The sequence below is a fragment of the Pristiophorus japonicus genome, chromosome 8 (genome assembly GCF_044704955.1).
Source record: "Pristiophorus japonicus isolate sPriJap1 chromosome 8, sPriJap1.hap1, whole genome shotgun sequence".
Taxonomy (NCBI): domain Eukaryota; kingdom Metazoa; phylum Chordata; class Chondrichthyes; family Pristiophoridae; genus Pristiophorus; species Pristiophorus japonicus.
This window is the reverse complement of record NC_091984.1, coordinates 106,676,719-106,820,897: the sequence shown is the minus strand read 5'-3', so window position 1 is coordinate 106,820,897 and position 144,179 is coordinate 106,676,719. Positions and strand designations below refer to the sequence as shown.

Sequence of the window (144,179 nt, the reverse complement as noted above, 5' to 3'; positions counted from 1 at the left end):
AGGTCCTCCTCCCTTCCCATGGGCAAAAGAGACAGCCTGGTTGCACATTGCAGAGGAAAACACATGTAGGGATGTGGTCAGGAGGACCAGGCTGCAATGATCTCAGTAGATCAAAATGTTAGTACAAAGTCACATTCAATCTCATCCTGCAGTGCCTCTCATCACATCCCCATCAATCTGCATTCCCGACCCTACTCCTACACATCCTTACTCACACTCACACCAACTTACCTTGCATTCCCACCCATCCCTCTCTATCCCCATCTCACTAGTCATCCCTCACACTCACCCTCATCCTAATGCAATCACACCAACTAACAACATACAAGGGTAGGCACTTGAGTGATTTATACAATGTTCATGTACAGTTTCTGTTAATGTGGTGTCAAACATTGAAAACTTTATTTTCAACACTCGGTGTTCTTGAACAGATTTATGTGCACTTTTGGAAGTGGCTTAGTGAGTTGCAGTGAATGGTGAGACATAACGGTATCCCCGCAATGATGATAAGTGTGAAAGGAATGGCTTGGGCATCGCAGGGATGCTTTATGGTGTTGGTGTGGGGTGATACATCATGTGGCAGCCAGGGTGTGCAGTGTCAAGTGAAGTAAATCTGGCCATGATGAGGCCATCCTTGGCCTCCCGGGCAGCAATGTGGTCGGGTGCTGATGTCCTGTGTCCTGTGCAGCATCAGGTGATTGTGGAGAAGGTTGGTGGTGTTGTTGGTGTGCTTGGTGTGCCTGGTGTGCCTGGTGTTGGGATTGATCGTGTTGGGATTCTGAGGACCAAGGTGAGAGAGTTTCAATGGCACCCATGCTGATGGAATAGATGGCAGGTGAAGTATAGATCAGAAGCAATGTGTCAATGATGGGAGAGGTAATGAGGTCAGACTGGATAGAGACTTGTGTAAAGACTTGCAGCATCCTGAATCTGTAGTGGAAATGCAGTTTAGAAAAGCTAGTGGTTAAGGGAACATTTTTCAATCATCTGGGAGCTTTGACTTGACATTTGTAGCTGTCAACTCATCAGCAGATTCAATGGCCAATAACCTCTCGACTCAGCTTCAACAGCCGAGGTCTAGGCACAGCGGGGAACTGGTGGGCGACCTGTCAAATTCAAAAATCTGGGGGAAAAACCCATTGATAAATGGCTGTAAACAGGCCACTAATTATTTTAATTGGCTCCCCCCACAGCTGAATGCCAGGTCTGCTCAGCGCTGACAGACCCGACATTTGGTAAACGCGCGTGGCGGTGGGTTCACAGCGGGGTCCCAACCCGCTGGGGGGAAAAAACTACTTTTCCACCCAAACCACCACCGATCGCACCTGCTGATTCCCTGCAAAATCCTTTTTAGTGTGTTTCTGTAAATAGAACGAGTGTGAGTAAAGTAAATAAGAATAAGTATAGAGAGGGAGAGAGAGAAAAGCAGAATTTATCAAGAACATGAGAGAGATGCAAAGTAAGGCACTGCTCCCGGGGCCACGTAGGTTCAGATGTACTATTTTAGTTATGTGTAGCATTAATGTCAATCCATTTATCCAGTTTATCAGTGAATAAAACAAATAGCTGCTTCTACTTATTTGCAATCCAAATCTACAAAACTTATGTCACTGACATGTTATTTCAAAACTGTCTTTTGACAAGTTACGTTTGGTGCTAAAATATAATAAAATATCTGCTGTTTCCCTTTGTGAATAATAGACGATAACCTTTCTTGTTCACATTTCAGCACCATGTAATCTTCAGAACATCACAGCTTATGTTGACTGTGAGACAAAAATTGCAATGGTATTGTGGGACCTCAGTGATGGTGCACTGACGTATGTCGCAACAGCAGAAGCAACTGATGGTCACGTGGATTCTTGTAGTACAACAGGCACCAACTGTGAATTAGTGGCTGTGCAGTGTGGCCACAAATATACAGTCACTGTCCTAGCACTCAACAACATGTGCAACATCTCTAAGAGTTACAGCCAGCAGATGGAAACAGGTAATAGTCTGGCTCTATTAATGTCAATGGCCTAATACTGTCAAATAATACACAATAATAAAGAAAAGCATTCTTTTAAACAAAAAAATAAATAAATGAATTGCACTATTTCCAGGTTAAATTTTAAACTTTCAATCCAACATGAAAATCTGAAATAAAATTAAATAATTTGCAGATAAGTGCGCAGACTTAAATTAGTAATTAAATGAGTGTTAACCTTCATGAGAAAGTGTTTGGCATCTCCCAGATTGACGCAGAGAATAAATACACCACTTGCTGTGGTACTTGGCCATACAGACCAGGACGGTCTGATGTTCTGCCTTGGTCTCTTCTGAGTTAGTTGATCTCAGCCTGTGTGGTGCTAGAAACACAACAGTGGGCTTCAGCATCGGCCAGGAAGGGGAAAACTCAGCAAAGTTTTCAATTCTTGATCACTAGCCAGTGATAGAGGCAGAGTGAGGACAGAATCAGGCTCAGCAGCAATGCCCCTGCTGTCTGGACCTAAACATGGAGATGACCATTTGGGCATGTTTCAGTGAAACAGAAACAGAAAAATGCTGGAAATAGGCAGTCAGCATCTGTTGAGGGAAAAGTTAGGAGTCGAAATTTGGTCCTGCCGTTTTTGAGGTGGTGTCACCGGCTGAAGTATTGATTTTAATGCCAGGCGGTAAGTGATGCCTCAAACTGCAAAATTCAGTTTTGCCGCCTAAAGTTGAGAGAGCAGCGCTAAAAAAGTGGCATTGCACACTCATCCTCGGGCACCAACGGAGCAGCAGCTCTAAAGACCTACTGAATTTCCCGACGGCTAGGATGCTGGCATGTGAGTTTTTTTAAAAAATGGGAAAAAAAATTTTCCCACACTTTCCCTCACCCACACTTCCCCACTGATCCCATTAATGCCTAAATGCTAAAATAAGTAACCAGAAACACTTACCTTGACCCCTGGACACTACCGCCCCGGGATCCCCTATATCCCACTACCTTTCCCAGGCTGTACGGATGCCTGCCGGTAAGGCCACCACACTCACCTAATTTCCCAGCAGCGGCGGCAAGAGGGTGTTGCACGCACGATGACGTCACCACATGGGTGGCGGCTGAATGCGCAGCAGTACGTCTTGGTACCACTTCCACCGCCCGACTAAATTTCCAGTCAGCCCAGGAACCCGGTCACCACCGACGGTAAGGACTTAGCCGCCCCTCTCCGGTGGTAACGGACAGTGTAAGAAAACGAATTTCGACCCCTTAATGTTTCAGTGGTAGCCCTTCTGACGATCTTCTGTATATTTACAGCATTTTGCAGAGTTTTATCCCCCATTTTATAGGTAACATTTTCATCAAGAAATTGCCCCGTAGATATATACAGTTTCTGTGCTTTTATATGTATTTGTATAATATATTTATACATATTATATATAATATTAAACATCATAAAAAGCAAACTGTAAGAAAACAGCATTGTATGTAAACTGGGATTTTCATGATTAATTTGGAAGATATAGTTGAGCAAAACAGAAAAGAAAGGAATTCAATTGGAAATGTAAATATAATGAAACCAGAGAATACCCATTAATGTCCAATACAATAGAAATAAATTTGCCTTTCCCTTTGCCACGGTATGCCTTCAATGATACATTTTACACCTATTATTTATTCCAACAGACATTATCAGTTAACCAGTAGCTGTAATTGTAAATGGAGCCTTGCATGAAAAATGAAGTTACAGAGTTGACGTAATCTGGGCCACGATATTAATGATTATTGTGATGTTTTTGTGTCCGAAGCGCCTTGTGCCCCTATGTCTGTGGAAGCTGCTCTGCAGTGTGAAGCTAATACAGCGTCAGTGATGTGGGAACAGAGCGACGGGGCAGAACTGTATGTTGCAACAGCACAAACAAATAATGGGCACAAGACATGGTGTAACGCAACAGAAATGACCTGTGACCTGTCCGAGCTGTGGTGTGGGCAGATGTACGAAGTAACTGTAAAGGCACTGTCTGAGAACTGTGGGAGTAACAGTAGCTACAGCGCTCAACTTCAAACAGGTGGGGACAACTTTCGGAAAGGATTGGATGCACTCCAGTCACTATTTAAGTCCAACAGAAGGGGAAGTGTTCTGTTTGCAGCAATGTGTTGTAGTCTCAAACTGCACTGAAGTGAAGGAGGCGTTCAACCTCTACACAAATCACTTCTTTTGATAAATTCAGTATTAAAAATATTGAATCACGTAAAGAAGCCAAACAAATATTGCATGATTATTTAAAGATGCAGTATGTGTTATATATGCAGACTATAGATATACTCTCTGTGTAGTCACTGTATAGTTGCATAAGATAGAGACTTGTTGCCTGATGTATTATCAATAAGGTTTACACTGTGTATATACTATGCTGGCACCACTAGAGGGTGCAACTCGTGGAGACCGTGGTTTCCTGCCCCTGTGGCAGAAGCTGTCCACCAGAGGGCACTGCGGTGGGAGACTTGAGGATCACCTGCATAGGTGTGCAGGGCCCAGTATAAAAGGCTGCCCACCATGCTTGCCTCTCACTCTGGAGTTATGAATAAAGGACCAAGGTCACTACAGTTTGAGTATAACACATTGCCTCGTGGAGTCATTCATAAGTACATTACAGACATAATAATATGTGCTAACGAACAGAGCAGAGGAGAACACTTTCCTATGATTAATAGATTTCATATAGCTTTGCCCGTGGAACATCAGGACAAGCAACTTTCCCTCAGCGTGGCGTTAGTGTTGTTGAAAGGATGAGTATGGGGAGCTGCAGATTATGGAACTCCAGCTCGTGGTAAGGGTGTGAAGCTGCAGGTGTGGTAATGTTAATATATTATAGATTTTTATATTATTATTATAGGGCTATGCATGACATCAGATTAATGTGCTACATGCACTTTGTTCAATTGGGACCAAGCAAAATCAATTTTTCCTTCCAGAGAGATTATTACTGGCCCGTCCCACTAAGGCCCCATGCAAGCCTTTGGACAATATTTACTATTTTAATTAACGTGATATGTATTGAACAAATTACAATGTATACATTAATTAAAAAATAATATAAGAAAACGTAAACTATGCTTATGAATGGTGAGGTAGCATATTTCATGTCAGGTATTTCAATTTGGTGCCTATTTATTAAAAAAAATTTTTTTACATTATTGCATTAGAATTTGCCTCACTGCAGAATGTCACTGAAAACATGTTGAGCTAAATCTTGAAACTCCAAAATCACTGGACTTCACGGCTTACAATTGATGGATACGTGTTTTAAACTTTCACAATCAACCTGCACAAATAGATAGATAGAACACTTGTAGATAAATAGAATAATTTTGTTTCCTTGTTACTAAGAAGGAAGAATCTTTCATCCCCTGACTCCGAGGTGCTGGACACTGTTGAGGAGTTGGCATCAATGTTCGTTCTGGGCTGTGGGCGTGCATGGCCTCGCAGCAATCAGGAGGTACCGCACAGCCCGCTCACTGTTCTCTCTGAGGTACCACCATTGAGCGGGAGCATTGGTTTGCATCAGTGTTCCTCTCGGTGCCGCTCAAGGTCTCAAATACCGTGCAGGAAATTTAACGGTACATTGAAAAAACTGGCCGCGCACAACATCGAAATTTTAGAAGGAACATTGATTGGCATCACTCACTAATATCAATCAACCTCACTGTCTGTAATTTTCAATTGTCTGCAATCTTTTCCTTTTCCTCATGTCAATAGCACCATGTGTTCCACAGCACATTGACGCCTCTGTGGCCTGTGACAAAAATAGTGCATCCGTTCACTGGGGACACACTGATGGGGCGCAGTCATACATTGTAATTGCAGAAGGAGGCAATGGACATTACGCTATATGCAATTCAAGTGACGTATTCTGTGAAATCGAAGGGCTCCACTGTGGCCAAGAATACAGCTTCAGTGTCAAAGCTGCTAATGAGATGTGTGAGAGTGCACTGAATTCCAGTACCAGTATTCATACAGGTAAGACTTTCACTGTCAGTAACACTGTAAAATGCAGCTGTACCTGCTCACCTATTCAACGTCCCTAAATGTGGAGAACAGATGTGTATATTCGGTCCAACTCTTTTTCAACTTAAAAAGAAAAATTATTTAGAATAAGAATTTTACACTTTATTCTTTGTTGTTAGCTTCATAATATATTTTTAATAAACTAGTCAATCTCCCATGACATTATACATGGGCGGGGGGTTGAAATTCAACTTAGTCAGGGGCGCAAATCACACGGTAGCAGATTAACCACCTGGTATACACCCTGCCTGATTTCCATTCATTCTTGGGATATGGGCATTGCTGGCAAGGCTGGCATTTATTGCCATCCTCACTTTCCCTGCGAAGATGGTGGTGGGCCTTAACCATGGCAGTGTAGCGGTTTGATACAACTGATACCAGTGGTTTTCTAGGCCACTTCTGAAAGAAGTTACGTGTCAGCCATGTTGGTGTTGGACTGGAGTCACATATAGGCCGGACCAGGTCAGGGAGGCAGGTTTCATTCCCTAAAGGATGTTAGCGAACCAATTGAGCTTTACAACAATCCGATAGCCTCATGGCCACTTTCACATGGCCATTTTCTTATTTCCAGATTTTTTAAAACTGAATTTAAACTCTCAAACTGCCATGGTGGTATTTGAATTCCCATCCTCTGGATTATTAGTGCAGGTCTCTGAATTACCAGACTAATACCATAACCACTACACTACCGTACCCCATTAAGCAAGCAGCCAATTCACTTCCACCCATTTTTGACTCGTTGAAGTTGAATTTCACCCCAGGAAGTAAAGACCATGGGACGAAATTGCCCTGCGCCCCAATTGGGGGCAGTAGCCCCACAGGGCATTAAGGGGTCAGCGCGGGGCGGTGAGAGGTCGCTGCGCACGGTGAAAACATCATCACCGGTTGCGCACTGGCCTGGAGTGCCTTGGCAGGAGTCGGTAGCGCCTCCACCCCCGGGCAAAAACTGTCTTGCCCCCCGGAGGCGCTAATACTTTGATTAAAAAGGGGCAATTTTGCCCCCAAATGTAGAATTTAGGTGAAATGAGGTTACAGGGCCATTTAAAATTGGAATGCAGGCACACTTCAGCCCCCATTTTAAAGTCATACATTCTGCCCTTATTTTTCTGTAATACTTTTGATCTGCTATTATTTTTAATAATTAAATAACAAAACGTAGGGCAATCTGGGAAGCACGTAGTAGAGTTGATTGAAGTTCAGAAGTTTTCTGCAGTGGCCGCTAAGGAGCTGGGAGATGCAAAATGGAAATATTAACACCACTACTGGCAGGAAGGGGTAATTACAGTGACAAGTTTACATAGGCACGTTTCACTATAAATGTGGACATAGGAATTTATAATGGGAAAAGTTGAGATATCGGAAGTCATACATTCTGCCCTTATTTTTATGTAATACTTTTGATCTAATATTTTTATTAATTAAATAGCAAAACTTAGGGCAATTTGGGAAGCAGCGTAGTGTGTGCAGATATAAAATGTTTCATATATGATAGATGTTACCTGTTGATATTTTATTAATGAAATTAGAAACAGTACCTTACAGTGCTTAGTATCCTATTTTAAATCTTATTTTTGTATTTGTGTTTTCCAACTTGTAGCACCATGTCTCCCCACCAATGTCACAGCAGTTATGAATTGCAATGTCAATTCTGCCACTATATCCTGGGGGAAGAGTGAGGGCGCAGTGTCGTACATTGCAGCAGCGACAAATCAAGATGGAGATGTTTACTGGTGCAATACGTCAAGTACATATTGTGAAATTACACAGCTGCATTGTAGTCACAAATACAACGTAACTGTAAAGGCACTGGATGGAAAATGTAACAGTGCACAAAGTGATCCTTTTGAAATCGAATCAGGTAACAAAAATGTTTATCTTTATCATTTATTAAAATATATACCACTTGTACATGGATTTGCCATCGGTTATCATAATTGGAAGATAATCCAGTTCATTGGGAAATCAATATAAAGTACTCAAACACACAACAAATTCAGTCCCATGACTGTAGTAATTTGGATAAGTGACCTTTGAGTACAAATATTTAAAAGATATCCATTTCACATGTACCTACTTGTGATGACATTTGATACAAACCTATTAGTCTGATGGATTGTAAAACCATATTGGGTTGATGAAACAGAGAATCATAGTATTTATATTCCGTGGTACTAGTTCAGGAGTATCTAATGTGGCAGCTGACAAGGGTCCATAGGTGTGTTCATACACACCTATAACATTATATGTTTTATAATTAGATTTCTCAACAGTTTAAAAAAAATCAATGGAGCACACTTTTGAAATAGTTTGAAGGCTTTTTAAAAATAGTTGATTTTGGGCTCACAAGGTGAAAGATGTCACTGCTGCAGAATGGAACTCTTTATCTACTCAGAGCAGACGGTGTCAATATCATGAAGCATGAGCCAGATGAGCAGAAAATGGGGGCAATTTTCAACTTTGCTGCCTCGGCAGTAAGCTAATAGAGCAGATCGCCTGCCCATTGGGTGGGTTCTATAAAGGATGGAAGATCCATTCCACCAGTTCATGGACCATTTAAAGGACAATCGCAACAATAACTTGCATTTATAAAGTGCCTTTAATGTAAAAAAAATAAGGTCCAATGTGTACAGAGGTGTAATCAAACACATGGATGATGTATCAAAGAAGAAGGTATTTGGAAAGTGACAAAAGCTTGGTCAAAGAGGTGGATTTCAAGGAGGGTCCAAAAGGGGGAGGGAGAGAAGGCGAGGCATGAAGGTTTAGGGAGAGAATTTCAGAGCATGGGGTCTGGGCGGCTGAAGGCAAGGTCACCAAGGCAGGACAAAATAAATGAGGGCTGGACAAGAGGCCACAGTCAGAGGAATGGAGAGCCTGGGAGGGTTTGGGGGGGTTATATGGCTGGAGCAGGTTAAAGAGATAAGAAGTCACAAAGGGATTTAAACACGAGGATGAGAATTTTAAATGAGAGGTATTGGGGGACTGGACACCAATGTAGACGAGGCAAGGGTAATGGTGATGTGAGTCGGTGCAGGAGAGGATGCAGGCAGCAGAGATTTGGATGAGTTCAAGTTAGGATGTGATAAAGACACGGAAGATGGTTTCAGCAGCAGAGGGCTAAGGTGGAAGTGGATAATGTTACAGACTTTGTGATGGAAAGGATATATGGTCGGAGGCTCAGCTCGAGGTCAGATAGGACAGTAAGGTTGTGAACAGTCTGATTCAGCTTGAGACAGTGGCCGGGGAGAGGGACGGAATCAGTTGGAAGGGTACAAAGTTTATGGTAGGGGCCAAAGGCGATGGCTTTAGTCTTCCCAATGTTTAGTGTAAGGACATTGTGGCTCATGCAAGACTGGATATCGGACAAACAGTTTGACAACACTGCGACAGTGGAGAGTCGAAAGAGGTGATGGAGAGGTAGTGCTGGGTGTTATCGGCATACGTGTGGAAACTGACATCATGTCTAGGATGATGTCATTAAAGGGTAGCATGTAGATGAGGAAGAGAAGGGGGTGGAGGATAGATCCTTGGGGGATTCCAGATGTAATGGTGCAGGGACAGAAAGAGAAACCATTGCTAGAGATGTTGAGGCTATAATCAGGTGAGTAAGAGGGGAACAAACCAAAGGCAATTCCACTGAATATAAAAAGATGTGTTGGGGGAGGATGGTGTGGTCAACCATGTCGAATGCTGAGGAGGGATAAAGCAGTACTCCAAGGGAAGTAATTTTGATACAACAATTCCCTGATGCACTTCCAATATAAACTGTTTAAATACTTGCTTAAACAATCCCTACCTAAGAGAAGGAATTCCTAATTTCTTGGTGAGAGAGCAATGTACTACAAACCTGTCATGTTTGCTCTCCCACCCAAAAAAATAACCCACTCAGATGTCAGAGGTACAATTCTGGCATTGTGATGAGAAGTATCAGAACAACAGATGTTCACCTGTTACTCTAACTTTGAGGGGAAATGTAAGACTGGAACTGTCCTAAATATGCTAAATCCTTGACTTCACACTAGAAAAATGGGAAATTTTAGTGTATTCCCTTATGGAAAGGACCCGTGAACAAGGCCTTTCTAATTCTATTTCTAAATGTATATAGAAAATGTAAATCAAAAACACAGCTTTAATACAGAAATGAGTTCCAGAAGTGCAGCTACAATGATATATATTTTCCCTCTCTCCCAACAACCTCTCCTGAACATGTTGACTGCTGCTCAGGTAGGTTCCACTGGTGCCCGGTGCCCTTCGCTACCTGACCCAGGTGACCATTCTTCATATGTGAGCCCTGACATTGAACATTGGTGGACTGTTCGACCGCAAAAGCACTCCCATTGCAACTAGTTGAGGTCAGCTAACTCAGCATAGGCACCAACGGTGGGACCTTCTGATCTCTATGGCTCAGACACACACTCCCTCTAGAAAACAAAATTGATGCAATCACAACAGTAACATTAAGATACATCAGCATATGTTCGATCGCCTTAATGACATAAAAGCTTGGCTCGTTTTCCAAATTCAATTCAAGTTTTATGCCCCACTGATTGGTAAACTATATTTTGTTTTATAGCAACTATTAAGTTCAGAGGTATTTTTTATTCTTGGCACATAAAGTGTAATCTGATTATCTTCATTGATATTTTTCAGCACCATGCACACCGCGGGATGTTGAAGCCTATCTGAACTGCGCAACTGGTATTGCACTGGTTTCATGGAAACAGAGCAGTGGAGCAGTGCTCTACACTGCAACTGCAGAGGGGAGCAATGGCCACAAAGAATCATGCTACGCCACAAATGGGAGCTGCGAAATGACTGACTTACCGTGTGGACAGACGTACACTATCGCTGTAATTGCACAAGGCAGCTTGTGTGACAGCACACCAAGTCCCAGCTTCAACATCAACACAGGTGCTTTTCAGTTTGTGTGTCTCACCAAATGAACGTTCTGGTGAATAAATCCTTTGACAAGATCTGGATGAATATCTTGATAAAATTGGGATTAAATGCTCTCAGAGTACAAGTAGATGATCAACTACTCTACAGAATAAGTCGTTCCTGTGCTGCTGAGAAATATTATCAGTGAAATGCAAGTAATAATCAGAGTTGATTAATGTATATATTGTAATGTTAGATTGAAGTCCGAGAATTGAGCTAGATTGCTATCAAAGATAAACTTTGCAGAGATTTATTTTCCCTGGGTGTTTCACTTGTGGTTAATTACCTCCATTAGGTGATTAAATTAGTCTATGATAAAACAGATTGTACATGATCCATGAAAGGAATTGTTGACTACGCCCTTGAAATACACAGACTATGGGCCCAAGTTTTCACCCTCTGGAAAAACGGCGCATCTCGATAAGGTGCGCCAACTTACTGGAAGAAAAAGGGCGCCGAAAACTTACCCTGTGATTCTGCGAGTTCTTCAGGATGTCTTCGTGCTCGATGTGGCGCAGCACAAGGGGTCGGGAGCAGAGTCCGGTCCTGGCGCTGAAAACAGTGCCGGGACCTCTGCACATGCAGAAGCTCCAGGCCCCCGAGGCTGTATGGGAGGGGGAGGCTGTGTGGGAGGGGCCCGAAGCAAGCCACCCCTAGCCCTGGCCAAATGGACTCACTGGGCCGGCAAAGCTCGGAGTCGGGCCTCCCTCCTCTTCAGCTTCAAGTCCCGCTCCGGCTCCCCCCCGCCATCTCATCCCCCCCCTCTTCTCCCCCCCCTCTTCTCCCCCCTCTCCTCCTCTCCCCTCTCCTCCTCTCCCCTCTCCTCCTCTCCCCTCTCCTCCTCTCCCCCTCTCCCCTCTCCCCTCCCTCCTCTTCCCTCTTCCCCCTCCTCTTCCCCCCTCCTCTTCCCCCCTCCTCTTCCCCCCTCCTCTTCCCCCCTCCTCTTCCCCCCTCCTCTTCCCCCCTCCTCTTCCCCCCTCCTCTTCCCCCCTCCTCTTCCCCCCTCCTCTTCCCCCCTCCTCTTCCCCCCTCCTCTTCCCCCCTCCTCTTCCCCCCTCCTCTTCCCCCCTCCTCTTCCCCCCTCCTCTTCCCCCCTCCTCTTCCCCCCTCCTCCTCTTCCTCCCCTTCCCGCTCCTCTCCCTTCATCTTCCCCCCTCCCTCTCCCTCCCTCCTCCCACCCCTCGCTGTCAGAAACACAGAGAGACACTGACACTGACAGAGAGAGAGAGACACTGACAGAGAGAGACACTGACAGAGACAGAGAGAGACAAACACTGGGGGGGCCCGTCCCAGCATGCTGTTGGAGGGCTCCCGGTGCTGCAGTCGGTGAGTAGAAACTTAATTTTTTATTTTATTTTTAATTTTTAAATTTTTTTTGATTGATTTATTGATTTATTTATAATTTATTATTGATGGCTCTTTATTTGTAAAAGTGAAGTGGTTAATGTTTGTAAACTTCCCTCCCCCTCCCCCCATCTCTCGTTCCCTACGCCTGATTTCTAAGTGTAGGCAAGGTTTTTCTGACGTACAAAAATCTACACTTACTCCATTCTAAGTTAGTTTGGAGTAAGTTTTTACTGCCTAAACTTGCAAAACAGGCGTAAGTGGCTGGACACGCCCCCTTTTGAAAAAAAATTCTGTTCTAAAATGAAACTGTTCTAACTCACTAGAACTGGAGCAAACTAAATGCCGAGAATTGCAATTTCTAAGATATTCCATTCTAAACTAGTTGCTCCAAAAAAATAGGATCAACTCAGGCTGAAACTTGACCCCTATATCAGAAGAATGGAAATAGAAAGTGAAGGATAGAACTCCTCTGTTGCTTCACCAATCGTGTCCGTTGAGCAGCTGAGGAAAGTCCCAGTTTCAACCCTTGGTCTGGTTGAGTTAGGTAATCTCAGCTGGGGTGGCAGTTGTGCTACTAAATTGGTCTCAGTGACCTGAAAATCAGCTGAAGGTCATACTCCTGACCTCTATCCAGTGATTACTTCGACAACATCTCCCTCTCCTGCGACCTCTACCACCAAGAAGGACAAGAGTGGTAATGTCTTGGGAACACTGTCACTTCCAGGTTCCCCTCCAAGTCACACACCATGCTGACTTGAATATACATTGCCTTTCCTTCATCATTGCTATGTCAATATCCTGAAATTCCCTACCTAAAGCCATTGTGGGAGTACCATCACAACAAGGTCTGCAGAGGTTCAAAGAGAAAATCCACCATCACCTTCTCTGAGCAACTAGGGATGGGCAGGAAATGCAGCTCACCATCAAGGCTCACATATGACCACTGGCCAATTGAGCATGGTACCAGAAGGTGCCCAGCAGCCATGGAACCATACCTGTGGAATCCAGAGAATGAGAGTTCAAATCCCACCATGGTAGTTTGAGAATTTGAATTCAGTTCAAAAAGACATTTGGAAATAAAGATCTAGTATCAGAAAAAGTCACCATGAAAGTGTTGAATTGTCATAAACACCCAACTGGTTCACTAATGTCCTTTAGGGAAGGGAACCTGCTGTCCTTATCTGGTTTAGTCTCTGTGCCACCAGTCCCATACCAATGTGGTTGACACAGCCCAGCAAGCTGCTCAGTTGGATCATCACTATCTCAAGGCAACTAGGTGTGGGCAATAAATGCCAGTGATGCTGACAATCCCTGTGATAGATACGGTAATTACTGTGGAATTTAGTCATTATAATTTGAACTTGATGTACCCTGAGGAAAACAGCATGTTTGTGATTGGGCCTCAGCGTAGTGTGATTGGAGCAGCTCTGAGCTTTTGAAGGGAGAACCCAAACACAAGAAACCTACATCAGATCAGACACAAGTCCTATCATTCCAATTCACGAGCTGCACACCCATTCTCTGAATGACCTTCAAGACATAACATCATCCTGAATAAACTGTATTCAATGAAGAATATTTCAGATTTATATTAATGAGATTTATGGATATGTTTTCAGAACCGTGTACCCCACAGAATGTTGACACGGCACTGGACTGCACTACTAACATTGCATTGGTGTCCTGGGATTCCAGTAACGGTACAAGACTATACACTGCAACTGCAACAACCAGAGATGGGCATCAGCACTCGTGCAGCTCATCAGATACATGGTGTGAAATCATTGATCTGCACTGTGACGAGTGGTACAATGTGACTGTGACTGCGCATAATGAAAATTGCAATAGCTTACAAAGCTTGGAAAAAGAAATCAAAGCAGGTAAGTTTGCAGACTTAATAATTTTATATTTGCTTAGATGTTGAGTCAGTTTGCTTTCCGTATGTAACTACTTCTTGAGATGTCTTGTATAATTGAAAATACTGTTCTATTTAGAGGCAAAGCCCTAGAAACTGGTCCATGCGACAGGTAGGACCGAGGCACACCAGACAATGGGCCAAGATCCTCATTTAATTCATCATGGCTAACAGTTTCAGTGGCTGCTCATTGACTCTCAGTGAGCTTATTAGCATAGCAATTCCCTCTTTGCCCCAGCAGTTCCCGCATGTAGCTATGAAGTGGATTTTAAACTTTTGTCAACTACTTTCCATAGAAAAATGGTCAAAAATCCCCAAATATGACATGAGGACATTAGAATTCATAATGGAAAAAGTTGACACGAAAGTGTGACCAAAATATGACAACAGAAATTAAGGTTTTGTAGTCAGGAAATGCACGCATATGCAAGATATTTTAATATATTATGTCCCTGAATTCACAGCCCCTATGGGCGCATACGAGGTGCACACATGCCCGTAGGAATGCCGTAAGTTCTGGGTTTAGGTATGTGAAGCGCGTGCGCCTAAACCCGGAACTTGCGATCTGTCAAGAATCCTCTTGACAGATCGCCACCTCAGGAAGTAAAGTGCCTCTACGGGCTATTTGCCCAACTCCTGCCCAGCGAATGCCAGAGAAATTCTTACGATTGATAAAAGCAGGCGTAGGTCAGTGTTTTTCAAAAAAATTACATTTTTGTTTTAAATAATTAATTACATTCCTCTTTGATTAATTTTAAATATGTGATTTTTTTTAAACATTTATTTTAAGTGCTTATGTGTATTTAGGGGATCCCCATTCATACTTACACTCAACATAAGTATGAATGGGAATACCCCTACTTGGATTGGTGGGCTGGCCCACGTGATCTCAGGGACACGAACAAAGCGCTTAAGTCCCTGGAATACGTGGGCCGCTACGCAGGCCTTTGCATAGAGGCCCAGGACCAGAAGTCTCCGTATCTCCGGGACCACCAGGTAAACTCACAGAAACTTTTCAGGTTGGAGGCATCTGCCCGCGGGAAGCCTCTGATCGCACTTTCTGGGCCAATGTATTTTTATTGGGGTTCAATTATTTCTAAGTTAAAAGCAGGATTGTGGTTGCTGCTTCTCTTAGCTATTAAAAAACATGTAAACAACATATACAACAGATCCATCTCGACTGCCAACATAAATGGATGTCTGGTCAGTATCCTTCTATCATCCAGATACCAATTTCAGTGCTCAAACATAATTCACTGAGCCAGTACTGGCCAGGATTTGAAGCTACTTTTGGACTGGAACAAATCAAATTTGTCTGTACAGTGCCAGTATGTCCCCTTATCTGACACACCATGCAATGTTAGCTCTGATTGCGTAGATGCAAAAAACAATGTACTGTGACTGATTCTTATTGCAGTTTTGCTGACTTCCTTTTATGATGCATTGCATTATCTAGTACCATGTGATCCAATCAACCCAACTGCTTACTTGGACTGTGAGGTTAATGCTATTGAGGTTTTCTGGGATAACGGTGATGGAGCAGTGTCATATGTTGTGGTAGCAGAAAATAGTGATGGATTGACACGGTTATGTAAGACAACAGACACAGTTTGTGAGCTCACAAACTTACAATGTGGCCAGATATACAACATATCCATAATAGGGCTCAACCAACAGTGCAACACCTTACGACCTTCCAAGAGTTTTGCAGCAATTGAAACAGGTAAAAAGTATTTTATTTTTGACCTTAGTTTATGAAATTAATTCATTCCAGTTTCATATTAAGATCATACGTAGATAAAAACTTTTTTTTTTAAGTAACAACCATGCTTGAGAGTCAGGTTAATGTTGCTAAATCTGGCACTCACTGTTCAATTGTCGTTCTCATCCATTCATAAGCTGCACATCCATTCCTATAGTAACATTGATTTCTCTGGATATTCTGAAAGGAAATTTCCTATGTATGGCACCCTACAGATTTAGCACACTATCCTTTACATTTCAATTTAATAAGTCCACAGCCAAGCATTTAAGAAAGACTTAACATGTTGTTTCTTGCATACAGTTCTTTGCCTGCCAGTACTTTATGGCTGGGGTGTAATCCAGAGTATTGTGTCCATCTACACTTAGGTCCATCTACACTTGGATCCACCAACATCTGCAAAAACATTTATTCACCAATTTACACATAACATAAAGAGGAGGAAGTAAAAGTTTTGTGCATGGGCAAACGTATGTTGCACTTAAAAGTTTCACATATCGAACATGTCTGTCACAATTGTATCTTAATTCACATAAATATCATAGTGATAACAAACTAACAAACCAGACTGGATCACCATTCACTGCAGGTAGCCCAGCTGCCAACAAACGTGCAGAAAGGAGGTAGGAAAGCTCCTATCAGCAACAACATCATCTGCAAAATGAACCAAAGCCCAGTTAACTTCATAACCAGCTATCAACAACTACCAGTCAATGATGAGCAAGCACCAAAATTACTCAGTTATTATTCAAATTGGTTCGATCTTGATTTCTGACTCTGCTGATTTTATACCTACATAAATAATATTTATAACAAAAGAAACAATACAAAAGAAACATAAATGAGATTTATAAGTTAAGAAATGCAATAAATCTGAAAAAGATATTGGCCCGTAATCTGCGGTCAGCGGCAAAGCAAAGGCTTTCACCGCTGGCCCCGAAGTAAACTTCGCACAAAGATCTCGCGATCTCTGTGGCGAGAGGTTCGTGTTTTCCGACGTGTAATTGAAATCAACGGATATTAATGGGGATTCCCAGGGAAGAGCTGCTGTGATGTCAACAAGCTGTCTAAGCAACCAATGAAAATGCAGAATTCTCACAGGCAGCAAACCAGGAAATGGGTAACTTCCTTAAATCCTATTTTTTTATAAATGTTAGAGTGAGCAAAATAAAATTGGGTTCTCACATGGGGAAAAGGCAAACCTGAAATAAAGATAACAAACTTTTCTTTTTGATAATTTTATAAATTTAACGCTGCAACAAAATTAAAATGAGTTTTCCAGGGCCATAACCTTTGTTTAGCAGACAATACGTTGGTAAAACCCCAGTTACACTGGATCCAAAATGGTTTAACTTTGAATGGGGTATTTAACAGCGATATTACAGTGGAAGAGCCGAAGTTTCCATGATTTGACGGATTACACTGATTGCTGGCACAGCGGAGGGGGGTGGCGTGGGCACAGCATGGCCTGTGGCGCAGCAGTGACTGACAGACCACAACTTCAGCGTTAGGTTGCGCATGTGCTAAATCCTGACACTGAGGTCAGTTTTAAAGACAAAATGACAGCGAAAGCTGGCAGCTCACTGTCATCAGGACCACAAACTTACCCAGAAAGTCAGCCATTGTACCTTTACACTTACTTTCTGGATCCAGCATCTCTGCCTAACCCAACTCCTGTGATCTAACACCCCCCGCCGCCGCCCCCCCGCACGAGGCCTACAATTCCCCCTCATCAGGCCTCTCTTCACCACGCTCCTCCGACCCCATGATCATGCTGCTCCAGACCCCCGATGATCACCTGGCCCCCCGATTTGCAACTCCTGGCCCTCCGATGCTCACTCGCGCACACCCCCTCCCCCCTCCGATGCTCACCTAGCACCCCCTCGTTCCTTCGACCCTCCGATGCTTACCTGGAACCCCCCACCCGCACCCTGCCTCTGGCCCTCCAATGTTCACCTGGCCCTCCCCACAGTGCATCCGCCCTCCACCCCCCCACCCCCCCGCTCCTCCGATGCTGACCTGATCTCGCACCCCCCGCTCCTCCGATCGGTTGCAACCACCCCCCACCCTCACTCTCTGTGCTACTCCACCCCCCTCGACCAACCTCATCCCCCACGCGATCCCTCCCTTCTCTCTGCAGCCCAGAGGTGCAGGCCTACCAGTCCGCAGCCAGCTAGCCTCTCAATCTGGCTGGCTGTGGGTGGGGAACAGAGGTTTCCAATGCAAATCAGGCCCTGCCATTAAATTCAGCAGGGCCTGCGGGAACATGTTCTCCCGGGTTTCCCAACCGCCTTCCAATTAAAATTCAGGCCATTGCGTGTGATCCATTTATAGAATAACAAAATTAGACAGTGATAATTGTCAGAAATCCTCAGTGTACAGAATGGAAATTAATCTATTTTTTTTTCTGCCTTTGCTTAATCATATGCAGTTCCCTGTGTTCCGGTGCTTGTTGATGCTCATGTGGATTGTGCTTTGGATCTGGTGTCATTGACGTGGGTGGAAAGTGCTGGAGCTGACTCGTACATTGCATTTTTGGAGATGAACAGTGGCGACAGACTGTCATGCAATACAACAGACACAAGCTGTGCAATCTCTGATCTCCCGTGTGGAGAGACTTATTCAGTGTCTGTAATGGCACAGGCCGGTCACTGCAGCACCTTACACTCTTCGAGATTGGAAATTCAGTCAGGTATTTAACTTCAAAACCAATTTGATAAAATAATGAAAATCTGAACAAGAAGCAGGGTAAGTTACAGAATTAATTTGTGTTCTATGCAACAAGTAAATGCTGTTGCGTCAAGCAATCCATGATGCGAAGGGCATAATTATTTGCTTCAAAATTATTTATTTTGGTTAATAGTATGAATTACTAATCACTAAACTACTTCCATTTATTAGTTACGTTTTTGTAATTTCTTGCGTTGGACTCATACAGATTTAGATCTGGTGAACCAATTCAGAGTAGCACAAGGATTGACAACAGGCTCCAATCTTATTACTGGAGCTTGTATTATTGAGATGGGTCAGGGGAAGCAGTGTGCAATGAGTGGTGGAGTGAGAAAGCAAAGAGGAAAATTGTCCCACAAATTCTTTAGCTGTCCTAAAATTGGTCTCACTGTCTTGCAATCCGCTTGGGAGATTAATTTCCTGAACTTCACAAATATTTTAGCATAGTGCAAAATTGTTTATAGAACAGTACACATTCATCTTGGTGTGAGCTGTGAGGAGGATGCTAAGAGGCTGCAGGGCGACTTGGACAGGTTAGGTGAGTGGGCAAATGCATGGCAGATGCAGTATAATGTGGATAAATGTGAGGTTATCCACTTTGGGGCAAAAACACGAAGGCAGAATATTATCTGAATGGCGGCAGATTAGGAAAAGGGGAGGTGCAACGAGACCTGGGTGTCATGGTACATCAGTCATTGAAAGTTGGCATGCAGGTACAGGAGGCGGTGAAGAAGGCAAATGGCATGTTGGCCTTCATAGCTAGGGGATTTGAGTATAGGAGCAGGGAGGTGTTACTGCAGTTGTACAGGGCCTTAGTGAGGCCTCACCTGGAATATTGTGTTCAGTTTTGGTCTCCTAATCTGAGGAAGGACGCTCTTGCTATTAAGGAAGTGCAACAAAGGTTCACCAGACTGATTCCAGGGATGGCAGGACTGATATATGAGGAGAGACTGGATCGGCTGGGCCTGTATTCACTGGTGTTTAGAAGGATGAGAGGGGATCTCGTAGAAACATATAAAATTCTGACAGGACTGGACAGGTTAGATGCAGGAAGAATGTTCCCGATGTTGGGGAAGTCCAGAACCAGGGGACACAGTCTAAGGATAAGGGCTAAGCCATTTAGGACTGAGATGAAAAGAAACTTCTTCACTCAGAGAGTTGTTAACCTGTGGAATTCCCTACCGCAGAGAGTTGTTGATGCCAGTTCATTGGATATATTCAAGAGGGAGTTAGATATGGCCCTTATGGCTAAAGGGATCAAGGGGTATGGAGAGAAAGCAGGAAAGGGTTACTGAGGTGAATGATCAGCCATGATCTTATTGAATGGTAGTGCAGGCTCGAAGGGCCGAATGGCCTACTCCTGCACCTATTTTCTATGTTTCTATGTTTCATCTTCCACATGCTTATGTTTTGCCATCGCGGTTACTCTAATTTATCCTCATTCAAGTGCCACCTGACACATGCCTTGGTTTCCGCAGTGCATCAGTGCACCAGCGCAGCCTTCGGCCGCCTGAGGAAAAGAATGGTTGAAGACCAGGCCCTCAAATCTACCACCAAGCTCATGGTCTACCGGGCTGTAGTAATATCTGCCCTCCTATATGGCTCAGAGACATGGACCATGTATAGTAGACACCTCAAGTCGCTGGAGAAATACCACCAACAATGCCTCCGCAAGATCCTACAAATCCCCTGGGAGGACAGATGCACCAACATCAGTGTCCTCGTCCAGGCCAACATCCCCAGCATTGAAGCACTGACCACACTTGATCAGCTCCGCTGGGCAGGCCACATAGTTTGCATGCCAGATATGAGACTCCCAAAGCAAGCGCTCGACTCGGAACTCCTTCATGGCAAATGAGCCAAAGGTGGACAGAGGAAACGTTACAAGGACAGCCTCAAAGCCTCCCTGATAAAATGCAGCATCCCCACCGACACCTGGGAGTCCCTGGCCAAAGACCACCCTAAGTGGAGGAAGTGCATCCGGTAGGGCGCTGAGCACCTCGAGTCTCATCAGCAAGAGCATGCAGAAGACAAGGGCAGGCTGCAGAAAGAATGTGCGGCATATCTGTCCCACCCTCCCTTACCCTCAACGACTGTCTGTCCCACCTGTGGCATGGACTGTGACTCTCGTATTGGACTGTTCAGCCACCTAAGGACTCATTCTAAGAGTGGAAGCAGGTCTTCCTCGATTCCGAGGGACTGCCTATGATGATGATGGGTTTCCGCTCCTTTCACCAACAGTCTGGGGCAGTTTTTCATCTTTATCCCCGAGCATTAATTTCAACGAAAGGAAAATCAAGCAGGTTCTGTTACTGGCATGTGATCTGCCCCACCAGATTTTCCTTTCTGCGTCTGCCTTAGTGATGCTTAACGCCCAGGTAAAGATGAAGATCTATCCCAATATGTCAGTGATGTGCTGCGAGGAACAATAAGTAGAATAAGTTGTCAGGGGAAAATAATCCATATCGATTCGCCAAAAAACTTCCTCTGAATTTCAGAGTTCTGATTTTGTTGAAATTCCAAATAATTTTGAGCAACAGTTTTGCTCAAATAGAGATGAGATTTTAAGAACCATATTAAAACTAGGTCTTCATTCCAAAATTGTGGCTTTTTTGGTCACTGAGAAATATGTCCTGTGATGAAAATTGTCAAAGGTGGCCACCATTACAGCAAAGATATTGGTTGATCAATAATGGTCAAAGATGCTAAGAGAAAAACAGACAATTGAAACGACATTGAGAGAGTGTAGGTCAGAAAAAGTCAATACTGATAAGAGAAAGTTAGAGATTTGGAACCAAAGGGAGAGATAAAGGAAGAAAAAGTATGACCAGATACAATGTGAGGCCCAAATAGCAATATCAGAAGGAATGTAGAAAATGTAAGAAAATAATAACATGTAAAGATAACAATAAATAACATTTTAGGAACAGGAAAAGGCCATTTGGCCCAACAAGCACATCACATTTTCTGATTAATCTCTACCTACCTTGTGATAATTATTGATCCTCTTTTCCACCAGAAACATGGCTAGAAGTCTCGAGCCTATTTATGTTATTGTTTAATGACTTTCTGAGGCAATTTGCCTTTTGAAGCTTTGTGTAAAATAGTTCTGCCTCAATTATCTATTAACATGGAATGGGTGGCACAGTGGGCTAGAATAATGTTCTTTCACCTCTGGAACCTTGTACTGAATCTACTTGAGACACATAATTATCAGCTCTCTGCTGAGTGTTAAGAGCCTAAATGAAACAAGTTTAGCCACTCAATCCTGTTCTAACAAGCATGAATCCACAGTAAAAAATTGCATACAAGGTGACTGCTGTGGGAAATAAAATATCACACTAGTGCAGTGTTCCTCTGAAATTTCAGGCTAAGGCACCATAAAGGGACCTTTAACTAATTCTGCACTGTTGCATATGACCTCGGAATGCTTACTGCTTAGCTGTATCCGGCATCATAGGTTGCTTGGGGTACATTCCCTTTTTTTGAAATGGCCGTGCCTTTATGGTGAACTTGTTCAATAGACAGATTGGAATGGTCTGGGCTTAGGGTTTCCATACTGTAACTATCAGTAGCACTCTACATTAACAACCAGAAGCTTACTTTATAGGAAGGAAGAAGCTATATAGGCAACATTGTCTTTCCTCCCTCCCTACCCCCAACCTCCTTCATGAAATGTGGTGCTATCAGTAAAACCAGCTGGTTCAGAACTAGTGATATCTGCAAAGCGATATAGACAGGCTCAGTGAGTGGGAAAACATTGACAGATGGAGTATAATGTGGGAAAATGTGAGGTTATCCACTTTGGTAGGAAAAATAAAAAAAGCAAATTATTATTTAAATGTGGGAGACATTACAAAATGCTGAGGTACAGAGGGATCTGGGGGTCCTTGTACATGAAACACAAAAAGTTAGCATGCAGATACAGCAAGTAACTAGGAAAGCAAATGGAATGTTAGCCTTTATTGCAAGGGGGATGGAGTATAAAAGTAGGGAAGTCCTGCTATAATTGTACATGGTGTTGGTGAGACCACACCTGGAGTACTGCATATAGTTTTGATCTCCTTATTTAAGGAGGAATATACTTGCATTGGAGGCAGTTTAGAGAAGGTGCACGAGGTTGACTCCTGAGATGAAGGAGTTGTCTTATGAAACATAGAAACATAGAAAATAGGTGCAGGAGTCGGCCATTCGGCCCTTCGAGCCTACACCGCCATTCAATAAGATCATGGCTCATTATTCCCTCAGTACCCCTTTCCTGCTTTCTCTCCATACCCCTTGATCTCTTTAGCCGTAAGGGCCATATCTAACTCCCTCTTGAATATATCCAATGAACTGGCATCAACAACTCTCTGCGGCAGGGAATTCCACAGGTTAACAACTCTCTGAGTGAAGAAGTTTCTCCTCATCTCAGTCCTAAATGGCCTACCCCTTATCCTAAGACTGTGTCCCCTGGTTCTGGACTTCCCCAACATCAGGAACATTCTTCCCGCCTCTAACCTGTCCAGTCCCGTCAGAATCTTATATGTTTCTATGAGATCCCCTCTCATTCTTTTAAACTCCAGTGAATAAAGGTCCAGTTGATCCAGTCTCTCCTCATATGTCAGTCCAGCCATCCCTGGAATCAGTCTGGTGAACCTTTGCTGCACTCCCTCAATAGCAAGAATGTCCTTCCTCAGATTAGGAGACCAAAACTGAACATAATATTCTAGGTGAGGCCTCACCAAGGCCCTGTAAACTGCAGTAAGACTTTCCTGCTCCTATACTCAAATTCCCTAGCTATGAAGGCCAACATACCATTTGCCTTCTTCACCGCCTGCTGTACCTGCATGCCAGCTTTCAATGACTGATGAACTATGACACCCAGGTCTCGTTGCACCTCCCCTTTTCCCTATCTGCCGCTATTTAGATAATATTCTGCCTTCGTGAAGAATGGTTGGGCCTACACTCATTGGAGTTTAGAAGAATGAGAGGTGATCTTATTGAAATGTATAAGATTCTGAGGGGAGCCTAACAGGGTAGATGCAGAGAGGATGTTTCCCCTTGTGGAGAAATCTAGAACTAGGGGGCTTAGTTTCTGAAAAAGGGGTCGCCCATTTTAACACAGAAATGAGGTGGAATTTCTTCTCAGAGGGTCATTGTTGTGGAGTATTTAAATATGACACGCGACACAAGTCTGTATAAGGAGAAAAGAGTTGTTTATTTTCACTTGATCGATCAAGGGAGAAACGGCTCGCACCAGTCCTGCACTGGATACAACCCCCACTGCTCTCTCCGAACAATTGTCGGGTTACTGTCTTTATACATACAAAATACATACAAAATCATGAAGTTCTGCATGGAAGCTTTCCATTTGTTGTTTCCCTGACGCGTCACAAATTTTCGCCTACCTACTACGATTACATTGGTTAATACAATTATACTGACAGAAAGTTTTGTTGCCTCCCCCTTTGTGCCCTTTATCTGATTAGTTATGTGCTGCATCATTTTCATGCCTGTGATTTCTTCTCCCTCCTGGCCGATCTGCCCTCAACCAGCTGGGTTGTTCTCAATCATCCTTTATTTCCTGTTATCTCTTACCACCCCATGTGACCTAGCCTTGGGGAGTTTATTTTTCGTTGAATAATGTCCCCAACCTAGCCCAACTGTGATTTTTTTCTGTGATAAGGTGATTTATCTTCCTGAGAGTTCTAGTTCAACATTTTCCCTGTGTTCCATAGAACATGTCTTTCTTTTTTTTTCTCAGCCTTGCTTATGGTTTTAATTTTACTTAATTAGGTTCCCTCTGATTAATTAGGTTCACTCTGATTAATTTTTTTCCTCTACAGTCGTGAATCTTTGGAATTCTCTACCCCAGAAAGCTGTGGAGGCTGGGTCATTGAATATATTTAAGGTGAAGATAGACATATTTTTGAATCATAAGAGAGTCAAGGGTTATGGGGCGTGGGCAGGGAAGTGGAGTTGAGGCCAAGATTAGATCAGCCATGATCTTATTGAATGGTGGAGCAGGCTTGAGGGGCCAAATGGCCTACCCCTGCTCCTATTCCTTGTGTTCTTATGTAGTGAAGGTCCCAGTGAATCAAAAGGCTGACGTCACAGTTATGGGGTTGGGATTCAAATACAGTCCCTCTAAATGGGATCCCAATACTCCTAATAGAGCCAGTAGGGTGCTCACCATTAGGTGTTTATTCTCTGACTTACTTTACTGTTTTCCGTTTTATTCCCAACCAAGTGCCATGTTCCCCTCAGAATGTGGAAGCTTATAGTGAGAATAACACTGCCTTGATATCATGGGAGCCGAATAATCACACAATGTCGTACACTGCAACAGCAAAAGCGAGTGATGGACACACAGCCACCTGTACCACGTCTGAAATAAACTGTCAGATCCCAGCTCTTCACTGTAGTCAAACATATACCATCACTGTACAAGGCTTTGATGATCATTGCAACAGCAATCAAAGCTCCAGTTATGAGATTTGGACAGGTAATGAATTACAAATTACTTTTAATGCTTGTAACATCTTACGTATACATTGCATCTTTTGTACGATGCTATATTTGAATCTTCTAAAAAACCTAAGCAAAAAGAGGAATGACGTATGAGGAACTGCTTAGGATGAATACCATGTTACTGAGAAGGTCTGAGGTGATAATAGCTTTTATGTGAAAGATTGTGGATTATTAGATATTTTCTTAGAGTTGTACTGTGTGAGTGCATTATGTAAAATGTTGCAGAATAATTAACCTTTCTATTCGCTACATTTTATGGAGTGAGTGTGTGGACTTAATCGTTAATATAAACCTTAAAGCAATTTTATCTTGAGAATTCCAATGAGAACTAGATCAAACTTGCCAAAGTTGGTTTCTGTTCGACATTTAGTAACTGTTAGAGGGATGACTTTCTTTACTCCATCAAGCCTTCTTCATAGGTAATAATCATAACTATAACCATAGGAGTATGAGTGCTTCTTGTGTGCTGGATCTGAAAGACATATTTTGAATTTCAAGAGCTGTATCATTATGTTCAGGAAATGTTTGAGCAGACTCCTCCTGGAAAAGCTCAGAGTAGCCTGAACTGAGACTCTACGTGGATGAACTGTTAATGCTATTGCTTTTGACTGAACTTTTCCAAAGTGATATTTTCAGTACGTCCTAAGATTGAACTAATATTTTAATAGTACTGCTGATCATCAAGCAAGCTGATGTCATGACAATGCTACCACTACATATATCTTTGTCTCCAAACTGAGCTGATCACTAAGATTACTTCATAAGGTCTTTAGTATTTAGTTGAGGTAGAAGATCAACACTGAGCTGGTACACCAGCTATGGTGTGGTGGGACATGGATACATGTCCACAATTTTCTCTTGCGTTTGTAATCTTGCCCACATCACTGTGAAGAGACGCTAAGACGATGCTGGCCTTTTTCTTCAATGTGGTGAGAGGAGGGAATATTAAGCAGATGGTTATTACTGGGGTATTTTCTACAGTGAATGCCATTTTATGTGGCATTAATAGAGACCCTACTGGCCACAGTTTCTTAACAAAGTGGAAGACGTAATAGAGATATACTTCTTGAGTATATTCAAGATAGATCGATAGATTTTTGGATAATAATGGAATCAAGGGAAATGTGGATAGGGCAGGAAAGTGGAGTTGAGGTAGATCAACCATGATCTTTTTGAATGGCGGAGCAAGCTCGAAGAGTAAAATAGCCTACTCCTGCTCCTATTTCTTATGTTCTTATGAGATGAATAGATTCAAAGAGGATTTCATACACGACTGAAATTAATGGTCAGTCTGTTCGAATTGATTTTCATTTTATTTTAATTATTTGATCAACATGATGTAATCCATTTTGGTCTATATATATTTTATCATAGTACCTCTTCACCTATTAATAAAACAATACTTTCCCTTTTCTACAGCACCGTGTGCCCCAGATGAAATCACTGTGAACGTGGACTGTAACTTTAATAGAGTAGTGGTGTCATGGGGATGGACTAATGGAGCAATGTCATTTGATGTAACTGCAGAAGGCAGTGATGGACATATACATTCACATAACACAACAGAGACACGCCATGAAATGCTGGATTTACACTGTGGACAGCCCTATAACATAACTGTAACAGCATTGAGTTATAGCCGGAATGGAATTTCAAGTACTTCTGTCCCAATCCAAACTGGTAAGGCTATTAATCCTTAAATAATATGCACTATGGAAATAGTGTTAGATTTATTAATTATGATGTTTACAGGACAATGAGAGGATTGATATTCATTTGTATTTTCTAACTAGCACCGTGCATTCCGGAGAATTTAACAGCTGAGCTGAACTGTGATTCGAATGCCATATCCTTCTGGTGGGATGACACTGATGGAGCAAAGTTATACACTGTGACCGCTCGAGATAGTCAAAGAGTCACAGCTCTATTCAACACAAGTGATACAATGGCTCAAATCCCACACCTGCAGTGTGGTGAATATTATACAATCTCTGTTCTAGCAACAGACAACATCTGCAAAAGTCCCCAGAGTGCAGTGGTAAATGTGCATGCAGGTATCACTCATTTCCATAAAGGGTTTTGTGATCGTATTAATAAATGAAGTCTTGCATTCCACAGGCAGTATTTAATTGCTATGTGTTATTTTGATCATGTTTTTTCTTTATGCTCTTGGATAAATGGGTCTCTGTGTACGGTGCAGGATAAATTGTGTAACTCATGTTAGAGAGTCCACAGCTGAAATAATGTTACTGACATCTTTGGTCTGGCAAGGCGATAGGAATACAATGTTTATCAGTTCAAAGATTCCTGAAGCCCGTGCCACATAATAGTAATTGAACTCTCTCAGTTCGCCAAATGCTTTAGCTGTACTTACAAAGCATATAACAAGCTTCTCAAGGTAAATGGGTCAAATAAACCACAGCACATTTTTACTACACAGAAACGCAGCAAACTGTGCACAAAAGACCTGCTTGCACAATTCAAGTACTGGCCCTCTACTTATCTGAACATTTGCTTCATGTGCATATCAAGTATGCGGGATCAGAATTTCAACCGTTATTTTGATATTGCAGCATTCCTCATTGCCTGTGATTTCAGAAATTGCTATTTTTAAAAAACTCTGTTCGTTTCACAAAAACCTAATTTTTTAAACATTACGTACTATTGTTTATTACCATAGCACAAAGTTGTAAGCAAATCCCTGGGTTAAATGTCAAAAAGGAATTAAGTAAATCGGCGTTGAAAGTAGGAATAACTTGTTATGTTTTTAATATTTTTGTTAATTTTTTCTCCTGTCCTTTGCCCCGGGTAAAGATTTTTTTTTTCTTACAATATGTTCAGTGTCGAGAATTTTCTGTACCTGGGTGGGTCGGGTGCGGGCAGTCGCAGTGGTGGGTCGCAACCCTGTTCTTCATACCATCCCGCTCCTGGGATCGACTTTCCATTAATGGAGCCTAGTAAAGAAGCCCTGCTCGTTACCCGGCCCAATTAAATAGTGCGGATCAGATGACATCATCGCTGACACGTTTTTCAGGAGCCATGGCCACATTGCATTTGAAGGTTCATCGAGGAGTGTGCAGGCAGCACACTGCACAATTGGATTGCTGGGAAGAGTGCTAAACATGACTGCATTGAGACAGAGGGCTACATTAAGGCTCTCCGATCCCTTCATATGCTTGTGGAGAGAGTCAGAGCACGCAGGGAGGTCCTCTCCCCTTCTAATAGACACAGGAGACCTCCCCAGGAGACACAGTGAGTCTGGCTTCAAATAGCAGAGGAGGTCAACAGTAGGGATGTGATCAGGAGGGCCTGGGTGCAGTGCCGGAAACGTTTCAATCATCTCATTAGATCAGGAAAGGTGAGTACAAAGCCACATTCAACTTCATCCTGCTGTGCCTCTCATCACATCCCCATCACTCTGCCTTCCCAACCCTGCTCTTCCACATCCTTACTCACACTTACATACCTTGTAGGTCCACCCATCCCTCTCTCTATCTACATTATCACAGCCCCACCTGACTAGCCACTCCTCACACTCACCCTCATCCTAATGCAATCATACCAACTAACAACACATGGAGGCCTCTTGGCTTTGGCACCCCACTCCCATTGTCACCCTCTAAAGATGTAACCCATCCATTCCTTACACTCATTCCATCACTCTCACTCAACCTTCTCTTCTTTCCCTTCTTGCAGGAAAAGAGAGCCCAAAATAAAATGGAGAGGGAGAGAACCAGCAGTGAACCTCCATCATTTGCCACCTTAACATCAGCAGCGGAGGCTGTGTTGGAAGTCTCTGGAGTCGCCGAGCAACTGGAGGGGGGAGACGGAGCGAGGGAGACATCTCAGCAACCTGGTGACATAATTACATATCATACAGCCACATGGCATACATCAGTCACTCATATGGGGGCTGATGTCAGCAGCCAGTGACTGTTCATCATGGGCATAATGGTATCTGTACCCATTCTTCATTTGAATATCTAAATCATCTCTTTACTCTCCCAGAAGTACATCAAGAGCCCTTCCCCACAACTGTCCAGGAGGAAGACAACTCCTCAGATAAGCCTCCAACCTCTGAGGGTGCACCGTCACCAGACCTATGCGCACCCAGCACCAACGCTGATATGCACACCTCGGTGGGTCCCAGGCGAGATTGAGTCGTGTTGTCACCTGGTCTCTCACAAATCACAGGTGAGCAACAGAAGTTGGTGAAGACAGGGAAAGCAGTGGAGAGTCCTCGCCGCACGGTGCAGAACACTTTCAGCTCGGCTCAGCTGCATGCAGACACGGAGCCTTGGGGGCCATCCAGAAAGAGGGCGATCCTGGAGGTGCAGCAAGAAGTGCTGAAGGCTTTGACAGCTTGTGCAACCATGATCTCTGCAAATGTGCAGAGAATGGAGGAGTCCATCTTCAACATGAACAACACCATGTCGCAGGCAATGGTGACTGTAGGCTCTTCTGTGGAAAGGATGGCCACTTGTATGGACTAGCTAATGCACCACTCACAGAAGCACATGGTCTCTATGGAGAATAGATGGCAGAGGCTCATTTGACCTCCTCTCTAGGAGGAATATCAACCTAGAAGTGGGTCCTCATGACCCCACTGCTGTGTAGCAAGGTACTCTCCAGCTCCTTGCTAGCAGGGAAATGAATGGGGCCCTTGAGAGGGATGATGGTGAGAGGGGACATGGAAGTGGGTTCTCCTCTCAAAGCACTCACCTGCTGCCCGCCCCCTCAGTCAGAGCCCCGATTGCCTATTTGGATCACAATGACAGAGTCTGCCCCTGCACAGTTGGAGAAGGAACAGACTTTGGCGGGACCATCACAGGCTCCAAAACCCAAAGGAAGTCCACCAAAAGTGTCTATGCCATCGCAGCAGGGAAATGAGCAGGCTGCCCCTACCTCTGCTGTAGCCACAGGGGTAGCACCTCATAGAAGCACACGTAAGAGAAAGATACAACATCTGTAGTTTCGCAAGGGTAGTGTTAGTGTTAGTGCTTATCAGAAGAATCACTCAACACTCAGAGTCGGTTCCAACGCCAGTGCGGCCTTTATTGACGCCAGCAGGGAGGAAGCCTCAGGACTGGATCCAGGCTTCTCTCCGCTGAACAAAGGGTTTCATGGATCTTTATATGTTTTACAACAGTTTACTACAGTTACATACAACAGTTTACTACAGTTACATTAGACCAATAGATAGAGTTAGTCTCTAAATGTAAAGTGGCTCATGTGTTGCCAAGAGATTTGTTGCCAAGAGATGTGTTGCTAAGAGGTGTGTTGCTAGGAACGACTCATGTAACATGAATCCGGGCCCCCCTTTATCTTACTGTCCTTGGTGCTGTCTTTGGTAGCCTCCTTATCTTAATCCTGTTACAGAGTCGTATTGTCCTTACTTCCACCAGACCATTTAGTCCTGAGGCTTGGCTGATAGAGACATCTGCAGAATTTGCTTGTTATTCCTGTGTGTGGGAAACAACAATTATCAGTTTCCAGGAATGCGGTCTAATTCAGCTAACAGAAATCCCTTGAGGCTTCCCTGGTAGCCATTTTATGATACAGGTTACATATAGTTCTAACCTTATGCTACAGGTGCCGTTGCCTTAGGTTTTGATATATTCAGCAGGTGCCTAATGCCTACAACAGTAGCCAGTTGGGTGTTTTATTAAATGTTTCTGTAAAGTTTCCGTTGCTGTGATGTCACAGATAAAAATCTTTGTTTCACTATGGACAATTTTGTGTCACCTTTGTGTGGTTTAGTGAGTTGCAGTGAATGGTGAGACATAACGTTACCTCCAGCAATGGTGGTCAGTGTGAAAGGAATGGCCTGGTCATTGCAGTGATGCTTTATGGTGTTGCTGTGAGGTTGGCAGCCATATGGGTGTAATGCGCAAAGTTAAGTAAATCTAGACATGATGAGCCCATTCCTGGCTTCCCGGGCAGCAATATGCTCAGCTGCTGGTGGGATCTGGATCGCAGGTTCCACCTGCTCCTTCTCCTCCTCCTCCTCATCTTCCAGCTGATGCTCCACCTGCTCCTCCTTCTCCTCCTCTGAAAAGGCTGAGCGCTCTGCGCCTTGCACCTCCGGCAGCGCTAATCCTCGCCGCTGCACTATGTCTTGCAGGGCGTAGCAGACGTCAATGATTCTAAAGTCCCTGGCTGGTGCGTACTGAAGGACTCCGCCAGATCTGTCAAGGCATCTGAAGTGCATCTTCAGCATGCTTATTGTCTGCTCTATGATACATCTGTTGGAAATGTGGCATTCATCATACCTCTCCTCGGCCTCGTTGCTTGGCCTCCTCAAGGTCACGTCTTGATGGATAGTCCGTGACTCCAAGCAGCCAGCCAGCAAGTTTATTTGGAGGAGCGAAGAGCTGAGGGAGGGTGGACTGGCACAGGACGAGTCATGTCAGCTGTCAGGGAATTTTGCACACATGCATGATGATCTTCCTATGGTTGCAGATCAGCTGCATATTGAGGGAGTGGAAGCCCTTGCAGTTGACAAAGACTCCTGGGTGATGATGGGATGCCATGATGGCCACATGTGTTCAGATGATGATGTCCTGCAACCATGAGAAGCCAACCAGAGTGGCAAAGTTGCGTGCCCGCCTCATCGGTGGCAAAGTTGATATAACTGGCTGATTTGTCAAGGAGGGCATCGATGACCTGTGTGATATCTGTGGGTGGTCGACTGCGAGATGCTGCAAACGTCTGCTGCAGATCCCTGGAAGGAGCCGAAGACGAAGAGGTTAAGGCATTGGTGACTTTGACAGCCACTAGTAAGGCGTGGCCACCCGTTCCTCTGGGCTGCAGGTCTTGTTCCAGCAATGTGCAAATGTCTGCAACAATCTGGCGCGACAGCCTGAATCCTTTGACACTGCTGCTTGATCATGTTGAGGAAGCTCATCCTCTGCCTGTATACCCTCTGTTGGGATATCGCCTCCGGCATGGTGCAGCCCTGTGCTGATGCCCTCTGCCCTGTGCAGCATCAGGTGGTTGAGGAGAAGGTTGGTGGTGTTGTTGTTGGGGCTCGTTGTGGTCAGATTCTGAGGACCAAAGTGAGACAGTATAACTGGCACCCATGCTGATGGAATAGGCAGCAGGTCAAGTAGAGATGACAGAAGCATTCTGTCAATGGTGTGATAGGTTGTGTCAATGAGGTGACCACTGGATGGCGACTTTGCTGGAAACACTTGAACACTTGTAGCCTGCAGAAAGTTAATCTGTGCTGGGAATGGAGTCAGCAACTATCTGCCTTCAGAAAGTGATCAGCTGTGAGGTGGGAGTTTTTATTGTGCTTTCCATGCTGTGCGTTAATGAGCTGGATCAATGGCCACTGAACCTCTGCCTTAGGTTTGCAGACGTGCTTCCTGAGCTATGTGATTCCTGAGCTCATCCAGGGAAATTTGAAAGGTAGGATGAAAAATGCGCTTAAGGGTCTGACAAGTACCTCATAATGATTTCAATTAGCAGGCCCTCCTCTGCCGTTCAGGTCGCTAATGCGCCCGAGGGAAAGGTGGTGGGGAGGGTTGATGGCGGGTTCCCGACCCGCTGCAAGATATTTCACATTTCCCTCCTGACCCGCCTCCAATCGCATCGCACAGACCTCAGAAAACTCCAGCCAGAGTAACTTCATACTTTTTGTCACTTAATATAACTAGTCATGGTTATCCAATGAAACATATATACACCCGTGACCGCACACACGCACAAAAAGCCCGATGACCTCCGACATTAGTGCCCTCTGGTGTCCGGTGACCCTAGGCATCAATACATAACAACATCCCCCTTTCAAGATCTTAATATCAGTCTTTTTACAAATTAAGACGGTCTGGGACTTTCCGCTCACGAGTTGATCGTCTCAGTTCAACTTTAGTTCTCGGCGAGCGTTGAGTCAATTGTGACTGAAGGCTGAGTAATAGATCTGATGGGAGTGGTAACCACAACAAAAAACATCTTTCCCAGGAAAGGACCCGCAAAATCAATGTGGATCCTCGACCATGGTTTAGATGGCCACGACCAAAGACTCAGCGGCACTTTACTTAGCTGCATGCAAGTATTGCACTGATGCACACATGATTCCCGATCAGAGTCAATTCCAGGCCACCATACATGAGACCTAGCAATGGCTTTCATCACGACAATACCGGGATGAGTGCAATGTAGTTCACGTACAAATGTTTCTCTACCTTTCTTAGGCATGATGACATGATTACCCCACAGTAAACAATCTGATTGAATTGACAGCTCATCTTTGCGATGGTTGTAAGATTTGGTCTCATCACACATCTCCATAGGTATTGCAGACCCATCACCACTGAGGACACAACGTTTCACAACCGATACGATAGGGTCATGGCTGGTCCAGATCCTAACTTGTTGAGCAGTGACAGGAGTTCCTTCACTCTCAAAAGCCTCCATTACTAACAGTAGATCTGCAGGTTGAGGTGTCTCCACCTCAGGTCTGGGCAACGGCAGACGACTCAGTGCATCTGCACAGTTCTCAGTACCAGGTCTGTGATGAATAATATAATCATAGGCAGACAGCATCAACGCCCACCTCTGAATGCCGGACGATGCATTGGTATTAATACCTTTGTTTTCAGAAAACAATGAAATGAGTGGCTTGTGATCCATTTCAAGTTCAAAACGAACACTAAACAGGAACTGATGCATCTTTTTTACCCCATGCACACAGGCCAAAGCTTCTTTTTCTACCATGCTGTAAACTCTTTCTGCTTTTGATAAACTTCTCGAAGCATACGCAACATGTAGCTTATCCGACTCATTTGCTTGTTGGAGTACACAGCCATCCACATATAATGAAGTATCACAGGCCAATACAAGATGCTTACACGGATCATAATGAACAAGCAACTTGTTTGAACAGAGCAGATTCTTAGCTTTCTCAAAGGCTCTATCTTGAGACACATCCCAGACCCAGTTGTCGCCTTTTCTGAATAGCATGTGCAGTGGCTCTAATAAAGTGCTCAATCAGGGTAAGAAATTACCGAAGTAGTTGAGTAGCCCAAGGAACGAACGCAGCTCCGTCACATTCTGAGGCCTGGGTGCATTTTTGATGGCCTCAGTTTTTGAATCAGTAGGCCTGATGCCATCAGCAGAAATTTTCCTCCAGGAATTCAACTTTAGGTGCCATGAAGACACACTTCTAACGTTTCAGCCGGAGTCCCACTTTATTCAGACGAAGTAGGACTTCTTCAAGATTGTTCAGATGTTCAGCAGTGTCATGACCTGTGACCAAAATATCATATTGAAACATGACAGTTCTAGGAACGGACTTCAGTAAACTCTCCATATTCCACTGAAATATGGCTGCAGTCGAACAAATTCCAAAAGGACACCTGTTGTAGACAAACAGTCCTTTATGGGTGTTGATGCAGGTGAGTTTCTTCGAAGTGCCGACAAGCTCCTGTGTCATATAGGCCGATGTTAGATCTAGCTTAGTGAACAACTTTCCACCAGCTGGCATGACGAAGAGGTCACCAGCCTTCGGTAACGGATACTAATCCTGTTTCAAAAATCGGTTAATCGTAACCTTGTAGTCTCCACAAATCCTGACAGTGCCATCACTCTTCAACACAGGAACAATAGGACTGGCCCACTCGTTAAACTCGATCGGTGATATGACCCCTTCACGTTGGAGTCTGTCAAGCTCAATTTCAACCTTCTCCCTCATCGTGTAAGGAACAGACCGAGCTTTTTGATAGACAGGCCTTGCATCAGAATCCAGATGAATCTGCACCTTGGCTCCAGTAAATTTACCAATGTCCGCTTCAAACAAAGAAAGAAACTTCTTCAACACTTGAGCACACGAAGTGTCGTCCACCGAGGACAACGCTGTGCCATCATTCCAGTTCAGCTTGATTTTCTCGAGCCAATTTCTGCCGAACAGCATTGGACTATTACCTGGGACGATCCATAACGGTAGATCTTGAATCACACCATCATATGACCTTGACTACTGCACTGCCAATCACTGGTATGAGTTCCTTAGTGAAAGTATGCAACTTGGCATTGACTGGACACAGCTTAGGCTTCACAGCCTCAGTGTCCCACAGCTTGTCAAACGTCCTTTAGCTCATTATCAACTGACTCGCACCTGTGTCCAGCTCCATTGATACAGGCACGCCATTCAGCTTCACATTAAAAATTATTGGCTAGCTCTTTGTCAAGAACGAATACAGATGATACACTTCCTCCTTGGGTTGTGTATCTGGGCCAGCACTGGACTGGACATCATCAACAATGTGATGAGCAGCAGCACGCTTGCTCAGTTGTGGGCACATTTTCTGAAGATGCCCCACTTTAAAACACCCATTACAGGAATATGGTTTAAACTGACACTGATGAGGCCGATGATTGCCCCACAACGCCAACAGGGTGAAATCAGATTCATACCAGTTGGCGGATTCTGAGCAGCTACAAGTTTCACATAAACAGTCGAGTATGCCCTGCCATAAGCAGCTCTGCAAGAAGATGACACAATCTTGTTTACTGTACCTGCCGTGGAGCTCTGACTCTTCGATGATATCTGCCTCAAATTGTCATGCATGCCTGAGCAGTCGCGATGGCCTTTTTCAAATCGAGTTTCTCTTCGGCCAATAGCTTCCAAAGAATCACATCGTGGTTGATGCCTATTGTGAAGAAATCTCTCAGCATGTCTTCCAACATGTTCCCGAACTTACACGGTTCAGCAAGACGTCGTAGGTCGGTGACGAATCCCAACACATCCTGGCCCTCAGCATGTACATGCATATAGAGGCGATAGCGTGAGATGATGATCCACTCTCTTGGCTTAAGATGGTCACACACCAAAGCACACGAATCCTCGTACTCTTTGTCCATTGGAGGTAAAGGCGAGAGAAGGTTCTCATGAGGCCGTAAACTTTCTGACCACAAACGGCGAGGAAAACCGCCCTGCGCTGAACTGCATCAGCCTCTCCCTCCATTTTGTTGGCCACAAATATTGATCCAGGCGGTCAACGAAATCCGACCAATCCTCACCATCCATGAATTCGTGAAGAATTCCAATAGTGCCCATTGTACATGTGAAGGTTCTTAATTTACCTCGTTGCCGAATGTAATAACTCAAAAGTCTTGTTACTGTAAACTGCGTCAGGTATAAACCTGATCCATCTTTATTCACGCCCAAAATACTCGCATGACAGTACCTTTGCTTATATATACCCGTGACCGCGCACACGTGCATACAGCCCGATGACCTCCGACAGTAGCGCCCTCTGGTGTCTGGTGACCCCAGGCATCAGTACATAACAGTTTATTAATTACTACACTGAATATACTTTAATTTTCTGTTTGCTTTCCACATTTGTTAGAATGACAAGTTGCTATAGAAATGTTATTTAATAAATGAGTGTCCTTTTATTGATTTCAAAATACACTACACTGATGGTTCATTCTATCGCCTTACATCCATTTTAAATTTCTATCTTATTTTCAGTCCCTTGCGACCCACAGAATGTAGATGTAAGACTGGATTGTAACCTAAATACAGCTTTGGTGTCGTGGGACCATAGTAATGGTGCACTGTTGTACACTGCCATTGCTGAAGGACCCGATGGGAACATCACGTCGTGCAGCACATCAGAAGCATCATGTAGAACGTCCATGTTACTCTGTGGCCAGTTATATTCTGTATATGTCATAGCATCTGACAGCACGTGCAACCATTCTCAGAGTTCCATAGTTGAAATTCAAACAGGTAACTCCTTATTTTATTGGCAAATACTGTACTATGTAGACAAAACAAATAAGCTTCCAGCATGTTTTATTTATCAATATAGCACAGCACTATATTAACGTAGCAAGTTGTACAGAACATTAAAAAATATATTTAGCATTGGTGCAATATTGGTGCAGTGTGTACAATGCATGTGCAAACTGCTGGAATTTGGTATGAAGTTTTGATGATGTACAGTGCAGTGCTGAGGGAACGCTGCACTGTCGGAGGTGCCATCTTTCAGATGAGATGTTAAACCGAGGCCCCATCTATCCTCTCAGGTGGATGTAAAAGATCCCATGGCACTATTTCGAAGAAGAGCAGGGAAGCTATCCCTGGTATCCTGGTCAATATTTATCTCTCAATCAGTATAACAAAAACAATTTATCTGGTCATTATCACATTACTGTTTGTGGGAGCTGACTGTGTGAAAATTGGCTACCGCGTTTCCTACATTATAACAGTGACTACACTCCAAAAGTACTTAATTGGTTGTAAAGCGCTTTGAAACGTCCGGTGGTTATGAAAGGTGCTATATAAATGGAATGAGTGAATGAATTCTTTCTTTCTTTCTGTCAAATAAGATGTTGCTCCAATATGATCAGATCAACCTCTTTTGTTCAAATCACATATTGCTTTTCTTCAAGTAACGTGAGTCAGTCTTGGAGACTGATCTGGATAGCACTCCAATCAGCATGAAACCAAAACCATAAGTGATTTAAAGAATATTTAATCTGTATGATATTGTTACAGATGCGGACTTTGCTGTTGTAACCTGCTTAGGTTCAGTGATGTCATTCACTCCTGTAAACAGGTCCAACATCCCTCACATTTTGGAGTTGATTCACAGTGCCAGATACACTTAGAACCACAGAACTATACAGTGCAGAATGAGGCCATTTGCCTATCACATGTGTGCCAGCTCTTTGATAGCACAATACAAAACGAATTCCATGGTTCTCGTCTTTCCCCATAGCCCTGTATCTTTCGTTGCTTCTAATCATAGAATCATAGAAATTTACAACACAAAAGGAGGCCATTTCGGACCATCGTTCCGCGCCGGCCGACCAAGAGCTAACCAGTCTAATCCCACTTTCCAGCTCTTGGTCCGTAGCCCTTTAGGTTACGGCACTTTATTTGCACATCCAAGTATTTTTAAAAGTGGTGAGGCTTTCTGGCAGTGAGTTCCAGACCTCCACCACCCTCTGGGTGAAGACATTTCCCCTCATATCTCCTCTAAACCTCCCCCCAATTAATTTAAATCTATGCCCCCTGGTTGTTGACCACTCCGCCAAGGGAAACAGGTCCTTCCAATCCACTCTATCCAGGACCTTCATAATTTTATACACCTCAATTAGGTCTCCCCTCAGCCTCCTCTGTTCCAAAGAAAACAGATCCAGCATCTCCAATCTTTCCTCATAGCCAAAATTCTCCAGTCCAGGCAACATTCTTGTAAATCTCTTCTGCACCCTTTCCGGTGCAATCACATCTTTCCTGTAATGTGGTGACCAGAACTGCACACAGTACTCCAGTTGCGGCCTAACCAGTGTTTTATACAGTTCAAGCATAATCTCCTTGCTCTTGTATTCCATGCCTCGACTAATAAAGGCAAGTATTCCATATGCCTTCTTAACCACCTTATCTACTAACCCTGCCATCGTTAGGGATCTATGGACCTGCACACCAAGGTGCCTTTGTTCCTCTACACTTCCTCTACATTATTAAAGGATGCAATGGCCTCAGCTTTAATCATTCCTTGTGGCAAAAATAATTCCAATGCATCATCAACCCTCTATAAAAGAAATGTCTCCTAACTATCCTCACTCTCCAAGTGAAAAATGTAAATTCATGACTCCTCACCACTGTTTCCCAACTAGAGGAAATAGTATTTCTCTATTCATCTATCAAAATTCTTAATTTTTTAAAAACTCTATTGAATTTCCCTTAGCTTTCTCTGCTTCAGTGGAAATAGTCTCAATGTAGGCCCGGCCTCCCCGAGTCCGTACTGACTCTGGTTTGTCAGCGCACAATGCGCATGCGCTGAAAACCGGCTTTTCCAATCTGTCAAGCTGGAGCTTGACAGATCCTCCGTATCTCAGGAGCCAGAACATTTGCAAGGACAAGATTGCGGTATTTGCGCATAGCCTACTTTTACAGACGTAAGAGTTTTAAAACATACAAAAAAAAAAATTTAATTAAGAAAACACATTTTATTGTTAAAAACCCTGTCCACTATGGTAAGTTTATTTTAAACCATAATTTTAAAAACTTTTTTTTAAATAATATTTTTTTTTCTAAGACATGTATTAACTTTAATTTCAATTAATTTTAATTATGTAAGGTGTGTTTTTTATTGTGTTTAGTGTGTTTTTTTCTTATTAATAGCAATGAGAACTTGTAGATATGGAGTTCTCATCACTATTAATGAGAATGCTGTGGAATTCTGTACCTGATTGGTTGTGCAGTCACAAGTGACCGCACCTTCTGCACTTGAACCTCGAGGGGGGAATCGCGCTTTGCAGTGCAGGAAGAGAAAGCCTCCCCACCAGAATCCCACGCTCCTCCGAGACCACCAGGTACATTTGTAAAAATTCTCCAGTCGGAGTCATTCATCCGAAAGAAGCCTCCGACCGGAATTTCAGGACCATAGTTTACCAAGCCTGCCATAATCCTGGCGAATCTATGCTCTATGGCTTTAATGTCTTTTTTGAGGATGTAACTAGTAGAATGGACAAGGGAGAACCAGTGGATGTGGTATATTTGGACTTTCAAAAGACTTTTGACAAGGCCCCACACAAGAGATTAGTGTGCAAAATTAAAGCACATGGGATTGGGGGTAATGTATTGATGTGGATAGAGAACTGGTTGGCTGACAGGAAGCAAAGAGTGGGAATAAACGGGCCTTTTTCAGAATGGCAGGCAGTGACTAGTGGGGTACCACAAGATTCAGTGCTGGGACCCCAGCTATTTACAATATACATTAATGATTTAGACAAAGGAATTGAATGTAATATTTCCAAGTTTGCAGATGACACTTAGCTGGGTGGCAGTGTGAGCTGTGAGGAGAATGCTAAGAGACTGCAGGGGGACTTGGACAGGTTAGGTGAGTGGGCAAATGCATGGCAGATGCAGTATAATATGGATAACTGTGAGGTTATCCACTTTGGTGGCAAAAACAGGAAGGCAGATTATTATCTGAATGGTGACAGATTAGTAAAAGGGGACCTGGGCGTCATGGTACATCAGTCATTGAAAGTAGGCATGCAGGTACAGCAGGCAGTTAAGAAAGCAAATGGCATGTTGGCCTTCATAGCAAGAGGATTTGAGTATAGGAGCAGAGAGGTCTTGCTGCAGTTGTACAGGGCCTTGGTGAGACCACACATTGAGTATTGTGTGCCGTTTTGTTCTCCTAATCTGAGGAAGGACATTCTTGCTATTGAGGGAGTGCAGCGAAGGTTCGCCAGACTGATTCCCGGGATGGCAGGACTGACATATGAAGAAAGACTGGATCAACTAGGCTTATATTCACTGGAATTTAGAAGAATGAGAGAGGATCTCATAGAAGCATATAAAATTCTAACGGGACTGGACAAGTTAGATGCAGGAAGAATGTTCCCGATGTTGGGGAAGTCCAGAACCAGGGATCACAGTCTAAGGATAAGGGGTAAGCCATATAGGACCGAGATGAGGAGAAACTTTTTCACCCAGAGAATTGTGAACCTATGGAATTCTCTACCACAGAAAGTTGTTAGATGTGGCCCTTACAGATCAGGGGGTATGGAGAGAAGACAGGAGTCGGGTACCGAAGTTGTATGATCAGCCATGATCATATTGAATGGTGGTGCAGGCTCGAAGGGCCGAATAGCTTGCTCCCTGCACCTATTTTCTATGTTTCTATGTTTTTATAATGGGTCACCCAAACTGCAGCTAGTACTCTAACCATGGCCTAACCTATATTCTATATAAATTCATCGGTACTTCTTTACTCTTGCACTTTATGCCCTATTTATGCAATTCAAATTTCTATTGGACTTGTTTATGGCTTTATCTACTGGCACTCACACTTTCAGGGAATTATTAATTTGAACCTCTAGAGGATTCCGTTTTCCACACCCTTCAATATCTTTTCATTAAGTGTCTGCTCCCATTCTTTAATTTTCCTCCCAAAATATATTACTTCACACTTATCTACCAGCTGTCTGCCCATTCTGCTAGCAATGTCTTTCTGAAGTCTTTTATGGCCTTCCGCCCTATTTGCCAAACCTCCAACTTTTCTTTCATCAACACTGTTTGAGATTGTGCTCCCCATACCCAAATGCAAATCAGCCATCGTTACTGAGAACAAAAGTCCACCAAGCACTGACTCCTGAAATGCACCACATATCACCTTTCTCCACTACGAGCAATGCCCAGTTAACCCAATCCTTTGTTTCCTGTACATCAGCTGACATTCTATCCATGCTGCTACAATGTCATATTCCTGAATTTTTCAAACAAGCTTCTTTTGAGGCACCTTATCGAACCCTTTCTGAAAATCCATATATACATCAACTGCATTCTCTTTCTGCAGCCAATCAATCGCTTCATCAAAATGCTCTATTAAATTTGTTGAGCACGGCATACCTTTCACAGGTTTGTGCTGGCTGTTCTTGATTAACCCATGTACGTACTTGATAAGACCTCGATTGCCATATTAAAAGGGTCCTACCAGCTGAAACAGGCAGGCACTGCAGTCACCCAGTGTAGGCCCCTGTGAACGTGGCAGTGAGTTGATTGCAGCCAGTAACCAGGTGGTGAATTTACTGACCCCATTTTGAAGCCATTACTGCCCATTAACACCGATTTCGGCAAGTTAAAATCAACCCCAACATCTTTTAGTTTTTTATGTTTCACTATTTTATGTTTCACTTTCTAAATTAACAGAAAGAATGAATTATAGACTTTGCAGTAAACTTCTCCAAATGCTATTTGTATATGCACATTCTTGAATTCAAGTAAAAAGCTGACTGCCTTTATCCATCTTGTTTCTCTAATATCTTCAGCCCCTTGCGGTCCCCAGAGTGTAAGTGCTGATTTGAACTGTGCAACACACACGGTGTCAGTATTGTGGGAGCACAGTGACGGCGCAATGTCCTATATCGCAATTGCAGAAGGAATGGAAGGAGACAGGTATTCATGCAATGCATCAGAAGCGACCTGTGAGATCATTGACATCCCGTGTGGCCAGATATACAGTATAACTATATTAGCAATGGATGAGAATTGTACCAGTTTACCAAGTCCAGCTTTTGAAATTCAAACAGGTAAAACATTTTTATGAAAAACAGAATAAAGTCCCTAAAAGGCAGGAAAATTTAGAATTGACAGTGTTACTAAACTTTATATTAATAAACACCATCTCACATTTTGTACATTGATAATTGCTACAGTTAATCTTTGTTACAAATCCAACTATCCAGCTGTTAATCCTATCAGATACTGATTAAAGTTGAGTGTCACTGTTGCATAGCTCATAATAATGCAGTAATGTTTGATATCATGCAGGTTTTGTACATATATATGCAACATTAAATCTACAATTGTTTAAGGATTCCATTCTGTGCTTTCTCCTTTCTGCAGTGCCTTGTATCCCACAAAATGTGATAGCTCACCTGAACTGTGAAAGTAATATTGTGTCAGTGTTTTGGGATCCCAGTAATGGCACAGAGTCATACCTCGTAACAGCACAAGGAAGCAATGGCCATTGGGCCTACTGCAATGCAACAGACACTGAATGTGAGGTCTCAGATGTGTATTGTGGACTGAACTACTATATAACTGTACAGGCAATCCGCATGCAATGTAACAGCTCACAAAGCTCTGCTTTTACAATTAAAACAGGTAATCCTAGACTGAAATTTAGAAGAAGAAATTCTAAAATATACACACTTTAGTTGGAATGTGATCATTTTTGTCTCTACAGTTATGTGGCTCAGTATTTTTCCAGTAGGTGACGTTTATGATTTTCTTCTTACAGTACCATGTGTCCCACAGGATGTTGATGCTCACATGGACTGTGATGCTGGATATATGTCAGTGTCGTGGGAGTTAAGTGAAGGGGCAATATCATATATTGCGACTGCAGAAGGAAGTAATGTGCAACAATGCAGCGCGAATGACACGTTGTGTGATATCACTGACCTGTACTGTGGAGAGACCTACAATGTCACAGTTCATGCACACGATGACTCATGTGACACTGCTGAAAGTCCTTCCATCACAATGAGAACAGGTAACTGAAGAGATATTTCTAATGGACGTAGTGTGAGTAAAGTCCTGGGGTGAACTTACAGCAATGTATACATTTTCCTCCCCAATGTTTTCATTATTTGAGAATCAGTCATATCTCGTCATCACTGAACCAGCCTATCAGGTATCTTCCAGAAAAATCAGACAAAGAACTAAGGTCAGGAGTGGCAATATGAACTAAATACTACAGTTTTAAAGGGAGTACAGGAACATAGAGACTTGGGGCTATATGTACACAAATCTTTGAAGCTGGCAGGACAAGTTGAGAGGGCTGTTAAAAAAGCATATGGGATCCTTGGCGTTTAAATAGAGGATGAGTACAACTGCAAGGAATTTATATTAAACCTTTATAAATTGCTAGTAAGGCCTCAGCTGGAATATTGTCTTCACTTCTGGGCATCACACTGTAGGAAGGATGTCAAGGCCTTGGAGAGAGTGCAGAAGAGATTTACTAGGATGGTACATGGAATACGGGACTTCAGTTATGTGGAGAGACTGGAGAAACTAAGGTTATTCTCTTCAGAGCAAAGAAGGTTAAGAGGAGATTTGGTCGAGGTGTTCAAAATCAGCTTAGAACCACAGCTCCTGCAATGGTCTGATCCCTGTATTGCTCCAGTAATGCTGCTTTAATATTGCAATTTTTTTATTGGAGCAGTGACTTGTTGGATGCAAACCTGACACAAAATGTGTTGCTAATCACATCAGCTCAATTCTGTGATTTCTATATTTTTCAGTACATAGAATCATAGGAGCCGAAATTGCCCACCGCCGAAAACGAGGCGCACCTACCGATTTTGCAGTATTCTGGCCGCCCCATGCACTGGGGCGGCCTAGCCGTTGGAATTCAGCTCTTTGGGGAATTTTTTTGCGCGGGGTGGAAGTGGCCTCACCATGGGGGTGGAAGTGGGGGCAGGGCGGCATGGCCGTCAATAGCAGGAGCGGAAGTGGGGACGCGGAGTCGGTCATCGCGCTGGCGTGTCACAACATCTCTTCCCTTCAGTTAAAGGGAAGAACCGCTGTGAACTCTGCAGCCATTTTAGTGGCAAACACTGGGCCACCAGAGAGGGTTTCAGCCGGGCCAGCAGCCTGGCCCCCAAGAGCGGGTGCCAAGCTGCCTGTTGGCGATCCGGCTGAACCCGTCGGGCATAATTGTCGACCCAATCTGGCAGTCGGCCGACAAAACAACTTAACATGACGGCCACAGCAGTGCGCCCTCCCCTTTAAGAGCGGCTGTGCTGCCATGGCACAGAGAGTGTACCGACAGCAAAAGCTGCCGGGGGCCCCGACCTGTGGCGGGGCCGCTCCCGTGGGACAATTTTGAAAAGTGGCAATTTCCCGAGGGGCAATTTCGTGTGGGGATCCCCACCACAGGGGGAAAATGGGCGGAGCAGCCCCGGACACCGCTCCAAACCGGAGGTAGGGCAATTTCCAAAATGGCGGCCCTTCCGCGGAGAGTCAGCGGCCATTCTGCGCTGCCCCATGGCCGTCGCTTTCAGGTGGCCAGAGGCCTTATCGGAAGGGGTAATTTCAGCCCCATACAATCTTACAGCACAGAAGTAGGCCATTCAGGCCATCATACTCTTTGGTAAAGCTATTCACTTACACCCACTCACTCTGCCCTTTCCCCATAACCCTGTAATTTTCTTCCCTTCAAGTATTTACCCAACTCCCTTCTGAAAGTTACTGTTGAATCTGCTTCCACCATCCTTACAGCAGTGCATTCCAGATCATAATAATTCATAATAGGTCGTAATCCATTATTATGCTACACAATAACCAGTGATGACGTGGCTCCCCATTAACTTAGCTGTGGAAATAGAGCTGATTCTGTATCCTTCACTGCATTTTTTTCACTTGTGCAATGGATGACGTGATAGATGTGCCTCCATAGGAACTGATAAGCTCATAATAAAGGATGAAACTGAGTACTGTGAGCAATGAGTAAGTGTGACCTTAGCTCCTTTAATAAGACTCCAGACTGAGGTACCGCGTGGGTGACCTGCTTATATACAGTGCTCCCAAGGGATGCTGGGATCCCTTGAGACTCCAACAGTAGGCCCTCTGGTGGTAGTATAATACAGGTTGCCAAGGGTTAAATACATAACATCACTCCGTCATAAAGTCAATAGTACACTTATTTACAGGGTGAAACGATCTGGGGCTTTTCGCTCCCTTGTCGATTGTCTCGGTACAAATGCGGGTGTGGGTGAGTAGATCAGTTCTTCACTGGGCTGCTAGGCAGCCGGCCTTTGCCGGGCTGCTGGGAATGGTGAGTTCGGCTTCGTGGTCAGCCATGATGTTGGTTGCCACTTGTGTGTGTGTTGGAGGGTCAAAGTTGGTGGTGTCTTCTTCGGGTTGCTCGGAGCTGTTAGTGAACGGCAATTTGATTTGGTCCAAATGCTTTCTGCACGTTAGTCCATTGGCCAATTTGACCTGAAACACCCTATTCCCTTCTTTGACTATCATCGTGCCAGTGAGCCATTTGGGACCATGTCCATAATTGAGTACAAAGACAGGATCATTGACCTCAATATCGCGTGACAAATGTGCGCGATCATGGTACACACTTTGTTGATGTCGCCTGCCCTCTACGTGATCAAGGAGAACAGGGTGGACAAGAGAGAGCCTTGTTTTGAGCGCCCATTTCATGGGCAGCTCGGCTGGGGGAACCCCGGTGAGCGAGTGGGGTCTGGTGCGGTAGCTGAGCAGAACTTGGGACAGTCGGGTCTGCATGGAGCCTTCCGACATGCATTTCAAGCTTTGCTTGATGGTCTGAACTGCCCATTCTGCTTGGCCGTTGGATGCGGGCTTGAACGGGGCAGATGTGACGTGCTTGATCCCATTGCGGGTCATGAATTCCTTGAATTCAGCACTGGTGAAACACGGCCCATTGTCGCTGACTAGGACATCAGGCAGGCCTTGTGTGGCAAACATGGCTTGTATGCTTTCGACGGTGACAGTGAACGTGCTTACAGACATTATTACACATTCAATCCATTTTGAATAAGCATCCACGACAACCAAGAACATTTTTCCTAGAAACGGGCCCGCATAGACAACGTGGATCCTCGACCACGGTTTGGAGGGCCACGACCACAAACTTAGCGGTGCCTCTCTGGGTGCACTGCTCAGTTGAGAGCAGTGTTGCACTGGTGCACACATGACTCTAAATCCGAGCCATCACACATGAGATCTGGCTATGGCTTTCATCATTACAGTGCCTGGGTGGATGCTGTGTAGGTCATGAATGAACTTTTCTCTGCCTTTCTTGGGCAAGACCACGTGATTACCCGACAAAAGACAGTCCGCCTGCAGGGACATTTCTACTTTGCGCCTGTGGAACGGCTTAATCACCTCCTGCATCTCCGCTGGGACGCTGGACCAGCTCCCATGGAGGACAGTTTTTTTTACAAGGGACAGTAAAGGATCCTGGCTGGTCCAGGTCCTGATCTGGCAGGCCGTAACGTGTGACATTTCATTTTCGAATGCATCCATCACCATGAGCAAGTCTGCGGGCTGTGCCATTTCCACCCTGGTGGTGGGCAATGGTAGCCGGCTGAAAGCATCAGCGCAGTTCTCTATGCCCGGTCTGTGGCGGATTAAGTAGTTGTATGCCGACAGCGTGAGCGCCCATCTTTGGATGCGGGCAGAGGCAGTGGTGTTAATCTCTTTGCTCTCTGAGAATAGCAATATGAGCGGCTTATGGTCAGTTTCAAGCTCAAACTTGAGGCCAAACAAATACTGGTGCATTTTTTTCACCCCATAAACGCACGCCAGAGCTTCTTTTTCAATCAAGCTGTAGGCCCTTTCGGCCTTGGACAGACTCCTGGACGCATAAGCGACCGGTTGCAAAATCTCCGATTCGTTAGCCTGTTGTAACACACACCCGACCCCTATGACGACGCATGGCAAGCTAGCACTAATCGTTTACATGGGTTATACAGAACAAACAGTTTGTTTGAACATAACAGATTTCTGGTTTTCTCAAAGGCAGCCTCTTGTGAATTCCCCCATACCCAGTCGTCTATCTTGCGCAGTAGCACACATAGGGGTTCTAGCAAAGTGCTTAACCCGGGTAGGAAATTACCGAAATTGAGGAGTCCCAGGAACGACCGCAATTCCGTCACATTCTGTGGTCTCGCACGTTCTTGATGGCCTCCATCTTGGCGTCGGTGGGTCTGATGCTATCTGCTGCATTCTTCTTCCCAAGAACTCGACCTCTGGCGCCAGGAAAACACACTTCGAGCGTTTCAACCTGAGTCCCACGCGATCCAACCGACTTAGAACCTCTTCCAATTTCTTCAAGTGTTCGATGGTGTCCCGACCTGTAACCACTATGTCGTCCTGGAAAACCACGGTGCGAGGAACTGACTTTAGCAGGCTCTCCATGTTCCGTTGGAAAATTGCCACGGCCGACCGAATCCCGAACGGACATCTGTTATAGATGAACAGACTGTAGTGTCTCTGCACCTTGTTACAAATTCACACGAGGCATGGATATATCAGACACCTGTCACTCTGACCTTCACTTTATTTCCAGGACTGAAGAGTGCTGATCCTGGGTGGGACCTCCCCTTTTACACCTGGAAGCCCAGGTGAGGAGCTCACTCCCTGTGGTCAGGGTGTGCATTACAAGGGTACAGGTACAGTATGCATGAGTTACAGTTACATACTTATAGTCATTGCAAGATGGTGAAATACATGACATCACCTCTCCCCTTAGGTCTTTTTGTTTCAGAGGTTAAGTCTATCGGGTGGTCGACACTCTCTCGTGGAGCGCCGCAGTTGTGGCTCTGGTGGCTGAGCCTCAGCACGCGTCTCTGTCACTTGAGGTGATTCCAGCCTGTCCGGGCTGGCCGCAGGGACTGTGCCTGCTGAGGGCTGTCTTTGTTGCTTGTGCGCTGGCAGTGGTGTGGGTGCTATCTCATCATGCTCTTCTTCCGGTTCCTCCGTGTCTATGCTGAACCTTGTCTTTACTTGGTCCAAGTATTTGCGGCATATCTGCCCGTTGTTTAGTCTGACCACCATGATCCTGTTTCCTTCTTTGCCAATTATGGTGCCCTCAAGCCATTTCGGTCCGAAAGCATGGTTAAGAACAAATACCGGGTCATTTATTTCTATACACCTCCCCCTTGAGCCTCGATCATGGAGCTCGGTTTGGGACTGGCGCTTGCCCTCAACAATGTCTACCAGGGCTGGGTGAATGAGGGACAGCCGCGTCTTGAGCGTGCGTTTCATGAGGAGTTCCACTGGCGGGACTCCCGTGAGCGAGTGTGGCCGGGACCTGTAGGCCAGCAGGAGGCGCGATAGGCGGTACTGAAGGGAGCATGCCCTGCTTTATGACTTGGACCGCCCGTTCCGCCTGGCCATTGGAGGCCGGCTTGAACGGTGCTGTCCAGACGTGCTTGATCCCATTGCCCGACATAAACTCCTGGAATTCATGGCTGGTAAAACACGGGCCATTATGGCTGACCAGGATGTCCGGCAAGCCGTGGGTCATGAAAACCGTACGCAGACTCTCCACAGTGATGGATGTCGTGTACGAGTTCAATATGATGCACTCGATCCACTTCGAGTATGCATCGACAACTATCAGGAACATTTTTCCCATGAACGGGCCCGCATAGTCCACGTGAATGTGTGACCATGGCCTGGTGGGCCAGGGCCACGGGCTGAGTGGGGCCTCCCTGGGGGCATTGCCCAGCTGGGCACACGTCGTGCACCTGTGAACCCAGTGTTCCAGGTCTGAGTCAATCCCCGGCCACCACACGTGTGACCGGGCAATGGCCTTCATTAATACGATGCCAGGGTGCGCGCTGTGGAGTTCCCTGATGAACGCTTCCCTTCCTTTCTGGGGCGTGACTACCCAGCTGCCCCATAACAGGCAGTCGGCTTGGATGGAGAGTTCATCCATCCGTCTCTGAAACGGCCTGACTTCTTCGGGGCATGCCCTGTGTGCGGGCGCCCAGTCCCCAGTCAGGACACATTTCTTTATCATGGATAGGAGGGGATCCCTGTTGGTCCAGGGTTTGATCTGGCGGGCTGTGATGGGGGAGGCCTCAGTGTCAAAAGCCTCAACGGCCATGACCATCTCGGCGCTCTGCTCCGATGCCCCCTCGGTGGTGGCCAGTGGGAGCCTGCTGAGCGCGTCAGCGCAATTTTCGGTGCCTGGCCGGTGCCGTATGGTGTAGTCATACGCAGCCAGCGTGAGGGCCCATCACTGTATGCGAGCTGACACATTAGCATTGACAGCCTTGCTGTCAGACAACAGGGATGTTAACGGCTTGTGGTCCATTTCTAGCTCGAACCGTCTACCGAAAAGGTACTGGTGCATCTTTTTCACACCGTACACACACGCGAGTGCCTCCTTCTCGACCATGGCTGGGAGAGCGACCTGGGGGCGTAAGCCACCGGTTGGAATCGGCCGTCATCGTTACCCTGCTGTAAAACACACCCAACCCCGTAGGATGACGCATCGCATGTTAAAACCAGTTTTTTACAGGGGTCATACAAAGTCAACAGTTTGTTGGAACACAGCAGTTCCTCACCTTATTGAGAGCCCGTTCTTGACAATCCCCCCAAGACCATTCACAACCTTTACGGAGGAGCTTGTGTAACGGCTCCAACAATGGCTTAAGTTCGGCAGGAAGTTCCCAAAATAGTTCAAGAGTCCTAGGAATGATCGCAACTCCGACGTGTTGCCGGGCCTGGGCGCCCAGCGAATCGCCTCAGTTTTTGATTCAGTGGGCCGGATCCCTTCTGCGGCAACCCTCCTGCCCAGGAACTCGACCTCTGGGGCCAAAAACACGCACTTGGCCTTTTTCAGCCGCAGGCCTACCTGTTCCAATCAGCGTAGCACCTCCTCCAGGTTGCGGAGGTGTTCCTCGGTGTCTCGATCCGTTATAAGGATGTCGTCTTGGAACACGATCGTTCCAGGGATGGACTTGAGCAAGATTTCCATGTTTCGCTGAAAGATAGCCGCTGCCAAACAAATAATCCTTTGTGTGTCGTGATGGTGGTCAGAAACTTGGATTCTTCAGCCAATTCCTGAGTCATGTAGGCCGAAGTGAGGTCCAGCTTCGTGAACAGCTTACCACCTGCCAGCTCTTGGGAGCAGGTATTGGTCTTGCAGCGACACTCGGTTGATGGTGACTTTGTAGTCGCCACAAATCCTAACCGAGACATCTGCTTTGAGGACAGGAACAATCGGACTTGTCCAGTCGCTGAATTCAACGGGCGAAATTATGCCCTCTCTGAGCAGCCTGTCCAGTTCACTTTCAATTTTTTCACATGTCACGTACGGCACCGCTCTGGCTTTGTGGTGTACTGGTCTGGCGTCCGGAGTGATGTGTATCACTACTTTGGTGCCCTTGAACATTCTGACACCGGGTTGAAAGAGTGACTCGAATTTTTGCAATAGCTGCGAGCATGAACTTCGCTCCACAGATGAAATGGCGTGCACATCCCCCCATTTCCAATTCATCTCAGCTAGCCAACTCCTCCCCAAGAGCACAGGGTCATTTCCCGGAACAATCCAGAGTGGCAGCCGGTTCTGTGATCCATTATGCGTTACCACCAAGTTTGCACTGCCCAGCACTGGGATGATCTCTTTGGTGTATGTACGTAGCTGCATCTCAATTCATTCCAATTTGGGCCTGCTAGCTCTATGTAGTCATAGTCTCTCAAATTGTTGGGCGTTCATGAGGGACTGGTTAGCTCCGGTATCCAGCTCCATGTGCATCGGAATGCCATTCAGTAAGACTTTCATCATCATGGGTGGCGTTTTGGTGTATGAGCTGTGGACGTCGGCCACATGAACCCGCTGAACTTCAGCATACATGATAGTTCCCCAGGCCTCATCCTGCATTGCAGACCCCTCGTCTGGTTCCTGTCTCGCAGACTAGCCTTGCTACTGCCTTTTTGCACATCCTGGCCAGGTGTCCTTTGACATTACAAATCCTATAGGTATAAAGTTGGAACCTGCAGATTTTTGCAGTGTGTCTGCCCCCACATCTCCAACATGAGCTGAGATTGCTGTTAACAAAAGGGCTATTCCCAGGCATTCCTCTCTGATGGCTTGCTTGGCTGTTTCTAAGCACTCTGATGGAGGGTGTTAATTGTCCCATCACAGGATGCATTGTTTCTCGTGATGGCGTGAATTGCCGATCCCCTTTCCATTGTCCCTGTTGCAGGCCCACCCTGGAGCTAGTTGCTGCCTGGACGGTGTCGAATTGCCCTTGCCTGCCTGCCTGGACGGTGTCGAATTGCCCTTGCCTGCCTGTGGGGTTCTGTGTTCTTTTTACAACATTAACTCCCTGGTTCATCGCAACATTGAAACCAGGGTTGTGTGCTTAAATTAGCTTGGTCTCCTCTTCCCCTGCCATGAAGGTCTGAGCTATCAACGCTGCCCCTTCTAAAGTCAAATCCTTAGTCTTTATGATCTTCCTGAAAATGCCGGCATGATTAATGCCCTCAGTGAAAAAGTCCCTTAACATCTCCCCCCAGCAGGCATTGGAGAACTTACAGAGACTGGCCAAACGCCGCAGTTCCGCCACGAAGTCTGAGATGTTTTGACCCTCCCGACGCCGGTGAGAGTAGAACCGGTGCCGGGCCATGTGTACGCTACTTGCAAGCTTGAGATGCTCACTGATCAGCTGGATGAGCTCTTCGAAGGACTTGTCCGCTGGCTTTTGGGGTGCGAGCAGGTCTTTCATCAGCGCATACGTCTGTGGACCACAGCTGGTCAGTAGATGCGCCCCCCACTTGTCAGCTGCTGCCTCTTCCAGCCAGTCCTTTGTGACAAAGCTCTGCTGGAGTCTTTCCACGAAGTCATCCCTGTCCTCACCACACAGTAGCGTTCCTCTGTGCCACCAGTGGCCATCCTCCCAATTCTCGTCGCCAGATGTAGTGTCTCTGCACCTTGTTACAAACTCACACGAGGCATGGATCTATCAGACACGGTCACTCTGTAACCTTCACTTTATTCCCAGGACTAAAGAGTGCTGATCCTGGGTGGGACCTCCCCTTTTATACCTGGAAGCCCAGTTGAGGAGCTCACTCCCTGTGGTCAGGGTGTGCATTACAAGGGTACAGGTACAGTATGCATGAGTTACAGTTACATACTTATAGTCATTGCAAGATGGTGAAATACATGACACAGACCTTTGTGCGTGTTGATGCAGGTGAGGCCTTTCGAAGATTGCTCCAGCTCTTGCATCATATAGGCTGAGGTCAGGTCCAGCTTGGTGAACGTCTTCCCTCCAGCCAGGGTCGCAAATAGTTCGTCTGCCTTGGGTAGCGGGTACTGGTCCTGTAGCGACAAACGGTTAATCGTTACTTTATAGTCCCCACAAATTCTGACCATGCCGTCACCTTTAAGTACCAGGACAATTGGACTGGCCCACTCGTTGAATTCCACCGGCGCGATGATGCCGTCTTGCAGCAGCCTGTCCAGCTCAATTTCCACTTTCTATCGCATCATATACAGTACCGCCCGTGCCTTGTAGTGGATGGGTCGCATACCGGGAACCAAATGGATCTGCACTTTCGCCCCCGAGAAACTTCCAATGCCTGGCTCAAACAACGATGGAAATCTGCTCAGAACCTGGGCACATGAGGCGTTGTCGACGGATGAAAACGCTCGGATGTCGTCCCAGTTCCAGCGGACTTTTCCCAGCCAGTTTCTGCCGAACAGTGTGGGGCTATCCCCTGGCACGATCCATAGTGGGAGTTTGTGCATTGCTCCATCATAGGAGACTTTGACTTCTGCACTGCCAATTACAGGGATTTTGCTGTAAGTTCTTAGTTTGGTGTGAATGGGGCTGAGCTTGGACCCGTGTGCCTTGTGCACCACAGCCTGTCGAAGGCCTTTTTGCTCATTTTGGACTGACTCACACCCGTGTCCAGTTCCATGGATACTGGAATTCTGTTCAGTTTAACTTTTAGCATTATTGGTGGACATTTCATGGTAAAGGTGTGTACCCCGTACACTTCTGCCTCCTCGGTTCGAGTCTCTAGTTCAGCCTGATCCACCATGGATCGGTCTTCCTCTGCAACGTGGTGGTTTGCAGGGTTTGCAGCTCGCCTGCACATTCGCTGGAGGTGTCCCATTGTTCTGCAGCCGTTGCACACATAGTGCTTGAAGTGGCATTGATGGGCCCGATGATCACCTCCACAACGCCAACAAGGTGTTAACTGCCTCGCATTAATGATTGATGGACACTCGGTCATCTGAAGTCGTGCAGCAGCCGGCGTTTACGTTCTGCCATGTATATTCCTGCTCGAAAATGACATTACTTTGTGCACAGTACTGGCCGAAACCTCTTTATGCTGCGAAATTTGTTTGGTGTTGTCGCTGGTGGACATAAATGCCTGGGCTATCGTTATGGCTTTGCTCAGACTCGGTGTTTCAACAGTCAATAGTTTGTGAAGGATTACCTCATGGCCAATGCCAAGCACAAAAAAGTATTTCAGCATTTTTTCTAGGAATCAATCAAATTCGCAATGTCCTGCGAGGCACCTTAGTTCAGCGATGTAGCTCGCCACTTCCTGGCCCTCCGACCGTTGACACATGTAGCTATCAAAACACTTTCCTTAGGATTTAGGTGCTTCCGGACCAGCGTACACAGTTCTTCATAGGATTTGGTTGTTGGTTTTACCGGAGCTAGAAGATTCTTCATGAGGCCATAGTTTGTTGCCCCACAGACGGTATGGAAGATCACCCTTTGTTTGGCAGCGTTCTCGTTCCCTTCCGGCTCATTGGCCACGAAGTATTGGTCGAGTCCCTCCATGAAGGCTTCCCAATCGTCTCCTTCTGAGAACTTCTCCAGGATACCAACTGTTCTTTGCATTTTCGCGCAGATGTTTGTTATCTCGCCAATTGATAAGCTCATAATAAAGGATGAAACTGAGCACTGTGAGCAATGTGTAAGTGTGACCTTGGCTCATTTAATAAGACTCCAGAGTGCAGGTATCGCGTGGGTAGCCTGCTTATATACAGTGCTCCCAAGTGATGCTGGGATCCTCTGGTGGTGGTGTGATACAAGTTGCCAAGGGTTAAATACATAACAGGAACCGCTTACTTCTCTCCCTGGAGAGCAAAAGATAAATGGGGCGAAATTGCCCTGCATCCCAATTGGGGGCGGTAACCTGCTGGAAATGGAATTTCCTGCGTCTGGCTAACGTGTTTCAATGCCCGTCCCCTTTGCTTAAAAGGGAGGGCCACTGTGCAGTCTGCAAGGCCTCTGATGGACTCCACTATACCACCAGGACAGTGTGGTACCGGGGTTGCAGCTCGGCACCCAAAACAGATTGCCGGGCTGCACAATGGTGGTGTGGACCACGCTGGGGGGGGAACTGGTAGAGCCTACCCGAGAGTCGGCAAAACGAGGAAGATGGCAGCGCGGGGCACTCCCCTTTAACATCCGCCCTGTGAGCAAATGTCAGCCAGCTTCGTGACCCACGAAGCTGGTGTTGGCACCCGCTTACGGGCTGCGGGCTAATTTCCCCCGAGGGGCAGTAAGGGGTCGGCACGCAGCGCTGAGGGGTTGCCACAAATGGTGGTAACATCATCGCCGGTTGTGCAAAAGCCCGGGATTTCCCAGGAGTCTGTAGCGCCTCCCCCAGGCGAAAAGTGTTTTGCGCCTCTCGGAGCCTCTGTAAAAGGGGCAACTTCGACCCCCGCCCTCCCATGTGTCTCTGAAACTACAGAGATTATAAATAGTGCAGTTCATCAAAAGCAACAAGCATCGTTTTCAGCCGCAGAATTGGGTCAAGGATGAAAACAAAATAGAAACCAGCATAAATTTGCAGATTTAATTAAAATTGTGTATTTATTTTTAAAGGCGTGAATAACATTCAATAATCAACGTGTTAATGAAATGTAATTTCCTGCATCACTAATTCTGTATCTGTAAATTGCCAACATAAATCCATGCAAATGTAAAAACTTGCTTTTTTGCCAATTTTACCATCACGTGATAGATCTGTTAACAAATTTCTACACCAAATAAGAAATTAAAAGTGATCCCCATTCTGTAGGTGTTTAATTAGCTTTAATTAAAGTTCTGAATGATATTCAATAGTCCATATGTTAAGCAGTGTGATTTCCCATATCACTCATCTCTGTTTCAATCTCTCTAACCCTGATACCTGCACTGTCCAAAATATTGTTCTCCAGAAAACTTTCAAATATATTTGCATGAACATTTCTATTAGAAAATAATTCCATAAAGTTTAGCAGCTGCTGGACAAGTGCTCTTCATCTGGTCTTTTTGCTCTTTTCAGTGTCATGCATCCCACAGAATCTCAATGTTGAGGTGGACTGTAACACAAACGATGCTTCTGTGTCGTGGGCCCACACTAAAGGTGCAGTGTCATACTCTGCAACAGCAGAAGGAAGTGATGGCCACGCGGTATCATGTGATACAGCCAACAGTGAGTGTCAAATAAACGATCTACACTGTGGACAGATGTACAATTTAACTCTAACAGCCCTGGACGGAGTGTGTGACAATTCGCAAAGCTCTATATTTGACTTCAGTACTGGTAAGTCTCTTGTATGGAATAGAATGATTCAAAACTGGCACCGCCAATTCCCCACACTTAATGTACTTATTCGAGGCCTACTTTCTGCATGGAAAATATTTGGCTTCATTTTTCATTTAAGGGAAAAGCTATGCAGTATTTTCAGCCTGGTGAAATCATGTGCAGATGATATGATAATGCATCAGCAAAGTTAATTAAACATCACTTCAGGAAAGTGCTCCATTAAATACAATGAGCTGATTTCCTCCCTTTCTGCTTCAGTCCCTTACCACGATTAAACATATAAACATAGAAAATAGGTGCAGGAGTAGGCCATTCGGCCCTTCTAGCCTGCACCGCCATTCAATGAGTTCATGGCTGAATATGCAACTTCAGTACCCCATTCCTGCTTTCTCACTATACCCCTTGATCCCCCTAGTAGTAAGGACTTCATCTAACTCCTTTTTGAATATATTTAGTGAATTGGCCTCAACAACTTTCTGTGGTAGAGAATTCCACAGGTTCACAACTCTCTGGGTGAAGAAGTTTCTCCTCATCTTGGTCCTAAATGGCTTACCCCTTATCCTTAGACTGTGACCCCTGGTTCTGGACTTCCCCAACATTGGGAACATTCTTCCTGCATCTAACCTGTCTGAACCCATCAGAATTTTAAACGTTTCTATGAGGTCCCCTCTCATTCTTCTGAACTCCAGTGAATACAAGCCCAGTTGATCCAGTCTTTCTTGATATGTCAGTCCCGCCATCCCGGGAATCAGTCTGGTGAACCTTCGCTGCACTCCCTCAATAGCAAGAATGTCCTTCCTCAAGTTAGGAGACCAAAACTGTACACAATACTCCAGGTGTGGCCTCACCAAGGCCCTGTACAACTGTAGCAACACCTCCCTGCCCCTGTACTCAAATCCCCTCACTATGAAGGCCAACATGCCATTTGCTTTCTTAACCGCCTGCTGTACCTGCATGCCAACCTTCAATGACTGATGTACCATGACCCCCAGGTCTCGTTGCAGCTCCCCTTTTCCTAATCTGTCACCATTCAGATAATAGTCTGTCCCTCTGTTTTTATCACCAAATTGGATAACCTCACATTTATCCACATTATACTTCATCTGCCATGCATTTGCCCACTCACCTAACCTATCCAAGTCACTCTGCAGCCTCATAGCATCCTCCTCGCAGCTCACACTGCCACCCAACTTCGTGTCATCCGCAAATTTGGAGATACTACATTTAATCCCCTCGTCTAAATCATTAATGTACAGTGTAAACAGCTGGGGCCCCAGCACAGAACCTTGCAGTACCCCACTAGTCACTGCCTGCCATTCTGAAAAGTACCCATTTACTCCTACTCTTTGCTTCCTGTCTGACAACCAGTTCTCAATCCATGTCAGCACACTACCCCCAATCCCATGTGCTTTAACTTTGCACATTAATCTCTTATGTGGGACCTTGTCGAAAGCCTTCTGAAAGTCCAAATATACCACATCAACTGGTTCTCCCTTGTCCACTCTACTGGAAACATCCTCAAAAAATTCCAGAAGATTTGTCAAGCATGATTTCCCTTTCACAAATCCATGCTGACTTGGACCTATCATGTCACCTCTTTCCAAATGCGCTGCTATGACATCCTTAATAATTGATTCCATCATTTTACCCACTACCGATGTCAGGCTGACTGGTCTATAATTCCCTGTTATATCTCTCCCTCCTTTTTTTAAAAAGTGGGGTTACATTGGCTACCCTCCACTCCATAGGAACTGATCCAGAGTCAATGGAATGTTGGAAAATGACTGTCAATGCCTCCGCTATTTCCAAGGCCACCTCCTTAAGTACTCTGGGATGCAGTCCATCAGACCCTGGGGATTTATTGGCCTTCAATCCCATCAATTTCCCCAACACAATTTCCCGACTAATAAGGATTTCCCTCAGTTCCTCCTCCTTACTAGACCCTCTGACCCCTTTTATATCCGGAAGGTTGTTTGTGTCCTCCATAGTGAATACCCAAATAAAGTACTTGTTCAATTGGACTGCCATTTCTTTGTTCCCAGTTATGACTTCCCCTGATTCTGACTGCAGGGGACCTATGTTTGTCTTTACTAACCTTTTTCTCTTTACATATCTGTAGAAACTTTTGCAATCCGTCTTAATGTTCCCTGCAAGTTTCTTCTCGTACTCCATTTTCCCTGCCCTAATCAAACCCTTTGTCCTTCTCTGCTGAGTTCTAAATTTCTCCCAGTCCCTGGGTTCGCTGCTATTTCTGGCCAATTTGTATGCCACTTCCTTGGCTTTAATACTATCCCTAATTTCCCTAGATAGCCACGGTTGAGCCACCTTCCCTTTTTTATTTTTACGCCAGACAGGAATGTACAATTGTTGTAGTTCATCCATGCGGTCTCTAAATGTCTGCCATTGCCCATCCACAGTCAACCCCTTAAGTATCATTCGCCAATCTATCCTAGCCAATTCATGCCTCATACCTTCAAAGTTACCCTTCTTTAAGTTCTGGACCATGATCTCTGAATTAACTGTTTCATTCTCCATCCTAATGCAGAATTCCACCATATTATGGTCACTCTTCCCCAAGGGGCCTCGCACAATGAGATTGCTAATTAATCCTCTCTCATTACACAACACCCAGTCTAAGATGGCCTCCCCCCTAGATTGCTTTCTTTCACCTCCAAACATTCTCTGCCTCGGCCCTACATCAATCCCAGTGCTGCTGAAATCTTCAGAATTCAAGGCTTGACTGCTACAAAGTTCTCCTTGCTGATTTTCCCACTCCACTCTTCCCAGCTACAACCCATTCAGAATTCTGCAGCCTGTGTGCTGGCTCACACAAGGTCCTCCTGCACTCCCACCATGTCCTTGTTATGTTTGATTGACTGCCCATGCCCTTGCAAATACTTGACTTCACCTCCAGATCCCTCCACTGCCATGCCACGTCCTATGTCAGCCATTTTGTCCAGTGATATGTTCAGACAACCAATTTCAGCTTTTCCAACACTGATTTATTTCTTCTTCGCCCTCCTTTAGTCCAGCATCTATAGCTGCTGTTCAACCACTCTGCCATGCCACCTGCCTTCAGAAGCCTCTAAAAACCCTTCACTTCAACCATGTTTTTGCCCAGTGCCCGCTGTGGCTTAGTTGGGTGCACTCTCGCCTCTGAGTCAGAGGGCTGTTGGTTCAGGTTCCAGTCCAGAGACTCGAGCTCAAAAATCTAGGCTGACACTCCAGTCAGCACTGAGGGAGTGCTGCACTGTCGGAGATGCCGTCTTTCGGATGAGATGTTAAACTGAAGCTCCGTCTGCTCTCTCAGGTGGACGTAAAAGATCCCACGCCACAATTTCGAAGAAGAGCAGGGGAGTTCTCCTCGGTGTCCTGGCCAATATTTAGCCCTCAATCAACATCACTAAAACAGATTATCTGGTCATTATCACATTGCTGTTTGTGGGAGCTTGCTGTGTGTAAATTAGCTGCTGCGTTTCCTACATTACAACAGTGATTGCACTCAAAGTACTTCATTGGTTATAAAGTGCTTTGGGATGTCTGGTGGTCGTGAAAAGTGTGATATAAATCCAAGTCTTTCAGTTTCCTCAATCATCTTTTTCTTCCCATTTCTTGCTCCTGTTTTGTGTCCCATTTTCTTTCCTGTAAAGCACTCTGACAACTTTCTGTACTCGACAAGCATTATTGAAATGCAAGATGTTGTGGTGTTACAGAATTCGGACACTAAGGTTGTCCTGTTTTGTACGGTACAACACAAAGATCAGTACTAAATGCAGCTAAAATGTAGATTAGGCTGTGGCGCAGCAGTTCCACAACAGAATATATTTTTGTCTGCACTCAGGAGAAATGGAAGACATAAGGGCCCAAATGAGAAGTTTAAAAGTACATTATTTTGAAGAGAAGAATATTGATTTGAGTTGGATAGAACACTGTCCTGTAGCAGAGTTCAAAGTTCAAAATCTTTCCTTCCACATAAATACGCAGACAGCCTAGAATGTTTCATTTCCTCTTCATGTTTCAGGTTGGATGGCCCTGAAAGGGAAACACTGGCCTGGCCACAGTCTGTCTGGCATGCTCCCTTTCAAGTGTGCTTGTGCCAATCACGGGCAAATACATTGAATACACATACAAACCCTTTATTTGTTCCTCTGTGTCAGGGGTCTGTACATTAACTGGCATGGAGAGCAGAGAAAGGATACAGATATTACAGTCTACAAAGGCCTAAACTGCACACCGCAAAAGTCAAAATAGTAAAATCAAAACTTCATGTGAACGGTGAAGGTCCACTTCACCCTTTATGCACAATGTTGGTTGCAGAGATTTTGGGGCTAAATTTGTCCACGCTGGTTTGCAGCGCATAATTCAAATCACTCGTTCGTCCCGTGCCGGCGCGGATTTGCCCTTTTTTTTTTAAAGAAAAAAATGGTGGGGATGGTAACTGTGCGTACTCACATCAGCGAGGCACGGATGATGTCAGTGCATCAGTGGCATGCTGCGTCACAAGGTCCCTCCCTTTCTCTGAAAGGGGAGGGCCGCTGCGATCTGAGCAGTACCTTCAGTGCCACACACTAGGCCACCAGGGAGGGTGTCGGCCGGACCAGCGGCCCGGTCAAACCAGTTACTGCCATTGTCAGGCCGACTGAAAAGTCGGTTGACACAAGAAAGATGGCTCAGCCACGTCGGCACCTTCCCTTTAAGGGTGGCCACGGCACCGCAGCCACTGCGGATTCTCACATCGAGAAGCTGCCGGTGTCATCGCTCTGTGCCGACCCCTTTGCGCCCCGCGGGGGAAATTGCCCCCCGGGGGAAATGTCTGCGATAAGGGATCAGTATGCACGGGGGGCAGTGCAATCCGCTTTCCACCCGGCGACCCCCGGGGGCACTTCTGGGAGGAGTGCTCTGTGCGCAGTGCCTGGGCGAAAACCCTTTAGCACCCCATTAGCGCCGGCGCTAACTGGCACTGCCCAAAGTGGCAATTGGAGCCCCTTTAAGTGTAATCTTCAATGAAATCAGCGTTACATTTCACATTTGAAAGCTACTTATTTTCAAAAGAGGAACTTCCCACATTTAAAAGAGCCAGGATTTTCCTTAGTAACTATTACATCAGTTGGAGTTAAATATATGTTATTAAAATTAAATATAAAATAAAGTTTAATAAAATTAAAAAGCACAAATATAATTACAATAACTTCTGATTTTGAAAGTTTTGGATTGTAGATATTTCTTGCCCTATCACAGTCAGTTTGTCTTTCTGTATTTTGCAGCTCCATGTGCACCCCAGTATATTTCCACCAATCTAAACTGTGACACCAAAAGTACGTCAGTGACATGGGAGAAGAGTGATGGTGCGCTGTGGTACGTTACAACAGCAGAAGGACAAGATGGACACGTAACACTGTGTAACACGACAGAGACAAGCTGCGATTTCATGGACCTGCACTGCAGTCAAATATATTTGATCACTGTAACAGCGATGGATGGTTATTGTCAGAGTATAAACACTTCCATTTTTGAAACAGAAACAGGTAAAATTTCTAAAGAAGTTTGTGCTGTGTGGGAAATATTACACTAGTGCAGTAGCAAGTACTGTTCTGAGGTCCAGGACGGTCACATTCGTAGTCTGGGAAGTCACAGAGTCACTCTTGTGCAAATACAGCCCCAATAAAGAAATGTCCCATTGTTCTCAGATCCAACATGAGTGGAAGTTTTACAATGTACCACACCCGGTGCGGGGTCTGGCTAGTCAGAAACATGCATGGGCCCGAAATTGGTGGACTTACTGTCCGCTGCCGCCGAGTTTTCTCGACGGTCTCCCTGGTTTCTGGGCGGTCTCCCCTCCAAGCGAGTTTGGTGAAGTCCTCCTGCCGGCGGGGAGAGAAGACCGCTAGGTACCGTCCGCTGGCGTGCAACTCGCAGAAGAGTCCTCCCACCCTCTGCATCCCCAGTTTGGTCCGGGCGACCCTCTGCTCCAGCAGGGGAAAAGACCGCTGCGTGGAGGCAGGTCTAATCTCAACGGTAAGTATGAAGACCTGCAAAAAAAGGTTAGTACACTTTTCTTTATTTGTTTTGCAGGGATTTAAGTGGATAGGGTCCCCTGAAGGATTTCTAGTGGATCTTGTATTATGGTTTGAAAATTTTTTATTTGATCAGTTCCTCCCTCCTTGGGCCCGACTCAATCCTCGGCGGTACTTTGCCGAGGATTGCATTTGACGCCGAGAATGGGAACTACTGCCCACTGCCGCCCAGAATCGGCACTTAATTCCCATTTTTGCCACTGGGCGGTCTTTCCCAGATTTGTCCATGAAACTTCCGCCCAAAGTACCGTCAGGATCTCAGCGGTCCTTTGGACGGTACTTGGGCGGAACTTAACTTTCACCAATTTCGCGCCCTTGGACTTTGAAATTAGCTGTGTGCCTGGCTGGTTCGGCTGCAAATTTAGCAATGACATTTCTTTAAAATAGTTTCTGAGGCTGTGCTGCCATGTTATTCCTGGGCCACCAACACTTGCTTCTTCTCATCTCTTCACTGTGCCTCAACCAATGCAACTCCTCATGCTCACTAACTGTATCCTCCGAGATGTTTCTAGCTGTGTGCATGCCTGCAACTTTAGACAGAGGGATGTAGGATGCTGTATGGTGCTGCCTTATTCTGGGCCCTTGGCGATGCTGATGGGCTGCTCTTTCTAGCCAGCAGCTGCTGGCCACTGCCAGCCTCTGGGGATAGGACCTTGGAGGTGCAACAAGGCAGCACTCCCCATTACTTTGAAAGCCCCAAGCAGGGGATTAGGGGAAATGCCACTCTGCCACTTGCCCACAGATTCCATTTCGTGCCTCCTTGCTGGCCTTTTTGTTTTATTCGTACATGGGATGTGAGCATTATTGGCAAGGCCAGCATTTATTACCCATCCCTAATTGCACTTGAGAAGGTGGTGGTGACCCGCCTTCTTAAACCACTGCAGTCCATGTGGTGAAGGTACTCTCAGAATGCTGTTAGGGAGGGAGTTCCAGGATTTTGACCCAGTGACAATGAAGGAATGGTGATATATTTCCAAGTCAGAATGGTGTGTAACTTGGAGGGGAACTTGCAGGTGATGGTACTCCCATGCATCGGCTGCCCTTGTCCTTCTAGGTGGTAGAGGTCGCGGGTTTGGGAGGTGCTGCCGAAGAAGCCGTGGTGAGTTGCTGCAGTGCATCTTGTAGATGGTACACACTGCAGCCACGGTGCGCCGGTGATGGAGGGAGTGAATGCTTAAGGTGGTGGATGGGTGCCAGTCAAGCGGGCTGCTTTGTCCTGGATGGTGTAGAGCTTCTTTCGTGTGTTGTAGCTGCACTCATCCAGGCTGTTCTAACCTTCTGTTATCTTTTCCCCCTTTTTTCAAAAAGCTGAATATTTGTTAAAAGCATTTTGAGCATGTAAAAGGGCTCAATCATTTTTTTTACCCTCATATGCAGCCACTTGCATTTTAAGCTTTGCATCCCTTTCATTTTGAGCAGCAGGTGCTGGCTTGACTCCCCTCCTGCACTGAGGGGAAAGGACCAGTGGTGCAGGGAGCTTACGTAAATAATATTCATGAACTTGTCTCACTTCATCCAATGAGTCCAGCTCCACATTGTGATGCCATGTATAGCAGCCGGCACAATCCAGATCCAGCAGCTCGTTCACCATGTGGGCGAAACCAACCCTTGGGCTAGAAATTCGCTGCATTTGCACCTCCTGTTGGAGCTAACGGTGCGTAAACGCCTTACCAACGGGGCGCAACACTGGCAACGACTCCCACCATATTCGGCGGGAGTTTCGCGGCGGCACTGCAGCATTGCGCTCCGGTCTCCTGTGGCCAGAGATCGTGACGTTATCGCCGTGCGCAGCGTCCTGGCCCCAAAATTGGCTTTGGCCCCCTGTAGCTGCGCAGGCGATATCACCGACAGCTTTAGGTGTTGTGTACCATATGGCCAGTCGCTATCAGGGCCAAAATTAAAGGCAAGGTAGCCGAGGGCAGAAAAAAAAAATGACCTTTTTCTTGCCACTCCTGATGTGGTTTCTTCACGGGGCCGTGGCCGCGATCGCTCAGCTCAGCATTCTGCTCGAGTGCCAGGCTGATAGCGCAGCACCCCCGTTCCTTGGTGGTCCAGGTAGGTGCCTTTTCTCCTTGCAGGGTATGCAGCGTGGGCCCCTCCCTTTCAGCACTGCTGAGGCATCCGCCCTATTAGCACCCCAGTAAGGAAGCGAATCGCTTGATTTAGCGCTCCACTTCCTTCCGGGGGCTGTAACCCGAATTTCTCGCTAAGTCTCGCGCCTCCCAGATGTTACCAGATGGACGATAATGAATTTCACCCCATTGTCCATTGTGAAAGCCTGAAAGAACATGGGTCCTGCAATATTGAAAAGTGAAGGAGAGAGGCCTTCAAGATATATTTAAAATGTGAAATCGCGTATGAAAGCTAAATGGGTGCATTATTTTCAGTTAAATTACAACAGCAGGACAAAGGGATATAATTAGGAATGAATGAAAGGCAAATTCAAGATTGCTGTCAGGAAGCACTCCTTCACACAGAGTGATCAATGTCTGCATTGATCCTCTAGGAAGGATCGTGAAGACATTCAGGAGACCCTGGAATAATTCAGGAGTCAATTAAACTCTGATGGGAGGAACCGTAGGTTTCTATGGAAGGATGAAGTTGTTGAAACCAACACCCTCTCATGTAATTAACTTTGTGATATGTCATAAATATTTCATCACTTTAAAATAACATAAGAACATAGGAACATACGAAATAGGAGCAGGATTAGGCCATACGGCCCCTTGAGCCTGCTCCGCCATTTAATACGATCATGGCTGATCCGATTATGGACTCAGGTCCACTTCCCTGCCCGCTCTCCATAACCCCTTATTCCCTTATTGTTTAAGAAACTGTCTATTTCTGTCTTAAATTTATTCAATATCCCAGCTTCCACAGCTCTCTGCAGCAGCAAATTCCACAGATCCACATCCCTCTGACAGAAGAAATTTTTCCTCATCTTTTTAAATGGGCAGCCCCTTATTCTAAGATTATGCCCTATAGTTCTAGTCTCCCCTATCAGTGGAAACATCCTCTCCGCATCCACCTTGTCAAGCCCCCTCATAATCTTATACATTTCAATAAGATCATCTCTCAGTCTTCTGAATTCCAATGTGTAGAGGCCCAACCTACTCAACCTTTCCTCATAAGTCAACCCCCTCATCTCTGAAATCAACCTTGTGAAACTCTCTGAACAGCCTCCAAAGCAAGTATATCCTTTTGTAAATATGGAAACCAAAATTGAACGCAGTATTCCAGGTGTGGCCTCACCAATACCTTATATAGCTGTAGCAAGACTTCCCTGCTTTTACATTCCATCCTCTTTACAATAAAGGCCAAGATTCCATTGGCCTTCCTGATCACTTGCTGTACCTGCATACTAACCTTTTGCGCTTCATGCACAAGTACCCCCAGGTCCCGCTGTACTGCAGCACTTTGCAATCTTTCTCCATTTAAATAATAACATACTCTTTGATTTTTTTCTGCCAAAGTGCATGATTACAAAATGAACACCTAACCATGTCGCACACTTCAATCAAAATAAATGACAGACATCTTCTGATCACTAAATATTCACTAAGGTTGGACAAGTCAATTGATTTCTAATACTCGACTGACAAACACAATAGGGACTTAAAACCTCAAACTACTCACTGCTGGACTGATCTATCATGGGGTGACTCATGTACGGAGTATTTCGGGGCTGGAACACGAGCAGAGGACTAAATACCTAATGAATCTTAATGCAGATCTGAACATACTATAATAATCTCATTTTCACTTAGGGTACCTGCTTATTCAATAATGTGTTTTACCCAGTGTTTCATTTTTTTTTAAGTGAAGCAGTACAAAGTTGTAGGCATCAATGATAGGATGAGAATTTTTATACTGACAAATTGTAAATGTTTGTGTTGGCCTAAAATTGGACCAGAATATACTTTCAGGTGCACTTCCTCCTTGAACTGGTGATTATATAAAAAACTGGAGTAAAAGCCCAATCAGAAATTACAGACCATAGTAAATTCAGTGTCTCTGAATGGGAATCTAGTTACTGTATGGGTATTGGGCATCTCTTCAGTAAGAGTTTATTTTCTGAGTTTAGTATCAATGGAAACTATTGGAACTCTGCACTGAGATCACTAATTCATGACATCTCATTTCTCTTTACTCCTCCCCTAAAGTACCATGTCCCCCTCAGAGTGTACAAGCTGATTGTGACGCTGTCACTGCCTTTGTAACATGGGAGCAGAGTAATCGCACAATGTCGTACACTGCAACAGCAGAAGGGAACGACGGACACACAGCCACCTGTACCACGTCTGAAACAAACTGTCTAATCCCAGATCTTCACTGCAGCCAAATATACAGCATCTCTGTACTCGCATTTGGGGAAACCTGTAGCAGCATCCAAGGCGCCAGTTATGAAATTCAGACAGGTAATATAGAAAGAAAGAACTTGCCTTTATTTAATGCGTTTCATCTCTTCAGGACACCTCAAGGCATTTCACAATCAAGAGAGGAACTTGTGCAGTGTAGTCACTGTTGTGTAGGCAAACTGAGTTGCCAAATTACTCACAACAAGATCTGAAAACAAACACTGTTGAATGACAAGCTAATCTGTTTTGACCCTCTTGGTTGAGGGATGAATGCTGGTGAGGACAACTCCCTGCTCTTCTTCAAAAAGATGTTGTGGGAGCTTTTGACCAGAGTACTTATGACCCTGGGTGAAAGTCCTATTGGAAAGACAGTGGATGGACAACCAGCACTCCCTCAGTAGAATTGCCCTATCAGCGGTGTTTGCATGGAAGCAGGGCACTAACGACCTGAAATTGGTGGGAAATGATTGACCGCCCCATTGCTGCGGTTGCCGTGGCAATGTTACCGCAGGCCTATCTCTGGTGGTTCGCAGCAGCCTCGAATCATGTGGTTGGCCCATTTAAAATGTTAATCGAGTTTCTACGATGTACTTAGGGCCCCAACTTGCATTTCTGGACTGAACAGGGAGGAGCATGCGCCGTGTTCACTCCGACCAGCATCAGGTAATCGTCCGTCGAAAGTGGGTCCCAAAGGGGAGTTCCTGTTTGGTTTTTCTGGAGACAGTAGGAGCAGGAGTGCTCCTTTCAGCAACACAAACCCAGAATGGGCCTCTGCCCCTTGGGCTCTCCACCCAACCCACTCTGGAAATCGGTACTTCCCCCCAGGAACCTACCTTCTTCCGGCCCAGACATTGCAACGGCCAGAAGCCAGCAGGTTGCCCAGGGGCGCTCGCTTTCTGGCTGGAACCCCCAAACCCAATGCAATAAGGTGCCTTGCTCATAATGGATCGGTGGTACGGCCAAGTAGCTGGTTGGCGAATTCCACCTGCCACAAGCCTGGATTCCTCACTGGGAACAACTCTGTATAATGCTATATTTAGGACCTCCAAAAAAGGGGTACGGTAGCATCGTGGTTATGTTACTGGGCTAGTAATCCAGAGGTCTGGACTAATAATCCAGAAACGCGGGTACAAATCCCACCACTGCAGCTTTGGAATTTAAATTCAGTTAATTCAATAAATCTGGAATAAAAAGCGAGTATCAGTAATGGTGGCCATGAAACTACCAGATTGTTGTAAAAATCCATCTACTTCACTGATGTCTTTCAGGGAACTACCATCCTTGCCCAGTCGGGCCTATATGTGATTCCAGACCCACCTTCTCAAGGGCAATTAGGGATGGGCAAAATAGATGCCACATAAAAGGTTACTGCTCAAGTTAAAAGTTCACGGGGTTGGGGGTAATATATTAGCATGGATAGAGGATTGGCGAACTAACAGAAAACAGAGGGTCGGGATAAACAATTCATTCTCGGGTTGGCAAACAGTGACTAGTGGGGTGCCGCAGGGATCGATGCTGGGGCCTGAACTATTTACAATCTATATTAATAATTTGGAAGAAAGGACCGAGTGTAACATAGCCAATTTTGCTGACGATACAAAGGTTTGGAGGAAAAGCAATGTGCGAGGAGGACACAAAAAAATCTGCAAAAGGACATAGACAGGCTAAGTAAGTGAGCAAACATTTGGCAGATGGAGTATAGTGTTGGAAAGTGTGAGGTTATACACTTTGGCAGAAAAAATCAAAGAGCAAGTTATTATTTAAATGGTGAAAAATTGCAAACTGCTGTAGTACAGCAGGACTTGGGGGTACTTGTGCATGAAACACAAAAGGATAGTATGCAGGTACAGCAAGTGATCAGGAAGGCCAATGGAATCTTGGCCTTTATTGCAAAGAGGATGGAGTATAAAAGCAAGGAAATCTTGCTACAGATATACAGGGTATTGGTGAGGCCACACCTGGAATACTGCGTACAGTTTTGGTTTCCATATTTACGAAAGGATACACTTGCTTTGGAGGCAGTTCAGAGAAGGTTCACTAGGTTGACTCTGGAGATGAGGGGGTTGACTTATGAGGATAGGTTGAGTAGGTTGGGCCTCTACACATTGGAATTCAGAAAAATGAGAGATAATCTTATCGAAACGTATAAGATTAGGAGGGGGCTTGACAGGCTGGATACAGAGAGAATGTTTCCACTGATAGGGGAGACTAGAACTAGGTGTCATAATCTTAGAATAAGGGCCCATTTAAAACAGAGATGAGGAGGAATTTCTTCTCTCAGAGGGTTGTGAATCTGTGGAATTCGCTGCCTCAGAGAGCTGTGGAAGCTGGGTCATGGAATAAATTTAAGACAGAGATAGGCCGTCTCTTACCGATAAAGGAATAAGAGGTTATGGGGTAGCGGGCAGGGAAGTGGACCTGAGTCCATGATCAGATCAGCCATTATTGTATTAAATGGCAGAGCAGGCTCAAGGGGGCATATGGCCTACTCCTGCTCCTATTTCTTATGTTCTTATGTAATGCTGGCCTTGCCAGCGACGCCCACATCCCTTGAACGAATAATTTTAAAAAGCATGGAATAAAAGGTGCATTTAAGGGCTGTTTTATATGGTTTCTGTTATGTCTTTAATACTCTTATGAATGACTCGACGAGGTTTAGTATTGTACTTGAGCTGTTGTGACCTTAGTCCCATTTATTGTAACTCCAGAGTGAGCACAAGCATGGTGGGCAGCCTTTTATACTGGGCCCTGCACACCTATGCAGGTGACCCTGAGGTCTCCCACCGCAGTGCCCTCTAGTGGCACACCTTATGTGACTATACAGTTAGTATACATGGTCTACATACATGACAGTTTCTATATCAGTGAAATAGCCAGAGGTATTGAACATTAGAAGGACTTATAAAATAATGTTGTATGAGTATAAAGAGCAGGACATACCTGTTACAGCCCCCCACTGGACGGGCCCAATTGGCCATCATTCACAAGAGCCTACTTTACCAAGGATCTGAGCCAAAACTAAACCAGAACACAGAACCTCTGTCCTGCCAACCTAATGAGCAGCCAGATGTGCCGGCCTGCTGTCGTGAAGCTGTCAACCTTCAGTGGGGTGCCAGGTTACTCTTGTAGGCAGTGGCAGCAGTGCAGCCCCACTGATTTCATCCACGTTCAGCCTGCACCACGGCAACCTTCGCTGGTCACTGTGGATAACAGCAATAAACCAAGGATTTTGGGATCAGCATCTTTCTGTGCCCATCTGGCATTGACACAGATTCAACATTCAGAGAAAACATTTGGAGACTTAGCAGTCAAGCTGGGTACAGAGCATAGTGACCCAGAGTCCTGAGCTGCAATTTATTGGCCCTAATACATAACATCTGGATTGAGTAGTCACAATGTGAAATATAAAGGTGACTACTTTTTGAGGTTATTTAAGTTCTGAGCTGCTGGCAAAGACCATTTGACCAAAAGGTTTTCTCACATGAACCCAGTGGATATTAATGTTTATATTTCCTTTTCTACAGCACCATGTGCCCCAGATGAAATCATTGTGAACGTGGACTGTAACTTTAATAGAGTAGTGGTGTCATGGGGACGGACTAATGGAGCAATGTCATTTGATGTAACTGCAGAGGGCAGTGATGGACACACACATTCACATAACACAACAGAGACACGTCATGAAATGCTGGATTTACACTGTGGACAGCCCTATAACATAACTGTAACAACATTGAGTTATAGCCGGAATGGAATTTCAAGTACTTCTGTCCAAATCCAAACCGGTAAGACTATTAATTCTTAAATAATATGCACTATGGAAATAGTCTTAGATTTATTAATTATGATGTTTACAGGACAGTGCGAGGATTGATATTCATTTGTATTTTCTAACTAGCACCGTGCATTCCTGGGAATCTAACAGCTGAGCTGAACTGTGATTCGAATGCTGTATCCTTCTGGTGGGATGACACTGAAGGAGCAAAGTTATACACTGTGACCGCTCGAGATAGTCAAAGAGTCACAGCTTTATTCAACACAAGCAATACAATGGCTCAAATCTCACACCTACAGTGTGGTGAATATTATACAATCTCTGTTCTAGCAACAGACAACATCTGCAAAAGTCCCCAGAGTGCGGTGGTAAATGTGCATGCAGGTATTACTCATTTCCATAAAGCATTTTGTGACATCTTAACAAATGAAGTCTTGTGTTCTACAGGCAGTATTTAAATGTTATGGGTTTTTTCATGTTTTTTCTTTATGCTCTTGGATATATTTAAATGTGTGTGTTTTTTACGTTAATTATGCTCTTGTTAAATGGGTCTCTGTGGATGGTGCAGAATAAATTGTATAAATTATGTTAGAGAGTCCACAGCTGAATTTTACTCTTCACGTTGCTGACATCTTTGGTCTGACAGTGCTATAGGAACACATTACTTAGCGGTTCAAAGGCAATATTTAAACGTGGTGCGGGGGGGGGAAATCATCTCAAATATGCTTGCTAGTGGTCAAGGTGTAAAAGTCAGGATATTTCAGCAGAAATCAGTTCCACCGGAGCTCTCCTCGATCTTATGATTGGGTGTGGGGCGGGCATCTAAAGCTGAAGTCTGAAGCAGGTGGGAGCTTTATACCATCTACAGAAGGATTGGGGAAAGGCTCAGCACTATTTCCAGGCCTACGAACCTGCTGTACCATAAGTCTCCAGCTCATCCAGTGAAAGCTGGCAGGCACAAGGCCAGATTCACCTGCAGGTGAGAGGGCATTTAAAAGGCCTATACACATTAAAGGTAAGCGTTTTCAGTCTTTTGAAGGACTTTATTGCAGTTTTTTAACATTTTGTTTCCAGCTTGTGAGCCTTTGTGCCAGGTTATTATTTATTTATTTTGCCCGGGATTCCCGTCATTGACAACAGAGGATTTGCCATCAGGAATCCATCTAGCTGACATGTTTGGAGGAAGAAGGGGGCAAATGAAAGCTTGCCAGTCAGATCAGATCAGACTGCCCAAGTGCAGCTCTGTGCTCTTCCACCCACAGCAGTGCCCCAACATCTGCAGAGAGAGGTGGCCAAGTTCACCCTGGCCGAGGCTTACTGCAGAATAATTGTGCAAATGATGTGTTTGAGGCACTTTGGAGCACATTTTAGTTTGCTCTTGTGGATATGATTCCAGTTACCTAGTCACTTGATAAGACTGTTATGACACAGAGTTAATGGAGCTCTGTATTTACGGTGTTTATTTGTGTGAATTAATGGACACATTCTATGCTTTAATTTTCTATGCACTTTCCTGTGTTTTTAGAATGACAAGTTCCAATGCAATTATTGACTATTTAGCAAATTCATCCATCTGCCTGTTTATTTGAACTTACACTGGAGGTTGATTCTATCGCCTTACACCCATTTTAAATTTCTATCTTATTTTCAGTCCCTTGCGACCCACAGAATGTAGATGTAAGACTGGATTGTAACCTAAATACAGCTTTGGTGTCGTGGGACCATAGTAATGGTGCACTGTTGTACACTGCCATTGCTGAAGGACCCGATGGGAACATCACGTCGTGCAGCACATCAGAAACATCATGTAGAACGTCCATGTTACTCTGTGGCCAGTTATATTCTGTATATGTCATAGCATCTGACAGCACGTGCAACCATTCTCAGAGTTCCATAGTTGAAATTCAAACAGGTAACTCCTTATTTTACTGACCTATATGTAGTCCAAAAAAAGTAATATTCCAGACTAATTTTTTAACCAGTATAGTACTGCAGTGTATAGTTTTATAATACTATGCAAAAAGGATCAGTAATCCCTAAGTCTCCCTGTTCATCTTCACCATTCAATATCTTCCATTAAGAGTACTCTCAATCCTGCACATAACTCCTTTGCATGTTAACAAAGCAGCAGATGATTTACATAATAATCAGAAAGATCTTTTAGTTTTTGATATTTCACTATTCCTGCACATAGCTCCTTTCCATGGTAACAAAAAGAATTACATTCAGACTTTATTTTAAACTTTCTAAATGCTATTTTTTATATACGCACATCCTTGAACTTAAATAAAAAGCTGAATGTGCCTTTATCCATCTTGTTTCTCTAATATCTTCAGCCCCTTGCGGTCCCCAGAGTGTAAGTGCTGATTTGAACTGTGCAACACACACGGTGTCAGTATTGTGGGAGCACAGTGACGGCGCAATGTCCTACATCGCAATTGCAGAAGGAATGGAAGGAGACAGGTATTCATGCAATGCATCAGAAGCGACCTGTGAGATCATTGACATCCCGTGTGGCCAGATATACAGTATAACTATATTAGCAATGGATGAGAATTGTACCAGTTTACCAAGTCCAGCTTTTGAAATTCAAACAGGTAAAATATTGGTTCTCTTTTTATGAAAATAAACAGAATAAAGTCCCTAAAAGAGAGGAACATTTAGAATTGACATAGCATTATAAAACTGTACATTAATAAACACCATCTCACATTTTGTACTTTGATAATTGCTTCAGTTAATCTTTGTTACAGACCCAACTATCCAGCAGCTGATCCTATCAGATGGTGATCAAAGTGCCTCTCACATATGTTGCATCGCTCATATTAATGCAGTAAATGTTTGATATAATGCAACTTTTAGACACGTCTAATACAGCATTAAATCTTCAAGAGCTTAAGGATTCCATTCTGTACTTTCTCCTTTCTGCAGTGCCTTGTATCCCACAGAATGTGGTAGCTCACCTGAACTGTGAAAGTAATATTGTGTCAGTGTTTTGGGATCCCAGTAATGGCACAGAGTCATACCTCGTAACAGCACAAGGAAGCAATGGCCATTGGGCCTACTGCAATGCAACAGACACTGAATGTGAGGTCTCAGATGTGTATTGTGGACTGAACTACTATATAACTGTACAGGCAATCCGCATGCAATGTAACAGCTCACAAAGCTCTGCATTTACAATTAAAACAGGTAATCCTAGACTGGAATTTAGAAGAAGAAATTCTAAAATATACACACTTTAGTTGGAATGTGATCATTTTTGTATCTTGCAGACAGTTATGTGGCTCAGTATTTTTCCAGTAGGTGACATTTATGAATTTTCTTCTTGCAGTACCATGTGTCCCACAGGATGTTGATGCTCACATGGACTGTGATGCTGGATATATGTCAGTGTCGTGGGAGTTAAGTGAAGGAGCAATATCATATATTGCGACTGCAGAAGGAAGTAATGTGCAACAATGCAGCGCGAATGACACGTTGTGTGATATCACTGACCTGTACTGTGGAGAGACCTACACTGTCACAGTTCATGCACACGATGACTCATGTGACACTGCTGAAAGTCCTTCCATCACAATGAGAACAGGTAACTGAAGAGAAGTGCAATTTCCCCTATCACTAATCTATGTATCATAGAAACATAGAAAATAGGTGTAGGAGTAGGCCATTCGGCACTTCAAGCCTGCACCACCATTCAATAAGATCATGGCTGATCATTCACCTTTCCTGCGTTCTCTCCCTTGATCCCTTTAGCCGTAAGGGCCTTATCCAACTCCCTCTTGAATATATCCAATGAACTGGCATCAACAACTCTCTGTGGAAGAGAATTCCACAGGTTAACAACTCACTGAGTGAACAAGTTTCTCCTCATCTCGGTCCTAAATGGCTTACCCCTTATCCATAGGCTGTAACCCCTAGTTCTGGACTCCCCCAACATCAGGAACATTCCTCCTGCATCTAACCTGTCCAGTCCAGTCAGAATTTTATGTTTCCATGAGATCCCCTCTCATTCTTCTAAACTCTAGTGAATACAGGCACAGTCGATCCAGTCTCTCCTTATATGTCCGTCCTGCCATCCCGGGAATCAGTCTGGTGAACCTTCGCTGCACTCCCTCAATAGCAAGAATGTCCTTCCTCAGATTAGGAGACCAAAACTAACAAAATATTTCAGGTGAGGCCTCACTAAGGCCCTGTACAGCTGCAGCAAGACCTCCCTGCTCCTATACTCAAATCACCTAGCTATGAAGGCAAACATGCCATTTGCCTTCTTCACCGCCTGCTGCACCTGCATGCCAACCTTCAATGACTAATGTACCATGACACCCAGGTTTCAATGCATCTCCCCTTTTCCTAATCTGTCGCCATTCAGATAATATTCTGCCTTCGTGTTTTTGCCACCAAAGTGGATAACCTCACATTTATCCATATTATACTGCATCTGCCAGGCATTTGCCCACTCACCTAACCTGTCCAAGTCACGCTGTAGCCTCTTAGCATCCTCCTCACAGCTCACACTGTCACCCAGCTTAATATCACCTGCAAACTTGGAGATATTACTTCAATTCCTTCATCTAAATCATTGATGTATATTGTAAATAGCTGGGGTCCCAGCACTGAGCCCTGCGGCACCCCACTAGTCACTGCCTGCCATTTTGAAAAGGACCCGTTTATCCGACTCTCAGCTTCCTGTCTGCCAACCAGTTCTCTATCCACGTCAATACGTTACCCTCAATACCATGTGCTTTAATTTTGCACACCAGTCTCTTGTGTGGGACCTTGTCAAAAGCCTTTTGAAAGTCCAAATACACTACATCCACTGGTTCTCCCTTGTCCACTCTACGAGTTACATCCTCAAAAAATTCCAGAAGATTTGTCCAGCATAATTTCCCTTTCATAAATCCATGCTGACTTGGACCGATCCTGTCACTGCTTTCCAAATGCGCTGCTATTTCATCTTTAATAATTGATTTCAACATTTTCCCCACTACTGATGTCAGGCTAACTGGTCTATAATTACCCGTTTTTCTCTTCCCCTTTTTTAAAAAGTGGTGTTACATTAGCTACCCTCCAGTCCATAGGAACTGATCCAGAGTCAATAAACTTTTGGAAAATGATCACCAATGCATCCACTATTTCTAGGGCCACTTCCTTAAGTACCCTGGGATGCAAACTATCAGGCCCTGGGGATTTATTGGCCTTCAATCCCATCAATTTCCCTAACACAATTTCCTGATTAATAAGGATTACCTTCAGTTCCTCTTTCTCGCTAGACCCTCGGTCCCCTAGTATTTCCGGAACGTTATTTGTGTCAATCTCACTAACCCTGATTTCTGCACTGTCCAAAATATTGTTCTCCAGAAAAACTCTCAAATGCATTTGCATGAAGATTTCTGTTAGAAAACAATTCCATAAAGTTTAGCAGCTGCTGGACAAGTGCTCTTCATCTGGTCTTTTTGATCTTTTCAGTGTCGTGCAGCCCACAGAATCTCAATATCGAGGTGGACTGTAACACAAACAATGCTTCTGTGTCGTGGGCCCACACTAAAGGTGCAGTGTCATACTCTGCAACAGCAGAAGGAAGTGATGGCCACGCGGTATCATGTGATACAGCCAACAGAGAGTGTCAAATAAACGATCTACACTGTGGACAGATGTACAATTTAACTCTAACAGCCCTGGAAGGAGTGTGTGACAATTCGCAAAGCTCTATATTTGACTTCAGTACCGGTAAGTCTTTTGTAAAGAATTGAATGATTCCAAAACTGTCACAACCGATTCCCCATAACACTTTCACTTACATAGGACCTGCCACATAGTAAAATATTCCAAAATGCTGCATTAGGACAGGGTATATGGACACTGATCAGGAATTGAGACAAGATTTCGAAGTGGCGAATTTGCTATTTTTTATTGCACTGCACAAAAATCTACATTAATCTTAAAGATATTTAGATTGGCTGACAGTGTAGGTAAATCCACAACAACAGATATTTATGAATGCAGTGAGCAGGAGAGGACAATTGGCAAGTGGCCCTAGGGGAATAGTTGGCCCTTTCTATGGGCTACATTCCATGTGTCATCCAATATGTGAACAGAGAGGACTGTAAGTACAACAAGACAAAAGTGTAACCTCAGAAATACAAGTCAAATTAATAAGGTGCAAATACAGAATTTAACATTTTTAAAATCCTTATCCTTGTTTTTAAATTTCTCCATGGCCTCACCCTTCCCTATCTCTGTAACCTCCTCCAGTTCTACAAGCCTCCGAGATCTCTGCGTTCCTCCAATTCTAGCCTCTTGCATTTTCCCAATTTTCACCATTGGTGGCCATGCTTTCAGCTGTCTTGGCCTTAAGCTCTGGAATTCCCTACCTAAGTGGGGATGTTCACTGATGATTGCACAGTGTTCAGTTCCATTCGCAACTGCTCAGATAATGAAGCAGTCCATGCCTGCATGCAGCAAGATCTGGACGTCATTCCGACTTAGGCTGATGAGTGGCAAGTAACATTTGTGCTACACAAGTAACATTCGTGCTGCACAAGTGCCAGGCAATGACCATCTCCAACAAGAGAGAATCCAACCACCACCCACTTGACATTCAATGGCATTTCCATTGTCGAATCCCCCACCATCAACATCCTGGGGGTCACCATTGATCAGAAACTTAAATGGAGCAACCACAAAAAATACTGTGGCTACAAGAGGAGATCAGAGGCTGGGTATTCTGCAGAAAGTGTCTCACCTCCTGACTCCCCAAAGCCTTTCCACCATCTACAAGGCACAAATCAGGAGTGTGATGAAATACTCTCCACTTGCTTGGAGGAGTGCAGCTCCAACAACACTCAAGAAGTTCGGCACCATCCAGGATAAAGCAGCCCGCTTGATTGGCACCCCATCCACCACCTTCAAGATTCACTCCCTCCATCACCGGCGTACCGTGGCTGCAATGTTGTACCATCTACAAGATGCACTGCAGCAATTTGCCACGGCTTCTTCAGCAGTCCCTCCCAAACCCACGACCTTTACCACCTAGAAGACCAAGGGCAGCAGGCGCATGGGAACACCATCACCTGCAAGTTCCCCTCCAAGTTGCACACCATCCTGACTTGAAAATATATCAATGTTCCTTCATAGTTGTTGGGTCAAACTCCTGGAACTCCCTCCCTAACAGCATTGTAGGAGTACCTTCACCACACGAACTGCAGCAGTTCAAGAAGGTGGCTCACTACCACCTTCTCGAGGGCAATTAGGGATGGGCAATAAATGCTGGCCTTGCCAGCGATGCCCACATCCCATGAACGAATGTTTTAAAATAGCAAGAAGGAACCCCCAACAGCGATATTTAAGGGGATCATCAACTACTTACAGGTTAGTTGCTGGTTGATATTTTTCTGGCTGTTGCTCTGATTCTACACGTGTTCAGTGCTTTCCAGATGCAGAAGTCTACAGGGAATGGAGTGGCAGGTGTTGAAGGACTTTTTGCTGATTTCAAGTCTTCTGGACAAATCAGTTTCTCCCAGACATGAGTGCACTATAAACATTCCCCTTGGAATACAGCATGACTGGGAGAATGAGCAGAGGCCACGCAGAGCAGGACAAGCTGCTAGAAGAGGGAGGAGGAGGAGGGGGAGAAGGGCTCAGCAGGAGGTGTTCAGGGACTAATTCTCTTATATGAACCTCAGCAAGGAACAATATGTCAGACGTCTGCGATCTAACCTATCCCTGCTGCAGCCACAACTACAACCTCAGTGCAGAGCAAGGATCACATTGCTAGTGGCTATGAACGTGACCATAGCCATGAACCTTTATGCATCAGGCTCCTTCCAGGCTGGAGCAGGAGATATTTGTAACATCTCACAGTTTGCCGTCCACTGTTGCATAAGGGAGGGTACTGAGGCTCTCCATTCAAAGAGAGCTGACTACATTTCATTCTCTGTTGCCAGAGACCAGCAGATGGAGCGAGCAGGCAGCATTGCTCGGATTGCAAGGTTCCCCATGGTGCAGCGTGCCACTGATTGCACTAACAGTGCTTTGTGGATGCCACATGTCCACTCTGCCATATCCTGGAACTGAAAGGGATTCCACTCCCTCAACGCCCAGGTGGTGTGTGACCATAGGCAGCAAATCATGCAGGTCAATGCCCGGTATCCTGGCAACAGTCAAGATGCCTTTATTCTGCAGCAGGCCGCTGTGCCAGTTGCATTTGAGCCACCATGACAAACCAAAGGGTGGCTACTGGGCGACAAGGGCTGACGACATGCTCACCAATCCAGTGGGCAACCCATGCACACGTGGGCAGCAGCATACAATACAAGCCATACTGCCACGCAAAATGTGATAGAGCAGACCATTGGCGTACTGAAACAATGCTTCTGCTGCCTGAACCACTCTGGAGGAGCCCTGCAGTACTCGGGAAAGCATGTGTCAAAATTCGTGGTGGTCTATTGCATGCTGCACAATCTCGCCTTCAGGAGGGCACAGCCTTTGTCACTAGCTGAGGAGTAGGAGCACAAGGTGGAGGAGGAAGAAGAGGAAGGGAGGAGGTATCCTCGACAAGCCCTTTCTGCCCAGGCTGACAATGAAGAACTAATTTGAGTACGATACCAGTAACTGCAATGCCAATTCCCCATTCACTACACCTTACCTTCCCTGTCACTGACCATCACAGCGTCCGCTTGGCCACAATGCAAAATTAAAAGCCATCCAAAAGAAACATTTCAAACCAATTTATAAATGAAAACATGCCATATTGTATTCAAACGTAAACTAATCACCCTTGTGCATTCCCTTAGTGCCTGTCTTCTGTATGCCTTTGCCTGTCCGATTGATCCTACACAGTGCTACCCCAGTGTTGCAGCATGGTTGGTGGAAGGCTGCTGACTTTCAGTGGAGGACACTACAGATGGCCTTGGAGGATGACCTTGAGCAGCTCTGGGCCTAGAAGGCCCGGCTACAGACTGCATCACCTCGGCATGGGCAGCAGCAGTCTGGGCTGACTGGCTGACAGGCAATAGCAAGGGCACTGGCGGAGTGGTAGTGATGGGAGGACGAATCCTATCATCCTGAGAGAGGACAGCAGGTTCAGCTCTATGGAACCACTGCCACACCTTGGCGTGGTGCCTCAGCAATCCTAGTAATCTATTGGAGGACAGATTGCTGGACTGCTGTGACACCATAGAAGCCCCTTTGAACACTGGGACCCACAGCCATGGTGGTAGCAGTCTGAATTTGCATAACAGCAACCAGATATTGGGTGGCAGCTGCTTGTGCTGCAGTGGAGGTTGCAACATTGGCCATCAGAGGCTGCATCGTGGCTGGGTCCACAAGTGTGCAAATGGAGTTGGCCACCACTTCCAAGCTCTGCATAAAGACCTGTGATAAGTTGGTGCTGCACTCTGTTAGCAGTCAACCTACTTTCTCCTCTGGTTCACAACAACACGTTTCGAGTAAGCATGGGACTTCGTAGTGGTGTATACGAAACAAACTTTATTGATGCACGGTAAAGGTGATCAGTCTTTAACTGCACAGAATGACTTTTTCCAGTTTCTGTAATTTTCGAGTACTCTGAAAAACTGTTGAAAATCATGCTCCTTTTATATACCATATTTTGACTACATCAAAGGAAATTGCCATCGATAAGACTGTATGCCATATCTATTTCCAAACCCTTTGAAAACAGACTATTCATGTAAACAGTTTGCTGTTATTTACTTCAGAACTATGTCCCCTACACGAGACTTTCTGACGTAACATTTACTAGCTTATTTGAAGCAAAAGCTTTACCAACTGTTATCTGTAGCTAATGGATCCCTGCTACCCATGTTTATTACCCTAAATTTAAACATTAACCACGCATGGGCGATGTCATCACTAACACTTATTCCCTTACACAAACATTTTACATCTCAGAAAAAAAGCAATGCATTCTTTTTATGACATTTCAGTGTCATTCTGTTTATATTGGAAAGCCTGTTAATGCAGGATACAAAGAAGTTTAACTATTAAACTTAACTTTCACAATATCCAACATAGTCCTCCAGGCTCCTTGACATTGTCCTGACAGAAAGCCTGCGTTCAGTCAATGCACCAAGCCATTTGTTGTACATACCCATCAGCGTTCTTCTGTAGGCTGCCCCATCAAGGTCCTCATCTCAGTCCTCTGGAGCAGAACCCATATGTGACCTCATCCTGCGGCGAGTTGGCACCTGTGCTATTCTTGCCCCCTGCCCTGGCTGCAGTACACTTGTGCCTGGTTGTCCACCACATGCAGATCCCACCTCTAATCCATCCTCTAAAATATGTGCAGTGTCAGTATTTTTGCTGGTGGCTTTGAGTGTGAAATCAAGTGACGGTGCTATGTTTTCATCATCAATCCCTTGTTGGTGCTCCTCCATTCTCTGGGCATGTTGCAGTTCTTGGGTATCTGAAAGGAAAAAGGCACAAGGGTAAGGTTGTGGTGAGGGGAGGCAGGAAGTAAGAGGCACTTGCTTAAACAATCAGCAGCTTGTAAATCAGAAGAGATTGTGCGATGAGTGGGAAGTGAGATTTGAGAAGGAGAATTTGGTATGAGGATACCGTCATCTTTGAAGTTTTCAGCCCCACTGCTGGCCACGGCCTCCACAATGGCCATTCTAATAACGGCCAGCACCGTCTCCTCCATGGGGGTAAGGACATATAGGCCCTCCTATCCCCCTCTGGTTAACTCCTGCTGCCTCCAGTTGTGCGCCATCTTGTCCTGCAAGAGAGAGGGAAGTGTGCTGTGCAATCTGTTTGGGTGATGTGGCTGTCGTGACTGAATAGCTGGCATTGTGTGCAAGCTGTGAGATGTGGATGTGTGAGGCTTGCAGCAGTGCTAAGTGGGGGTGAGGTGAAGCATATGAATGTTAGGTATGAGTCCTGATTGATAGAGATTGTTGGTAGGTGAGTGATGGGGGCCTGGTGAATTGAGCAGTGGCTGAGGCTAGTGGTGCAATTGGTAGAATATAGCATTGAATATGCATTCACTGACCTTGACCACTCCTGTGAGGTTACTGAACTTGTGGCATCGTATTCAGGTCCTTGGGGCTAAACTCATGGCTTTGACCCACACAGCTATCTGCTCCCACTGCGATACAGGACATCTCTCCTCCTTACCACCTCCTCCAGTACAGCATCTGAAAATCTTGGAGCCCCCTCTCTCCCACGTTATGCCAATACTCAATACTCATTATTTGCCAGGATAGATTCACTTCCTGCACGACTCCCAGCACCTGCTCCAGCCACAATACAATTCCACTTTAAGAGATGCAGGCTAGCTTTAAATGGTGCTAGGAAGCTGTGATTTTGGGCCCCCTGATGATACGTGCAGCCAATGAACAACACAGTTAGTGCTGGCTGCTTCCTTAAATCATTGCAATGAGCAGGCAGCATGTAGTTGGTGTGCTGCATGCATTTCAATCAATGGGCACGGGTTAATCGCACAACGCGAGCCCTGCGCCCATTTACGGGGGCTATCCAACTTTGCCCTCTGCCTGTTTTAAACAGAGCTGCATGCAACAATTCCAACAGGGGCAGTCAAATATATTGAAGGATTTTATGTACTGAAAGAAAATATAAAAGTAAATTAAATTTTGTTCAGAAGCACAAATATAATTACAGTGACTTCTTGTTTTGAAAGTTTTGGATTGTAGATATTTCTTGCCCTATCACAGTCAGTTTGTCTTTCTGTATTTTGCAGCCCCATGTGCACCCCAGTATATTTCCACCAATCTAAACTGTGACACCAAAAGTACGTCAGTGACATGGGAGAAGAGTGATGGTGCGCTGTGGTACGTTACAACAGCAGAAGGACAAGACGGACACATAACACTGTGTAACACGACAGAGACAAGCTGCGATTTCATGGACCTGCACTGCAGTCAAACATATTTGATCACTGTAACAGCAATGGATGGTTATTGTCAGAGTATAAACACTTCCAATTTTGAAACAGAAACAGGTAACATTTATAAAGACCTTTGTGCTGTGTGGAAAATGTTACACTGGTGCAGTAGCAAGTACTGTTCAGAGGTTTGAGGTCCAGGAAGGTCACAGTGGTAATTTGGGAGATTATGTTGACACTTGATTTCCCCACTCTGGTGACCGCATTCAGCAGAGTTTGAATGCTCTGGTCATTGGGTTTCTATCCAGCTACTAACATTAACACTTTACATTAGCGACCACGAGGCTCTCTTTGTAGAATGGAAGAAGAAGTTTTCCCCTTCATTCCACTGGAGCCTTGCAAACAAAAGGCCCAATCAGAAATTACAGTCCATGTTGAATTCAGTGTCTCTGAATGGGAATCTAGTTACTGTATGGGTATTGGGCATCTCTTCAGTAAGAGTTTATTTTCTGAGTTTGGCATCAAAGGAAACCATTGGAACGCTGCACTAAGATCACTAATTCATGATATCTCATTTCTCTTTTCTCCCCTAAAGTACCATGTCCCCCTCAGAGTGTACAAGCTGATTGTGACGCTGTCACTGCCTTTGTAACATGGGAGCAGAGTAATCGCACAATGTCGTACACTGCAACAGCAGAAGGGAATGATGGACACACAGCCACCTGTACCACGTCTGAAACAAACTGTCTAATCCCAGATCTTCACTGCAGCCAAATATACAGCATCTCTGTACTCGCATTTGGGGAAACCTGCAGCAGCATCCAAGGCTCCAGTTATGAAATTCAGACAGGTAATATAGAAAGAATTTGCCTTTATTTAACACTTTTCATCTCCTAAGTGCACCTCAAGGCATTTCACAATTAAAGGATTAGATTTGAAGTGTGGTAATTGTGTAGGCAAACTGAGCAACAAGGTTACATCCATTAATCTGTTTTGACAATGTTAGGATGGGACATCGCCCTGGTTAGGGAACTCTTTGCTCTTCTTCAAAAAAGTGCGGAGTCCAACAGCACTCAGACATGTTAGATTCTAACTGCTCAGTCGTCGAGTTTCCCACGGGTGTGTAGTGTTAAAATCGATCACAATGATGTCTTGCATTCATATAAAGCGAGAGACCTGTCGATTACAGCTACCCACTGGGCTGGTTCAGTTGGCCATCATTTAGAAGTGCCGACTTTACCAAGGATCTGAGCCAAAATTAAACCGGGACACCCGCCTACTGCTGCAATCCCCGTTCAGCCTGCCCAATGGCAACCTTCGCTGGTCACTGTAGCTACCCGCAATAAAATAAAGATTTCGGGCTCAGCAACCTTCCGTGCCCATCTGAGATCATTGATAAAAAGATTCAACATTCAAAGAAAACAGTTGGAGATTTATCAGTCAAGCTGGGTACAGAGGTTAATGGCCTAGAGTCCTGAGCTGCAATTTGTTGGCCCTAATACATAACATCTGGATTGAGTAGTCACAATGTGCAATATAAAGGTGACTGCTTTATTGAGGTTATTTAAGTTCTATGAGATGTTAGCAAAGACTATTTGTCCAAAAGGTTTTCTCACATGAACCCAGTGGATATTAATGTTTATATTTCCTTTTCTACAGCACCGTGTGCCCCAGATGAAATCATTGTGAATGTGGACTGTAAATCTAATAGAGTAGTGGTGTCATGGGGACGGACTAATGGAGCAATGTCATTTGATGTAACTGCAGAGGGCAGTGATGGACATATACATTCACATAACACAACAGAGACACGCCATGAAATGCTGGATTTACACTGTGGACAGCCCTATAACATAACTGTAACAACATTGAGTTATAGCCGGAATGGAATTTCAAGTACTTCTGTTCAAATCCAAACTGGTAAGGCTATTAATCCTGAAATAATATACACAATGGAAATAGTATTAGATTTATTAATTATGATGTTTACAGGACAATGAGAGGATTGATATTCATTTGTATTTTCTAACTAGCACCGTGCATTCCTGGGAATCTAACAGCTGAGCTGAACTGTGATTCGAATGCTGTATCCTTCTGGTGGGATGACACTGATGGAGCAAAGTTATACACTGTGACCGTTCGAGATAGTCAAAGAGTCACGGCTTTATTCAACACAAGCAATATAACGGCTCAAATCCCACACCTGCAGTGTGGTGAATATTATACAATCTCTGTTCTAGCAACAGACAACATCTGCAAAAGTCCCCAGAGTGCAGTGGTAAATGTGCATGCAGGTATCACTCATTTCCATAAAGCATTTTGTGACATCTTAACAAATTAAGTTTTGCATTCTACAGGCGGTATTTAAATATGTGTTTTTTTATGTTGTTAGTTATGCTTGTGTTAAATAGGTCTATAGTTAAATTGTACAACTCATATTAGAGAAATCCACAGCTGGAGTAATTCTTTATGTCTGATATCTTTGGTCTGACATCTTAGCAACAGGAATATATTTTGATTTTGTATCCTCTTTAATCTAAAATGTTTCCATTGATTCAGTGGGAGGGGGATTTGGTGTTCTAACATCTTCTGGATAATGGAACTAATATTTTCCAAAGTTGCTTGGTTAGGACCAGCAATATTTTCATAACATTCTGTATCTACGCCCTCCACCTCCTCCCCCAAAAGAAATGATAAATGTTATTATTAGGGGTACCCACCTGGACAAACATTACATTGTAGTGACAGCCAAAAATTGTGGGATCCTGAGTCACATAATATGGACTGCACAGCCGGGTATTTAAGGAAGTGGATATTGAAAACTCTCACATCCTAGCGGATATCTTTGGGGAATCATCAGAAACATGGATTGTATGTGAAGATTGGATGGAGCCAAGTGTAATGAACATATAAAAAGAGGTTTAAAGATAAACCTTCTGAAGGACTACTTGCTGAAATGGCCTTCCCAATGGGCATCATAGAATCATCCAGTACACAAGGAGGCTATTTGGTTGTTTGAAAGAGCTATCCAATTAGTCCCACTCCACTACTCTTTCCCCATAGCTCTGCAAATTTTTCATTTTCAAGTATACAATTCTCTTTTGAAATTTACTATTGAATCTGCTTCCATCATCCTTTCAGGCAGTACATTCCTGACTATAACAACACACTTAGTAAAACCATTTCCCCTCATCCCACCTCTGGTTCTTTTGCCAGTTATCTTTTACTCCTCTACAAGTATTTATCCAATTCTCTTTTGAAAGTTACTATTGAATCTGCTTCCACCACCCTTCCAGGCAGTGTATTCCAGACCACAACAACTCGTTATGTAAAAAAAACATTCTCAGCTCACCTCTGGCTCTTTAGCCAAATACCTTAAATCTCTGTCCTTCAGTTGCCAACCGACCTGCCAATGGAAACAGTTTCTCCGTATTTACTCTATCAAAACTATTCATAATTTTAAACACCTCTATTAAATCTCCACTGAACCTTCTCTGCTCTAAGTAGAACAACTCCAACTTCTCTAGTGTCTCCACGTAACTGAAGTCCCTCATCCCTGCTATCATTCTAGTTAATCTCCCTTGCATCCTTTCCAAGGCCTTAACATCCTTCCTAAAGTGTGCTGTCCAGAATTGGACACAATATTCCAGCTGAGATCTAATCAGTGATTTATAAAGATTCAGCATATCTTCCTTGCTTTTGTACTCTATGCCTCTATTTATAAAGCCCAGGATACCGTTTGCTTTTTTCACAGCCATCTCAACTTGTCCTGCCACCTTCAAAAATTATTGTATGTTGTATGTGAACCCCCAGGTCTCTCTGTTGCTGCACCCCCTTTAAAATTCTACCATTTAGTTTATAATGGCTCTCCTCATCCTTACTTCCAAAATGCATCACTTCACACCTGCCATGTGTCTTCCCATTTTACCCTAACCCTAAGTTCTCCTGAAATCTTGTCCTCCTCACTGTTTACCACATTTCCAAGTTCCGTGTCTCTTTCTCTCTCTCTCTAGATGTGGCCCTTATGGCTAAAGGGATCAAGGGGCATGGAGAGAAAGCAGGAATGGGGTACTGAAGTTGCATGATCAGCCATGATCATATTTGTTGTGTCTCTGTAAAGCATGCACTCCCATATCCCACCACCAGGGAGCACATCCCCTGAAGTCCCAAGGGATTCCAGCATCCCTTGGGAGCACTATATATAAGCCGGCCCCTAAGGCCTGTTCCTCACTCTGGAGTGTCTTAATAAAGACTGAGGTCACTGTTACTTTAACCTCCCTGTGTGCAGTCTCATCTGTGTTGGGAACACAATAATATTGAATGGTGGTGCAGGCTCGAAGGGCCGAATGGCCTACTCCTGCACCTATTTTCTATGTTTCTATGTGTCATCGGCAAACTTTGAAATGATGCTCTATATATCTAAGTCCAAGTCATTATGTGTGAGGAGGACACACAAAATCTGCTAAAGGACATAGACAGGCTAAGTGAGTGGGCAAAAATTTGGCAGATGGAGTATAATGTTGGAAAGTGTGAGGTCATGCACTTTGGCAGAAAAAATCAAAGAGCAAGTTATTATTTAAATGGAGAAAGATTGCAAAGTGCCGCAGTACAACGGGACCTGGGGATACTTGTGCATGAAACACAAAAGGATAGTATGCAGGTACAGCAAGTGATCAGGAAGGCCAATGGAATCTTGGCCTTTATTGCAAAGGGGATGGATTATAAAAGCAGGGAAGTCTTGCTACAGTTATACAAGGTATTGGTGAGGCCACAGCTGGAATACTGCGTGCAGTTTTGGTTTCCATATTTACGAAAGGATATACTTGCTTTGGAGGCAGTTCAGAGAAGGTTCACTAGGTTGATTCCGGGGATGAGAGGGTTGACTTATGAGGAAAGGTTGAGTAGGTTGGGCCTCTACTCATTGGAATTCAGAAGACTGAGAGGTGATCTTATTGAAACATATAAGATTATGAGGGGGCTTGACAAGGTGGATTCAGAGAGGATGTTTCCACTGATAAGGGAGACTAGAACTAGAGGGCATGATCTTAGAATAAGGGGCCGTCCATTTAAAACAGAGATGAGGAGAAATTTCTTCTCTCAGAGGGTTGTAAATCTGTGGAATTTGCTGCCTCAGAGAACTGTGCAAGGTGGGTCATTGAATAAATTTAAAACAGAAATAGACAGTTTCTTAAACGATAAGGGGATAAAGGTTATGGGGAGCGGGCGGGGAAGTGGAGCTGAGTCCATGATCAGATCAGCCATGATCTTATTGAATGGCGGAGCAGGCTCGAGGAGCCGTATGGCCTACTCCTGTTCCTATTTCTTATGTTCATATGTTCTTATTAATATAAATAGAGCAGTGATCCTAATACTGACTCCTGGGGGACACCACTGCATACTTTCCTCCAGACTGAAAAACAACCATTCACCACTACTCGCTGATTACTGTCTCTTAGCCAATTTCATATCCATGCTGCCACTGTGCTATTAATCCCATGGGCTTCAATTTTGCAAACAAGTTTATTATGTGGCACTTGATCAAACACCTTTTGAAAGTCCATATACACATCAACTGCACTACCTCATCAACCCTCTCCATTACCTCCATCAAAGAACACAATTAAGTTTGTCAGACATGATTTGCCTTTAACAAATCCTTGCTGGCTGTCATTTATTACCCAATGTTTTTCTAAGTGACAATTAATTTCTCAAGGATTATGGTCTCTGGAGGTTCCCCCATCACCAACGTTAGGCTGACTGGCTTATAGTAATTGGGTTTATCCCTCTCCCTTATTTTGAACAAGGGTGTAATATTTCAATCCCTCCATTCCACTGGTTCCACTCCCATTTCGAAGGAGGATTGAAAGATTGTGACCAGAGCCTCCATAATCTCCACACATAACTCCCGCAACAACCTAGGATGAATCCCATCGAGACCAAGTGTCTTTTCTATATTGAGCATAATCCCATTCTGCAAAATAATGTTGAGCACCTCAGCATAGGAGCTGACTTAAATTTCAACATAATATCAGCATTAATGTGATTGAGGATAAATGAATGAGAACATAGAAACATAGAAATTAGGTGCAGGAGTAGGCCATTCGGCCCGTCGAGCCTGCACCACCATTCAATAAGATCATGACTGATCATTTACCTCAGTACCCCTTTCCTGCTTTCTCTCCATACCCCTTGATCCCGTTAGCCATAAGGGCCATATCTAACTCCCTCTTGAATATATCTAATGAACTGGCATCGACAACTCTCTGCGGTAGAGAATTCCACAGGTTAACAACTCTCTGAGTGAAGAAGTTTCTCCTCATCTCGGTCCTAAATGGCTTACCGCTTATCCTTAGACTGTGACCCCTGGTTCTGGACTTCCCCAACATCGGGAACATTCTTCCTGCATCTAACCTGTCCAGTCCCGTCAGAATTTTATATGTTTCTATGAAATCCCCTCTCTTCTAAACTCCAGTGAATACAGGCCCAGTCGATCTAGTCTCTCCTCATATGTCAGTCCTGCCATCCCAGGAATCAGTCTGGTGAACCTTCGCTGCACTCCCTCAATAGCAAGAACGTCCTTCCTCAGATTAGGAGACCAAAACTGAACACAATATTCCAGGTGAGGCCTCACCAAGGCCCTGTAAAACTGCAGTAACATAGAAACATAGAAAATAGGTGCAGGAGTAGGCCATTTCTCCCTTTGAGCCTGCACTACCTTTCAATAAGATCATGGCTGATCATTCCCTCAGTACCCCATTCCTGCTTTTTCTCCATACCCCTTGATCCCATTAGCCGTAAGGGCCATATCTAACTCCCTCTTGAATATATACAATATATATACACAGTAAGACCTCCCTGCTCCTATAAACAAATCCCCTAGCTATGAAGGCCAACATGCCATTTGCCTTCTTCACCACCTGCTGTACCTGCATGCCAACTTTTAAATGACTGCTGTACCATGACACCCAGGACTCGTTACACCCCTCCTTCTCCTAATCTGTTGCCATTCAGATAATATTCTACCTTCCTGTTTTTACCACCAAAGTGGATAATCTCACATTTATCCACATTATACTGCATCTGCCATGCATTTGCCCACTCATCTAACTTGTCCAAGTCACCCTGCAGCCTCTTAGCGTCCTCCTCACAGCTCACACCGCCACCCAGCTTAGTGTCATCTGCAAATTTGGATATATTACACTCAATTCCTTCATCTAAATCATTGATATATATTGTAAATAGCTGGGATCCCAGCACTGAGCCCTGCAGCACCCCACTAGTCACTGCCTGCCATTCTGAAAAGGACCGGTTTATCCCGACTCTCTGCTTCCTGTCTTCCAACCAGTTCTCTATCCACGTCAATACATTACCCCCAATACCATGTGCTTTAATTTTGCACACCAATCTCTTGTGTGGGACCTTGTCAAATGCCTTTTGAAAGTTCCAAATACACCACATCCACTGGTTCTCCCTTGTCCATTCTACTCATTACATCCTCAAAAAATTCTAGAAGATTTCTCAAGCATGTCATAAATCCATGCTGACTTGGACCGATCCTGTCACTGCTTTCCAGATGCGCTGCTATTTCATCTTTAATAATTGATTCCAACATTTTTCCCACTACCGATGTCAGGCTAACTGGTTTTTAACTCCCCGTTTTCTCTCTCGCTCCTTTTTTAAAAAGTAGTGTTACATTAGCTACTTTCCAGTCCATAGGAACTAATCCAGAGTCGATAGACTGTTGGAAAATGATCACCAATGCATCCACTATTTCTAGGGCCACTTCCTTAAGTACTCTGGGATGCAGATTATCAGGCCCCGGGGATTTATCGGCCTTCAATCCCATCAATTTCCCTAACACAATTTCCTGACTTAAGGATTTCTTTCAGTTCCTCCTTCTCGCTAGACCCTCGGTCCTCTGTTATTTCCGGAAGGTTATTTGTGTCTTCCTTCGTGGAGACAGAACCAAATTATTTGTTCGATTGGTCCGTCATTTCTTTGTTCCCCATTATAAAGTCACCTGATTCTGACTGCAAGGGATCTACGTTTGTCTTCACTAATCTTTTTCTCTTCACATATCTATAGAAGCTTTTGCAGTCAGTTTTTATGTTCCCAGCAAGCTTTCTCTCATTCTCTATTTCCCCCCTCCTAATTAAACCCTTTGTACTCCTCTGCTGAATTCTAAATTTCTCCCAGTCCTCAGGTTTTGCTGCTTTTTCTGGCCAATTTATATGCCTCTTCCTTGGATTTAACACTATCCCTAATTCCCCATGTTAGCCATGGTTGAGCCACCTTCCCTATTTCATTTTTACTCCAGACAGGGATGTACAATTGTTGAAGTTCACCCATGTGATCTTTAAATGTCTGCCATTGCCTATCCACCGTCAACCCTTTAAGTATCATTCGCCAGTCTATTCTCGCCAATTGACGTCTCATACCATTGAAGTTACCTTTCCTTAAGTTCAGGACCCTAGTCTCTGAATTAACTCTGTCACTCTCCATCTTAATAAAGAATTCAACCAAATTATGGTCACTCTTCCCCAAGGAGTCTCGCACATAAAAATTGCTAATTAGTCCTTTCTCATTACACATCACCCAGTCTAGGATGGCCAGCCCTCTAGTTGATTCCTCGACATATTGGTCTCGAAAACCATCCCGAATACATTCCAGGAAATCCTCCTCCACCGTATTGCTACCAGTTTGGTTAGCCCAATCTATATGTAGATTAAAGTCGCCCATGATAACTGCTGTACCTTTATTGCACACATCCCTAATTTCTTGTTTGATGCTGTCCCCAACCTCACTACTACTGTTTGGTGGTCTGTACACAACTCCCACTTGCGTTTTCTGCCCTTTGGTATTCCGCATCTCTACCCATACAGATTCCATATCATCCAAGCTAATGTCCTTCCTTACTATTGCATTAATTTCTTCTTTAACCAACAACGCTACCCCACCTCCTTTTCCTTTCTGTCTATCCTTCCTGAATGTTGAATACCCCTGGATGTTGAGTTCCCAGCCTTGGTCACCCTGGAGCCATGTCTCTATAATCCCAATTATATCATATTCGTTAATAGCTGCCTGCGCAGTTAATTCGTCCACCTTATTCCAAATACTCCTCGCATTGAAGCACAGAGCCTTCAGGCTTGTCTTTTTAACACACTTTGTCCCTTTAGAATTTTGCTGTAATGTGGCCCTTTTCGATTTTTGTCTTGGGTTTCTCTGCCCTCCACTTTTACTTTTATTCTTTCTAACTTTTGCTTCTGCCCCCATTTTACTTCCCTCTGTCTCCCTGCATAGGTTCCCATCCCCCTGCTATATTAGTTTAACCCCTCCCCAACAGCACTAGCAAACACTCCGCCTAGGACATTGGTTCTGGCCCTGCCCAGGTGCAGACCATCCGGTTTGTACTGGTCCCACCTCCCCCAGAACCGGTTCCAATACCCCAGGAATTTGAATCCCTCCTCCTTGCACCATTCATCAAGCCACGTCTTCATCTGAACTATCCTGCAATTCCTACTCTGACTAGCACGTGGCACTGGTGGCAATCCTGAGATTACTTTGAGGTCCTACTTTTTAATTTAACTCCTAGCTCCCTAAATTCAGCTTGTAGAACCTCATTCCATTTTTTACCTATATCGTTGGTACCTATATGCACCACGACAGCTGGCTGTTCCCCCTCCCCCTCCAGAATGCGCTGCAGCCGCTCTGAGACATCCTTGATCTTTGCACCAGGGAGGCAACATACCATCCTGGAGTCTCGTTTGCGGCTGCAGAAATGCCTATCTGTTCCCCTTAAAACTGCTCTGTCAATGCTGGCAGATAATGACAAAACATCCTATTAATTTAGTGAGTACCACTAACTGATCAGTAATGCACAGACTAGAATCAGTGCTATCACTTACTGTTTGAAGTAATCCTGTAAACTGCATACTTAAGCCTCACAATTGCCTTTTTGAAGAATGATTTTGTTTCTGCATGTGGATGTGACTCCAGTTAGATAGTCACCTGTTTAGGCAGTTACGGTACAGAATTAATGCAAGTGTACATTTACGCTGTTTATTTGTGTGAATTAATGGACACACTCCGCTTTAATTTTCTATGCACTTTCCTGTGTTTTTAGAATGACAAGTTCCAATGCAATTATTGACTATTTAGTAAATTCATCCATCTGCCTGTTTATTTGAACTTACACTGGAGGTTGATTCTATCGCCTTACACCCATTTTAAATTTCTATCTTATTTTCAGTCCCTTGCGACCCACAGAATGTAGATGTAAGACTGGATTGTAACCTAAATACAGCTTTGGTGTCGTGGGACCATAGTAATGGTGCACTGTTGTACACTGCCATTGCTGAAGGACCCGATGGGAACATCACATCGTGCAGCACATCAGAAACATCATGTAGAACGTCCATGTTACTCTGTGGCCAGTTATATTCTGTATATGTCATAGCATCTGACATCACGTGCAACCATTCTCAGAGTTCCATAGTTGAAATTCAAACAGGTAACTCCTTATTTTACTGACCTATAAGTAGTCCAAAAAATTGTAATATTCCAGACTAATTTTTTAACCAGTATAGTACTGCAGTGTATTGACTTATAATACTATGCAAAAAATACAAGTAACTCCTAGAATCCAAACCATTCAATATTTTCCATTAAGTGTGTACTTTCAATCCTTATTTATCCACTAAAATGTATCATCTCACATTCATCCATATTATATTGCATGTGGCATGTGTCTGCCCATTCCCCTAACCTGTTTATGTCTTCCTGGAGTTCCTTACTGTCTTCCTCACTGTTTGCTAAATCTCTTACTTTTGTGTCATCAACAAATTTGCTAAATCCAAAGCACCCAAATATTCTGAGAACAAAAGTGGTCCCCATACCTACCCCTAGGTGCACCATTCCAACTCATGGAAACCCAGGGGATTGGGTGGAGCGCTCGTTTCACAGCCCACCTGATATTGCTCCATTGACTTAAATGGAGAGTAAAATCGGACAGGGTGTAAAACCCAGCGTTGCACCCGATCCTGTCACTTTCTTAACTTTCCATCCTCTTACACCATGTCTAAATTTTACTAACAAGTCTCCCATAGGACACATTATTAAACATCATCTAAACATCCACATCTTCCACTAAATGTCCTTTATCTATCTAATCTCTATTAAAATCATCAAACATGACTTGCCTTTAACAAGTATATGCTGATTGTCCATGATTAATCCATTTTTTCTAAATGCTCACTAATTTTATCTCAAATTATAGATTCACAACTGACATTAGACAACTGATCTATAGTTAACCAGGTTTATTTTTATGAACAATATATGATAGTGTAGCCCAGGTAAGGTAACGTGGTGATCTCTGACATAGGAACTGGATGCTGTATCTTTCACAGAATAACCAGATAAGATCTTTTAGTTTTTGATATTTCACTGTTCCTGCACATAGCTCCTTTCCATGGTAACAGAAATAATTACTTTGGACTTTATTTTAAACTTTTTCAAATGCTATGTTTTATATGCATATTCTTGAATTCAAGTAAAAAGCTGATTGTGCCTTTATCCATCTTATTTCTCCAATATCTTCAGCCCCTTGCAGTCCCCAGAGTGTAAGTGCTAATTTGAACTGTGCAACACACACAGTGTCAGTATTGTGGGAGCACAGTGATGGCGCAATGTCCTACATCGCAATTGCAGAAGGGATGGAAGGAGACAGGTATTCATGCAATGCATCAGAAGCGACCTGTGAGATCATTGACATCCCGTGTGGCCAGATATACAGTATAACTATATTAGCAATGGATGAGAATTGCACCAGTTTACCAAGTCCAGCTTTCGAAATTCAAACAGGTACAACATTGGTTCTCTTTTTATGAAAATAAACAGAATAAAGTCCCTAAAAGACAGGAAAACGTAGAATTGACATAGCGTTATAAAACTGTATATTAATAAACATCATCTCATATTGTGTACATTGGTAATTGCTACAGTTAATCTTTGTTACAAACCCAACTATCCAGCAGTTAATCTCATCAGGTACTGATCAAAGTGCCTCTCACACATGTTGTATAGCTCATATTAATGTATGAAACCATCAGGAAACCAGCAGCACATAACAGGGTTTAATGCCTTTATCCAGTAAACATCTGGGACTCAGGACACACTTGGAAGCAGTGCCTGAATCCACTCTTTCAATTTGTGGGCCTTCCTTTCTGGATTGCTTTTGTGTTTGTTGAGATTGTTGAAGCTGTTCACCTGCGAGCTGAGAGTTTTCATAGAAACATAGAAAATAGGTGCAGGAGTAGGCCATTCGGCCCTTCGAGCCTGCACCACCATTCAATAAAATCATGGCTGATCATTCATCTCAGTACCCCTTTCCTGCTTTCTCTCCATACCCCTTGATCCCTTTAGCCATAAGGGCCATATCTAACTCTCTCTTGAATATATCCAATGAACTGGCATCAACAACTCTCTGCGGTAGAGAATTCTACAGGTCAACAACTCTCTGAGTGAAGAAGTTTCTCCTCATCTCGGTCCTAAATGGCTTACCCCTTATCCTTAGACTGTGTCCCCTGGTTCTGTACTTCCCCAACATCGAGAACATTCTTCCTGCATTAAACCTGTCCAATCCTGTCAGAATTTTATATGTTTCTATGAGATCCCCTCTCAGCCTTCTAAACTCCAGTGAATCCTCATATTGGATGTTGTTGTTTTTGTATATTGTTTCCCTTGGACAATCGTATGAAGCAGCGGAAGGATTCGCAGACTGAGTAACAGTCCAGCAGGCCGCGAGGTGAGTGCTCCTTCCATTGCCAAGCATTGTTATACCAACGGATAGGGTAGTTAATCCATTATAAGGAGTGTTTAATGGACTCCTGCAGCCAACATTTCTCCCTGAAACGACATCACTAAAAACAAATTATCTGGACATTATTTCATTACTATGGGATCGTACACTACACAGATTAACCGCCACGTTTCACTACATTGGTTGTAAGATTTCATATCGTGTAGTTTTTAAGACATGTACATGCAGCATTAAATTTACAATTGTTTAAGGATTCCATTCTGTGCTTTCTCCTTTCTGCAGTGCCTTGTATCCCACAGAATGTGGTAGCTCACCTGAACTGTGAAAGTAATATTGTGTCAGTGTTTTGGGATCCCTGTAATGGCACAGAGTCATACCTCGTAACAGCACAAGGAAGCAATGGCCATTGGGCCTACTGCAATGCAACAGACACTGAATGTGAGGTCTCAGATATATATTGTGGGCTGAACTACTATATAACTGTACAGGCAATCCGAATGCAGTGTAACAGCTCACAAAGCTCTGCTTTTACAATTAAAACAGGTAATTCTAGACTGGAATTTAGAATAAGAAATTCTAAAATAAACACACTTTGGAATCTGGTCACTTTTGTATCTTAAATAGTTATATGGCTCAGTATGTTTCCAGTAGGTGACATTTATGAATTTTCTTCTTGCAGTACCATGTGTCCCACAGAATATTGATGCTCACATGGACTGTGATGCTGGATACATGTCAGTCTTGTGGGAGTTAAGTGAAGGGGCAATATCGTATATTGCGACTGCAGAAGGAAGTAATGTGCAACAATGCAGCGCGAATGACACGTTGTGTGATATCACTGACCTGTACTGTGGAGAGACCTACACGGTCACAGTTCATGCACACGATGACTCATGTGACAGTGCTGAAAGTCCTTCCATCACAATGAGAACAGGTAACTGAAGAGAAGTGCAATTTCCCCTATCACTAATCTCTGTATCAATCTCACTAACCCTGATTTCTGCACTGTCCAAAATATTGTTCTCCAGAAAAACGCTCAAATATATTTGCATGAAGATTTCTGTTAGAAAACAATTCCATAAAGTTTAGCAGCTGCTGCACAAGTGCTCTTCATCTGGTCTTTTTGCTCTTTTCAGTGTCATGCATCCCACAGAATCTCGATGTCGTGGTCGACTGTAACACAAACGATGCTTCTGTGTCATGGGCCCACACTAAAGGTGCAGTGTCATACTCTGCAACAGCAGAAGGAAGTGATGGCCACGAGGTATCATGTGATACAGCCAACAGAGAGTGTCAAATAAACGATCTACACTGTGGACAGATGTACAATTTAACTCTAACAGCCCTGGACGGAGTGTGTGACAATTCGCAAAGCTCTATATTTGACTTCAGTACCGGTAAGTCTCTTGTATGAATTAGATGATTTTAAACTGTCACAATCAATTCCCCATGACACTTTTACTTACATGGAACCTTCTATGTAGTAAAATATCTCTAAACACTGCATTGGGACAGGGAATTTAGCCCCTGAACAGAAACAGTATTACACGGCATAAAAATCTGCACTAAACTCCACAGATATTTACATTGATTTGCAGTGTAAAGTGAGCCACAATAAGATATATAAATTTATGAGAGCAGTTGACAGGAATGGATAGTCAACAAAATAAGTGGTCTTTGAGGAATATTTGGCCCATTCTATCTGCTATTTTCCATATGTCATCCAGTTTGAGTGCAGACAACTGCTGAAAATGTAACCACCTAAGTCACATTACTAAAGTGCAAATAATGAATGATAACAATCTACCTCGATCTTTCAACACAAGGATGGTTACAGAGATTTTTAGTGTAATTCTCAATGAAGCCAGCACTATATTTGTGTGAAACATTTATTTTCAAAAGAGAGACTTCCTGCTTTAAAAAGAGCTGGGATTCTCCCCAGTAACTATTCCAACAGATGCAGTCAAAAATTTTAGAGGATTTTATTTATTAAAAATTATAGAGGTAAATTATTGTTCAGAAGCACAAATATAATTACAGTGACTTCTTGTTTTGCAAGTTTTGGTTTGTAGATATTTCTTGTCCTGTCACAATCAGTTTGTCTTTCTGCATTTTGCAGCCCCATGTGCACCCCAGTATATTTTCACTAATCTAAACTGTGACACCAAGAGTACATCAGTGACATGGGAGAAGAGTGATGGTGCGCTGTGGTACGTTACAACAGCAGAAGGACAAGATGGACACGTAACACTGTGTAACACAACAGAGACAAGCTGCGATTTCATGGACCTGCACTGCAGTCAAATATATTTGATCACTGTAACAGCGATGGATGGTTATTGTCAGAGTATAATCACTTCCATTTTTGAAACAGAAACAGGTAAAATTTCTAAAGACGTTTGTGCTGTGTGGGAAATGTTACACTGGTGCAGTAGCAACTACTGTTCAGAGGTTTGAGGTCCAGGAAGGTCACAGTGGTAATTTGGGAGGTTATGATGACACTTGATTTCCCCACTCTGGTGACCGCATTCAGCAGAGAGTTCGAATGCTCTGGTCATTGGGTTTCTATCCAGCTACTAACATTAACACTTTACATTAGCGACCACGAGGCTCTCTTTGTAGAATAGAAGAAGAAACTTTCCTCTTCTTCCTTCCACTACGAGGCAGCCTCTTTATAGCCTTGCAAAAAGGCCCAATCAGAAATTACAGTCCATGTTGAATTCAGTGTCTCTGAATGGGAATCTAGTTACTGTATGGGTATTGGGCATCTCTTCAGTAAGAATTTATTTTCTGAATTTGACATCAAAGGAAACCATTGGAACGCTGCACTGAGATCACTAATTCATGACATCTCATTTCTCTTTCCTCCTCTCCTAAAGTACCATGCCCCCCTCAGAGTGTACAAGCTGATTGTGACACTGTCGCTGCCTTTGTAACATGGGAGCAGAGTAATCGCACAGTGTCGTACACTGCAACAGCAGAAGGGAATGACGGACACACAGCCACCTGTACCACGTCTGAAACAAACTGTCTAATCCTAGATCTTCACTGCAGCCAAACATACAGCATCTCTGTACTCGCATTTGGGGAAACCTGCAGCAGCATCCAAGGTTCCAGTTATGAAATTCAGACAGGTAATATAGAAAGAAAGAACTTGCTTTTATGTAACACTGTTCATCTCCTCAGGACACCTCAATACATTTCACAATTAAAGGATTAGTTTAGAAGTGCAGTCATTGTTGTGCAGGCAAACTGAGCAGCCAATTTACTCACTTCAAGGTCTCACAACCAACAACAACTTGCATTTATATAGCCTTTTAATGTAAAACGTCACAAGGCACTTCAGTGGAGTTACCAAACAAAACTTGACACCGAGCCACATAAGGAGATATTAGGATAAGTGACCAAACGCTTCTCAAAGGGGAAGACTTTAAAGAGCGTCTTAAAGGAGGAGAGAGAGGTAGAAAGGCAGAGAGGTTTAGAGAAGGAATTCCAGAGTTTGTGATCTTAGTTAGACCAGAGTTAGGCAGCTGAAGCACAACCACCAATGGAGCAACAAAAATGGGGAATTCGCAAGTTGCCAGAATTGGAGGAGAACAGCGGTCTTGCCATTAAATTAAATGACAAGTTAATCAGTTTTGACAGTGTTAGTCAGGGACAACTCCCTACTCTTCAAAAGAAAAATGTTGTGGTATCTTTCAGCTGGAACAGATATGACACACGCCGATTTAATGAGTTACTGGAAAGACCGCACATGGGCAACCAGCATTGCCTCAGTACTACATTGACCTATCAGCCAAGTCCTACAACTTTCTGACCTGCTCAATTTAAACGGCCCATCTGCCAACTTTCCCATGGGTGGATAGGGTTAAAATCGACTGCAATGGTGAAATATCCAGAGCTAGTGAGAATTAGAATGATCTACAAAACAATGTTGCCTTGTATTAGTATAAAGAGAGGAATCTGTCTGTACAGCCCCCCAATTGACTATCATTCACAAGTGCCTGCTTAACTAAACCAGGACACAGAACCTCTGTCCTGCCAACCTAAGTGAACAGAATATCTGCCAGCCTGCTACCCTGGAGATGCCATCCTTCAGTGGATGTTTCTGTAGGCAGTGGCTGAAGTGCATCCCCATGCTCCACTGATTTCATCCCCATTCAGCCTGCACCATGGCAACCTTCACTGGTCACTGTGGATACCAGCAATAAGCTAATGATTTTGGGATCAGCAACCTTCTGTGCCCATCTGAGATCATTGATACAAATATTTAACATTCATAGAAAACATTTGGAGACTTAGCAGTCAAACTGGGTATAGAGCATAGTGACCCAGATTCCTGAGGTGAAATTTGTTGGCGTTACTGTGAACTCACTCAGGTGCAACCTGATCCATCTTTATTCCAGCCCGAGAGTGGCAGCGTGACAAAGACACTCAGCTTATATACAGCTGACCAAGCACACATGCCACATGCGTACAGCCTGATGATAACCGACCGCGGCGCCCTCTGGTGCCTGATGGCCCCCAAGCATTAATACATAACAACATCCCCCTTTTAAAATCTTAACAACAGTTTTTTTACAAATTAAGACGGTCTGGGGCTTTCCTCTCACGAGTTGATCGTCTCAGTTCAACTTTGGCTCTAACTGCGTGTTCTGAGTCCATTGAGGCTGAGGGCTGAGTAGCCGATCTGATGCGAGTGGTCATGACCACATCAGAGACTGAAGGTTCAGAGTCAGTAATGTCAACAGAGTCCTCTGATGAGTGAACAATGGTTGATTGGTCACTGACTGCATCTTCCTCACTCAGTTCCAGTTTATCCGTGTGCCGCATTTTAACCTGGTCAAGGTGTTTCCTGCATGTTTGCCCATTCTTGAGCACGACAATAAACACTCTGTTACCCTCCTTGGCTGTAACAGTGCTGGCGATCCACTTTGGACCTTGACCATAGTTCAGTACATAAACTGGGTCGTTGACCGAGATGTCACGTGACACGGCAACACGATCATGATACCCTTGCTGACTTTGACATCTGTTTTCAACACGATCATTCAAATCAGGATGAACAAGAGAAAGCCTGGTCTTGAGATTTCTCTTCATCAGTAGTTCAGCAGGAGGAACCCCGGTAAGTGAATGAGATCTTGACCTATAACTGAGCAATATACATGACAACCATCTCTGCAGTGAGCCCTGAGTTACATGTTTCATGTTTCATACTTTGCTTGATTGTTTGAACGGCACGCTCTGTTTGACCATTAGAAGCAGGCTTGAATGGAGCTGATCTCACATATCTGATGCCATTGAGTTTCATGAACTCCTGGAACTCAAGACTTGTCAGAATAAACGGGTCCTTTTCAGAATGGCAGGCAGTGACTAATGGGGTGCCGCAGGGCTCAGTGCTGGGACCCCAGCACTTCACAATATACATTAATGATTTTGATGAAGGAATTGAGTGTAATATCTCCAAGTTTGCAGATGGCACTAAGCTGGGTGGCGGTGTGAGCTGTGAGGAGGACACTAAGAGGCTGCAGGGTGAGTTGGACAGGTTAGGTGAGTGGGCAAACGCATGGCAGATGCAGTATAATGTGGATAAATGTGAGGTTATCCACTTTGGTGGCAAAAACACGAAGGCAGAATATTATCTGAATGGCGGCAGATTAGGAAACGGGGAGGTGCAACGAGACCTGGGTGTCATGGTACATCAGTCATTGAAAGTTGACATGCAGGTACAGCAGGCGATGAAAAAGGCAAATGGTTTGTTGGTCTTCATAGCTAGGGGATTTGAGTATAGGAGCAGGGAGGTCTTACTGCAGTTGTACAGGGCCTTCATGAGGCCTCACCTGGAATAGTGTGTTCAGTTTTGGTCTCCTAATCTGAGGAAGGACATTCTTGCTATTGAGGGAGTGCAGCAAAGGTTCACCAGACTGATTCCCGGGATGGCAGGACTGACATACGAGGAAAGACTGGATCGACTGGGCCTGTATTCACTGGAGTTTAGAAGAATGAGAGGGGATCTCATAGAAACATATAAAATTCTGACGGGACTGGACAGGTTAGATGCAGGAAGAATGTTCCCGATGTTGGGGGAAGTCCAGAACCAGGGGACATAGTCTAAGGAAAAGGGGTAAGCCATTTAGGACTGAGATGAGGAGAAACTTCTTCATTCAGAAAGTTGTTAACCTGTGGAATTCCCTACCGCAGAGAGTTGTTGATGCCAGTTCATTGGATATATTCAAGAGGGAGTTAGATATGGCCCTTACGGCTAAAGGGATCAAGGGGTACGGAGAGAAAGCAGGAAAAGGGTACTGAGGTGAATTATCAGCCATGATCTTATGGAATGGTGGTGCAGGCTCAAAGGACCGAATGGCCTACTCCTGCACCTATTTTCTATGTTTCTATGTTGTGAAGCAAGATCCGTTGTCGCTCATAATAATGTTAGGCAAACCATGAGTAGCAAACATGATATGAAGGCTCACAATGGTAGCTGTAGACGTGCTGGATGACATAATAACACACTCTATCCATTTAAAATATGCCTCTACTATGACAATAAACATCTTTCCGAGGAACGGGCCCACAAAATCAATGCGGATCCTCGACCATGGTTTGGATGGCCACGATCAAAGACTCAGCGGAGATTCCGCTGGTACTTTACTTAGCTGCATGCAAGTATTGCACTGATGCACGCATGATTCCAGATCAAAGTCAATTCCAGGACACCATACATGAGACCTATCAATGGACTTCATCATGACAATGCCAAGATGAGTGCTATGAAGTTCACGTACAAATTTTTCTCGACCTTTCTTAGGCATGATTACATGATTACCCCACAGTAAACAGTCTGACTGAATGGACAGCTCATCCTTGCGACGGTTGTAAGGTTTGGTCGCCTCACGTATCTCCATAGGTATGGCAGACCAATCAACAGAGTACACACCGTTTCACAACCGATAAAATAGGGTTATGGCTGGTCCAGATCCTAACTTGTTGAGCAGTGACAGGGGTTGCTTCACTCTCAAAAGCATCCATTACTAACACTAGATCTGCAGGTTGAGGCGTCTCCATTTCAGTTGCGGGTAAGGGCAGACGACTCAGTGCATCGGCACAATTCTCAGTACCAGGTCTATGACGGATGACATAATCATGGGCAGACAATGTCAGCACCCACCTTTGAATGCAGGACAATGAATTGGTATTAATACCTTTGTTTTCCGCAAACAATTAAATGAGTGGCTTGTGATCCGTTTCTAGTTCAAAACGAAGACCAAACAGGTACTGGTGCATTTTTTTTTTATACCATACACACAGGCCAAAGCTTCATTCTCTACCGTACTGTAAGCTCTTTCCGCTTTAGACAGACTTCTGGAAGCATATGCAACAGGTTATAGTTTGCCCGATTCATTTGCTTGTTGGAGTACGCAGCCAACCCCATATGATGAAGCATCACAGGCCAATACAAGACGCTTACACGGATCATAATGAACAAGCAACTCATTTGAACATAGCAGATTCTTGGCTTTCTCAAAGGCTCTATCTTGAGATGCACCCCAGACGTAGTTGTCGCCTTTTCTTAGTAACACATGCAGTGGCTCTAGTAAAGTGCTCAATCTGGGTAAGAAATTACCGAAGTAGTTGAGTAGCCCAAGGAACGAACGCAGCTCCGTCACATTCTGAGGCCTGGGTGCATTTTTGATGGCCTCAGTTTTCGAATCAGTAGGCCTGATGCCATCAGCAGCAATCTTCCTCCCGAGGAATTCGACTTCAGGTGCCATGAATACACATCGAGTGTTTCAGCCTGTGTCCCACTTTGTCCAGATGCTGTAGGACTTCTTCAAGATTGTTCAGATGTTCAGCATTGTCGTGACCTGTGACACGACACAACTTGAAACACGACAGTTCTAGGAACCGACTTCAGTAAACTCTCCATATTCCTCTGAAATATGGCTGCAGCCGAACAAATCCCAAAAAGACACCTGTTGTAGATGAACAGTCCTTTATGGGTGTTGATTCAGGTGAGTTTCTTCGAAGTGTCGACAAGCTCGTGTCATATAGGCCGACGTCAGATCCAGTTTCGTGAACGACTTTCCACCAGCTAGCATGGCGAACAGGTCATCAGTCCTCAGTAATGGATACTGATCCTGTTTCGAAAATCAGTTAATCATAACCTTGTAGTCTCCACAAATCCTGACAGTGCCATCACTCTTCAACACAGGAACAATGGGACGAGCACACTCGCTAAACTCAACCGGTGATATGATTTCTTCACGCTGGAGTCTGTCAAGCTCAATTTCAACCTTCTCCCTCATCATGTACGGAACAGACCGAGCTTTGTGATAGACAGGCCTTGCATTGGAGTCCAGATGAATCTACATCTTGGCTCCCGTAAAATTACCAATGCCCGGATCAAACAAAGTAGGAAACGTTTTCAGTACTTGAACACACGAAGTATCATCCACCGAGGACAACATCTTAACATCATTCCAGTTCAGCTTGATTTTCTCGAGCCAATTCCTGCCGAACAGCGTTGGACCATTACCTGGGACGATCCATAATGGTAGCTCGTGAACCACACCGTCATATGACACCTCGATTGTTGCACTGCCGGGCACTGGTATGAGTTCCTTAGTGGAAGTATGCAACCTGGCATTGACTGGACTCAGCTTCGGTTTCACAGCCTCAGTGTCCCACAGCTTGTCGAATGTCCTTTGGCTCATTATCGACTGGCTCGCACCCGTGTCCAGCTCCATTGATACAGGCACGCCATTCAGCTTCACATTAACGACTATCAGCTGGCTCTTGCTCAGGAACGAATGCAGTCTATTCACTTCCTCCTCGGGTTGTGTATCCGGGCCATCACTGAACTGGTTCTCAGCAACCACGTGGTGAGCCGCACCACGCTTGCTCCGTTGTGGACACATCCAATGAAGATGCCCCACTTTCAAACATCCATTGCATGAGGCCAATGATTTCACCCTGTTGGCGTTGTGGGGGCAATCTGGTTCGAACCAGTTGGTGGGCTCTGAGCAGCGGCAGGTTTCGCGTAAGCAGCTCTGTCCAAAAATGGTGGCATCTTGTTTACAGTACTTGCCGTGGAACTCCGACTCATCGATGATATCTGCCTCAAATTATCATCCGTCATCATGCATGCCTGGGCAGTCATGATGGCCTTTTTCAAATTACCGTGGCTCTGCAGCCACCAGCTTCCTGAGGATCGCATCATGGCTGATGCCTATCATGAAGACATCACGCAGCATGTCTTCCAGCATATTCCCGAACTTACACGGCTCAGCAAGATGTTGCAGGTCGGCAACAAATCCTGACACGACCTGGCCCTCAGCATGAACATGCATGTAGAAACGGTAGCGTGATATGATGATCCCCTCTTGTAGCTTCAGATGGTTACCCACCAACGTACACAATTCCTCGTATCCTTTTTTCGCCGGACGTACAGGCGAGGGAAGAGTCTTCATGAGGCTGTAAATTTTTGGACCACAAACAATGAGGAGAACTGCCCTGCTCTTAACTGTGTAGGCCTTTGCCTCTATGTCGTTGGCCACAAAATACTGATCCAGGTGGTCGACAAAATCCACCCAAATCTCGCCCTCCACAAATCTCTCCAGGATTCCAACCGTGTCCATTGTGCATGCGAAGGTTCTTAAATTACCTCATCGCCAATTGTAATGACTCAAGAGTCTGGTTACTGTAAACTCACTCAAGTGCAACCTGATCCATCTTTACTCCAGCCCGAGAGTGTCTGCGTGACAAAGACACCCAGCTTATATATAGGTGACCAAGCACACATGCATACAGCCCGATGACCTCCGACCGCGGCGCCCTCTGGTGTCTGGTGACCCCCAAGCATTAATACATAACACTTCTGTGCCCATCGGAGATCATTGATACAAATATTTAACATTCATAGAAAACATTTGGAGACTTAGCAGTCAAACTGGGTATAGCGCATAGTGACCCAGATTCCTGAGATGAAATTTGTTGGCCCTAATACATAACACCTGGATTGAGTAGTCACAATGTGCAATATAAAGGTGACTGCTTTATTGAGGTTATTTAAGTTCTATGAGATGTTGGCAAAGACCATTTGTCCAAAAGGTTTTCTCACATGAACCCAGTGGATATTAATGTTTATATTTCCTTTTCTACAGCACCGTGTGCCCCAGATGAAATCATTGTGAATGTGGACTGTAAATCTAATAGAGTAGTGGTGTCATGGGGACGGACTAATGGAGCAATGTCATTCGATGTAACTGCAGAGGGCAGTGATGGACACACACATTCACATAACACAACAGAGACACGCCATGAAATGCTGGATTTACACTGTGGACAGCCCTATAACATAACTGTAACAACATTGAGTTATAGCCGGAATGGAATTTCAAGTACTTCTGTTCAAATCCAAACTGGTAAGGCTATTAATCCTGAAATAATATGCACTATGGAAATAGTCTTAGATTTATTAATTATGATGTTTACAGGACAATGAGAGGATTGATATTCATTTGTATTTTCTAATTAGCACCATGCATTCCTGGGAATCTAACAGCTGAGCTGAACTGTGATTCGAATGCCGTATCCTTCTGGTGGAATGACACTGATGGAGCAAAGTTATACACTGTGACCGTTCAAGATAGTCAAAGAGTCACAGCTTTATTCAACACAAGTGATACAATGGCTCAAATCCCACACCTGCAGTGTGGTGAATATTATATAATCTCTGTTCTAGCAACAGACAACATCTGCAAAAGTCCCCAGAGTGCGGTGGTGAATGTGCATGCAGGTATTACTCATTTAAATGTCTGTTTTTATGTTGTTAATTATGCTCGTATTAAATGGGTCTCTGTGCATGGTGCTGGTTCAATTGTACAACTCATATTAGTAAGTCCACAGCTGGAGTTACTATTTATATGTCTAATATCTTTTGTCTGAATCTCAGCAATAGGAATATACAGGTATTATAATTTTGTATCCTCTTTAATCTAAAATGTTTCCACTGATCCACTGTTTGGTGTTCTAAAAGGTTAGGACCGGCAATATTTTCTCAGATTCTATATCTAAACCACCCTCCCACCCCTGCCCCCCTCCCCTTCCCCAATAGAAATGAGAAATGTTATTATTAGGGGTACCTGCCTGGGCAAACATTACATTTTAGTATCAGACAAAAATTATGGAGTCCTGAGTCACATAATATGGACTGTACAGCCGGGTACTTAAGGTAGTGAATTTTGAACTCACTCACATCCTAGTGGACATCTTTGGGGATTCATGAGAAGAATGGAGGAAGTCAATTGTAAAGAAAATGTATTAAAAGGTGTTTAACGATGGCACTTCTGCTGACTATGTTGTTGGAATGGGTTTCTCAATGGCTACAGACCTGTGCTGCATAATAGTTTAAGAGGAAGAGGCAAGAGGCTTGGAGAGTGAGGCACCATGGCAGAAGGCAATCCATGTCTTTTTACACTTGCACTATTACCCCTATTGGTGGTGCTGCACTTCCACTTGTAAAAATGATAAAAAATCGGAGTAAAACAAGAGGGAAAATGAGCTCCGCAGGAAATTTGGGCGTAAATTCACATTGAGCAGCTCGCCATAGAAACGGACCTACATTTCGGCAAAATGTTAGCGTTAATAGGTTTGAGGAAAAATTAATGGGCACATATAAAACTGCTCAGTCAGTGCTGGCAGATAATGACAAAACATGCTTTTATTTTAGTCAGTGTCACTAGCTAATGAGTGATACATAGACAAGAATCAGTGCTATCACTTACTGTTGGAAAAATCCGGAAAATACATACTTAAGTCAACTACAGTTCGAAGAAAGATTTAGTTTCCACGGGCCCAAGTTTCCACATGATTTGCGCCTGATTTTTAGGAGCAACTGGTGAAGAACGGACTATCTTAGAAATCGCAATTCTCCACATTTTTTTTTCTGCAGTTCTAGTCAGGTAGAACAGTTCCACTTTGGAACAGAATTTTTCCTTCAAAAGGGGGCATGTCCGGCCACTGACTCCTGATTTGAAAGTTTCCACAGTGAAAACGTACTCCAAACTAAAGTAGAATGGAGCCAGTGAAGATTTTTGTAGAACTGAAAAAACCTGTTCTACACATTAAAAAATCAGGCGCAGGTTACAAATTAGGCGTCCAGAACGAGGTGGGGGGGGGGGGAGGGTGGGGAAGTCATTAAATTCTACAATAAATCCTTATTTATACTTCTACAAATATTATACAAATAAATCCAACCTGAATAAACATTTATAAGCCAAAGTGCTTCAGCCAGGGAGAATTCTGCAGCCGTTCATGCCGCTGAGCGGGAGGTGGGGGGGGAGAAAGCCGTTCGTGTCGCTGAGCGGGAGGGAGGGGGAGAGAGAGAGGGAGAGAGAGAGAGGGAGAGAGAGAGAGGGAGAGAGAGAGAGGGGGAGTGAGGGAGAGAGGGGGAGGGAGAGAGGGGGAGGGGAGCGGGTGTCGGGTCGGGTCTGGTTGGCGGGGGGGGGGGGGCGGGGAGCGGGTGTCGGGTCTGGTCCGGAGGCAGGGGGGAGCGCGTGTCGGATCCGGTCGGGGGCGGGGGGGGGGGGGGGGAAGCAGGAGCTGGCCGTGGGAGGAGCCTTATTCACGCAGTCCTAGTGAGGCCATTCAGCCAGGGCTAGGGGCTGCGTGCTTCGGGCCCCTCCCACACAGTTCGGCGCCTGGAGCTACTGCACTTGCGTGCCGACTGTAGTGCGCATGTGCAGAGATCCCGGCACTGTTTTCAGCGCAGGGACCTGGCTCCACCCCCCCCCACAGCTCGTGCTGGCTGCGCCGAGGGCCAGAGGACCTACAGGTAGGTGGAGAATACCGAGGATTTTTTTCGGCGCCGTTTTAGGCGCGAAAAACGGGCGCCCAGCTCGGAGGGGCGCCCGTTTTTTTTCTTGTGGAAACTTGGGCCCTACATGTGGCTGAGACTCCAGTTAGATAGTCACCTGTTAAGGCTGTTATGGTACAGAATTAATGCAGCTCTACGTTTACAGTATTTATTTTTGTGAATTGATGGATACACTATTTTCTTTTAATTTTCAATTCACTTTCCTGTGTATTTAGTATGTCAAATTCCAATAGAATTATTGATCAAAACAATTTGGTTAATTGTCATTTATTTTCTTCAAGATTAAAACACAGTGACATAAGACCCCATGCAGTACCATTGAGATTGTGAATGCATCTTCTAGAATTTTAGCCCTTGTACTCCTTCAATGTAGCTTTTCACACTAGCTGTTTACAAAATGTTTAAAGTACACAGTGTATGGGTGCATTCAATAATTGCACTCCTCCAGTGTGGAGCCACACTCATAAGGAGCAGGGCACTTGGGTATTGTAATTTGATCTCTGACCCTCGTTTCACCCCACTGAATCTACCCTCTAATGCACACACGTCAAGTGGTTTCAGATTTTTATAGAAGTAGAATCCATCTTACATCAGGGTGACCATAGATGCAAACTAAGTGTCTCTTTTTGTCACATCTGTTAATAATATGGACTGCACCAGGTGCCTTGTATAAATTTCATGGGAGATTTTCCACTTCAGTAAATTGTACACCCCCATCCCTTGATTTACTGTCTATTAAAAATTAGACTGGACATGCGTACATTCCCAATATGAAGGCCTGATGTGTGCTGGGAGCACCAAAGTGGAAACATCTCCTCAATATTTCCTTCAGATCATCTGGTTTACTGGTCTCTCTGTACAGTATTGATTTCTGAGCTAAAAGATGTGAAAACTCATTGAAGAATTTACCTTACGCCTCCGCAATTTTGTGATCCTTTATTATATCCCGACTCCTCCAACCCCTTAACAATCCTGTCTGGTCCTGCTATGTATATAACTAAAAGATTTCTTCAGATCTCTCTTGCTGCCATCTGTAATCTCCCTTTCTATTTACATCTCTTCTTATTTGATACTCATTTTTGTTTTAGACATTTCTATGATTCTTGACCTCCCATAAAAATGTATGAAAATCTCTCTTTTAAATCTTCAAAAGCATATTTTCTAACTGAGATCACTGAAAGATATTTTGAATAACACAAGTCGTATTACAATAACAGTGCCATTGCAGTAACAGTGAAATTACAACACATCCCCACGACAATAATACAGTACCATTACAATAACAGTACTATGATGATAACATAAAACCATTACAATGACATAGTACTATTACAATAACACAGTACTATTACAATGCTAATTACTGTCACAGCAATACTGGTGCCAAACTAAAACCTATTCTCCTTTTTAACCTGTAGGACCATGCATCCCACAGACCGTTGCTGCTCTTGTTGATTGTAGCAGCAATAGTATATTAGTATCATGGGAATGGAAGGATGGGAGTGATTTCTACATTGCAACTGCAGAAGGAAGTGACGGCCATACACACTTTTGCACTGCAGTGGGGACAGCCTGTGAAATCTTTCATCTACACTGTGGACAGTCATACGACATAACAATAGTAGCTGTGAATGAGATATGTAACAGCTCGGAAAGTGCATTGATGAGTATCCAGACAGGTAACTAGTTCTCCCTATAGTGTTCTGTTTAAGCTGCTGTTCAACTAGACTGTTTTTTTAACTATTGTAACACAGGAAGCAATCTATTGTTTCCATACTTAGAATCCTTGAAATATTTTTAATAATCATGCAGATCTACTTTATATACAGTAAATGCTGTGCCAAATTTTGTATTTTATTGCATATAATTGCGTTATAATTTCGTAACATCGCCCGTCTCTGCCCCTGCCTCAGTTCATCCGCTGCTGAAGCCCTCATCCATGCCTTTGTTACCTCTAGACTTGACTATTCCAATGCACTCCTGGCTGGCCTCCCACATTCTACCCTATGTAAACTAGAGGTGATCCAAAACTCGGCTGCCCGTGTCCCAACTCGCACCAAGTCCCGCTTACCCATCACCTCTGTGCTCGCTGGCCTACATTGGCTTCCGGTTAAGCAACGCCTCGATTTCAAAATTCTCATCCTTATTTTCAAATCCCTCCATGGCCTCGCCCCTCCCTATCTCTGTAATCTCTTCCAGCCCCACAACCCCGAGAGATGTCTGTGCTCCTCTAATTCTGCCCTCTTGAGCATCCCTGATTATAATCACTCAACCATTGGTGGCTATACCTTCTGTTGCCTAGGCCCCAAGCTCTAGAACTCCCTGCCTAAACCTCTCCGCCTCTCTACTTCTCTTTCCTCCTTCAAGATGCTCCTTAAAATATACCTCAGTGACCCCCTGTGCTAATTTCTACTTATGCGGCTCACTGTCAAATTTTTTATCTCATAATGCTCCTGTGAAGCGCCTTTGGACGTTTCACTAATTTAAGGGCACTATGTAAATATAAGTTGTTGTTACATTATTTAGCGTCTTGGCTATAATGCATACAGATACTGATATATTACAGCTATGCATATTCAATTTGCAGATCTGTATATTTGCAAGAAAATCATCAGCTGCTTCAAATACGTTACAATCAATGTTCCCTTTAATTTTGGGGGGGCCCAGCCCATTCACAATGCCCATGCGCATGCGCAATTTTTCCTATTTAAAAGCCAGTGAGCCGGCTGCGCAGGAGCTGCAGAGCACTGCGTGGCCGCGCAGCTTAATGGGAACATTGGTTATAATCTTGTAGCAGAATCAAAAGATTCTAGTGACTTTATATGTAGCAAAGACAAAGCCTGAGTAGCTATAAAGTCATCTGAAACCAGAAGTGGTGTTTGGTTTTTAACACACTTTCCAAGTCAAAATAAAAACTGTGTACATCAGATCTTCCATTTTGCTATTTAGTATTGTTTCTTATATTAATTAACACTGCTATGTTTTGCTATTTGGCCTGTGAACTTCTGCTCCTCCCATATGATACTGCCGCACTATCACAAACCAAAGAGAAACTTGAGAATATAGGAAAGGTGGAAGCAGAGAAGGCCATTATGTACCTCAACAAGCCCGCTTCCTCCACAGTGTAACATCTTCTGCACCCAACCAATTTAGCCGTCTGTGCAAAGATTCTGCAAAGTTCCTCCCAACCCACAAAGACATTTAAGATAGAACACCAGAATACCTGTCTAATCCTACAACCCTGGATTCTAGAATTGCCTTTCTTGACATAATACTTTGATGGTCCGAGCAGTTCAGGAACACCATGTTTCACACCACATTCAATTATTGTCATCGCTGCTTACTCTACGATTATTCAATCCCATTCCCAGCCACAAATTAATCCCTATTGTCTCAAAAGGTGTTAATTATAACAACACAAGCTACTTTATCAGGGAGTCGATTCCATGTTTTCACTACTCTGGGGAGGAGGAAATTCCTTTTAATCTGAAGTCTTGCTTCACACTAGTTAATTTTGAAATGATGTCCTACAGCTTGGTGCCCAGTATCTCTCTTAAATAATGTGCTATCATTTACATTATCCATTACTCTTAGCATTCTAAAAACTTGGATAATGTTTCCAATAGAACAAAGATTAAAAAGACACAAGTTCAGTTTTGTGAGTCTGTCTGTTTTCATTTAGAATGGTAAATTTCAGAATCTACCATGATGGTTTTCTGTGAAACATCTTGAACATATCACTGACCCTTTGAAGGAAAGTTCACATAATAGTAGAGAAACAACAGGGTTATTCAGACCAACAGAATCTTCCTGTACCGTTGCTCTTATCTCATAAGAAATAGGAGCAGGAGTAGGCCATACGGCCCCTCATGCCATTCAATACGATCCTGGCTGAACTTCTACATCAACTCCACTTTCTTGCCCTATCCCATATACCTTAATTGCTCAGGGGTCGCATATCTATTTGCTTCTTGCTCCTCATGTGAGTAGTTATCCACTCCCACCACCCCTGCCACATACTTTACTAATCCCGTCAATCTGTAGGGGACTATTATTCTATGGTGTGTATTCCAGATATTGTTTCTTCTCACATATGTTATCAAGCACAGGCAGCTGATCCTCAAACTTAGTGTTTTTCTGTTCAAGCAAGCCAACCCTCTGATACTTGTTCCATGTGCACTTCTCATGGATACTTTGCAACAGGAATGCCACATCATGTATGCTGCACACTGGACTAGTTCCTGATCCTGCCGTGTTTAACCTCTGTGCTATGTAAACAACCTAATTCTGGAATTAGTTTTCTCATTTACTTGTGCGAGCCGTGCAGATTCAGGTCTACTCTGTCCCAGCACTAAACTCCAGATCAAGCCAGACTACTTTTACCTCATCTCAGTAAATGCATGGTATCAAAATAAAGAAAGACGTATTTATATAGCGCTTTTCACAACCTCAGGACCGCCCAAAGTGCTTTACAGCCAATTAAGTACTTTCTGAAGTGTAGTTATTGTTGTAATGTAGAAGACACAGCAACCAATTGCTCAACACCCAACTCCTATAAACAGCAATGTGAAAATGACCTGATAATCTTTTTTTGTTATGTTGATTGAGGGATAAATATTAGCCAGGATACTGGGGATAACTCTCTTGCTCTTCTTCGAAATAGTGCCATGGGATCTTTTACGTCCGTCTGAGAGAGCAGACGGGGACTCGGTTTAACGTCTCATCTGAAAGACGGCACCTCCGACAGTGCAACACTCCCTCAGTACTGCACTGGAGTGCTCAAGCCTCTGGTATCAGTTTATCACTCAGTCAACCTCTAACAACTCAAGTAATTTTGTTGAGTCTCTTTCACTTACCTTTAATCTATGTTGGAGTAAAAGGAAGACTTCTTTCCCTCGGGGCAGACTACCTGATATAGGTAGTCGACACCTCACCCTTCGTCCTCCGTACAATGACCACGGAATTAAACAAACAAAACCTTCAGTTTAACCGGCTTTATTTTAGCAAATGCAAGGGAGGGTTCAATGTGGAACCTTCAAAATACAAGAGGTTCCAAGTATAATTTATATAGGTTTTGGGGAGGAGCTACCCTCCTACAAAATCATCGATAGGTCTATTGCTATCAGCAGAGTTACATTGGGCCCAAGTTTCGAGCCGCGCCTAGAACGGCGCAGTCCCGACCTCGACGCCCATTTTTCGCGCCACAAAGTGCGCCTAAAAAAAACCTCCAGATTCTCCAGCTCCCTGCAGGTCCTCTGGCCCTCGGCGCAGCGCAGCAGGAGCTGTAGGGGGCGGAGCCAGGTCCCTGCGCTGAAAACAGTGCCAGGACCTCTGCACATGCGCCCTACAGTGGGTGCGCATGTGCAGTAGCTCCCGGCGCCCAAAACTGTGTGGAAGGGGCCGAAGCACGCAGCCCCTAGCCCTGGCCGAATGGCCTCACTGGGGCTGCGTGAATAAGGCTCCTCCCACGCCCAGCTCCTGCTTCCTCCCGACTCGACCCGACTCCCACTTCCCGCCTCCGGACCGCACCCGACACCGACCCGACTCCCGCTTCCCCCCCGGCCCCAGACCGGACCCGACCCGACCCCCCAGACTGGACCCGACCCAATCCCGTTCCCCCCCCACCTGCCCCCGCCTCCGGACCGGACCCGACACCGACCCGACTCCCGCTTCCCCCCCCCGCTCCCGGACTGGATCCGACCTGACCTCCCTCCCCCCGACCTGACCTCCCTCTCCCCCCCTCCCCCCGACCCGACCCAACGCCACCTACCTGTAAATCTGGTGCTGGGGACGGGCCCTGCCCGAAGTCTCGGGCCCGGCCCGTTCAGCCTCCCTCCCCCTTCTTCTTTCCCCCCCTTCTCCTTTCCCCCCTTCTCCTTTCCCCCCCATCTCCTTTCCCCCCCATCTCCCCTCCTCCCCTTCTCCCCCATCCCTCCCCCTTCTCCCCCATCCCTCCCCTTCCCTCCCTCTGCTCCCCCCCTCTCTCCCTCTACCTCCCTCCTCCCCCTCCCCTCGCTGTCAGAAACACAGACACTGACAGACAGAGAATGAGAAACACACACAGACAGACAGAGAGATCGAGACACTGACAGAGACACACTGGGGGGGGGGGGGCATCCCAGCATGCTGTTGGAGGGCTTCCGGTGCTGCAGTCGGTAAGTAGAAAATGTTTTATTTATTGATTTTTTAAAAAATTATTTCTTATTAATTTTTTTTGATTGATTTATTGGTTGATTTATTGATATATTTATCATTTATTATTGATGATGGCTCTTTATTTGTAAAACTGAAGTGTTTAATGTTTGTAAACTTCCCTTTAAACCCCCCCCCCCCATTCCCTACGCCTGATTTGTAACCTACGCCTGATTTTCTAAAGTGTAGACAAGGTTTTTTCGAGCGTACAAAAATCTTTACTTACTCCATTCTAAGTTAGTTTGGAGTAAGTTTTCACTGACAAAACTTTGAAAACAGGCGTAAGTGGCCGGACACGTCCCCTTTTGTAAAAGAAATTCTGTTCCAAAGTGAAACTGTTCTAACTGACTAGAACTGGAGCAAACTAAATGACGAGAATTCCGATTTCTAAGATACTCCGTTCTACACCAGTTGCTCCTAAAAATCATGAGCAAATCATATGGAAACTTGGGGCCATTGATTTGTCATCTCTTATCAGACCGGCTCTGAGTGATACATGCAATTGTCCATCTCCCATCATATGTTAATGGTGTTTGTTCCGTGATTTGCACTTTGCCATAGTTTATATGACGCCTGAAGTAACTGTTACAAAATACTGGCTTTCTTATCTCTTCCTCAGAGATTTGTAATCAAAATTGTAACTGCTGACTTCTGCTGTTTTGTTAAGTGTTACTAATGTTAACTGATACATCCCTACTATACAGTATAAATGCACACAAGGCCCATGCTTGAGAGAAGGTCAGTCTGTGACCTGTCCTTTATTTCATAGCACTCAAGTGATGGCTGTGGGTGGAGCTTCCCCTTTTATATCTGAAGGTCCAGGATAGGAGTGTCTCCCACAAGTTCATCACCTTGTGGTCATTGTTCTCACAGTGTACAACTTAGGTCAGATTATACATGGGTTACAATGCTGGTTGAATACATGACATTAACCATACAGTTTTAATGCGTTATAAGTGTGCTATACCTACATAAGCAAGTGTTACATACAATAGGCAATTATAATCCATACCATCACCGATTCCTCAGACTCTCCTAATACTGATTAGTTCACTACCTTCACCATTGTGTTCTGACCACCTATCTGTCTGCTCTTTGCCTGCTACAACTGTATATCCCTTACATTTCCCCCCTTATGGTCCTTGGCTATATGCCCAAGATAGGCCATTTCCCAATTAATTCCTCATAGGTGAGCTTCCAGGGTTGTCCTTTCGCTTGTCCTGTACTAAATAAGTCCTTTCTGCCGGACTGTCTAATTTCCCTTTATTCAATGTTCTAACTGTAGTATGGGCTAGGGCCTGCCTCTTACGTAAGTCACACCTTTTACAAGATAATACTAGTAAGATGAGTTTCCTTGCACTACAACCAGTACATTGAGTCCAGCATAGTTCATGTATAAGTCCTTTCTAGCCAACATTTTCTCGATGTTCGAATTATGCCCCACCTGGGGTATCCTCTGTTTCTTCTGTCTTTCCTCCACTTGGGGTCTTCTCTATGGTGTCCAATTCAGTTGAGTTTGTTCCTCATTCAGTTCGATGGCCTTCGCATAACCTCCTCAGGTAATGTCCATCATTGTCCCATCGATGGTTTCCTCCTTTAGTTCAGGGATTATAATAAATCCGTTTATATCTATCTCGTCAAGCGGAGTAAAGCAGAAGTCAGTATCCATAATGGTACATGAGGTGTTCCTTTCTTCATTTCAGTTGCTGTGGTGCTCACACATCAATCTCCATTTCCTCGTGAAACAGCGATAATTTCGTAGTCCTGCGTTAGGGGGAGTGATACTCAAGGTACACCCGTCCACTTAGTCATATCCAGTCATCTTTGATCATTCGTAGTGAATCTTGACATAAAACAATTTGGTTATTTTTATAACAATCATCTATGCTGAGATTCTTAATACTGTTGTTCTCTTCAGTTACATTTCTGGTTTGTCACGGTACCGCACGTGAGTTTCTCCTACATTTCTCTCCAACAATCCCTGTAAGGTTCGTGTTAGGGCGTCAACTCGATCATTATAGTGTTTACCGTCGCAACTCCCGCCGCGTATCCTGCGCCTACCATTTCTAGTATCCCTTTTTTTTTCCCCGATCCTGCTTTTTACCTGACCCTCTTTCCACATTAAACTTCATGGTTTTTGATTCAGGGCCTTTAAGTACTCGCAGGGCCAGGTTTCTATACAGGCTTATGGTGTTTGCTCCACAGAAGTTGGGGATTGTTATTTAGGAATACAGTAATTATTCGCTGATGTACCCCGAAATGTATCTTATCCTTGGTCTGCCTTATCAATTACCCTTTTGCCCCAGCGTTCATAGTTCGACACGTTTGTAGCGTTGGGGGTGTGGTAGTCGAGGCCCTGGTAGTGCTCATTGTTGCTAAAGTAGTGGGTGGGGCCGTGTTGGTGGGTCTATCTCGGGATATAACCCTCCACCACCATCTTTGTCTCTCCTGATTATAAAACATACCGTGGTCTTATTCCTACTAATTATTGGTCCCGTATTACTGGCCCATCCCCATTGTTGTTTCGTTTCCTTATGCCCATTATTTAATTCTACTGTTGCTCCGTCCATCACCATCAGTGTTTTTGATTCTTTATCACAACTAATTTCATCCAAGTCCCTGTAATACAGGCGTTGCTGTTCTTCAGCTGGTTGTCCTTGGCATGGGTTACTCCATGATGTTTCCACGAGCACCAGAATCCTGCAAAACTTAATATTTTCCGGTCGTCACCAGTTAATTTAGTGATTATGCTTTTTCAACTGGGTCCAGTGTTTCTACTTGCCGATACCCCTTATAACTACGCATGCGCATGTGTCACTACCATTATTACCTGATAAGATCCGGTCCAATTGGGTGCAAGCCTGGACCTCTCTGGGGTAATCCTCACCATCACTTGATTGCCTATTTGGGGTATTTGGACCTTCTGTTCCTTAGTGTCGTTCTCTAAGTTCTTGGTTATTTGCTGATCTCTAGCATGTGCCTTTAAATCATGTAACTGCTTACAGAGCTCCATCACAAATCTCCGTATTCTACCTTTATATGGTCCTACATCTTCGCTTCCTGATATCAAGACTTCTGGCAGTCTCGTTGCCCTTCCAGTCATTAGCTCAAAGGGAGTCAGTCCTGTCATCTGACTAGGGGTTGCCCTGAGCTTCATCAATACTCGGGGTAACATCTCTACCCACCCTTTTCCAGTTTCCTCAATTGTTTTGGCTAGGGTTTTAAGGTCCTATTCATTTGTTCCACTAATCCGGAGGATTCCGGATGGTTTGAGATATGGAACCTTTGCCTAATCCCTAGTAAAAGTGCAGGCCTGTTTCATCATCTTCCCTGTGAAGTGGGTACCTTGATCTGAATCCAGCTGCAGTGGCATCTATTTCTTCTGCTAGGATCCTGGCCACGGTTTCTGCTGAATAATTTCTAGTGGCGAAAGCTTCTACCCACTTCATAAACTGGTCTATTATCTTCCCCTTGTTGCTGGGTAACGGTCCAGTAAAATTTATCTGCAAGTTTTCCCAGGGTCCTTTCCGTCGGAGCTGATATCCCATTCTGACCTTTATTTTCCCCCCCGGGTTGTATTTGCATATTCTACAGGGGTTCTCTATATCTCTACCCATTCCCTTCCACCACCAGCATCTGGACATCGAGCTTATCATGTTGGTTCTACCTGTATGGACATATCCATGGTATAAATTTAGTAGGCTCCCCTGGATGCATTCCGGGGCCACCACATTCCCATCTTTCCTCCATATCCCGTCGGTCCCTTGTTGGACCCCTCTCTGCTTCCACCCTCCTTTTCCTGTGGAGTGGCTTCTCCCTGTACCTTAAGCATATTTACTTCCTCAGGCCCAATGGTACATGCTCCGACCTGGGCTTCCCCGGCCAGTGTTCTTGTCTCTGCCACCTGCTTGGCTGCCTCGTCTGTCCATGTGTTTCCCTGTTGATGTTGATCGGTAATTTTTATGTGCACTTTGACACTCCTGGGGTAGGAGGGAGGCTTCCACTAATTTTTTAACAATCATCTCGTGCTTAATTGGCCCTCCTCCTGAGGTCATGTATCCCCGTTTACTCCTGGCTATCAAATAATCATGCACTAGTCCAAAAGCATATCGACTGTCTGTATAGATGTTTACTCTTTTTCCCCTAGCTAGCCTCAGAGCCTCAGTGAAAGCCACTAATTCAGCTACTTGAGCTGATAGGTCAAAAGGGAAGGACGGTTAGAAGGGGACTTGTGCGCTGCTATCTACCACGGCCCATCCCGTCCGTGGTGTCCCATATAGCGCCGAGACCCATCTACATATAGATCCATGTCTGCCTCCTCAAGCCTGACTACTTCCCTCGTCTTCTCCTGTTGGGCTACACTGATGCTCCTTTCCCTGCGTAATGATCCATCCTGCAGGATTGTTACAGTTGTCTTTTATTGTTACCGACCCCTTGGGGGGAGGTGTAAGAGCATTGCTTCCCATCTAGCCCTTCGCGCGTCAGATACTGATTTTAGCCTTCCTGTTTTAAGCAATTCTACTAAGGTATGCTGGGTACGTGTCCCGATATTACTATACCACTGGCCTAAGCCTGTCCCCATGTAATGATCTTTACTGTGATGGGTACAGATGTGAAAGGGCCTATTCTGGTCGGGTAATTCCAGGGCTGGAGCACTAGTGAGAGCTTGTTTTAACCTTACAAATGTGGTTTCCTGATTAGGGCCCCAGTTTACTGGCTCGAGGGAGGGTTTCCCCCCTTTGACCAGGTCCTGTATAGGTTGAGCCATCTCGGCATATTCGGGAATAAAATTTCTGCAGTAGTTGAATAGCCCTAGTACCTGCCTGACTCCTTTCACGGTTCCTGGCCTGGGCATTGATTGAATTGCTCCCTTTCTGTCCTCAGGCATCTGTCTCTTCCCTTGTGATATTATGTATCCTAGATATGTTACTTCGCTCCTTCCCACCTGCACCTTCCTAGGATTTATTTTTAATCCTGCTCTCCGTAGAGCTCCTAGCACTGTAGTTAAAGCTAGTACGTGTTGTTGTTCTGTACTGGAGGCAATAAGGATATCATCCACATGCTGCAAAAGGGTGCTCCCTTCTCCTACGTTTACCGGTTCCAAAATTCCTGACAATATTTGATGAAATATGCTCGGGCTGCTATGGAATCCCTGTGGCACTCTAGTCCATGTGTATTGTTTTCCCTTTATGGTGAAGGCAAATTTTTCTTGGGTCTCTTCGTCTAAGGGTATGGCCCAAAATTCATTCGCAATATCAAGCATGGCAAATATATTATGTTCTGGTTTCAAGCCATTAAAAATTGTGACCTGACTGGCCACTATCGGGTGTTCTTGGGGAGTCACCTTATTCAGGGTGGTATAATCGATAGTCAGTCGGTAAGACCTGTCGGGTTTCTTTACCGGCCACACAGGTGAATTAGGGAGGCCATTACCTGTTTCACTTCCCCTTGCTTCTCTAATTCCTGCACTATCTGACACACCGCTGCCTCAGCTTTGGGTCTCAATGGGTACTGTCAGTGAGTTTTGTGTTCGGGTCCAGGAATTTTGATTTCCCTCTAAATTTTCCGTATCCTTTTTTTTGCTGCGGGCATTTTTTACTGCAGTGACCTTCTTGATTGCAACTAAAACATATCAGAGTGGCTGCGTGGGAGTGTTCCTCCTCTCCTTTCACCTCTGCTGCTAACGTGACTGCTGTTATTTTAGCTATCTTCTCCCATTGTTCTGACTTTAACTCCTCTACGTGTTCTGCCCACTCCAAAGTTTCATCATAATCATGCCCCACTTTAAATCCCAACTTAATTATCTTTTGATGGACTTCTCCTAGCTCGTCTTTAAACATCCCGTGCTTGAGGAATTTTTGCATTTTTTGCTACGGCTGTGCACTGCACTATCCGTCCGGTCCTGTCTTTTATCTCTTCTAGCTTATTTATCTTGGCTTCTAACTTTTGAATTTGTTTTGTTTGAGTATTTATTTATTTTATCTGTCCTTTGCAGCAGGCAAGTATTAGTACATAGGCTTTCTCCATTTTATTCTTATTCTGACTATCCCATCATTTCCTCTGTCTGTAAGGTGAGTCTTCTGGCTGCCATCCTTGCTTTTTCATTTCTTTTATTAAGAAACCCAAATTAATAATGTCCAGTATAAAACAGCTGTCAATGGAAAGGGTTAACTCCTTTGCAGGTTTGTAAGAAGGCCTGGCGTCATTACGTGACTTTGCATAATCATTTTGTCCAAGTCTTTGCGCCTTCAAAACTTGCTTAGAAATTAGGAATCCTTTAAAGCAGCAGAAATCATTAGTAAAACTGCCATTTTTTAAAAATAAAACATTCTCATCGGGAAAGACGGCATTTTAGATTAAACTCCAATTGTTTCTAAACTTCCAATTCAAATACTTGCCAAAGATTTTTTTTAATTGATTTTAAAACGAGACCTCACATTTTTTATAGTTATTTTGTTTACTGAAATCCAATTTAAAATAAAGTACTGGCAATTGTGACTTCAAGGCAAGAGCTTATTTTTCTTAGCTCTGTAAATCACAGTCAAAACAATCAGGGAAACTGCCACACTTTTTACATTTTCACACACGCTATATACATTCCAGCATTTTTTTTTAAGGTCCTGTTCACTGAGCAAATCTTGTGTTTTATTTCTCTCGGCACAAAATCTAAAAGTTCCGTGCCGGTTCCATATTTTCTAATTCCCCGTTTTTTTCCCTTTCCTTTGCTGAGTTCGCATAGCTTAGATCTTTTCCCCTTGTTATTTCCTCGATAAGCACCATCCATTTTGAAAACGTTTTCAACCCCGAAATTTAAATCTCCTTTACTGCAGTGAAAGTTTCTCATAATTTAAAATCATTATCAACATATAGAGTGTTTTTTTTATCTCTTTTCAAATGTTGACACTTTGAAACAAAGCCGGAATTTTACTGTGGCCATTATGAAAGTTCGGCTTTCATTGGTTAATTACCCTCCAATTAAACCAATATCTTTTTCACAGCCAATATCAACTAGTATCCAGTAAGTTACGTCTTTTTCCATTTAAATCTCCTTTCTTCAAATTAGTTTTTGTATCTAACAAACATTTTACACAGAGGGCTTGTCTCCATGAATTTGTTAATTTCAAACTACTTAAGACAATTGCAAACATTTTTTTTCCAATTAGACATTCAATGGTTTCCTTTAGCAGCTCTAGCTTTCAAGATTGCATCTTTTATCTTTTGATAAACAAGCTGTCCTTTGTGAATTCAACAGTCAAGAAAACTTCCACGCGAACACTTTCACTTAAAGACAGACATTCACACCAAATACAGCTTATCCTATGTTTTTTCAGCAACTTAATGCATGCCATTTTTCGTCTGGGTACATTTACCTCTCTACCAGATTCCATGTACTGTTACCAAGCCCTTGGTCCCTTCTAACATCTGGTCGGACTAACAATTCAGCTTGTCTCCCTAATCTGGTTACTCCGACTGGAAGTGTCTGTTTTATTTTTCGTCTTTCATGCTAGCATTTATACCTGGGACCCTTTTGTTCCATTTTTCAGAGACCCCCCTTGGTCTTCACTTTATCCCAATGGCCAGTTTTCCTAAACATCTTGGGGTCCCACCCCCTTTAGGTTGTATTCCTTCTTATTCAGGCAATACACCTATCTTTTGGTCATTTTTCTAGACTCCTTTAGGTTGTATTCCTTCTTGTTCAGGCAATACACCTATCCCCTATCTTGGTTTCCATCCTTCCGTGGTTCGCTATAACTTTGTTCTACAGATTACCCCCTCTTTGTTCTTTATACAGATTACCTCCTTCCTCGTCAATGCTACAGCTGCAGGTGGTACAAAAGACATACTCACTGCCATTGCTAGCTGTCACATCATCCAGGTCGGAGGGTCTGCACCCTGCTCACAGTGCCAATTTGTTGGGGTAAAAGGAAGACTTCTCTCCCTCAGGGCAGACTACCTGATATAGGTAATCGACACCTCGCCCTTCGCCCTCCGTATAACGACCACGGAATTAAATGAACGAAACCTTCAGTTTACCCGGCTTTATCTCGAGCAAATGCAAGGAAGGGTTCAATGTGGAACCTTCAAAATACAAGAGGTTTCAAGTATAATTTATACAGGTTTTGGAGAGGAGCTACCCTCCTACAAAATCATCGATAGGTCTATTGCTATCAGCGGAGCTACATTGATTTGTCGTCTCTTATCAGACTGTCTCTGAGTGGTACATACAATTGTCCATCTCCCATCATATGTTAATTGTGTTTCTTCCGTGATTTGCATTTTGCCATAGTCTATATGATGCCTAAACTGTTCCAAAATACTGGCTTTCTTATCTCTTCCTCAGAGACTTCTAATCAAAATTGTAACTGCTGACTTCTGCTGTTTTGTTAAGTGTTACTAAGGTTAACCATACAATTTTAATGCATTATAAGTGTGCTATACCTACATAAGCAAGTGTTACATACAATAGGCAATTATAATCCATACCATCACCGATTCCTCAGACCCTCCTAATACTGATTAGTTCACTACCTTCAGCATTGTGTTCTGACCACCTATCTGTCTGCTCTTTGCCTGCTACAACTGTATATCCCTTACAATCTGCCTTTCTATTACTATCTTCTAATGCCCATTTTAGTTATCATCAACATACCTTTGTCTAACTATCAGTTCGGTGAAAAATGTACTCGTATCTGGTCATCCTTTTATTTTCTAAATTGGTCATTTCTAGCTGTGATTACAGTAAGGTATTTTACATAGCACAGTGCAATTAAAGAGCTAATGTCTGTTGCAATCTTACTAGTACCAAGCTGAAAGCTGCTTTCCTTTATAAATTATAGCACCATGTACCCCAGAGAGCATCGCCGCCCATGTGGACTGTGATACCAATGCTGCATCGGTATCGTGGAAGCAGAGTGACGGGAGTGATGTTTATATTGCTACTGCAGAAGCAATTGAAGGACATATGCACATGTGCAATGCAGTGGGGACAGCCTGCGAAATGTTTGACCTACATTGTGGACAGTCATACAACATAACAATAATGGCTGTTAATGAGATATGCAACAGTTCAGAAAGTACACAAATTAGCATTCAAACAGGTAATGTTATTGTTCTTTTATTTTCCAACAGTGCTATGCTCACTACAAACTGTTAACATCCAATCTCGACTATGATACTATAACAGCTGGTGTTACAGATGCTAAGTAATGATGAAGAGTTAATTGGTGCAGATGCAAAGGGAAATGGGGGAGATTAATATTCATGGAATGCAACAAATGCAAATGGTACAATAAGGGAGCTAAGGTGTAGTCAGGTATTAAATATTACCTGTAAGAGCAAGATATGTATAATGTGCTAGTGTACAAAGTTTATCTTTTGTTCTTAAAATAAGTTATTTTGAACTAAGAAGATTATTCAAAGATATTTTAAATATCATAATACGATCAGAGTGCTAATTTGTATAAGAATGTTGTGGTATATAATGTATAAATTTACCTCTCTTCCCCCCAAAAATGTCAGGACCATGCACCTCAGAGAATATTTCTGCTGACGTGGACTGCGATACTAATACTGCAATGGTATCATGGGAGCCAAGCAATGGGAGCGATTTCTATATTGTAACTGCAATGGGAATTGACAGTGATACACGCTCGTGCACTGCAACGGATACAACCTGTGACATCTTTGACCTGCAGTGTGGACAGTCTTACAACGTAACAGTAGTAGCTATTAATGAGATATGCAACAGTTCAGAAAGTACAGCAACGAGTTTTCAAGGAGGTAACTAGTTCTACCTATACAGTATTGTTCTGTTTAGGCTTTTAACCTCGACGTTGTTATCTTTTTATAGCACGCAAAAAAAATCAATTTATTTCCAAGGATGGAATCTTTGCAATATTTATCACAATAATATATTTCAACGGAAAACACAAAGATTGTGTCATTATTTCTTAGTGATATTTTACTGTATCTAATAATTGTGATATATTACTGATGGTCCTGTCTATAGTGCATGCAAACACATTACAGATGTGTACATCCAATATACAAATGTGTTATTTTAAGGAATCCATTTCAGAACCAGAATATTGGCTGTCTATAATAGGTGACAAACTATAGCAGAAACAAGACATTCTGATGACTTTGTAAAGAGGCTTTAGGGAATTGCAAAGTCATCTGAGCCTAGCGATCGTGCTGCTATTGCATTTGTTTCAGCTCAATATCCAAGGCAGCTGTTTTTTTCTTTAATGATTATATACCCATTTGCTATTTGGATTTGTTCTGGTCATATGACAGGAAGAAAGATTAATTCTGTTATGTATGCAATAAAGGTTCAAGCTGAGTACTGGTTAACTATGCAAGGTACGACCTTGCTGTGCTTTATTTAGTCTCAGAGTGTCTCTCTCACAAAATGACTGGCCTTTTATACCAGAGCAGCACCATGTGCGTGCTGCTCAGTAGCCTCCAACAATGACACCATCTGGTGGCTAGAAACAGCATGTACATACGTGACAATACCCTCCTCTGAGATCTTATCACAGTCTTTCACAGGTTGAGACGGTCCGGTGCTTTACGTTCCTGGGTTGACCGTCTCAGTTCAATTCCGGCCTTGGGTGAATATGTTGTGGCTGGTGGCTGGATGGCTGACTTGTTGGGGGTGGCAGTGGCCATGTCAGGAATTGCAAGTCCATTTTTATTGAACAAGTCGGTGATGGAAATTCCGGGTTCACCGATGACCCTCGAGTCCACTGAAGGTTGCTGGTAGGTTGGTTGGTCGTCGACGGTTTCTTCGTCCGACTGCTCTGGCTCATCTGTGTGCCTCAGCTTTGTTTGATCCATGTGTTTCCTGCAAGTTTGCCCATTCTTGAGCTTAATAACAAATACTCTGTTGCCCTCCTTGGCCATGACCGTACCAGCGATCCATTTAGGACCCTGACCATAATTCAACACATATACAGGATCATTAACAGAAATCTCGCATGACACAGCTGTGTGATTGTGGTACCCTTGTCGACTCTCTCTTCTGTATTCGACATGATTACTTAAATCCAGGTATACAAGCGATAATTTGGTCTTAAGACCTCTTTTCATCATTAGCTTAGCCCTGTGAGTGTGTGGGGGTCTTGTCCTGTAACTTAGCAATATGCAAGACAAGCGGGTCTGCTGTGAAACTTGGGTTACTTTCCTCATGTTTTGCTTGATAATTTGTACTGCACGTTCTGCTTGCCCGTTGGACGTAGGCTTGAACGGTGCTGACCTTACATGTTTTATGCCGTTGAGTTTCAGGAGTTTGTAAAACTTCTGACTGGTGAAGCACGACCCATTGTCACTCACCACTATGTCAGGCAGACCATGTGTCGCGAACATGACATTGAGATTCTCTATGGTTGCCGTGGATGTACTGGATTACATGATCATCCACTTCGAATAAGCATCCACCACCACTAAAAACATCTTGCCTAGGAAGGGACCTGCAAAATATACATGGATCCTGGACCAAGGTTTGGATGGCCATGACCACAGACTTAGCGGCAATTCCGCTGGTGCTTTGCTGAACTGCATGCAGGTGTTGCACTGATGCATGCATGCTTCCAGCTCAGAATCAATTCCTAGCCACCATATGTGGGACCTGGCGATGGCCTTCATCGTCACAATGCCAGGATGTGTGCTGCGTAACTCATGCACAAACTTCTCTCTCCCTTTCTTAGGCATTATAACACGATTGCCCCACAATATGCAATCTGCTTGAATAGACAGTTCGTCCTTGTGACGGATGCATGGTTTGACCTCCTCGCACATTTGCTTAGGTATGGCAGACCGATCCCCTTTGAGGATGCAACCCTTTACCACCGATAATATCGGATCCTGGCTGGTGCAGGTCTTAACTTGTTGAGCCGTGACAGGGGTGCCTTCATTCTCAAAAGTATCCATGATTAACATTAAATCTGTCAATTGTGGTGTTTCCACCTCCAGTGTGGGCAAAGGCAACCGGCTCAAAGCATCGGCACAATTCTCTGTGCCAGGTCTGTGGCAAATGGCATAATCATACGCAGATAATGTCAGCGCCCACCTTTGGATGCGGGATGAAGCGTTGGTATTGATACCTTTGCTCTCAGAAAACAACGAAATGAGCAGTTTGTGATCGGTCTCTAATTCGAACCTCAGACCAAACAGGTATTGATGCATCTTTTTAACACCGTACACACATGCTAAAGCTTCTTTTTCTACCATACTGTAGGCTCTTTCTGCTTTAGACAAACTTTTGGATGCATACGCGACAGGTTGAAGTTTCCCGACTCATTGGCTTGTTGTAACACGCAACCAATTACCTATGACGATGCGTCACAGGCCAAAACTAAACGTTTACATGGGTCATAATGTATCAGCAGCTTGTTCGAGCAAAGCAGATTGGTGGCTTTCTTGAAAGCTCTGTCTTGCGATGCGCCCCAGTTGTTGCCTTTTCTCAACAACATGTGCAGTGGTTCAAGTAAGATGTTCAATTTAGGTAGCAAGTTACCAAAGTAGTTGAGTAGGAACGAACGCAGTTCCGTCACATTCTACGGCTTGGGTGCATTCTTGATGGCTTTGGTTTTCACGTCAGTAGGTCTGATGCCATCAGGGGCAATTTTCCTCCCCAGGAATTTGACCTCCGGTGCCATGAAGATGCACTTCGACGTTTAAGTCTGAGTCCCACTTTGTCCAAACGCAGTAGAACCTCTTCCAGGTTGTTCAGATGTTCCTTGGAGTCATGACCGGTGATCAGGATGTCATCTTGGAACACGACGGTTCTGGGAACGGACTTCAGTAGACTTTCCATATTCCTCTGGAATATTGCTGCAGCCGAGCGAATTCCAAACGGGCACCTGTGGTAAATAAACAGTTCTTTGTGCATGTTAATGCACGCAAGACTCTTCGATGTCTCGACCAGCTCCTGCGTCATACAGACTGACGTCAAGTCCAGTTTTGTGAACGACTTCCCTCCGGCTAGCATCGCAAACAAGTCATCAGCCTTCGGTAATGGGTACCGATCTTGTTTTGAAACCCTGTTGATCCTAGCCTAACAGTCTCCACAGATTCTGACTGTGCCATCACTTTTCAGCACAGGAACAATGGGGTTGGCCCATTCATGAAATTCGACCGGTGATATGATCCCTTCACACTGGAGTCCGTCCAGTTCAATTTCGACCTTGTCCCTCATCATATGCGGCACTGCCCGAGCTTTATGATAGACGGGTCTTGCATCTGAGTCCACGTGGATCTGCACCTTGGCTCCCATGGCGATACATGGTTCGAACAGCGAGGGGAATTTTCTCAATACTTGGGCACATGCATCTTCCTCCGACGACAACGCCTTTATGTCGTTCCAGTCGCATCTGATTTTCTCCAACCAGCTCCTGCCGAGCAGCGTTGGGCCATTGCCTGGAACAATCCACAGCGGTAACTCGTGAACCGCATCGTTATACGACACGTTAATTTGTGCACTGCCAATCATCTTTATTAGTTCTTTGGTGTACTTGCACAGCTTGGCCTTAACAGGGCTCAGCCTGGGCCTCGCAGTCTTAGTATCCCACAGCTTATTAAATGCCCCCTCGTTCATGATCGATTGATTCACCCCTAGTTCCATCGATACCGATATCCTGTTAAATTTCACGTTAATCAAAATTGGTTTACTCTTGGTAAGGAAAGAGTACAGTCCATACACTTCCTCCTCTGGCATCTTGGATTGCGTATCCGGATCCGCGTTCGTCTGACTCTCATCCTCCACGTGGTGTGTCGCAGCTCACTTGCTCATCTGCGGACACTTGCGCTGGAGATGCCCCACTCTCAGACAGCCTTTGCAACTATTTTGCTTAAATCGGCAATGCTGATGTCATTGATTTCCCCCACAACGCCAATACGGAGAAGTCGGATACATTCCTGCTGGCAGACTTTGGGCAGCCACAGGTTTCGCGAACCCAGCTGGATAGGCCCTGCCATGTGCCGCTCTGCCGAACGCTGAATCAATCACATTTACAGTACTTGCCGAGGTTCGGTTCTTCACCGACATTTGCTTTAAACTCCTGTCCGTTGTCATACATGATTGAGCGATCTGGATGGCTCTTTTTAAATCCAACTCCTCCACCGCCAGAAGTTTGCGCAGGATCACCTCATGGTTGATACCGATAACAAAGAAGTCCCGCAGCATGTCTGTCAACCCCGTCCCGAATTTACACGGTCTCGCTAGACGTCTCAGGTCGGCAACGAATTCCATCACGTTCTGGCCCTCTCATCGAACGTGTGTATAAAACTTGTATCTCAAGATGATGATGCCGTCGTCTGGCTTGAGATGCTCCCATACCAATGTACACAACTCCTTGTACGTTTTCTCTGTTGGATCACTAGGCATGAATAGATTCTTTATCAGACCGTAGATCTTTGAACCGCACACAGTGAGGAACACGGCCCGCCGCCGATCTGCATCGTCGACCCCCTTCATTTTGTTGGCCACGAAGTACTGGTTCAAACGGCTCACAAAGTCTGCCCAATCTTCTCCCTCCACAAATCGCTCTAAAAATCCAATCGTGCTTATTTTGCAAACAAAGGTTCTTGTATTCTCGTCGCCAAATATTATGTATGCAATAAAGGTTCAAGCTGAGTACTGGTTAACTAAGCAAGGTACAACCTTGCTGTGCTTTATTTAGTCCCAAAGTGTCTCTCTCACAAAATTTCTGGCCTTTTATACCAGAGCAGCACCATGTGCGTGCTGCTCAGTGGCTTCCAACAATGACACCATCTGGTGGCTACAAACAGCATGTACATACATGACAAATTCTTTATACACTGTGGGAAGGGAAGGCAAGACCATTATTTTTGTGATGCATTAGCAAGAGAGCGACAGTCGTAGATAATTTAAGGCATAGTGATAATAACTCAACCTAAATTATAGTCAGTGCACCTTGTACAAGTAATAATTTGCTCATTTATATTCTTGCTAGGTCAAGTTGCAATTTACTAATCTGTTTCTGTGAGTTATTGTGATCATCAAGGAAACGCTGTGCTGGAAAATGGACACTTTATTATTTTAGGTGATAATCCGTGCCCATCTTTCCCGCAATTCCATGTTTGAATCCCTCGAATCCTGTTTCAGCGCCTGCCACAGTTCCGAAACGGCTCTCATCAAAGTCACAAATTACATCCTTTGTGACTGTGACAAAGGCAAACTATCCCTCCTCGTCCTTCTTGACTTGTCTGCAGCCCTTGACGCGGTTGGCCACTCTATTCTTCTCCAATGCCTCTCCACCGTCGTCCAGCTGGGTGGGACTACACTTGCCTGGTTCCATTTTTATCTATCTAATCAGAGCCCAGAGAATCACCTGCAACCACTTCTCTTCCCACCCCCGCATTGTTACCTCTGGTGTCCCCCAAGGATCTATCCTTGGTCCCCTCCTATTTCTCATCTACATTTTGCCCCTTGGCAACATCATCCGAAAACACAGCACCAGTTTCCACATATACGCTGATAACACCCAGTTCTACCTCACTACCACTTCACTTGACCCCCTCCTCTGTCTCTAAATTGTCAGATTGCTTGTCCCACATCTAGTTCTTGATGAGCAGAAATGTTCTCCAATTGAATATTGGAAAGACCAAAGCCAATGTTTTCGGTCTCTGCCACAAACTCCGTTTCCTGGCCACTGACTCCATCCCTCTCCCCAACTTCTGTCTGAGGCTGAACCAGATTGTTCGCAACCTTGGTGTCATAGTTGACCCTGAAATGAGCTTTCAACCACATATCCACAGCATAACTAAGACCAACTATTTCCACCTCTGTAACATCGCCCGTCTCCACCCTTGCCTCAGCTCATCCCCTGCCAAAGCCCTCATCCATGCCTTTGTTACCTCTAGACCTGACATTTCTAATGCACTCCTGGCTGGCATTCCACATTCTATCCTATGTAAACTAGAGGTGATCCAAAACTCGGCTGCCCGTTTCCTAACTTGCGCCAAGTCCCGCTCACCCATCACCCCTGTGTTCACTTGGCTACATTGGCTCCCAGTTAAGCAACGCCTCAATTTCAAAATTCTCATCCTGGTTTTCAAATCCTCTTTATGGCCTCGCCCCTCCCTATCTCTGGAATCTCCTCCAGCCCCACAACGTTCCCCCCCCCCCCTCCCCCCGAGATATCTGCGCTCCTCTAATTCTGCCCTCTTGAGCATCCCTGATTATAATCACTCAGCCATTGGTGGCCATGCCTTCTGTTGCCTAGATCCTAAGCTCTGGAATTCCCTGCCTAAGCATCTCTACCTTTCTTTCCTCCTTTAAGACGCTTCCTAAAACCTACCTCTTTGATCAAGCTTTTGGTCATCTGCCCTAATTTCTCCTTATGTGGCTCAGAGTCAAATTTTTTATCTCATAAATACAAGTTGTTGTTGTATGACTCAATGGCGTAGGTACCCTACTCAAGCTCAGTTGTTTAGCTGGTGAAATATCAACCAACTCAAATGGCCACAATCAACTCTCTGCCGCTAAATTAAAGAAAGATGAATATACAGTATTTAATATTTAATTTGATTAGACTTTTATTTAGCAATATAGACCTAGATTGCAGGAGGCAGAGCACCAAAGGGTAAGCAGAAGGGGTCTCCAATGTCATCTCACCTGATCAGCCAGCTATGATCATCTACCAGCTGAGACGCATTCTCACACACTTTTCGTCTAAACACTTTTCAGTATTCCTCTCACCGTGGCTGAATTCAAGAATGTTGTGCCATTTTTTTGCCAGTTAAGCAGCTCGTTAACTGTTTGAGTAATGCAAATACAGCATACTAACAAGAGCAATGTTATAGTCCAATATTTGGTGATTGGCACTTGTGAATTCACAAATAACTCCTAGGAAAGCAGCAAAATGGCTGCCAGCTACCATTTTAATCCATGGCAGTTGAATGTGAAGAGAAATATTTGAATTATTTTGCTCCTTTAATAGCAAAATATATCTCTAATTTATTAATGCATTCCTAGCTATCTGTATGCTGCATTATTAATCTAAGAATTACTTTAAACAAATATTGATCACTACAGCTTTAAAATCTGTGCTGTAGCACTATTTACATTTACTTTGTTTTCCTCAAGTACAGCGCATTCTGGAAATAACAAACCTTTTTTCAACCTTCTAGTACCATGTACTCCAGAACACCTTGAAGCTGATGTGGACTGTGCAAACGACTCGATGTTATTGTCATGGGGTCGCATTGATACAGCCATATCATATATGGCATTTATAAATGCTAGCGGTGAAGATCCACTTCATTGTGACACAACAAACACAAGTTGTTACATTCAACATCTGAGTTGTGCCACCAAATACAACATTTCTGTTTACGCTTTAGATGGATTTTGCTCAAGTATGCTTAACACTTCTTACAAAGTTGGTACAGGTAAATATACTACTAGCACAATCAATTATTGCATTTTGCTTGAGATCTTCTATAGTAAACAAAAATATACCTCTTTAATACAAAAACAATGCTTATCTGTAAAAGTTCTAATTATAGTTAGCTTTATACAAATTCATAATATGAATTGAGACATAAGTAACAATAGTCTGAGCAATTTTAATTTAGCTTAATTTGACTGTTGTTTAATTCATTTTACTCTGTTACTTAATCCTTTCTGTTGTGTAGTCCCATGTCTGCCAGAAGACATTCAAGCTACATTAAGCCCTGCCAGTAATGGCGTACAAGACATAGACGTCTCCTGGAAAGACAGTCACTGTGCTGAAGATTATGAAGTAGATATAGAGGGACAAATTGAACAGGATCCATTCTCCATGTATACATTGCGTTCATATTGGACACCCAGAACGTTTTTCCAATTCCCAGTTCCTTGCAGTGCCACATACAACATTACTGTCAAAGCTAGAAATCCAGCAGGAATCAGCAGCCCAAGCATTCCCTTAATTGATTTCACCGGTAAGTAAAAGAATTAACAATAAAGCACAATTTTGTATGCAAAATCTTGCCATCACTGCGAATTAATTTGTAACATTCTATATTCTTGGTACTTTAAAAAAAAGTTAAGTTACATGAATATAAACGTCCATCATTTGATGTCGTACATACTTTAATGATATCCTTTTGTAACTGTAATAGAACCATAGAATGTTATAACACAGCAACAGATCATTAGTCCCATCAAGTCTGTGACAATATTTATTTTCCAAGTGAGACACCCTGTCTGATCATGCTTTCCTGACTACTCTATATGCTTCAATATTGCTGTTTCTCAAGCAAATATCTAAATCCCTTTTTAAAGAATTTAAAGAAACCCTTGCATTCATATAGTGCCTTTCACGACCTCAGGACATCCCAAAGTGCTATACAGCCAATGTAGTAGTTTTGAAGTGTAGTCACTGTTGTAATGTAGGAAACGCAGCAGCCATATTGCGTCGGGAGATCTCTCTTGTTCTTCTTCAAAATAGTGCCATGGAATCTTTTACGTTCATTTGAGAGGGCAGACAAGGTTTAATGTCTCATCCGAAAACCAGCATCTCTGACAATTCAGCACTCCCTCAGTATTACACTGGAATGTCAACTGAGATTTTGTGCTCAAGTCTCTGGAGTGGGACTTGAACCCACTACTTCTGACTCAGAAGTGAGAGTGCTACCACTGAGCCACAGCCAACACTTTGTTTTAACATTGGGTTGCGACAGCCAATTCCACATTCTAACCACCCTTTGTGTAAAAATAATTCTTACCTCCCCTTTAATTCTGTTCACGATTATTTTAGATTTGTCCCTCTTACCATCTCAGTGATCAATGGAAACAATCTGTCACTATTTACCTTTAGCATAGCTATTACAATGCCTTCATGGGTACAGTGGCGTCAATCATTCCTGTAAGTGGTCTGAGCATCTTACCTTTATGGGAGTTGACTCACACTGCCCTATTTCCACTTGCACAATAGTGTAACTGAGATGTAACAATAGATGATCTGAGCGGAATATGCATGTCTTTCACAAAATGCTTCTTGAATGTATCTAAAGGTGGGCCAAGCAAGCACTTTGAGAGACAAAGCCTAATATGAATCAATAAGCTACTTAATTTGACTGTAAGGTAACGGACTCACTTAATTCAATCTGTACAAATTATCTTCATGCAATAATACAAAATAAAGAATATGCCACACTAGCCCACATCAGTGGGTTGTCTTATTTGACTTAAACAAGATGTCTTCAGAGTCTTCCTCCAGCATTTCTAACCTCTACGCCTCAGTGAAAGCCATCCCAACTTTCCCTTTAACAATTTTGCCATTTCAAAAGGCCTGTCTCCCTTTATAAATCTTATTTTCACAGTCAGGAATCAAAGGATTTTTCAATACAGTGCGAGGTGTTTTCCAATTACCTAGACAAGCTATTTAATTGCTTATTGTTTAATCTCTGGGGAGAAACTTGCATTTAGCATATTAACCACATTGTATCAAGGTACTTTTTTTTAAACTTGTGGGAATGCATTTTGCTTAAATCCCAACATTAAAAGTACCCCTTTTATGCAAACAATTTCTATGGAAATGTGGTGAAAAATCCAAAAATACAACAAAAGCCCTTCTACCTCTGCCAGACCTTAACTTGGTTAGCTACAATTCTTAACTTCTCAAGTCTCTCTTCATAATTGTAACCCCTCATCCCTGGTAACATCCTAGTGAATCTACACTGTACCTTTTCCATTGCCTTTACATTCCTTCCAATAATGGAGTACCCAAAATTGTACACACTACTCCAACTGTGCCCCAAGGTCTTTTACAAGTTCAACATTTTCTCTGCTTTTGTATTCATTACCTCCAGATGCAAAATATTTTTTTTGTTTGCCTTTTATGGACTTATCTACTTGTGCTGCCACATTTAATACACATGTATCGACACACAAACGTTCCTCTGCTTATCTACTCCATTTCAAACTTTACCATTTGAGGTGTCTTCCCTTTCCTCAATCTTAGCTCCAAGATGTATTACTTCACATTATTGTGCATTGAACTGCATCTGCCACCTACCTATTTCTTCCTGTGGTCTTTCATAACCTTCATCACAATTTACCCATTATCATCATAGAGAGTCCCTCGGAATCGAGGAAGACTTGCTTCCACTCCCAAAGTCAGTTCTTTGATAGCTGAACAGTCTGACACGAGAGCCACAGACCCTGTTACAGGTGGGACAGACATTCGTCGAGGGAAGGGATGGGTGGGGCTGGTTTGCCGCGCGCTCCTTCCACTGCCTGCGTTTGACCTCTTCATACTCTTTGCGTTGAGACTCGAAGAGCTCAACGCCCTCCCGGATGCACTTTCTCTACCTCGGGCGGTCTTCGGCCAAGATCTCCCAGGTATCAGTGGTGATGTCGCACTTTACCAGGGAGGCTTTGAGGGTGTCCTTATAACATTTCCACTGCCCACCTTTGGCTCATTTACCATGAAGGAGCTCCGCATAAAGCATTTGCTTAGGGAGTCTCATATCTGGCATGCGAACTATGTGGCCTGCCCAGCGAAGCTGATGGAGTGTGGTCAGTGCTTCAATACTGGGGATGTTAGCCTGGACGAGGACACTGATGTTGGTGCGCCTGTCCTCCCAGGGGATTTGTAGGATCTTGCGGAGGCATCGTTGGTGATATATCTCCAGCGACTTGAGGTGCCTTCTATACATCGTCCATGCCTCAGATCCATACAGGAGGGCGGGTATTACTACAGCCCTGTAGACCATGAGATTGGTCTACATTATGCCAATTTGCTCTTTGCTGCAATAAACCAAAATTAATCCCACTACCCTGCTCGCTTCCCATAATGCTGTATCTTCCTCTGCTTCAAATATTTATTTTCTCTTTTCCTTAAAAGATGGAATAGTCTCTGCCTCATTTATTCCCTGTGGCAAAGAATTCCACAATGACCTCTCATCACGGGCTCCCCAATCAGAAGAAATAGTCTTTTCTCATTTGACCTTTCATAATTTAAAAACTCTCCATTTCATCTCCTCTTGGCCTTCTTTGCTTTCAGTGGAAAAATCCCATTATTTTAAGGCTCTCCTCATAACTATAATTTCTCATCCTTGGTATCATCCTAGTGAAATTACACTATGTTCTCTATGGCTTTAAAATCCTTTCTGAACTGCACTTTGTACTCTAACTGTGGCCTAACCATTACCTGTACAGATTGTTGATTTTTTGTTGTTGTTATACTCTATTTTATTTTTTATAAAATCCAAAGATGCTATTGGCCTATTTTATGGTTTTATCGACCTATATTTGCACTTTCGAGGAATTATTAATTTCCACCCCTAGGTCTCTGTTCCTTCAGCGCCTTCAACACCTTTCCATTAAGTCTATATTCCCGTTCCTTGTTTTTCTTTCCAAAATACATTACCACAGTCACATTAAATTGCCTGCTATCCTGCCGCCCATGAACGAATAATTCTTAGATCAATCCAAAATGATTCTTTTTGGACCACGTCTCTATTTAAATCCTTCCACTCTAGTGTTATGATTTTTTTTGTCCCATTAATAACACTCCTACCTTTTTTCCATCCTTAACCATCCCGAAGATTTTACTTTGAGCTATATTTAATTGCCAAAAGTGACCCCACTTCAGCTGCATTACTATTATATCATAATTTTGTACTGCTCTCAATAAGCCTGCCAACTTTAAAATGGTACCAGCTGATTTTGAGGCTCTCAGTGGAATATTGGACAGATGTTTATACAGAAAGAATACCATGCACACAACAATCTGTTGTAAGTGACGTACTTTGTATTGGAAAATTAGGAGCCTATCTTCTCTGAATTAACAAAGTGCCATGAAACACTGAGCTATTACCAGTGCTGTGGCTAAGCATTATAAAATGGTTTACTGCATACGATTGTCCAAACATCAGGCAGTAAGTCAACCACTGGACCAAAATCCTATACAAAAAGATAACACCTTGATACTTTGTAGTTTGTATTATATACAGCAATTGATAAATAACTTTTGTTTGTTTCAGTTCCTTGCTCTCCAAGCAACCTTATTGCTTCTTTGGAAAATGACACTCTGCTCATCTCATGGACAGAGTCAATTTACGCCACAGAATATATTGTGTATGCAGTTTCCAATTCACAAAAGAGCGAGATATGCAGAACACCAGAACTGTCTTGTGAAGCTCCAAATGTTCAAAAAGATATGATTGAAATTGTTGCTTTAAATTCTGCTGGTGAAAGTGAAACCAGCAAAATCAATGCCTTGCAAGGTAAGCTTTCCTGCCCTAAAGATGAGTGATAGTCAGTAAAGGTTTATTTCAACATATTAAAAAAAAATGTTGTATAACTACCAGCAGATCTCTCTAGGCATTTTTCATAGTAAATCAGAGGATATACTGTTTTATAATAGGGTGCTATACCATGTAGCGCATAATGTACTATCAAGGCCAATGGTGACTGAATTAGTCACTTTCCACTTTTATTACATGGTATTCTGGGAGTTTTACCGATGCTTTGGGGTCAGAACTCTGTTTATTCTATGAAAACTGTAAATGAGTAGCATTTATCATTACACTTATTCTTTTAGCTATATATTTACTGTGCATCCCTTGAACTGTTAAAGCTAAGTATACAGAACAAAATCATATGTACCCACTAGAGGTATACACTGGACTCTGAAATTCTACAGGGGCTCCAGCAGTCTCGCACTGTAACCTGGCAGAAAACCAGCAGAAGCCCTTGGAAATGACGAAGACCCAGTTGCATTGAGTCCCCACCATTTCCGAGAGTCTCCTCAATGTCTTGTAGAGAGCAGAACAGAAAATATGCACATGGGCTGAAATTTTTACCTGTGAGGCGAGTCGGGCACGGGAAGGGGAGGGGGGTGGTTGCGTACCAGGTCGGACCCACGAACCTCTCGGCAGTGCGCTGTCCACTTTGTCTTTAACTGAATTAGATCAATTGAGTTAGGTCTGTGGGTTTCCAGGCCAATTAAATGGAGCGGGTCTGATAATATCATCAATGACTTGTCTTGAGCTCAGATATTTAAAGCAGCCTTCCACACATCACACTTGAAGGTTGTTGGAGGAACATAACGGGTCTTTGGGAGAGGTGCAGTTGGTGAGACATTGAAGATTTTCACTCTGAAGCTGGAGGGAAGCATGGAGTACCAACAGCAGAAGGCAGCGTGCAGATTCTTTGACTCCTCCCTGGAAGTCTGGCTCCAGGGAGTTCAAGCACGCAGGGCCATCTTGTTCCCTGATAACGGCCGCAAGAGACCAACCACTGAGACCAAGAAGGCATGGTTGGAGATCGCAAAGGAGGTCAGCAGCATGGGGTTGTCAGCTGCTCCTGGATTCAATGATGTGAAAGATTTAATGATCTCTTGAGGTCAGGAAAGGTGAGTGCAATGCCACATTCAACTACATCCTAATGTGTGTGTCACCCCAACCCATCACTCTGCCTTCCCAAGCCTACTCCTGCACGTTAATCCTCACACCAACCTACCTTGTAAGGTGCACTCATCCCTCTCTGTCTGTGCACCTACTCACAACCCCATCTGACTAATCACCGCTGACACTCACCCTCATCCTAATTCAATCATAGGAATTAACACCACAGAAGGAGGTCATTTGACAATGTCACGCCACTCCCTCATAGTCATCCTCTACAAATGTAGCCCATCCATCCCTTACACTCATTCCATCATTCTCACTCAAAGTTCTCTTTCCCTCCTTGCAGAAGAGAGCGCAGAACATTCGGGAGAGGCAAAGAACCGGAGGTGGCCCTCCAATTTATAGCACTTTGATTCCACAGCAGAGGAGGAGGTGCTACAAATAAGTCAGGTTACAGAGCTGCTGGTGGTGGGAGACGGAGAGAGGGGACCTCCCAGCAACCTGGTGACAGAATTAAATATCATACAGCCACATGGCTGATTGATATTTAATTCTCATGGTGACTTGATATAAGCAACCAGTGAAATGTCATCGTGTGCATAATGGCAACGTTACACATTCTTATCATAAAAGTTCTAATTCATCTGATTACTCTCCCACAGATCCATCAAGTGCCCCACCCCCCCGCAGACTGTCCAGCCGGAGGAAGATGACTCCTCCAAGGAATCTCCACTCTCTGAGGGTGCACCATCACCAGACCCATGTGCACCCAGCACCACGCAGATACACGCACATCGGTGTGTCCATTTAGACATAGAGTAGTGTTGTCACCTGGTGTCTCACACATCACAAGTGAGCAAGAGATGATGGAAACCGGGACAGCAGCGGAGTGTCCTTGCCGGTACAGGATGTTCAAGCTCAGCTGAATGCAGATGCTGAATCGTGGGGGCTGTCGGAAAAGAGGTTGATCTTGGAGGAGCAGCAACAAATGCACAAGCTTTTGCAGCATTTTCAGCCATGATGTGTACGATTGTAATGCACCAGTCGAACGAGAAAATGCTTGTTGTGAACAACAGATTGCAAACTCTCATTGTTGATAGCTCTCCTAGAGATGAGGTCATAGACTTGGGCATTTATCGTCCCACTAATGAGCAGCAAGGTTCTATCCAGCTCATTGCTAGCAGGGAAGTGAAGGTAGCCCATAAGAGGAATGATGGTGAGAGGGGACTGTAATAGAACTCTACCTAGTGGACTACTGATGTAATGCAACTACTGATGTATTAACAATAAAAGGTCATGTGGCACAGTCCTTGTTAAGGAGCCATCTTGCAGTGTGTGCTTGTATTAGTGGTGTCTGTAAAGATGTCACAGATTGGTCACGAGGATAGGATATTTGGATTCCCTAGCTGATATTTTTGGTGGATACTGCTGCCAACCAACGGAGAGGCTTTGAGAGGTTCTTTGTTTTGCGGTACAGCTAAAAATCCAAGGTAAACTGTTGACATTGCCAGAGTGCAGATGGCCGCGCCTGTGGGAATAATAGGGCGCTTGGGTAAATTCCATTGTGACCGAGTGTATATGGAGTAGCTAGAAATGTTTTTCACTGAGAATAGTATCGTTGAAGTCCCCAATGATGTAAACCATAACCGGGTAGTTTTAGAAAGGAAACAGGCTATTTTCTTGACTGAAACAGGCCCCGAGGTGTATGAAATCCTGAAAAATTTGCTTTTTCCCATCAAGCCAAAGGTCACACCACTGATGGGGATTCAGCACTACAGACCTGAGCCCCTAGAAATTGCTGAAAGTTATCATTTTGGAGCACACAATCAATTACATAGAAACATAGAAAATAGGTGCAGGAGTAGGCCATTCGGCCCTTCGAGCCTGTACCGCCATTCAATGAGTTCATGGCTGAACATGCAACCTCAGTACCCCATTCCTGCTTTCTCGCCATACCCTTGATCCCCTTAGTAGTACTTACACAACGAGGGTATCAGTGAGTACATTGTAGCTTTAAAAAAGCTATCATTTCAGTAACTTTCAGAACTGAGCATTGTGTGACCGCTTTGTTTGTGGGTTGAAAAATGAAGCAATCAGAAGGAAATTGTTGACAACCCCTAACTTGACTTTTGATTTAGCTTGTTAGACAGCTATGTTGATGGATATGGCCAACCAATACTCAGAATTTTGCTCCATTTCCAGTCATCAGACAACTGAGGTGAGTCGCCTGTAGGCTAAAAGTAAAAGGCAGTTGGGCACCAAGACCTCAGCAACTGGCCACGGTAACAGTGCTTTGAATTTGTGCTATCGGTGCGTGGGACAACACATTGCTTAAAGCTGCCCATATGTGAAGGCAGAGTATTTCTTCTGCAAGAAAACTGGGCATCTTGTGAAGGTGTGCCGACTGAAGAGTAAATTGACTAGAAGTAGAAATCACCAGACACTACATAGCATTGAAGAGAAGCAACAGGACGAGGAGGTTCTGGAGATACACGTCATAAGGAGCATGAGGGTATCTAACAGCAATTCGCGAAGTTTCATCATCAAGTATACGTTGAAGAAACCAGGATACCCATGGAAATCAACACCAACCACCCTCCCCCACCAACACCACAAAGCAGTCCTACAATGACCAATGAATAATCTCCGGATTACTCCCACTGCCACGAGCTAGTGAGTACAGAAATAGGAGGATAGAGCAGATGAATACGTGGCTGGAGAGATGGTGCAGGTAGGAGGGCTTTCGTTTCCTAAGGCATTGGGACCGCTTCTGGGGGAGGTGGGACCTGTACAAGCCGAATGGGTTGCACCTCAACAGAGCCGGGACCAATATCCTCGCAGGGGGCTTTGCTAGTGCTGTTGGGGAGGGTTTAAACTAGCTTGGCGGGGGATGGGAACCTGAAAATAGATTCAGTAGGGAGGGGAGTAAAGCTGGAATTAGCAAGCAAAAATAAAGAAAGTGAGTTTGGAGGAGAGAGGAAACGAACAGGAAAAAAAGGTAAAAAAACAAATTCAAAGGCAATTTGTCTAAATGCACGTAACATTTGTAACAAAATAGATGAGTTGACGGCACAAATTGAGACAAACTGGTATGATCTGATAACCATTACAGAGACGTTGTTGCAAGGTGACCAGGATTTGGAATTAAATATTCAGGGGTACTTGACAGTCCGGAAGGACAGACAGAAAGGAAAAGGAGGTGAGGTAGCTCTATTGATAAAGGATGGAATTACTGCAATAAGTAAGAAATGATATTGGTTCAAATGATAAGGGTGTTGAAACAGTTTGGGTGGAGATAAGGAACAATAAGGGGAAAAAGTCAGTGGTGGGCGTAGTCTTTTGGCCCCCTAACAGTAGTAACTCTGTTGGTAAGAGCATAAATCAGGAAATAGTGGGGGCTTGTAAAAAGGGAACAGCAATAATCATTGGTGATTTTAACCTCCATATTGATTGGACAAATCAAATTGGTCAGGGTAGCCTTGAGGAGGAGTTCATAGAGTGCATAAGTGACGGGTTCCTTGAGCAGTATGTAACGGAATCAACCAGGGGGCAGGCTATCTTAGATTTGGTCCTGTGTAATGAGACAGGATTAATAAACAATCTCCTAGTAAAGGATCCCCTCGGAATGAGTGATCATAGCATAATTGAATTTCAAATTCAGATGGAGGGTGAGAAAGTTGGGTCTCTAACCAGTGTACTTAGCTTAAATAAAGGAGACTATGAAGGTATGAGGGTAGAGTTGGGTAAAGTGAACTGGGAAAATAGATTAAAGTGTAGGACGGTTGATGAACAGTGGTGTACATTTAAGGAGATATTTCACAACTCTCAAGAAAAATATATTCTAGTGATGAGGAAAGGATGAAAGAGAAAAGATAGCCATCCATGGCTAACTAAAGAAATAAAGGACGATATCCAATTAAAAACAAGGGCATACAAAGTGGCCAAAACTAGTGGGAGGACAGAAGACTGGGAAACTTTTAAAAGCAAGCAAAGAACGACTAAAAAAAAATGATTAAAAAAGGGAAGATAGACTATGAAAGTAAACTAGCACAAAATATAAAAACAGATAGCAAGAGTTTCTACAGGTATATAAAAAGGAAAAGAATGGCTAAAGTAAATGTTGGTCCCTTAGAGGACGAGACCGGGGAACTAGTAATGGGGAACATGGAAATGGCAGAAACTCTGAACAAATATTTTGTATCATTCTTTACGGTAGAGGACACTAACAATATTCTGACAGTGGATAGTCAAGGGGCTATGGGGGGGAGGAACTTAACGCAATCACAATCACTAAGGAGGTGATACTCAGTAAGATAATGGGACTAAAGTCGGATAAATCCCCTGGACCTGATGGCTTGCATCCTAGCGTCTTAAGAGAAATAGCGGCAGGGATTGTGGATGCATTGGTTGTAATTTACCAAAATTCCCTGGATTCTGGGGAGGTTCCAGCAGATTGGAAAACTGCAAATGTAATACCCGCCCCTATTTAAAAAAGGAGGCAGACAAAAAGCAGGAAACTAGTCCAGTTAGCCTAACATCTGTGGTTGGGAAAATGTTGGAGTCCATTATTAAAGAAGCAGTAGCAGGTCAATTGGAAAAGCAAAATTCAGTCAGGCAGAGTCAGCATGTATTTATGAAGGGGAAGTCATTTTTGACAAATTTGCTGCAGTTCTTTGAGGATGTAACAGGGTGGATAAAGGGGAACCAGTGGATGTGGTGTATTTGGACTTCCAGAAGGCATTTGACAAAGTGCCACAAAAAAGATTACTGCACAAGATAAAAGTTCACGGGGTTGGGGTTAATATATTAGCATGGATAGAGGATTGGCTAACTAACAGAAAGCAGAGAGTCGGGATAAATGGTTCATTCTCTGGTTGGCAACCAGTAACTAGTGGGGTGCCGCAGGGATCAGTGATGGGACTCCAACTATTTACAATCTATATTAATAACTTGGAAGAAAACTGAATGTAACATCGCCAAGTTTGTTGATGATACAAAGATGGGAGGAAAAGCAATGTGTGAGAAGGACACAAAAAATCTGCAAAAGGACATAGAGAAGCTAAGTGAGTGGGCAAAAATTTGGCACATGGAGTATAATGTTGGAAAGTGTGAGGTCATGCACTTTGGCAGAAAAAAAATCAAAGAGCAAGTTATTTAAATGGAGAAAGATTGCAAAGTGCCGCAGTACAACGGGACCTGGGTGTTCTTGTGCATGAAACACAAAAGGATAGTATGCAGGTACAGCAAGTGATCAGGAAGGCCAATGGTCTCTTGGCCTTTATTGCAAAGGGGATGGAGTATAAAAGCAGGGAAATCTTGATACAGCTATACGGTATTGGTGAGGCCACACCTGGAATACTGCGTACAGTTTTGGTTTCCATATTTACGAAAGGATATACTTGCTTTGGAGGCAGTTCAGAGAAGGTTCACTAGGTTAATTCCGGGGATGAGGGGGTTGACTTATGAGGAAAGATTGAGTAGGTTGGGCCTCTATTCATTGGAATTCAGAAAAATGAGAGGTGATCTTATCGAAATCTTATAAGATTATGAGGGGGCTTGACAAGGTGGATGCCGAGAGGATGTTTCCACTGATGGGGGAGACTAGAACTAGAGGGCATGATCTTAGAATAAGGGGCTGCTCATTTAAAACAGAGATGGAGGAGGAATTTCTTCTGAGGGTTGTAAATTTGTGGAATTTGCTGCCTCGAAGAGCTGTGGAAGCTGGGACATTGAATAAATTTAAGACAGAAGTGGACAGTTTCTTGAGCGATAAGGTATTAAGGGGTTATGGGGAGCAGGTGGGGAAGTGGAGCCATGATCAGATCAGCCATGATCTTATTGAATGGCGAAGCAGGCTCGAGGGGTCGTATGGTCTACTCCTGCTCCTATTTCTTATGTTCTTCTGTTAAACCGTTCCGGTCAACCAAACATCCATTGCTCAAGGTTAAGAGGCTGTGCGCTCTTCGCCTTACTCCTCCGGCAGTGACAATTCTCACTGCTGCGCAGCACACAGCATACATGATGATTCTGGAGACCCTGGCTGGTGCGCACTGAAAGGCACCTCCAGATCTGTCAAGGTATCTGAAGTCTATCTTCAGCATGCCAATTGCTTGCTCTATGACCTATCTGGTGGACAGGTGGCTTTCATTATATCACTTCTCAGCCTCATTGCTTGGTCTCCTCAAAGGTGCCATGAGCCATATCTCCAAGCAGCCAGCCGGAGCGAAGAGCTGAGGGAGGGTGGACTGGTGCAGGACGAAAAAGTAATGACAGCTTCCAGGAAACTTGGCACACACATGCATAATCTTTTTATGGTTGTAGACGAGCTGCACATTGAAGGAGTGGAAGCCTTTGCAGTTCACAAACACGCCTGGGTGATGTTAGGGCCTTCATGACCACATATGTGCAGTCGATGACATCCTGCACCTGTGGGAAGTCAGCCAGAGCTGCAAAGCCAAGCATCCGCTCAGTAATACTGGCTTCATCAGTGGCAAAGTGAACATAAGTTGCTGCCTTGTGAAACATGGCCTTGGTCACCTGGGTGATGTATTTGTGGGTGTCGACTGTGAGATCCTGCAAATGTCTGCTACAGATCCCTGGAAGGAGCCTGAGGTGAAATTGAGGACGGTGGTGACCTTGACAGCCACTGGTAAGGTGTGTCCACCAGCTCCTCTGGGTAGCAGGTCATCTTCCAGCAAGCTACAAATGTCTGCGATGACCTGGCATGATAGCCTGAGCCTCCAGAAACACTGCTGTTCGGTCCAGTCCAGGAGGCTCATCCTCTGCCTATGTTGGAGTATCGCTTCTGGCACGATGCAACCCTATGCTGATCCTCTCCCGTGGAGCATCAGGTTGTGAGGAGAAGACTATTGGTATTGTTGCTGCTGCTGCTGTAGTTGCTGCTGCTGGTATTGTTGGGGCTAGGGCTCATCTTGATTTGAATCTGAGGTCCTAGGTGAAACAGCATAAGCTGCACCCATGATAGATGGCAGGTAAAGTGAAGATCAGAGACACAGTT

General features: G+C 44.2%; 2 protein-coding genes across 2 annotated transcripts; both read left to right on the top strand.

Moving 5' to 3' along the window:
* Positions 1-42,829: 42,829 nt before the first annotated feature.
* On the top strand, positions 42,830-72,280 carry LOC139269152 (fibronectin type III domain-containing protein 7-like). Its single transcript, XM_070888253.1, has 9 exons — positions 42,830-42,875; positions 43,012-43,266; positions 55,569-55,829; positions 61,097-61,357; positions 66,070-66,324; positions 69,789-70,049; positions 70,163-70,423; positions 71,898-71,951; positions 72,234-72,280. The coding sequence occupies exons 1-9, from the start codon at positions 42,830-42,832 to the stop codon at positions 72,278-72,280; spliced, it is 1,701 nt and encodes a 566-aa protein (XP_070744354.1).
* A 181-nt stretch (positions 72,281-72,461) lies between these two features.
* On the top strand, positions 72,462-136,065 carry LOC139269151 (receptor-type tyrosine-protein phosphatase beta-like). The gene is made up of 21 exons (XM_070888252.1): positions 72,462-72,636; positions 72,902-73,231; positions 73,374-73,628; positions 75,509-75,769; positions 81,759-82,019; positions 82,498-82,752; positions 83,562-83,822; positions 83,936-84,196; positions 92,152-92,412; positions 93,504-93,764; positions 95,005-95,265; positions 95,402-95,656; positions 95,859-96,119; positions 96,842-97,102; positions 97,602-97,856; positions 104,889-105,149; positions 105,263-105,523; positions 123,314-123,574; positions 130,949-131,209; positions 131,456-131,743; positions 135,794-136,065. The coding sequence occupies exons 1-21, from the start codon at positions 72,462-72,464 to the stop codon at positions 136,063-136,065; spliced, it is 5,478 nt and encodes a 1,825-aa protein (XP_070744353.1).
* The last annotated feature ends 8,114 nt before the right edge of the window (positions 136,066-144,179 follow it).

Coding starts and splice junctions, on each gene's coding strand:
- LOC139269152 (XM_070888253.1), top strand. CDS start 42,830: ATGCAATGTAACAGCTCACAAAGCTCTGCTTTTACAATTAAAACAG. Junction 55,830..61,096: donor TATATTTGACTTCAGTACTG/GTAAGTCTCTTG, acceptor TGTATTTTGCAG/CTCCATGTGCACCCCAGTAT. Junction 66,325..69,788: donor CAGTTATGAAATTCAGACAG/GTAATATAGAAA, acceptor CCTTTTCTACAG/CACCATGTGCCCCAGATGAA.
- LOC139269151 (XM_070888252.1), top strand. CDS start 72,462: ATGTCCTACATCGCAATTGCAGAAGGAATGGAAGGAGACAGGTATTCA. Junction 92,413..93,503: donor CATAGTTGAAATTCAAACAG/GTAACTCCTTAT, acceptor CAATATCTTCAG/CCCCTTGCAGTCCCCAGAGT. Junction 96,120..96,841: donor TATATTTGACTTCAGTACCG/GTAAGTCTCTTG, acceptor TGCATTTTGCAG/CCCCATGTGCACCCCAGTAT.